This window comes from Lithobates pipiens, unplaced genomic scaffold (assembly GCF_037356315.1).
Source record: "Lithobates pipiens isolate NorthernLeopardFrog02 unplaced genomic scaffold, aLitPip1_a1.2 Scaffold_16, whole genome shotgun sequence".
NCBI classification, from domain to species: Eukaryota; Metazoa; Chordata; class Amphibia; order Anura; family Ranidae; genus Lithobates; species Lithobates pipiens.
The window spans coordinates 318,083,828-318,228,006 of NW_027507748.1; the positions used below are offsets into that span (position 1 = coordinate 318,083,828).

The 144,179-nt window shown below is 43.3% G+C and overlaps 1 protein-coding gene across 1 annotated transcript; it reads right to left on the minus strand.

Moving 5' to 3' along the window:
* Positions 1-20,622: 20,622 nt before the first annotated feature.
* On the minus strand, positions 20,623-83,018 carry DPT (dermatopontin). Its single transcript, XM_077481672.1, has 4 exons — positions 82,693-83,018; positions 56,491-56,616; positions 46,371-46,478; positions 20,623-24,880 (listed from the first exon to the last, which is right to left on the minus strand). The coding sequence occupies exons 1-4, from the start codon at positions 82,983-82,985 to the stop codon at positions 24,814-24,816; spliced, it is 594 nt and encodes a 197-aa protein (XP_077337798.1). The 5' UTR covers positions 82,986-83,018; the 3' UTR covers positions 20,623-24,813.
* Positions 83,019-144,179: the final 61,161 nt, after the last annotated feature.

Here is a 144,179-nt window from a genome sequence, read left to right on the forward strand (position 1 = left end):
ATATAATAATGTTGAAAAACTCCTCTAGAGGGAGTAAGAATGTATATAATACCCTGTTGATTTTGTGTTCAACAAGCGTATGCCTTAGCAGCCGGAGGGTGGCTCTCTTCTGCCCCCAATGGGGAAACTGAGTGCAGTACATTGGTAACAGTGTTCTACACTGTGATAAATGCAAAAAGCTGTTAAACTGCTAAGTAAACCCCTCCACCCCTCGTCGTCCACCCGCCTGCGCCCCCCCCCCCCCCCCGAGTGTGGGGTGATGTTTTTTAGTATCGAATCATTTACTTGCAATAGATTTGTACAGAGCTTCCTTCAGAGGGGGGGACACGCCGTATGGTGGCTGCAGCCTCCTTTCCTCCTGGCTTTATCACAAAGCCATTTCACGCGCGCACGAGGCTGAAAGAATTCATTGAGGAGGGAGGGTCGGGCAAGGAGCATGGCTCAACGATGGTGCCGTGTGTGGATTCCCCATCCTTAGAAAGCGCACTACAACCAGGTTCACACCTGAGGGGCTTAAAAGCCAATGCTCTGAGAACACAAAGTTGTCTACCAGAAAAGCTGAGGCAAGGCTGCCAGAGGACACAGGAGCATGTGAGGGGGTTTACACAGGCATTTTCAGTACAGGAAAAGACATCTTTGTTTAGCATTAGTTTAATTGTGGTTAGTGTTTTTCTTGCTATTGTCAGCAAATGGATCAGTCCATAGAGTACCTCTGCTTTGTGCTTTAGCAATATGGCTTCTGAGGCTACTACTAAGACACCCAAAGTTCCACCCCCAGGTGCTCGGAACTCCAGCCATGCCTCCACACTGTCATCCTCTCCGGAGATACCAGATATGGCAAGCCAGGGTGAGTCTTTGGAACCGATAGGTGGTGCAACTGCTTCTCACACTTCAGCCCCTGTATACGTGACTGAAGATGCATTTTCCTCTGTCCTGCAGGGCTTAGAAGGAAGATTAGCTGCTCTAATCGCATCCTCCATCCGAGGTGATGGGAAGTGTGCTAGAGCCCTCTCTCCCACTCAAAACCCTTTATCAAGGGAACAATGGTTACAAGATGAGGTGTTACCCTCAGATGATCGAGAGGAAAATCAAGCCAATCATTCCTCTGCTGAGGAAACAACAGCTGATGAATCAGCTTCACAATCTGAGGTATAAACCCTTACAGAAATGGTTCGTTCCACCTTCATGCTACCCCTAACAGCTGATGGTCCGGTTTCCTCTTTGGGTTCTGTGCAACCTTTACAACCTTTACATGCGTTTCCAGTTCATGCATTACTAGAAAAGCTTATTTACGTTGAATGGGATCATCTGGATAAGCATTTTCTCCCTCCAAAGAGATTCTCAGTTCTTTATCCCATGGAGGACAAATTCACAAAGAGGTGAAAAGTTCCAGCAATTGACTCTGTGATTTCCAGTGTGAATAAAAGTCTAACTTGTCTGGTAGACAATGCACAAATGCTTAAAGATCCAGCAGAATGTCCCATGACTATCGTCAGTTTTCATCCTGGGAGTTGGCAGGTGGACTACTTAAGTCACCAGCAGTTATTCTCAGGGGAATGGTCTCTTCACCCTGATGTCTTTCGGGCCGTTTTCCAAAGATGGGGGACTCCGGACGTAGATCTTCTAGCATCCAGATTCAACACAAAGTTAGTCAACTTTGTGTCCAGGACAAGGGATCCATGCGCATGTGGAACAGATGCGTTGGTGACCCCGTGGGATCAGTTCCCACTGATCTATGAATTCCCACCTATTCAGTTGCTACCACAACTTCTTAGCAGGATCAAGCTGGAAAGAAAGCGGGTAACTAGTAGCACCAGCATGGCCCAGAAGGTCATCATACGCAGAGATCGTAAATATGGCAGTGGAGGGTCCATGGCCCCTCCCACTAAGACCAGACCTGCTTTCACAGGGGCCGATATTCCATCCTACTTTACGAACACTAAATTTAACGGCCAGGGAGGGAATTAGAAGCTTGTTGGTGTCATTTGTTAGGAAGGGGTGTATCTTGTAGATTTTGTGGAGGTTAAGACGGGAAGCTTTGGACATTGATTGGATGTGGGGCTGAAAGGTTAGTTCAGAGTCCATGATTGCACAGGTAACACAAATCAGACACAATTTGGAAGGCCCCTCCCTCTCCTCAGACCCTCAGTTGTTTTGTGTTTCCAGTCCCTCCAAGAATACACACTGTAATGTTTTTTTATTTTTTGTAGGTCTGGTAACTGTGGTTGGTGGACCCCCCTTTCTTTTCTTACATCAGGGGACACAGAGCCATAGTACTTATTACGTGGGTTATATATCGGACCGACAGGTGATGGACACTGGCACGCCCATAAAGCAAGACGTGTACTCCCCTATATAACCTCTCCCATTACTGGGAGTCCTTAGTTTTTTCGCCAATGTCTAAGGTGTTGGTCACAAGTAAAGATGTGCTGTGCTGAGCTCCACTGGAAACAATCCTTGCTGGGGCTAGCCATGCTGGCCGGATCCGTTCTGATGTCTTTTCATGGGCTAAGTGAATGGTACCCGGGCCTCGTGTCCGCAAGCAAAAACTTGTTTCTTTGAACGCTTCTCTTTAGAGAGCTGGGCCCTGGGAACCAGTACTTTTTGGTAGTAAGGCCATAAAGTTTTTACTGGCAGGCTGCTGTCGCAGGTCCAGGATTGTGGGTAACCCTAGGTTCGCCGGTTCCTAAAGGTTCCAGGCCAATCATATTACAAGGCAACCTAGCAGCAGCCAGCAGGCTCCGCCTCAGCAGGGAATTGAGAGGCATGAGTGCGTGCCGCATTCACCTGCTGCGGGGGATGCTCGGGCGACGGAGGGGGGTGTTTGTGATCCTCAAACTTTCTCCTTCCAGCCAGCAGGGCGGGGGAGGGGAGGGGGGTGCTAGTGAAACTTTCTCCTCTCCTCTATAGTTGCCGGGCACCACGCAGGCTATCACAGGTGAAGAGTTCATTTCAGGTGCTGCTGTAGAGGGAGCACCTCCTGGTCTGTCGGGCCCCTGGGGACGCTCGGGCCCCTTACATCGGTACTGCCTGTACCCCCCTGATGGCTGCCCTGGCCAGATGGTCCAAAGAGAGGACAGGCAGCGTCAAAATCCACTATTTCCAAGTGGATTCGTCAAGTCATTATTCAGGCTTATGGTTTAAAGAAGAAAATTCCTCCTTTTCATGTTAAGGCACACTCAAACAGGGTGGTTAGTGCCTCTTGGGCGGTGCATCGGGCCTCTATGACTCAGATCTGTAAGGCTGCAACTTGGTCTTCAGTTCATACGTTTACCAGATTTAATCAAATCAATGTTAAAGATCATGAGGATATTGCCTTCGGGCGCAGTGTGCTGCAGGCTGCAGTATGAGTCCTCTGGCCTCCTTTTTTTTTTGTTGTGTCTCCCCCCTTCAGTTGCCATTGCTATGGGACATCCCACACAGTAACTACTATGGTTCTGTGTCCCCTGATGTAAGAAAAGAAAATTACCACAGACATGGCCACAACCCCTTTTTTAAAATACCTTACCTGTAAAATCCTTTTCTTTGATGTACATCAGGGGACACAAAGCCATAGTAGATACTATGTGGGTTATATAAATCGGACCGACAGGTGATGGACACTGGCACGCTCCTAAGGCAAGACCTGTACTCCCCTATATAACCTCTCCCATTACTGGGAGTCCTCAGTTTTGTAGCCAAGCAATACAAGTGTATAATAAGAAGGGAGGGACCTCTGTGTCCCCTGATGTACATCAAAGAAAAGGATTTTACAGGTAAGCTGTTTTAAAAATCCTATTCTCTACTTAGTAGACTAAAAAGGGCACCCTGTGTTGATATGGAATGGATTGTTGCATTCTCTTAGCAGCGGCAACTTCCATTGCACATATCTGGCATTTGCCTGGATATGTGGAGATGTCCGAGTAAGCATCCTCGTGTTTTCCCCACACTTCCTGTGACGCATTCGCCCTGGAACCAAAATTGACACGTCGCATTTCCCGATGCTGATATCTTAAATCGAACTCAGCCTGGATGCAATGCGGGGGATTTGCTGCTTTAACTGCTTCAGCCCCGGAAGATTTGGCTGCTGAATGACCAGGCCATTTTCTGCGATTCGGCACTGCGTCGCTTTAACTGACAAGTAGTGCGAGGTGGTGCGGCGCTGCACCTAAACAAAATTTATGTCCTTTTTTCCCCACAAATAGAGCTTTCTTTTGGTGGTATTTGATCGTCTCTGCAGTTTTTTATTTTTTGCCCTATAAACAAAAAAAGAGCGACAATTTTGAAAAAAAAAACGCTATTTTGTTCTTTTTGCTATAATACATACCCCCATTTTATAATTTTTTTTAAAAAAGCTAATTTTTTTTATCAGTTTAGGCCGATATGTATTCTTCTACATATTTTTGGTAATAAAAAATCTCAATAAGTGTATATTGATTGGTTTGTGCAAAAGTTATAGCGTCTACAAAATAGGGGATAGAGTTATAGCATTTTTATTATTTTTTTACTAGTAATGGCGGCAATCTGCAACATTTTTATTGGGACTGCGGCGGTCACATCGGACACTTTTGACACATTTTTGAGACCATTGGTTAATTGTGGGGTTAATTGTGTTCTAACTGAAGGGATGATGGGACTGTCTAGGGGAGATGACAGATCGCTGTTCATACTTTGTATGAACAGACAATCAGTCTCTTCTCCCCTCAGAGAACCAGATCCAGCCTCGGGAGCCCAGCAGTTAATCGACCTCCAGCGGCATGTGCGTGCCTCGTGCGCACGCCCCTAGTGGCCACAGGGCAAAGCGAAGTTACATAAAATCATTTCGCCCAGTCTTGCCATTCTGCTGCAGTAAAACTGCGGTGGATGGCCGGCAAGTGGTTAAGAAACCCAGGGCAGACTAGTTTAGCAGCACAGCGGCGGTCAGCAGACTTCCCATCTGGGTTAGTGTCCTCTCTATAGAATCGGAGAACATACTTGTGGATGGAGCAACTGCTCAAGCTGAACCGGCGACTGCATTCAGGTACAATGCTGCCCCCAATGTAAGTGCCTCTCCATAACCTGTTGTTAGGACTACAAGTCGTTGTAACGACTACAGTTGGGGGTCTATATATATTTGTTTCCCTTTTTAAAGGAGTTACTTATATACTGTTTTATGCAGTATATTTCAAGGTTGATAAACCTGTAAAAAGAAAAAATATGGGAACTGTAGAGCTAGCCTTCCTGATGGTTGTAAAAAACATTTTTGTGAGGATTGTATTGCTTCAGGGGTAGGTTCTGGTTCTGTGTCCTTGGTTAAGGAATTGATGGCTTCTATGATGGAGGTAGTTGCCTCTTTTCAGTCCTTTAATGACAGATTAGCAGGGCTAGGTCCTTCCACTTCAAAGTCTGTTACTGTTCTCAAGAACTGTCAGTCTCTGCTAGATCTCTTCCTCTCTTAGTATCAGAGACCGTTAGTTCACAAGATATTTCGGACCTGAGAATGCAGTATCTACATCCGACAAGGCGTCTGCGTCAGTGGTTGAAGATACTGGTAGCTCAACTAGGTATCTTTTTTCCAGTTGAAGATATTGACAAACTATTAAAATCAATATATAATTCTGAACAGATTGAGAGGCCTCAGCAAGCAGTCTGTTCAGGATAAGATGTGCAGAGGCCTACAGGGACGTAAACCTAGGTCTTTTCCAGTACATCACTCACTCAAGGACATGATCCTTTCTGAATGCAAAGAACCTGAAAGAAGGTTGTTCCAGTCTAGAGGAAATGGAGAATGTTTCCCTTTCAGTCCGATTTTGAGGAGGTGTTTTTCAAATGTCCTAGGTTAGACACTCCTATGTCTCATGTATTTAAAAAGTCAGATCTCTCATTTGAGGATTGTGGAGTCCTTAAGGATCAGATGGATAGGAAGGCAGATTCTTTATTACATAATGCCTGGGATGCCTCATCCTTTTCTTTAGGTCCAGCTAAAGTGTCCACTTTATAGATAGAAATTTGGATGTGTGAGTTCAATGTCTGAATGACCGTCTCTCCTCCAACACCCCCATGGAGGAGGCCAGGCAATCTCTCCCCGTTATTGCCAAATCAGTCGTAATTTTGGCTGATGCGGCAGCAGATTCAGTGAGATCTGTGTCCAGGACATCAGTTCTCATTAATTCAACTAGATGGGTAATCTGTCTGAAATTGTGGGAGGGGGATCTTACCTCCAAGACAAAACTTTGTGGCATACCCTTTGAGGGCAAGCTTTTATTCAATTCTTCCTTAGATAAAGTCCTAGCTTGTTTCTCTGAGAAGAGTAAAAGATTTCCATCTTCTCTGAAGAATAAGCCACAGAATAAAAGGCCTTTTTGTGGCTTTCAGAACAAAGTTAATTTTAAGGCCAACAGGCAAAGAAAAAGGGGTCATCGGTTTAAGCGTCCTGAACAGATTCATAGTCTACAGACGATTCCGGATGGAAAAGATTAATTCTGTCAGGAATCTGTTGCTTGTTTAACCCTGGATCTTCAGGACGCTTACCTTCATGTACCGATTCGCCAGAAGCATCAGAGATTCCTCAGATTTGCAGTTCTCATGGAGAGGTCCAAAACCTTGGCAGTTCCGAGCCCTTCCTTTTAGTCTCTCGGCAGCTCCGAGGATTTTCACAAAAATCATGGCCGAAGTCATAGCCTATTTTCGAATGCAAAAGATCTCAATCGTTCCATACCTAATGATTTTTTTTGGTCTTTGCCCAAGGGAAAGAGAGCCACGTCCAGGATCTGCAGTTGATCTTACAGACCTTTCAGAAATTGGGGTGGAAGGTCAATCAGAACAATGCCCTCCCTGAGCATTCCCCTTTTGTGTTACCTAATGGACACAGTTGCCCAAAAGATTTTTCTTCCGGAAGAAAAGATTTTGAAGATTCTTCTCTCTGTGCAGAACTTCAGGTTGCTCCCGCAGGCCTCCCTGTTGACCCTAAGCTGTGTCCCCCCAAAAATTTGTGAAAGTTATCAAGTACCTCAAGAGACAGCAGGTAGATATAGCTGTCTCTTGAGGAAACCCACTTTTCAACTACCTCCTGCCCGAAATATTTACGCTCAATATCCCTGGGTTTTTTTTTGCCAATGGCCAAACAAAATAAAAAGGGATGCTCATTGCTTTATCATAAAATTGGTCCCTTTTAATTGCACCAAACGCATAGCCGATCCAGATGGTAGGTATCTATTGCTAAAAGGTACTATTCAGAACACGGAGGTTACTATCATGACTTATTGTGCTCCTAATTCTACCCCGGGCCCTTTTCTGACCCACCTCTGTTGCCTTCTGGCATCTCACAACAAGGGCATCCTCCTCCTCACGGGCGGCTCAAATCTGACTTTAAACCCTTCTTTGGACAAATATCCCTCAGAACGTGCTGCTCCCTCCCCTGACGCCAGGAACCCAACACCTTTGGAGGGAGTTCCATCCCCTAGGTAAATATTAAACGCACTATTCTCACCCCCACCATTCTCTCTAGAATAGATCATGTGTTTATGTTGATGAAACTTCTCCCCCTAGTGGTATTCACTTCTATTTTAGCTGCTCCATGGTCAGATCATGATCCCGTTCTGGTAGTATGTTGCCCTAATCTCCGTAAACCACCCTGTTCCCCCTGGGTAATGAATGACTCGCTTCTATCTTTGAAGGAGATTCGGGGTGATATTCTGAAAGCTTCTGAGGATTGCATAACATGGGTTCGGTTTCATCTCCTGTAACGTTATAGGGTTCTTAGGGGCCGCATAATACAGTTGGCTTCAAAACGTAAATGGGAACGAGGTCTTCTGCAACGAGATTTAGAGACCTGTCTGGAATTACTCTCTACTGCATTTAAACAATCCCCTACTTCTGCTAATTGTAAACTCTTGGATCAGGCCCGCTCAGAGCTAGACCTCTGCCTCATGCATGGAGCTGAGCGTGTTCTGTGTTGATTCGGCCAGAAGTAGTATGCTAAAGTGAACAGACCAAATCAGATGCTGGCTTAACAGGCTTCGTACCTTTGCTTGTAAATTTACCCCTATCACTTTGCGTACCAGGCATAATGTACTCACCCAGTTAAGGTTCTGGAGGCATTCCGTTACCGTTTAACAAAATTGTATTTGGCCTAGACATGTGCATTTCGTTTCGTTCCGAATCGAAATTCGGACGAATTTTCATTATTCGGATGCATCCGAATTACCGAATTACAATGCTAACGAATTCAAACGAAATTCGAATCAAATTCGAAAAATGACATTTTGCGACCCGACTTTGGGGCCATGTATCTCGGGGCCACTTATAGCTAGGAATTTGGTATGCAAACACAGTAGAACTAGCACTACAACATATTCAAATTTGGGGTTTCTAGCACCAAGTAACCCCGAGTTACTGGGCCCCAAATTCGGGTCGCAAAATTTAATTCTCTGCTGCAGAAAAGTGCTTGATGTTTTGCCACCCTACTTTGGGGTTCCTAGCTATAAGTGGCCCCGAGATACGTGGCCCCAAAGTCGGGTCGCAAAATGTCATTCTCTTCTGCAGAAAAGTAATATAAATGAAATAAGAGGTGTGTGTTTTTTTGCACTGGTACACTGCAAGTATGAGAAGTTGATGTGACAGATGTATATAAGTAACTAACCATCTTCCAAAATTTCTAATTCAAATAAGAAAGATTAGAAAAAAATATATATATATAATTTCTTTCCAACATTCGAATTTCGTATAGAATGAATTTGAATTTGAATAGAAAAGATTAGAATGGAAATAGAGAATAGACTAGAAAAATAATAGAACAGAACAGAGTAGAATATAGATACTATCTATTTCATTTTTAATTTCTTTTGCAGATTACTATTTGTTTACATAAGATCTCCTGCAGACTATTAGCATCTATGTACATTTTTTGCAGATCTCCTGCAGACCATTAGCATCTATTTTTTTTAGCAGATCTCCTGTAGACTATTAACAGCCATTTCACTTTTTTTGCAGATCTCCTGCAGACTATTAGAATCAATTTCATTTTTTTTTTTGGAGATTACTATTTATTTCCATCAGATTTACTGCAGTATAATAACATATATTTCATTGTTTGCAGATCTCCTGCAGACTATTAGCATCTATATCTAAAGGAAATGGCTGTTCTAATGCAAAAAAATAAAAATGAAATAGATGCTTATAGTCTGCAGGAGATCTGATGGAAATAAATAGTAATCTGCAAAAAAAAAGAAAAATGAAATTGATTCTAACAGTCTGCAGGAGATCTGCAAAAAAAGAAGTGAAATGGCTGTTAATAGTCTACATGAGATCTGCTTAAAAAAAGAAATAGATGCTAATAGTCTGCAGGAGATCTGCAAAAAAAATGAAATAGATGCTAATAGCCTGCAGGAGATCTGGTGAAAATGAAATGGATGCTAAAAGTCTGCAGGAGAGCTTATTAAACCAAATGGTAATCTGCAAAAAAATTAAAAACAAAATAGATAGTATTTATATTCTATTCTGTTCTATTGTTCTAGTCTATTCTCTATTTCTATTCTATTCAAATTAATTCTATACGAAAATTCAAATGTCGGAAATATATATAACCATCTTCCGAAATTCGAATTTAGTATATAATGATTTAGATTTTAATAGAAAAGATTTTAATAGAATATAAAAGAATAGACTAGAAAAACAATAGAATAGAACAGAATAGAATAAAATATAATATATTCTATTCTGTTCTATTCTATAGTTTTTCTAGTCTATTTTCTATTTTATCATAATCTTTTCTATCCAAATTGAAAATTAATTCATTTAAAAATTTGAATTCATACTATTCGAAATTCTAATTTATTCTATTCAAATTTGAATTTCAGAAGATGGTTGTATATTCTTTCTATTTTATTCTATTAAATTATTTTTTTTCTATTCTGTTCTAATCTTTTCGATTTGAATTAGAAATTTTGGAAGATGGTTAGTTACTTATACTTACTTATATATATATATATTGTGAGGGGGTTCGCTCGGTAGCGGGTGTGTGTGACCCCCTGGATGGGTTCACAACATAAAGTCAGGCACAGCAGACAGCGGTGTAGGTGCAAAAAACAAAAGATCCGGTTTATTTAGGCTACATGCAGTGATACATATAACAGCCAAACAAAATAAAACAAGAAAATAAATCCTGGTCAGCTTGACCTCTAACTACACACGTAGACTCCCTGTCTAACAACTGGGTGCAGCCTTGTGCTGCCCCAGTCCCTGTCTTTATTGTAGGGGGTTTGCCACACAGGCGTTAACTCACCGCACAGAACAGATCTCAGACTCCCCAGTCTATACACACAAAACTGGTTCCAGGATGGAGCATCTCCCTATGCATGCTGGGGTTTTTTGTAGAGGTCTTAATGAGCCCACTTACTACAGCTGGGCTCATTAACTCTTCCCCTCTAGTTGTACAAGTCTGCATAAAGCCTGAATCTAGGACACACATATTTCCCATCCTGAATACAACCAGGTGATTTTGCCTGCGTGCTGCCACATACCCCCCCCCCCTCTTGTTTCAACCTTGGGGTTGTAACACAAGCAGCCAGACACACATGTATCCGAGACAAGGCATCCACATTCCCCATTTTAACACCAGGGCGATGCTTAACTGTAAAGTTAAATTCCTGTAGGGCCAGGAACCACCTATTTACCCTTCTATTGGTCTCCTTGTTTTGAGCCATCCACTTTAAAGGAGCGTGATCAGTCACCAGGTCAAAGTGCCTACCTAGCAGATAGTACCGAAGGGAATCTAGAGCCCACTTCACTGCTAAACATTCCTTCTCAATCGTGGAGTAATTTACCTCATGGGACTTTAACTTCCTGCTGAGGTAAATGACTGGGTGCTCTTCCCCGTTCCAGACCTGGGATAACACTGCTCCTAACCCAACGTCTGATGCATCAGTTTGTACAACAAAGTCCTTAGAGAAGTCTGGTGAGTACAACACTGGCTGGCTACATAAGGCTGTTTTTAAGGACTGAAATGCTTCCTCAGCCTCTGGGGACCATTTAACCATAACCGACTCTTTCCCTTTTGCCAGGTTGGTGAGGGGCACAGCCTGAGAAGCAAAATGGGGAATGAATCGTCGATAATAGCCAGCGATTCCCAGAAAGGCTCGTACCTGTTTCTTGCTGTTGTGACGTGGCCAACTCTGTATGGCCTCGACTTTATTGACTTGGGGTTTTATCACCCCCCTCCCAATAGTGTACCCAAGATATTTGGCCTCCTCCTGTCCAATGGTACACTTCTTTGGATTGGCCATAAACCCAGCTTCCCGGATAGAGTCTAGGACTGCTTGTACTTTTGGCAAATGTGAGACCCAGTCTGTGCTATGGATAATCACATCATCCAGGTAAGCTGCAGCATATTTATGATGGGGCCTCAGAATCTTATCCATTTTCCGCTGGAATGTTGCCGGTGCATTCTGTAACCCAAACGGCATTCTCTTATATTGGAATGCCCCATCTGGGGTTACAAACGCAGTTTTCTCCTTGGCCGACTCGGCCAGGGGAATTTGCCAATACCCTTTGGTGAGATCAAGAGTTGTCATATATCGGGCTGTTCCCAGCCGGTCAACCAACTCATCTATACGTGGCATGGGGTAGGTGTCAAGTTTTGTAACTTTATTTAATTGTCTAAAATCATTACAAAACCGCCAGCTCCCATCAGGTTTGGGCACTAGTACAATAGGACTGGACCAGTCACTCTGGGACTCCTCTATCACACCCAATTCCAGCATCCTTTGAACCTCCCCACGTATTGCCTCCCGTCGGGCCTCTGGTATTCTATAAGGTTTTAGTTTTACCCTTTCTCCTGGCGGGGTGATAATGTCATGCTCTACGCCAGATGTTTGTCCCGGAAGCTCAGAGAAAATCTCTTTGTTACGAAGTACAAACTCTTTAACCTCCTGTTGTTGGGGTTTCGATAAGGTGCCTGCTATTCCAACCTCAGGAACTAAGCAATCAGGCTGTACTTGTGACAAAGTCTCTGCGACTAGGGATTCCCTATCCCTCCAGGCTTTCAGCAGATTGACATGATAGATCTGCTCCGGCTTTCGCCTTCCTGGCTGTCTAACCCTGTAATTCACCTCATTAATTTTTTCAATTACTTCATATGGACCTTGCCATTTGGCCAGAAATTTGCTTTCAACCGTAGGGACTAGCACCAAGACCCTATCCCCCGGGGAAAAAGTACGTGTCTTGGCCCCACGGTTGTACACTCTCTGCTGTGCTAACTGCGCTTGGGTTAAATGTTCCTTTACAATTGGCATTACCTGTGCAATTCTATCTTGCATCAGGGTGACATGCTCAATCACACTCCTGTGAGGAGAACTCTCATTTTCCCAAGTTTCCTTGGCGATATCCAGCAGCCCTCTTGGGTGTCTCCCATAGAGCAACTCGAAGGGTGAGAAACCCGTAGAGGATTGGGGTACCTCCCTAATGGCAAACATCAGATAGGGTATTAGACAATCCCAATTCTTTCCATCTCTATCCACCACCTTCTTTAACATTTGTTTTAGGGTTTTGTTGAATCTTTCAACCAACCCATCTGTTTGGGGGTGATACACAGATGTACGCAATTGCTTCACTTTGTACAACTTGCATAATTCTTTCATAACCCGGGACATAAAGGGTGTACCTTGGTCCGTAAGCAGTTCCTTACAAATACCCACGCGGCTAAAAACAAGGGATAGCTCTTTGGCTATGGTTTTGGCCGAGGTATTTCGGAGAGGAATTGCTTCCGGATAACGGGTGGCATAGTCCAATATAACCAAAATGTACTGATGCCCCCTAGCAGACTTCATTATCGGACCTACCAAATCCATTGCGATCCTCTCAAAGGGGACCTCAATGATAGGAAGAGGTACCAGTGGGTTACGGAAATGTGGCATAGGTGCCGACTTCTGACACACAGGGCAGGAGGAACAATACTTTTCTATTTCCTTCATGACCCCAGGCCAATAGAATCTCTGCAATACCCTCTCTCTGGTTTTCTCTGTCCCCAGATGACCTCCCAGAATGTGTCCATGAGCCAATTCTAACACCAACTTCCTGTAAGGTTTGGGCACTACAAGTTGCTCAATGGTTTCTTCTGCCCTTTGAGCCACTCGATATAGCAGGTCCCTTTCCATAGTGAAGTAAGGATAAGGGCAAGTCTTATCTGGGTTCACTAACTCGCCATCTATTTTCACCACATTTTCCCGTGCCTTTATTAGGGTGGGGTCTTTTAACTGTTCTGTGGCAAAATTTTCCCTGTGAACCTCAAGATCCGAAAACTCCACAGACGGCATGTTTTCATCTGAGGATGTTGGCTCCTCCCCAGTTTCTCGAGTTTCCCCCGCCAATACCGACAAGGGAAATTCAGGAGAGTCCTCACCACTCCCAGAGGAATTCTGGTCATCTTCCTGGTTTATAGGGGCACCAATGGGGGCCTCAGGACAATCCCAGAGTTCCCAGAATTTTGGAAAATCCCTTCCCACAATAGCATCATGTGGTAACTGAGACACTAACCCCACCTGATGAGAGAGGTTACCTTTGGGGGTCTCAAAAAACACTGAAGTTACAGGATACTCTCGGGTGTCCCCATGCACACAAATAACAGCCACCCTGTTCTTCCCAGAGACCTCTGTAGTAACTAATTCAGCTTTTATCAATGTTACCAGGCTACCTGAATCTAGCAACACATCAACATGTCTACCATTAATACACATTTTACATAAATGTTTCTCAGGTCCCCGAATGGCAGTGCATGCAACTGTCGCAAACAGCGACTGACGTCTCTCCCTTATAAAGTCACATTGCATAGGCTCATCCACAACTGGGCAATTGGCTGCAATATGTCCCTCTTGCCGGCAGCGGTAGCAAATAATTTTTTTCGCTGCCTCTTGCAGCATGGGCTTCCTGGGCGGCTCCCGCCAGACCTTAGGTAGAACTCCCACCCTCTCACTCTCTCCACCCTCACCCCTTGGAGTCATCTTACCCGCCACTGGGGATGATCTGGTCTTAGGGGGGAAAGTCCCTGAGTCCCTGGAAGAGGTGGTCAAGTTCTCTGTAGCCAAGTACCTCTCAACCAGATCCACAAGTTTATCTGCATTTTCTGGGTCTCCATGGCTTACCCATTTTTGGATGGCAGTAGGAAGAGCTCTCAGGAAACGATCCATAACCACACGTTCCACAATGTTTGGTGCGGTCAAAATCTCTGGCTGCAGCCACTTCCTGCTCAGGTGAATGAGATCATACATTTGAGACCTGGGAGGTTTTCCAACCTGAAAAGTCCAGTTATGCACACGCTGAGCCCGGACTGCCAGGGTGACACCCAGCCGTGCCAATATTTCTGCTTTTAGCACCACATAGTCTTTTGCTTGGTCAGGCTCTAGGTCATAATAAGCTTTCTGCGATTCCCCAGTTAACAGAGGGGCCACCAGTCCAGCCCATTGCTCCTTAGGCCACTTTTCCCTTTCAGCAGTCCTTTCAAATGTGGTCAAAAACACCTCCGGATCATCCTCTCCAGTCATTTTTGTCAGTAAACGGCTCACACCAAAGGTTGCGGTATTATTGTACCCACTTGCTTCATTGGTCTGCGGACGTTGCTGTATCAATGTCTCTATTTGCTGTTGAAAATTCTGCTCTTGCTTCTGCAACAGGTCTATGAAGCGGGCTTCAGATCGCTGCTGGGCTTGTTGCTGAGCTTCCAAACTCTGCTGCAAAGTTGCATTTGTCTGCTGCTGATTTGCATTTGCCTGCTGCTGGGCTTGTTGTTGAGCTGCAAGGCTCTTTTGTAAAGCTGCATTTGTTTGCTGCTGGTTTGCATTTGCTAGAGCCAGCTGTCTCAGTATCTCCTCCATGCTGGCCTTAACAACAAAAAAAAAAAAAACTGCCCGCATTCTCCACCAACTGTGAGGGGGTTCGCTCGGTAGCGGGTGTGTGTGACCCCCTGGATGGGTTCACAACACAAAGTCAGGCACAGCAGACAGCGGTGTAGGTGCAAAAAACAAAAGATCCGGTTTATTTAGGCTACATGCAGTGATACATATAACAGCCAAACAAAATAAAACAAGAAAATAAATCCTGGTCAGCTTGACCTCTAACTACACACGTAGACTCCCTGTCTAACAACTGGGTGCAGCCTTGTGCTGCCCCAGTCCCTGTCTCTATTGTAGGGGGTTTGCCACACAGGCGTTAACTCACCGCACAGAACAGATCTCAGACTCCCCAGTCTATACACACAAAACTGGTTCCAGGATGGAGCATCTCCCTATGCATGCTGGGGTTTTTTGTAGTGGTCTTAATGAGCCCACTTACTACAGCTGGGCTCATTAACTCTTCCCCTCTAGTTGTAAAAGTCTGCATAAAGCCTGAATCTAGGACACACATATTTCCCATCCTGAATACAACCAGGTGATTTTACCTGCGTGCTGCCACAATATATATATATCTGTCACATCAACTTTTCATACTTGCAGTGTACCAGTGCAAAAAAAAAAACACACACATCTTATTTCATTTATATTTATGGTATCAATGAAGTTGTCAGCATGCCTGATTGAAGAAGTCACAGATGTCGATCGCAAGGCAAGTGCATATGCTATATGTCATTGTCCACTTGACAAAAGTTGTGTATTGTATTTGTCCACTTGCCACGTCATCTGCCACAAGTTGTGTATTGTCCACTTGCCACGTCATCTGCCACAAGTTGTGTATTGTCCACTTGCCACGACACCTGCCACGAGTGCCACGTGACCTGCCACGAGTGCCATGGGACCTGCCACGAGTGCCACGTGGCCTGACACGAGTGCCATGTGACCTGAAAAGAGTGCCATGTGTCTGGCCACGAGTGCCATGTGACCTGACACGAGTGCCACGTGACCTGACACGAGTACCACGTGACCGGCCACGAGTGCCACGTGACCGGCCATGAGTGCCACGTGACTTGACATGAGTGCCATGTGACCAAGTTGTGGATTGTCCACTTGCCACGTCACCTGCCACCAAGCGACCCCAGATATGGGCAATATGAAAGTACTTTTCTGCAGCAGAGAATGACATTTTGCGACATTTGGGGTTTCTAGCACCAATTGACCCCCAAGATACGTGGCCCCAAAGTCGGGTCACAAAATGTCAAGCACTTTTGTGCAGCAGAGAATTACATTTTGTGACCCGAATTTGGGGCCACATATCTCGGGGTCACTTATAGCTAAAAGCACCAAATTTGGTATGCAAACACAATAGAACTAGCACTAGACATATCCAAATTTGGGGTTTCTAGCACCAAGTGACCCCGAGATACATGGCCCTAAATTCGGGTCGCAAAATATTTTCGAATCCGGTTGAAATAGTTTCAAATACGGTTGAAATAATTTCGAATCATGTTGAAATCATTTCAAATTTGGTAGAAATATTTTCGAATTTGGTTGAAATATTTTCGAATGTGACTGATTTTTTGAATTCGGCAGAAAACTAAATGAAATACGAAAACGAATTTAACGAATATAACTAAACTAAATTAATTAACGAATTAAAACGAAACAAAACTAAACAAATTTTTTCCTTTTACACATGTCTAATTTGGCCATGATCAATCGGGTAATCGGGACAAAGACCGTTTCTTCAATCGTCTTTCACTTCCCACGTTGACAGAGGCTCATGTGGCCCTCATGGACCGGGACATTCAAGTTTTGGAGGTCCTTCAATGTATCAAAGATTTGAAAGTGGGTAATTGACCAGGACCGGACTGCTACACATTGGTTTATTATAGGAAGCTGGCTAACGTTATAGCGCTATATCTGACAGCTATGTATAACTGTTAAAAATGGCCAGAATTTCACCTCAGACCTATTAACCGCTAATATTGTCATGCTTTCCAAACCTGACCGTGATCATTCCTCTTGGGCTATCTTCAGACCCATTACTTTAATCAATATATATATGAAGGTTCTGACCTAGATTCTAGCTAACCGTTTGAACTTTAAATATTATGAATTTGTGTCACCCCCTGGTCAACATCGGGAAGGGTACGCATCAAGGGTGCCAACTCTTACCACTGCTAGTCATTTTGGCTTTGGAGTCATTGGCAGTTCGCTCCCACCTAGGTATAAGTGATGTTGATGTTGCAGGCGCTTCCCATAAAATATCTTTATTTGCCGACGATATCTTGCTAACTTTAACCTCTCCCAGAATCTCCCTACCAATTCTACCAATTCTCTCTTCTAGACTCTTTTGCTTCTCTCTAAGAACTTTGTGTTAACCATTCCTAATTTAAAGACCTGTTGGTTAACCTTTCTCACCCAGTACTGATGAGTTTGAAATCATCCTATCCCTTTCAGTGGCACTCCTCTCCACCCTATCTCGAAATCTGCCTTACTCCTACGTACGCAAATGTTTCAGGCAACTACCCATCCCTGTTCAAACGTTTGGCTGATATGCTGTCCTCCTGGTCCCACCTATCATTGTTTTGGTTTGGTAGGATAACTGCAACTCGAATGTCTTACCTCCCTAAACTACTTCTTTCGTGCCTTGCCTGTCTCTGGCCCTTCATAGATTTTACTCATCCACCACTGCAAGCTTTTGCAATTTATATGGCTATCTACCCATCCTCAAATCAGTAAACATGTCTTATACACCCGATAGCTTAATGGCAGCCTTTCGGGCCCTAAATTGCAATGGCAGCAAGCATAGCCCCACTTTCCCATCTGCCTGTCTCCTATCTACCATGGCTCCCTCCTATTTACCATCCAAAAATGATAGGGCCATGTTTAGCCCACTCCTTACAATTATGGAACCCAGTCAAATATTCCACGGGTTTGTTTTCCCCTCATCTCCCACTATTGAAACTCCATCATTGTCCATTATTTCCTCCAGGTTGTGAAAACCCATCTCAATTCTTATGGTGGACTATACATGAGTTTACAGACGTTTGCTCCCAGTTTACCCCTAATAGGATTTTGACATTTGAAGCCTTATGCTCTTCCCATGATATCCCTTTGAGAGAACACTATAGCTACCTACAATTGAGACACTTTCTCCAACAACTTATCAAATCCTGTGATACCCCATATACTCTGACTCCTTTTGAGAGCCTATGTAAAGCCAGACCCCAGTCCCCTGGCATGATAGATATCGTTGATAATCGTCAATAATTTTTGCAAAAAAGCCTCTTTTGAGGCTCTACCATCTTCAGTGGGAAAAGGAAATAGGAAAAAAGTTAGACCCAGCGGACTGGCAGACTATGACCATAGCCCTTTCCAAGTGCTCAAGAAATATCCTTATATTGGAGAATGCCTATAAAGTGTAGTACAGGTGGTACTACACACCAGCTAGATTGGCCCATTTTATTAACTTACTTTTAACTTACTCTCCTCTCTGTTTTTGAGGATGCTTACAAGAAGGCTCTATGGCACATATATGGTGGTATGGTATGCCCGAGGGCGTACAAGTTATGGGTCAGGGTTTATACCCTTCTTTGTAATTTATTTCATATAAACCTTAAAAGGTGACCTCTACAAAGCCCTTCTTGGTAAACCAATTGGGGAATTGCTACGCCTCGAACAGCTAGCTTAACATCTCTTTACTGCAACTAAATTAACCATTGCAAAAGCCTGGAAAACCCCTGCACTCAGTTTTGAAACAGTTAAAAATCATATGAATGATGTTTTGGTAAACGAGGAGCTGACTGCCATCCTTTTAGACACGCATGACAAATTTCTCATAGTTTGACAGCAATTGATCACATACAGCCAACCCTCTCAATTTGACATCACACTTCTCCTGATCTGATGCTCCCCTAACGCACATCCCATGGACTCTTCTCTTCTCTTCCTCTCTTTCCCCTTTTACTCACTCTTCTCTTTTCTACTGGACTTTCCCTCTTCTTACCTTTTGATGTTTCCTTCTCTTCTGTTCACCATGTTTTATGCATTAAATCCATACCTTTATTAGGCCACCAGGTACCGTCCAGACTGGGATGGTTATTCTTAAAACGTTATGTTTTCCATGTTGCTTTGCTCTTGTGTTAACTTTTTACATAGTATCCTACTTAATAGGGAGTCAATTTCATTGGCATATGTTCAGGCTATATATGTGGACATTTTGTTTATGGATACCCTGTTCTCCCAGGAACACCGCGGCAAGATAGTTTTGGTCTTCCGTCTTTCTGCTTTATTTTATGGGACATTAAGTCTGTTACCTGCATGTTTATTTTGCTCATGCCTTCTTTATACCATTATGTATTTTCTTCTTTGTCTCTTTGTTTGCCTATCACATGTAACCATCTAAAAACTGTTCTGATATGTTTGATTACATGCTAATAAACCTTTGTAAAATAAATGCTACAATTTTCTTTGCTGAGCATGGCCCTTTGTACTCGCTGGAGACAAGAAGGTGTATTAAATCACCTATATGCCTCCCTACTTAATTTCTGATTGCATGAGTATGCAACGCAACAAAAAATATAACGAGACGTATTCGTATTACTAAGCATATTCTGATATGGTCTAATGAGTATCTTCCAGAAGTAGCTAAACTCTTTCCTTTCCCCTCAGTGACAGAAAATTAGTATCACAATGATAACACAGCTATTTTGTCAAGTTACATTTAAATTTTGTATGCTGCGGGGTTTCAGGAGAACCAGTGCTGTATTATATGTGGTAGGGACCAAGGAGACCTGCTGCATCTTCTTTGGAGGTGCTCCAAAATAGTTTGTCATTCCATGTATTAATCAGATTTTTCATGTAAAATTAGAACGTAACCCCATTATTTGTATTTTGGGGTATTTTGATACAGATACTTTTGATCACCATATTGTTAAGCTTGTAACATGAGCACTTTTGCGGCCAGAAAGCTTACTGCTTGAACAAAACTTGCAGTCAGCTGCATATACAATGCTTTTGGCAGTACACAAAGGACTTCTTACTCTGGCATGCAAGTGTCATGTGAAATAATGTTTCGAAGTAAAAAAATTCAAAAATACAGATTGAAATGATGCTAAACCTTTGTTTTTTTAATTAAAATAAAAAATATTGCACTCTGAAATTGGCGTGGAGGTACATTGGACACCTTCAGCTGGCATTGTGCTCCTGCTGGGCTTCTAATATGTCCCTGCATTTTTAAAGGGTAGCTCCACTTTGGTGGGGAAAAAAATTGCAAATAAAAACAAAAATGATATACACTAGATTATACAAAGTCATATTGTAATTGATTGTTATTAAAAATGACCTCTCCTTTTCATTCTGCAGCACTGCAATTTTCAACATATAATTTTTGGTGGGATATTGCCAAAGGGAAAGCACATCTAAAGGGATGCAGACCCTATGTAAAATCATTTTCTTTGATGTACATCAGGGGACACAGCGGTCCCTCCCTTCTTGGTATACACTTGTATTGCTTGGCTACAAAACGGAGGACTCCCATAGTGGGAGGGGTTATATAGGGAGTACACTTCTTGCCTTAGTGCCAGTGTCCATCACCTATCAGTGGCACTATAACCCACATAGTAACTACTATGGCTTTGGGTCTCCTGATGTACATCAAAGAAAAGGATTTTACAGGTAAGCTGTTTTAAAAATCCTGTTTTTGCCACGTTGTCACATCACTCTTACTTTTAAAATTTCAGTCCACACTTATAAGATAGGATCACTCATATAACACAAATATTATTGAAATTTGATTTAATGATTTGACAAATATACACAAAGGCATATGAACAAAGATTTTTTGCATGCATAAAGTTACTGATATCTTACATACATATAGTCAGTAAACAGTGTTTATAACCTTTTACACATTTTTATCTTTGTTATAGAAGTTGTTAAGGCAGTAAACAGCAATAAACATAAGTGGGGTCAAATGGATGTTAGTATTTGACCACAGTGAGAAGAAAATTCAAAGGAGTTGGATGGAAAAGTTTTCTCAAATGAAACAAGTTTCTAACAGTGTTTTCACTTAGTAAAGTCACAAATGTTAAAAGCAAGCAAACTCTTTTGTACAACATTTGAAAGTTCTGAGAATGTTCTGAAAATTTTCAAATGACTTTTCCTAAGAATTTTTGTTAAAAATCTTATCCGTGTATGGCCAGCTTAAAACAGATTACAAAAGAAGCCAACGTTTTAGGAAGTCACCACACAATCACCTGCACCTTAAAATATATACCGGTACTTTTTTTATGTCCACAAAAGTTAATTATCTCTATATAATATTTGTAGTTTGACTTGACTGTTTTGCTAAAAGCTGAGCTATTTGCAAAGAAACCTAGCATGAGAAAAACAGGATGGCTGCTATTGCTGACTTCCGTTCCTAAAATGCTAGTTACCGGTCTCTGAACTATCATTTTCAAGAGTTCATAAATGGCATAATTATTGGCATATTTCTTTCATTGAAGCTTTGAAGTTTATACCTGTAGAATAGGTTATTACAACGTGTCTGGCCTAAAATGGAACAAATAGAGCTGACGTGCAGGAAAGTTTCTATGTTAGCTTTCAATTCCATCCCTGTACACGCATGGAGCCCTTTACATTGCAGATCCTGGCAGTACATGGAGCTTGGACTCATACCCAAGTTGACCTAAGTCCCATTATTCATCTGTCAAACTTAGCATTTTACCGGGCAGTAGAAGCTAAATGATAGGGGCATAGGTTAGAGCCATGAAGTGTGAGCTGAAGGCCAAACTTCAGTTTTTATTATTTTAGATCAGAATTTTAATTGGCTTAAATGTTACTTTCTTTGGTTACACAACCCACCCTCCCATGCTAATAAAATGTTTAAATAAAACCTTTTATTTTTTGATAGCATAGCTCATTTTAGACTCAGTGACATCATCTCTGAGCCTCCGTGCTGATAGAAGGCGTCAGTAGGGTGCTGTACATACCTTTTAAAAACATTACCCCCCCAGTACACCTCAAGAGTACAGAATTTATATATGTAAATACTTTATCCTTAAAGGAACAAAACTGTGGCTACAATTGCTTTAAAGGTGTTAGCTGTAGCTTTGGCTTCAATTTGTTAGTGTATCTAAACCAGGTAAAAAAGAGGGAAAAAAGTAAAAAAAAAAAAAAAAGGAAACCTGATGCAGCCACCACATCTAATAATTGGTAAACTGCCATATATTACATTTGGAGGTTAACACCTTTTTAAAGTGTTTGTAAATGTTAAAAGTTTTTTTACTTGCATTCTATGCATAAAGGTAAAAAAACATCTGTATGCTGCCCCCCCCACAGTCCTCCCCAAATACCTGAGCCCCCTCTCGATCCAGTGCTGTGCATGAGAGCCTTGGCTGTCCCTAGCATCCCTGTCCTCATTGGCTGAAACAACAGCCAGTGTACCAACTAAGGAGAGAGTGGGGACGGGGCTGAGCCACAGCTCTATGTGTCTTATGGACGCATAAACCAGGGCACGGGGGTGAGCACATACCAGTTCCCCAATAGCAAGCAGCTTGATATTGTGGGCACTGGTCATAGGGGAGGAGCCAGGAGCACTGGCGGGGGACCCCAGAAGAAGAGTACTGGGGCTGCTCTGTGCAAAACCATTGCACAGAGCAGATAAGAATGACATATATTTTTTTTAAAAGCCAAACCTTTAATGTTACTTTAAGGACCAGACTTTGCAGAGATGCCTTGACACAGCAGTGTAGCTTAACAATTGCCTGCAACTGTAAGCAGTAGAAACCTCTGTTCTTAACCCAAAAAAAATGAAAAAGTCATAAGACGTTTTTGCTAACTGGATAGAGAGTATGCTGGGGAATATTTATATTGTCCCCGGGTTAGTTAATGACAACCCCTTGACTCAGTAAAATCACTCAGCCAGAGCACACAGCATAATGCTGCACAGAAAGGAGGTCAAACATCACAACCTGAGCAACTTTCCTTGCAGCATTGAAGACCGCTCACCGCCCGCATTGCTGTCACATGACCATCTGGAACACTTCTGGAATAAAGGTATGTATGCTGTACATTTCGGCCTCATTCACATGGGTATACTTATGCATACACTATTGAAAAGGACTGTTTTGACCTGCACAAGTTGCTGGGGTGTTCTGTGTGTCCACATGCAGGCAGTCCCATTCATGTCTAGTGGGACACAGGGACTGCATGGACATAGGCGCTGGTTACAATTTGACATCTGTGCAGGTTTGTGTCCCAGAATGCATACTTTATCTGCTTTTTCCCAGTAGACATGAATATGACTGTGTGCATCTGGACACATACAACACCTATGCATCTCGTGTGGATAAAGTGGACCCTTCACATGGGTATACACATAGGTCCACCCGTGTAAATGAGGCCGTTTAGTTAGAAGTGGGAAAAAGGGCAGGGAGACAAAAAAACTAAGACAGAGGGGTTTAAAGGAGCTGGAATTGGACTTTGTTGCCTTGGGAACTTAGCCTGAGGGTTGCATAGGCATTGGCTAACACACACATGCTTAATTTTTGTAGTGCACGTTACGTTTACAAATGGGTTTATTAAGAAAGTAAAGAAGCCTCTCTTTAGGGTAGTTATGCTCAGCGTTGGAGATTATTCAAATAGATCTCACCTATTTGCAATCTGACAGCACACTTGAGGTGCCCAGAGCTTTTGGATCCATTTAGCTCTTTTGCAGTGAAGCACAACTGCAGGCATAGAATTCCCCCACTCATTAAAGCGGAGTTCCTCCCAAAAATGTAACTTCCGCTGTCTGAATCCCTCCCCCCCCTACGGTGTCCCATGTGGCGCCTTTCAGGGGGGGAGCAGATACCTGTCTAATACAGGTATTTGCTCCCATTTCCAGCCGCAGTATCCACGCCAATCTACGCCACATCCGGCCCCTCCTCCGCTGTCTTCTGGGAGACACACAGGTCCCAGAAGACAGCAGGGGTCACTCAGAACGCGCAGGGTGTCTCGCACACGCGCAGTAGGGAACCAGGCTGTGAAGCCGCAAGGCTTCACTTCCTGACTCCCTTACTGAAGATGCTGGCGCCTCCACCCAGGAGCCAAGGAACAGGTCAGCTTCGGGTGAGGACACCGCGGGCGCCCTGGACAGGTAAGTGTCCTTATTTTAAAAGTCAGCAGCTGCAGTATTTGTAGCTGCTGACTTTTAATTTTTTTTGTCGGTGGAACTCCGATTTAAACAGAACCATTCCCTAGACCGCAATAATCCTCATTTCCAGTCTGCAGGTCCCCGTCCTTATTGGTAAGCTCCTTTCACATGACACAAAACATTGCATAGTAATTTTACAGGGCAAAAAGTGCTTTATTAACCAGCACATGCACAAGTGCTCCACTAAGAAAACTTTCACCAATGTATTTAACCCCCTACTGGGGCTTAATCATAGTACATTAAGATTAGTCCCCAGCAGGGTGAAACACATTAATGAGAGGTCTCTGAATGGAGGTCATGTGCGTGTGCTGTACAATAAAGCTGTTTTTATCCTTCAGAAATGGTGTGCAGCTCTAGAACTGTTTCATGAAATCCCCTTTGTTGGGTATTTTCAACACATATTTTATGCCATAAACGTTTTCCTTCAAAAACTGGTTCTAGACTGCACATGCCTATGACTGTCAAGGGGATATTGCATGACAAACTTTGGTAAGAGGAAAGAACTTGCATGAATTAATCATCATTCTCTGTGAAAGTTTATAGTGCATGTCAAGGCAATGTATAAATTAAAGTGAACCATTGTGTGGGTACCATTTTAGCCAGCATTGTTCTTGTCATGACAGTTTCGATTAAACGTGCACAATGACACTTACATGCATAACTGCCCTGGTACATTTATCAAAAACTAAGATTTACATGTGTAGAGAATCATCCACTTAAGTAGGTGCTGAAATTCGAAGGCTTCAGTGCTAATGTTCTGATTTTGCCATTCTTCTAGAAGTTTTCAAATTCACAGTCAAAGTCCGTCAGTCTGCAAACAATATACTTCCACTGACGATCCCTGAAAATAGAAAAGAGTAACATATACGTGCGTATTCAATAAACATCAATTAATGTATGTATTCAGTGACAATCCATTTCATCATGTGTTCAGAATAAAACATATAAAGTTTATATGTGAATATACAGTTTATATATGAAACATCTTTCTTACATTCAGATAAAAAAACTTTTCTTTAAAGTGTACTCCTTGTGCCAAACTTCCTTGTGATTTCTTCTATACCAATAATATACTGTGGCTCCCACTACCTTTTACCACTGTGCTCACCTCCAATAAAGACCTATCACCAAGTCCAAAAACGCCTTCCACTGCTGGGGTATATGCAACCAGGCTTCACTGTTAGATAGACTCCTTCCTTCCTCCGCTTACCTTAATGGGAATGCCATTAACAGGAATGCCTTTTATCTGGATTATCTGGATAAATCTTGTATGGCCCTTTTAAAACTGCAATCCCCCTTCGTCCACCATTAACCTTATTTAAAACACAAATGTACTCTCATGGTGTAATATTTAAAAACTTCTTAGCTGCTCTGTTCCTCATGGACTCTCTCTCAGGCTCGGGCCTTGCTCTGTCCCTACCTGGATACCATGGTGCACACCAGCACATCTCATGGCTCTTTTCATGCACTGACCTCCTCGGGTGGGTGGAGCTCTGAGCTCTATCTCTGGATCTCATATGAAGCCAACACCTGTGCCATTAGCGTGCTCTCTTCCTTCAAAATCTGGCATAAACCACCATTGTACCCAGTGGCACGGTGTTAGAGAAATTAGATTCTTATTTTATAATCATTTAATGCATGCTTGAAAAAAGATTGTTTAGAAGTAGAATAGTTTCAAGTTAGACAGAGTTGTCCTTGAAATGCATATAAATCACAAAGATAAGATAGAACATCTTATACAAGTGGTTTAGAAATAATTATGTGTAAAATGGGAAATTTATCCACAGTACATTAATTAAGTTTGACAGGATCAAATAAAGGTCTGCTTGTGCCCTCATTAAAACTGTTAAAATACATTGTATAAAAAAAAACACTGATATGCATGTATATATTAATAATTAGATAATATCGAATAAAGTAGTTGGCCTTGTGTGTGTGTATATATATATATATATATGTGTATGTGCATATATATATATATATATATATATATATATATATTGTAAGTGATACAGTACCTTCTTGTAGAACCAATATATGAATACATACATAAAGGATTGTATAGTGAGACATATAACACATAAGGTGGGGTTATTGAAAGTTCATTCTCCCAAAGTTGTAAATCTGTTATCCTTGAAGTTGGTTAAGTCTTATCAGGATGAGGAGAGTTTGATTTAACGCAGCTGGGTGCGTTACTGTCTCTACTTTAATTGGACAAAACCAGTTATAAATCACTTTAATGAACATATAGGAATTCTGGGAATGAATGTTTGTCTGGTTGTAGAACAGGTGTCAGATTTAGGTTACTTACATTGACGTAGATCTTAGCAACCAATCATATCTAGGAGAGATGGCTAAGATAAGGCTTGTAAAAGATATATAAATGCAAGTTTTACAATTGTTAGACAGACATTCAGATAGGAGCCCATAAGGCTGAACTCTATGTTTACTGCCCTATTGCACGGGTCATAGAGATCAGAACCAATGGGCAAATATCTGACCTTTTGTTGTAACTTGTCTCCTCGTACGAGTCAAATAAGGAAAACTTCTTAATTTGATCCAGAGTGTGGTCTAAAGTGAATTTCCCTCACACACTGGGTCACCCTGCTACAACACACAAACACACGTGCACATAAATTGCTGCACTCAAATGTAAAGTTTTCTATTTTTGTTTTATGGCTTTGTACTCATTACTGTATTACTAATATTTACACAGCTGTATGCATTGTTCTATAGACAACATTGAATCTATATTTTCCATTCAGTAAAATATGTGGCTTTTTACTACTGTTTGCAATAATCCTTACAGGTATTCTCAGAGGCAATTGAGTACTGTCCATGATACTTTTCTTATTTGCACTAACATACAATTTTTCAGGACACACTTTCAGGGTATGTCCCCTTCCAGTATTGCTTGGACCTTGAAGAAGTGGACATACCCCAAAAGCTTGTGCTGAAAAATTGTATGTTAGTGCAAATAAAAAAGTATCACGGACAGTACTCAATTGTCACAAGTGCACTAATACGGCTATAATCACTTCAAGCAGGTATTCTCAATGGATACATGTTTTAACCACTTAACTGGTTCCCGACCAGCGTACGCTGATGCACATCGGCAGAATGGCACGGCTGGGCAAATGGCGTACCTGTACGTCTCTTTAAATTTGCCGCCATGCCATCACGCGCGTGTCGCCCGGCCAGGACCTCCATGAGTCCAGTCGCGGGTCCTGCAGAATTGATCTCCATGGGGATACCTGCAATCTCCTCACGGAGAGAAAGAACGGGGAGATGCTAATGTAAACAAGCATCTCCCCGTTATGCCTAGTGACAGTGTCACTGATCTCTGCTCTCTGTGATCGGGAGCAGAGATCAGTGACGCGTCCCGCATAGCTATGCCCCCCATAGTTAGAAACACTCCCCAGGAAACACTTAACCCTTACACTGCCCCCTAGTGGTTAACCCCTTCACCGTCAGTGTCATTTACACAGGAATCAGTGCATTTGTATAGCACTGATTGCTGTATAAATGACAACGGTCCACAAATGTGTCAAAAATGTCTGATGTGTCCGTCATAATGTCGCAGTCATGATAAAAATCACCGATCGCCACCATTACTAGTAAAAAAAAATTATTAATAAAAATACCATAAAACGATCCCCTATTTTGTAAACACTATAACTTTTGCGCAAGCCAATCAATAAACACTTATTGCAAATTTTTTACCAAAAATATGTAGAAGAATACGTATCGGCCTAAACTGAGAAAAAACAAAAACAGGATTTTTAAAACCACTTACCTGTAAAATCCTTTTCTTTGATGTACATCAGGGGACACAAAGCCAAAGTAGTTACTATGTGGATTATAGGGCCACTGATAGGTGATGGACACTGGACAATGTACTCCCTATATAACCCCTCCCACTACTGGGAGTCCTCAGTTTTGTATCCAAGCAAAACAAGTGTATACCAAGAAGGGAGGGACCTGTGTGTCCCCTGATGTACATCAAAGAAAAGGATTTTACAGGTAAGCTGTTTTAAAAATCTTGTTTTCTTTTCATACATCAGGGGACACAGAGCCATAGTAGTTACTATGAACCAAAACGAAAAGACAGAGACAAGTGGGACTTTATATGAGGCATGCACCCTGGAGATAACACGGTGATAGTGAATATGACAGGTACCTAAAATAATATAAAAAAACAAAAACGCTGCATATAAACATCACATGACATCAATTGGCACTAGAAGGTTTAATTGTAAAAAAATTTATAACAAGAATATTATCATAGTTCATATTATAAATATTATAAAAACCCAAATTCATCAGACAGAGGTCTCTAATATTGTAAAAGATGTAATCAACAACATGATCAATTCATACTGTAAATGCTGTAAACAACAAATTCATTCAGAGCAGATCTCTATGACAACTAATTATATTCCAAATTCAGTTACACAATATAAACCAATTGATATATAGAGTAATGTACTGTTATAATTGTAAACATAGGGAGGCAACTATTTGGCTCACAATCCCATAGTAAAACAGCAAATTGGTTCATATTGTAAACCTTTGTAAGTAATCACATTCACCACGATGTGTCTCCATAGTAATCAGTTCCAATCATGGTTGGTACAGTCCAGCTGATATATAGAATAAATAGAAGATGACAATATAATGTGGAAGGGAGAGCACCTATTGGCTCATAATGTAAAAAGGAGAGCATCTATTGGTTCGGCGCGTTTCGTGGCGACTGCCACTCTTCAGGAGCTGGTATGAAGTGGGTGTCTATAAATATTAAGAAACAATGCATTGGATAATTATATATATATATATATATATATATATATATATATATATATATATATATATATATATATATATATATATATATATATATGCCATAGATCTATTAGGGGAGAGAGGAGGGAAAAGGAAAAGAAGAGGAAAGAGGGATAAAACACACTTTTCCAAAACTACTTACAGGTGATCCTATACGTTGGGTCATAGACATGGCAGACTGGAAACCGGACGAAAGCACATCAGCCCCCCGGGAGCTGAGGTGGACTGCCCAGACACACAGCGATGGCTCTACCCACATTGCGCTTCATATAAAGTCCCACCTAGCTGTTTGATTTTTCCAAACTTTCTTTCATTGTAGTTACTATGTGGGATGTCCCATAGAAATTGCAACTGAAGGGAGGGAGACACAACCAAAAAAATAGGAGGCCAGAGGACTCATACTGCATCCTGCAGTACACTGCGCCCAAAGGCAATATCCTCATGACCTTTAATATCGATTTGATAAAATCTGATAAACATATGAACCGAAGACCAAATCACGGCCTTACAGATCTGAGCCATGGAGGCCTGATGATGCACCACCCAAGTGGCACTAATCGCCCTGGATGAGTGTGCTCTAGCATAAGAAGGAAACTTGAACACTCACTTGACAAATCCATTTGGAAAATAGTAGATTTTGACACTGCCTGTCCACATTTTGGACTTTCTGGCAGTACAAACAAAGCATGTGTTTTGCGAACCTGAGCGGTCGCCTTTAAATAGACTCTGTCACCTCTGTACGGAATGTAGTGCTTTCTGTTCCCTAGTTGAGGCTCTGGGGAGAAAGAAGCATGAATAATATCTTGGTTTAAATGAAAAAACCTATTACCACTTTTGGTAGGAATTCAGGATGAGGACAAAAAAACACCTCATCCTTATTCATGATCAAAATATGGCTCTTTACAAGACAGTGTCGCTAGTTCCGATATTCTTCTAGCAGAATAAATGGCAACCAGAAAGATTATCTTTCTTGTCAAAAGAACCAAGGAAATTTCTCCTAAAGGTTCAAACAGCTGATTCAGCAAAGCCAATAAGACCAAATTTAAATCCCAAGGATTTGGAGGTGCCTTGATAGGGGGAATAATCCGTGTTACCCCCTGAATAAGCTACGCACCAAGATTGGGAAGCAAGAGGCCATTGAAAAAAATGCTGACAAGACCGGGATCTGGTCCTTGATAGAAGTATAGCCAGAGTCCAATAATGGGATAGAGTAGTCAGCCTGGCCAGAGTTCAATAACCAGATTGGGTAGTCAGCCAGGCCAGAAGTCAGGGATCCAAGTAGAGCAACAGCAAGCAGGATAAGGAGCCAGAAGGGATGTCAGCAAGCCTGTCTTTAAACAGAACCGCAGGAGATGGTTTCTTGTGATGTGACCAAGGCGAAGGCAGATGTGAAGTGAGCTGGACAGCTTTAAGTAGGCAGGTCAGACGAGCATGATCAGGAACAGCTGGTAACTGTGGAGAGAGATGAGGATATCATAGAGATAAACCACCACACATAACTGCAACAAATCTCGTTAATAAATTCCTGGAAAACTGCCGGGGCGTTACAAAGGTCAAAAGGCATTACCAGGTATTCATAATGGCCTGTTCTGGTATTAAGCGCAGTTTTCCACTCGTCGTTCTCCTTAAAGTGGAAGTAAACCCATGGATTTAAACAGTTAAACAAAAAAGGCATGCCGGGAATGCTAACTGCACATTGGCTGTGCTCTCAGCCAAACTATCAAACCATCCAATGGCTGGTGTCATAACGAATCACATGTGCAGCACCATAGCAGTTGAAGATTAAACAGAGGCAGCTTCCTTGGCTGAAAACGATAGGGGAGTTTACTTCCACTTTAATGCGCACGAGATTGTATGCCCCTCTCAAGTCAAGCTTAGTGAAAACCGTTGCTCCCTTGAGATGGTCAAATAACTCTGTAATCAATGGAATCGGGTAGGTATTCTTAATCGTGACACGATTGAGACCCCTATAATCTATACAATGTCTCAGTTCACCGCTCTTCTTCTTCACAAAGAAGAAACTAGCACCAGCAGGAGACGAGGTTTTGCGGATGAAACCTCGACAAAGTGCATCAGCAACATACTCCTCCATGGCCTTATCCTCCAAGACCGACAAAGGGTAAACCCGGTCACGAGGAGGTATGGCACCAGGTTGAAGGACAATTGCGCAATCATAAGACCGGTGTGGAGGCAAAGACATCGCTAAAATTGTGGTACTCCTCTGGCAGGGAGGGGAGTGAAGTGGAGCACAGGACCTTGGATACTTTCAGGAAGCATGTCTCACTGCATTGTGGTGACCAGTAGAGAACCTCAGCACGGAGCCAATCAAAAGAGGGGTTGTGCCTCTGTAACCAAGGATAACCAATAACCAGCGGAAATCTGGGTGAGGAAATAACCTGGAATTGGATTATCTCATGGTGAAGAGCCCCTACGGCCATGGACAGCGGAACCATCTCATGAGTCACATGTGCAGGCTGTAAAGGTCTACCGTCAAGAGCCTCAATGCCAAGTGGAGTGTCACGCAGCTGCAGCAGAATCGAGTGCTGCGAAACAAATGCAGCATCAATGAACAGGCCTGCAGCCCCAGAGTCGATTAGAGCCTGTATCTCGGTCGATGGCTCAAGCAAAGAAATGGAGACAGAAACCAGGGTCTTATTCTACTGGATAACTGGGGACAAAACAACGCCACCTAAGGTCTGTCCATGACAAGACATCAAGGTTCAGGCGTTCCCTGGACGGGTAGGACAAGACTTCAAAAAGTGACCTGCCTGGCCACAATAAAGGCACAATCTCTCCCTCCTCCTAAAGGCTCTCTCATCCGCAGAGAGACACGTGAAGCCCAGGTGCATGGGTTCATCTTCACTGGCTGACTCTGTACCAGAAGGCATGGGAGGTGAGGGAGGCATGGGTGGGACTACAAAGCTTGGAGGCAAAGGTACAGGAGGCTTCCGCAAGCGCTTCCTAAGAGAAAGTCTTTCTCTGAGTCTGGAGTCAATGAGGCTGGCAAACGAGATCAAGCTCTCCAGCTCAGTGGGTATATCTCGAGCTGCTATCTCATCCTTGATTGAATCCAAGAGACCATGAGAAAAAGCAGCCACGAGGGCCTCATTGTTCCAAGCAACCTCTGCTGCCAGAATACGGAATTCAATGTCGTAGTCTCCCATAGAGGGTTAGCCCAGGCCAAGGCTCTCTCAGAAAGCAAAGATATCATGAAACCTACTTTGCTTCTGTCCGTGAGAAACGCCTGGGGCAGCATCTCGAAGTATACCTCAACCTGATTGAGAAAACCTCTGCATTGAACTGGATCACCCCCAAATCACTGGGGAAGCGGAGCGGAACCAGACTTACCTCTTATAGAGGTAATACTTGAGGTGGATGCCTGCACAGAGACTGGCGTAGCAGCAGGGGTGGCCTGCGACTCAGGTTGTACCAGAGCAGCCACCGTGGGGGATTCCAGGTGAGCCGTGCGACTCAGGAGCGTTTGTAACGCCATGGCAAACTGATCCATGCGGTGACCTTGCTCATCCAATCTGGAAAAAATATTACCAACAAGTGGATTGACTGTATCTTCTGAATTCATGGCCTTCGCCTACTATCAGAAACCATGAATCAGACCGAGACAGAAGTACAATTAAATCACACTTGTTTATTAAAAAAAAAGTAAAGATAAATAGAAAAAGCATAGTCAAAGCATAGCCAGAGTCCAATAACCGGATAGAGTAGTCAGCCAGGCCAGAGTTCAATAACCAGATCGGGTAGTCAGCCAGGCCAGAAGTCAGGGATCCAAGTAGAGCAACAGCAAGCAGGATAAGGAGCCAGAAGGGATGTCAGCAAGCCAGTCTTTAAACAGAACCGCAGGAGAGGGTTTCTTGTGATGCGACCAAGGCGAAGGCAGATGTGAAGTGAGCTGGACAGCTTTAAGTAGGCAGGTCAGACGAGCATGATCAGGAACAGCTGGTAACTGTGGAGAGAGATGAGAGCTGGCATTTAGCTGACAGGTGAGCAGCCAGCCCAGAGAAGGAAGGGCTAAGCCAGCCCTGACACATACTTCCTGGGGTGCCAACCCCTGGATCCACACCAAGAAACAAATGCCTTCCAGACACTATAGTAAATGATTCTGGAAGCTGGCTTCCTGGCATCAATCAAAGTAGACACTATCGAAGGAGATCACCCATGATCCTTTATAAAGTGGTATTCAACAGTTAAGCCAGTTACATTTTTCGTCCATAAGGTAGGATGAAATACCCGACCTTGTGCGAGAAGGTCTGGCTATAACGGCAGAGTCTGAAGGACTCCTACTGCCATCTTTATGATTTTGGTAAATCAAGATTTTCTGTGACCCACTGGGGCAGCCAGAATCACCGCCTTTCGTTCCTGCTTAATCCCTTGTTCTCGACACAAAGTTGTTGACTTTGTTGTTGAATCTGGACGCGAATAGGTCCTTGTCCAGAATAAGCCGTCTCTGACATATCACTAGGAAGATGTTGGAGTAAAGAGATCATTCTCCCAGAAATAATTGTTGGCGACTCAAGTAGTCCGCCTGCCAATTCTCTATTCTTGAAATGAAAATTGCTGATAGGCAAGGAGTGTTGTGTTCTGCCCAAGCTAGAACATTATTCACCTCTTTTTGGACTACATGACCTCTCGTGCCCCCCTGGAGATTGATGTAAGCCACCGCCGTGGCCTTGTCAGACTGAATCCTGACAGGACAGTCCTGTAATCTGACCGTCCCAGAGTCTAGCGCCGAATCTTCCAAAAAGTTGATAGGCAAGGTCCTCTAACCTGGACCATATCCCCTGGACAGAATGTTCTTCCAGGGCTGCCACCCAGTCTAGAAGGCTGGCATCTGTTGTTAATACCTTCCAAGATAAAGATTTTCCCTTTTACTGGATAACAACCACCAATTTAGGCTCTGACTTACATTGGGAGCCAAGCGTATTGGAAACAAACAAGGCCTGCATCTTTTTATTCCAGACCAACAGGATGGTGTTTTGAAGCAGTTTTTGAATAAAAACTGTGCGTAAGGGACAGCCTCGAAGGAGGCCACCATTTCCCCTAACAATCTCCTGTACAGCCGAATGGAAGGAGTTTTCCTTTGTTTTGATAAGTTGAATTAGTCCTACAATGGAACGGATTCTTGTCTGGGGTTGGAATACCTTCTTCTGAATGGTATCTATAACCAGCCCCCAAGTACTGTAATCTCCTTGATGGTTTTAAGGAAAATCTTCCTAGGTTGAGTAGCCAACCCAGAGATTTCAGGTAGTTATGGCTGTGATCAGACTCTGGTTTTAGACTCGAGACTGAATGAGCTATTAAAAGTAGATCTTCTGAATAGGCTAGGACCGTTATGCCTTGAGCCCTTAATCTGGCTAAAGGAGGTGCCAGAATCTTTCAGAACACCTGTGGTGCTGTGGCTAAACTGAATGGCAGGCCATAACTGAAAAGATAATGGAGATATGCATTTTTGATATCGATTAAAACCATAAAAAAAGCTCCTCTCCTTGCAGGATGGACACAACCAATCGGATTATGAAAGGATCGGCTGTTTAAGTGCTGATTCAGATCTTCGAGATCTAGAATGGGTCTTATCTCTCTGTTTGGTTCTGGAACCGTAAAAGGTTTGAGACCAAACCCTGTGCCCTGTTTCACTAAGGGAACCTCTGATATCACCGACTGGGATAACAGATGATCCAGAGGCCAGTAAGAGAGACTTCTTTTTCTCTGGATCCTTGGGAACATTTTCCCTTAGAAAAAACAAGGAGATGGAAACTCTCTGAACTCTAGTCGTAACCTAGAGAAAAAAAAATGCAGAAATCCATCTGTCTTAACATTGTTCCTGCCAGATCTTGAGAATCACAGGACCTTTCCCCTCACCCGAACGAGTGGGGGTGCCTCTTCATGAGAAGGCTTTAGCATTCTGCTTTGTGGGCTTTCTGCCCCAAGATCTCTTCTGACTTTGGTGCTGCCCTTGGAGACTTTCCTTTGACCTGATGGTTGAGGCCATCGAGACTGCCCAGAGGCAGATGCCCCTGGCATAGGAGAGGTAGCACGATTAAAGGAGACATGTTTGAACCTCTTCTTTACTGGTAAAAGAGAGCTTTTCCCATTAGAGGTCCTTTAGATGTACTTATCCAGATCGTCTCTAAATAGTTCCCCATGAGGGGAAAAAACTGGCTAAGAGCTTTTTACACAGTGCTTTGGCTGATCAATTTTTCAGCCACAGAACTCTGCGAGAATGCACTAGTCCAAGCATAAGCCATAAGGCTTAAATGATAGAGTTTTTCATAGCATCTACTGTGAGACATAGTGCATCAGATACACCAGCCCATTGCCAGGCCTGCTGATCAGGCAGAATTTCAGGTATCTTCACAAACTGTTCCTTAATGGACTGAGATACACAAGAACTGACTGTGCTACCGAACTTGCAAAAGACATATTGTCTTTAAAAAGAAGTTCCAACTTTTTATCTGTTGGATCCTTTAACATCAGTGCATTATCCACCGGACATGTGAGACTGCTCACTGAGGCGATTGCAGCATCAATTGCAGGAATCCCCCATTTTCTTCATAGAAATCCTCTTTCATAGATAAAGTGTGGAGAATTTCTTGGGAGGATAATATTGTTTATCCGGATGTTCCCATTAAGAATACATAAGCTTTTTTAGGCATGCATGAATAGGAAAAAACATCCCCAGATGGGGGAGGTTCTAATGAACCCAATTAGAGGTTGGTTCCTCAAAAAACCTGTGCTGCAGGCAGCAGAAAAAGTTGAGTAAGGGAGTACACAAGCAACCTGTCTTGTGATGCTACTCCTTCCATATTAGGATCCTCAGAAGACGATAAATAAGTATTTTACAACTATTTGGGAAGATCTACCTGATCCCCAGCCTCCTGCACCTCAATAAGAGGGTCCTGGGGACTAGATGGGAATCTGCTATGTTTAGCCCCACTATGGAAAGACATCATAGCATTAATCTTCTTTCCAATTTACAAATGGTAGAAGAAAAAAACAACAACTTTTGTATGATATATACAGGGACTGAAGTGTTTTATGCAACAACAGTTTCCCCTGACGGATCAATCTGACTAGCCGTGTCCCTCTAAGAGGAGGATAAGATTCTTTTGGAAATGGATTCAGTTTATAGAGAACAAACCATTGACCCCTTTAGAGCAGTGGTCATCAACCCTGTCCTCAGGGCCTACTAACAGGCCAGGATTTATGTATTACCTTGGGGAGATGCAGACTAGAATACTGCAATCACTGAGCAGCAAATGATATCACCTGTGATGTATTTCAGTTATCTTGCAAACCTGGCCTGTTAGTGAGTTGAAGACCACTGCTTTAGAGAAGTTCCTGGTCCCATTACCATTCATAGCCTGAAGCATAAAGCAGAGGCACAATGAAAAACAATGTACATTGCTAGGCTATAGTTCAGCGCCATTAGCTGCTATCAGGGCCGTCTTTAATATTGATTGGACCCTGGGCAAAAATTTTCTTAGGGCCCCCATGCAATTTCGCTCTCCACCTTCTCTGAGACATACAATAAATAGCAGCTAGACTTAAAATCAGTTTACTGTATCAGATCAGGCAGCGATTGCGATTGGTTGCCAGAGATTACAGCATATTATTACTGCTTACTGACTGATTGCTAGAGGTTACAGCACTCCTTAAGGCTCACTGATTAGTTACTAGAGGTTACAATACATTTCTGCTTGTTGATTGGCTGCTAGAGATTGCTGTACAGTAATACTGCTCAGTGGTTGTTATAGGTTACAGCACATCTTCTCCTCACTGCAGGGGGGCTTGATATACCTATGAATGCTGCCTTTATTTACATATCAATGCAGTTGGCATCAGCTATTTACATATGCATGTCACTGCTATTTACATATGAATGCCAGTATTTACATGTAAACACAGCTCTGCAGGTGAGTCATCTGTACACAACAATAGGGCAGAGTGGGGCAGCATTAGTAGCAGCACAGGACTAAAATGAAAAGGGAATGTAAAATGGGATAAGTATGAGGCAGCTGCTTTGGGCCCCACAACAATGACAGGGCCCAGGGCAGCTGCCCCTTTTGCCCTGCCTTAAAGACGGCCCTGGCTGCTATTAATCCTAGCCTGGTAAAGTATAATGTGTCAAAGGGAAAAAGCCTGTGTCACTAACCTGAACAAGTCATCCTCCTGCTCTGTCCCTCCACAGCCAGCAGCAGCTTTCATCACATACAGAGCTAAAATCAACTTCCTACATGTGTGGCCGGCTTCTGATGCCGGTAGCCACGCCCCACAAATTATGGCCCCCCTTTCCTTTCAAAGGAAAGTGCTTTCCCGCGCGAGTAGCATCCTGTGGACATGCAGGCGTGGTGGTGTGGGGGGGGGGGGGGGGGGGGTAAATCCTCTGCTAGTCTGGCATCTTATCCCCAGAAGGGGAAAAAACTATTTTGGGGGCACAGGAAGAGAAGCAGACCCCCCTTCTTACCGAAGGATTTGTTGCGGCTGGAGGAGAGGAGAATGAAGGCTTCTGTGCTGTTTCCAGTGTCAGGAGGGTGAGTGCTCAATACAGCCCCCAGTGGTGACACATAGGCATGACAACATTTTAAATAGAAGGAGAAATTCCTGAGAAAATATCCCTTACCTTTTCCTTGCAGCAGTGTTTTATCAGAGATAAAGACCCAATCTTCACCCTTCACGGTGGGCTCCGAGACCTTTCAGGAACCGGGGAACCTCAGGTTACCCACAATCCTGGACCTGCGACAGCACCCTGCCAGTAAAAACTTTATGGCATACTACCAAAAAGTACTGGATCCCAGGGCCCAGCTCTCTAAAGAGAAGCATTCTTTGGACACAAGGCTCAGGTACCATTCATTTAGCCCATGAAAAGACATCCGAACAGACCATGCTGACCGGATGGCTAGCCCCAGCAAGGATTGCTTCCAGGGGAGCTCAGTACAGCACATCTTTACTCGTGACCAACACCTTAGACACTGGCGAAAAAATTGAGGACTCCCAGGAGTGGGAGAGGTTATATAGGGAGTACACTTCTTGCCTTAGGGGCATGCCAGTGTCCATCACCTATTAGTGGCCCTATAACCCACATAGTAATTACTATGGCTCTGTGTCCCCTGATGTAATAAAATATTTTTTTAATATATTTTTGGGGGATATTTATTATAGCAAAATGTAAAAAAAGAATGCGTTTTTTATAAAATTGTCGCTCTTTTTTTGTTATTATCGCAATAAATAAAAACCACAGGGGTGATCAAATACCACCAAAAGAAAGCTCTATTTGTGGGGAAAAAGGAATTTCGAATTTTGTTTAGGAGCCACATTGGACACCGCACAATTGTCAGTTAAAGCGACACAGTGCCGAATCTCAAAAAGTACTCTGGTCAGGAAGAAGGTAAAATCTTTCCGGGGCTGAAGTGGTTAAGGACCAGAAGAATTTCCCCCTTAATGACCAGGCTATTTTTTGCGATACGGCACTGTCGCTTTGACAATTGCGTGGTCATAAGATGCTGTACCCAAATAATTGACGTCCTATTTTCCCACAAATAGATGTTTCTTTTGATGGTATTTGATCACCTCTGCAGTTTTTATTTTTTGCGCTATAAACAAAAAAAGAGCGACTATTTTGAAAAAAAGGGCAGGAGGGGGGTAGGTCGCGCTATGGAACAATTAGCACAATAAAATGTAGTCCTGGTAAGAGCGGCCTCTATTATTTTCCACCCAATTTGGGTGGAACAGTAAAATGAAATAAGGAGAAAAATAGATTTGGCGCTATACCTTTTTTGACTCAAACTGAATAAATAAATATAATTTACAAAGATTTTCCAGCGTGCTGGTAAGTAAAAATAATAATATAAAATAAAATAAAATAAAGAGATTAAAGTGCAGAACTCTCTGTGTGATACCTGACGGAAATCTGTGGTAATTATTCCTGTATATATGCTTATCAATAAAAATCAATACAGTATGAAAACTATAGACCATAAGTAGCTATTCAAACATGCTTTTCCTTAAATCAAATATTAAAGTGCAAGTGCCAGTGAAAAAAACATGTGCCAATACTTGGATGCACAGAAAACAAAATAAATGTCCAATCATATTATATCTCCATTTGTGCATATAATAAATATCATTTGATAAAAAGTCCGTGTGTAAAGAATCTCAATAAAAAAATGAAAAATAAAAATAAAGATATGTATATCAATACCACAAGTGAAATAAAAATTATGCCTGGACCAATGTGATAAAAGACTTGATATTAAATATGATGGAAAAAATTAATATAAAGTAGTAAGTATTTGTACGCCTGCCTTTACACGCACACACTTAAATGGCATCCCAGTCTTCGTCTGTAGGGTTCAATATTAAGTTGGCCCACCTTTTGCAGTCATAACAGCTTCAACTTTTCTGGGAAGACTGTCCACAAGGTTTAGGAGTGTGTGTCGATGGGAATGTTTAACCATTCTTCCAGAAGCACATTTGTGAGGTCAGGCAATGATGTGGACAAGAAGGCCTCACAGTCTCCACTCTAATTCAGCCCAAAGGTGTTCTATCGGGTTGAGGTCAGGACCAGTGAAGTTCTTTCCCCTCAAAACTTGCTCATCCATGTCTTCACGGACCTTGCTTTGTGAACTGGTCCAAATCATTTGGTGGCGTGGGGTTGTTTTTCAGACATTTTGGATCATTTCATGCTCCCAACTTTGTGGGAACAGTTTAGGGATGGCCCCTTCCTGTTCCAATATGAGTGCACACCACTGCACAAACAAGGTCCATAAAGACCTATTTGATTGATTCTTTACTTTCTTCTGCAGTTTTCTTCTTATTGCAACTCTGGTGTTGATCATATATCCATGGACAAAGATTTGTGGACATTGGGAATGAGCAAGTCCAAAGGGGTTTGATTCACAACCAGTTTCGCAAAATGCCCTCAAATTTGGGAAAATCCAAAATTTTCTCCAAACCTCACTGAAGTCTCTGAGGTTAAATAAACAAACTATTCCCTTTCTCGGCTAATAAAAAAAACAACAATTATCAAAAATGAGGCATAAAAAGGAATGTATCAATGCCAATTAAAACAAAAACATAGCATACAGCTTAGAGAGGGCCTTTTTATGTGGCTTTGAGGTCTGTATTGAAGATATGCAGATCCTTTAAATGACAGTTTTGTGGGATGTGTTAAAACTGTACATGGTTTTATTGAATCACACAATGTTCATTGACAGCCTGAGAGAAAGCATAGTTTGGCACTGCATGTTTGGTTGTAGAATCTTTTTTTTTTTTTTCACATTAGGAGATTTAGAGACGTATGTAAATGTGTTACATATAGAAGCACTCCGGTCTGACTCATTCTACTTTTTTTAAGACTTTTTCATGTAGTTTTACGAGCAAAATGTTCTTCCAACTGATCACCCCGGTTATGTCCATTATTTGGGAGTGTGAAAAGCTCCCCAGATGCCTGTATACCTTTCTTATCAGCTACACTCCCCTAACTTACCTTTTTCTCTAGCTAATAATGGCAATATCTGACAGCATTAACACAAACACGGAAGCAAATGTTCTCTCCAAACTGAGTGCACACTGTTCAGCAGTTTTGGCCTTTTTCAATCTTTCTGCTGCCGACAATACTCTTTTGAGGACCTTAGCAGCAACAACTGCTTGGTTGCAGTTGTTGCTGCTAAGGGTGGCCCAACCAGTTATTAGGTTTAGGGGGCAATCACTTTTTCACACAGGGCCATGATGGTTTGGATTTTTTTTCACCTTTAATAATAAACACCTTCATTTACAAATTGCATTTTGTGTTTACTTGTGTTGTCCTTGACTATTGTTTAAATTGGTTTGATGTTCCGAAACACTTAAGTGTGACAAACATGCAAAGGAACAGGAAATGAGGAAGGGGGCAAACACTTTTTCACACCACTGTAAGTCCTGCGCAGAATGGACATCACAGTTGCAGCAGGCCAGGTATCTCCAGAGCATATTGGGAAAACTCCAGCCAGTGTTCCATCCCTGGCACCTAGTATTTCAAGGGATCTTCAATGCTTTTTAACATTTTGATATTAGCCCTGGAACCAGTATAGTCAACAATCCTAAGATTCAGACACAGTCTATGATTGGCACTAGTAGCTAGCTCTGGCCCCTGCGTCTTGAAATAATATATGCAAAGCCATGGTGAGGCTGCTGCTCTTGCCAATCCTTGATAATAAGTGTCAAGAAGGTCATGCTCACGACACGTCTGAAGATCTGCACATGAGCATATTGTAGCCAGTGGTCTATGTTTCTGTTTTCGATTGACCCGGCTTGCTCCGTTGTATCCATATCTTCTGCAGCTAATCTTAGCTTGCGTCCTGATTTCCCCTTCTGCTTGTTGTCTTGGTACCTCTGCCGTCTGTCTGATCCTGACCTTGGGCCAGACTCTCACTTTGCATCTGCTTTGTGAATTAGTATCTCTGCTGCTTGGTTTTTGCTCACTCCTGCTTGGCTTGATGACAGTTCCTGTATGTTCTCGTTCCCAATCTGCATTCCAGCGTTCTGCAAAGATCTGATCCGAACCTCTCCAACCCCTCAGCAGTATCTAAAACAAAAAGCTGTGCCCAGATCTATTGCAGCACCCATGACACTCATCATCCTGAGAGGAGGTATAAGGGAAACCCTCTCATTAGCTTGGCCCTCAGCCTCTACCAGGTACATGGCAATAGGTTCAATGAGGACAAAGGGGTAGAGTTCACAGTGATCTCACCAGCTCCCATCAAAGTTGGCATCACAAAGTTTAGTGTTATGGTATCTATCCCATTCTCAGGCACCATAAATTTAATCCAGTGTGCAATAAATGATTTATAACATTGCTACCCTTACTTACCGGACCAGGTGTCTGTGCCCATGTGCACCCCATTCTCAAAAGTGCTGTCCAGTGACCACTTTTTCCACCATTAGAACATGGAAGGGCCAGCCCTCTGGGAAAAGTAATGGCAACTGGTTATCTGCATCCTGGGAAAGTGCAGACCATGACCATTAACTGGTGGAAAAGGGCTGTTTGCACCAGTTTGTATAAGAGCAATGCCCAGAAGGCATGCTTGTGCAACATTTTTTTTTGTTTGCCCACAGGATTGGAAAATTGAGGAGCCTGTCTTGTCAGGTGCTACTTCCACTGATCTCTATGTTTCTGAGACATGTGCTTGTGAATCACAATAGTATCCAAGCAACTGAAGTTGCAGTTCCCAAAACTATTACATATAGTTACATAGTAGGTGAGGTTGAAAAAAGACACAAGTCCATTAAGTCCAACCTATGTACCTATTGATGGCAGTACACACAGGAAAAAAACACACTGCAAAGGAGGCTGGACTGACCTCCTGACTGGGGAAACAGTGACCTGTGCCTTGGGGCAGTGCCACCAGAAACATTTGGAAGGATGTTGTCTGCTCTTCTCAGCAGGGTGCGCCTGCTGTTCAACAACTTTTTCCCTCAGTGATCTATTTGCCTTTTTTTGAGTTTCCTCTTCTCCCCTCTATGGTACCTTCATCTGGTCTGCTGCCTTATCCCCACCACCTCTTCCTCACTGGAGAAACGCTGCATCCTGGCCTAGGCCAACAAGGCCCAGGCCTAGGGCAACACTTTGCAGGCGGCAGCACGGAAAGAGTCCCCGTCGGCTTGCACTACACTGTTAATGTAGCGCCATTGTTATAGGATGGACTGGGCTGAGAGACAAATTAGTCTAGCGCTCCCATAAAGTGGCCTCATTGCTTCCGATATGCGGGCGGCTTGCATTCCACAACTGTGGGGGGGGGGGGGGGCACTGCTTCTAATTTTGACTGTCCTATCATCCTGGACCACAAACCTTCCTCACTGTGCTATATGTTTTCTGCTGCACCATTGGCATGATTATATCTTTTTAGTCCTCTCCATAAAATTATCAAAAATTGGTGCTTAAAGAAGAAATATAGGCAACACTTTTTTTTACATTTTGGATGGAGTAAGGGAAGGTTTCAACCCCTGTCAGTTTACTTTTTACCATCCCTGTCCCATTGCAGAGAGTTCCCTTCACTTCCTGCCCCATAGCCAAACAAGAAGTGAGAGGAAATCTATGCAAATTAAGGGAAACCATTGTCCACTCCAGGCCCTCAGAACTAGTGTCCAAAGCGTGAAAATTTCAGGGCGGGTCTTAAACAGCAAGGGGTGTGGCCTTGGCAGGAAGGGGTGTGTCATATTTAAATTAGGGGGTGCATGAGTTTAGTCTGGCCTAGGGCAGAACAAAACCTAAATACACTACGGCACAGGAGACTACTTCGCATTAAGCTCCAGCTGCTGCATATTTTCCATTTGTAGCTGCTCCCTGCCTGTTCTCTCCTGCCTCTGGCTTGACTGAGCCACCTAAACCCCAAGGTGGCTCTGAACCTGAATCTCATCCCTATTAGACACCTGACCATCACACCTACACTCTATGGTCAAAAATATGTGGACACTGCTTCAAATTATCAAGATCAGATTTAGGTACTGTTTATACTGCAGCATACAAAGTCATTTAAACAATTGTGCACTTACAACCTTGTGCAACAGTTTATGGAAGGCTCCTTTCTTTGCCCTCTACACAAAACCAAGCCCATAAAGATATGGTTTAGTGGGAAAGAACCTGAGTACTCATGCTGAACACCTTTTGCATGAATTGGCTGGTCAATTGCGGGTCAAGCCTTCTTGTCCAGCATCAGTACCTGACCTCACATAACATATGCTTATTTGGCTAAATTGGCACACATGCCCACAGACATACTTTAGAATGATGTTGAGAGACTTTCCAATAAAACTTAAGACTGGCTTAGTTGCATAGAAGGGAGAGCCTCCTTATTTATGTCTGTGGTTTGGGAATTAGTTGTCCAACAAGCTCAAAAAAGTGTGTTGAGTAAGTGTGCACAATTTTTGACCATATATTGGGTAATTCATCATATACCGGGTAATTCAGTGTCTATGACAGGCCAAGAATGTTTGTCTGTATGTTTTGTTTGATACAATAAACCAGGGCTTGACAAATCCCAGGCACCAGGTCGCCATGGCCCCTAGGAATTGCGTCCTGGCGCCTGGGCATTTGTTAGCAGCCTGCATCAGTGTCAGCCATCCACTTCATTACCGCGCTATAGCCAAAAAACTGTGAGAATCTGTTGTTCCGAGGGGGCATGCATGGAAGTCTTCCCAGAAATCATGTCCCCTGCACGCCCCCAGGGGCACACATCTGGCGGTAAAGGGCCAATCACAGCGGCCCTTTACAATGTGATCAGTTGTGTCCAATCACAGCTGATCACAATGTAAACAAACTTGCCAGTTATCAGCAGTACAAGGGACATGTACACAGATAGTTAGAGCACTGATCATCAGTGCAGCCCCATCAGTTCCCATCAGTGCCGCCTATCAGTGCAGCCTACCAGTGCCCATCAGTGCCGCCTCATCAGGGCCCATCAGTGCAGCCTACCAGTGCCCATCAGTGCCACCTCATCAGGGCCCATCAGTGCAGCCCCATCAGCACCCATCTGTGACAGAGAAAAATTACTTATTTGCAAAATGTTATAGCAGAACCTAAAAATTAAAAAAATTTAACTTTTTTTTTAAAATTTTCTGTATTTTTTTGTTTGTTTAGCAAAAAATAAAAACCCATTGGTAATTAAATACCACCAAAAGAAACCTCTATTTGCGTGAATAAAGGGGCTGCTCAGTCTAAAATGCCCAGGCTTATTTTTTGTCCTAGTTTGGGCCTGGCACCCAGAGTATGCATTTTCTTTTGCCCGGCCCTGGAAGTACAGTTCCCAGTGCCAGGCAGCTGATTTAAAAAACTGTCTCCTAACTTTTTTAGCTTGCTCCTAAATTCAAAGTAAATTTGTCAAGTCATGCAATGAACCTTCGGTAATGCACTAAGCGTATGCGTCCTTCTGTGTGCTCTTTTGCAGCTGTCTACTATATTTCCCAGATCTGAGAAGGGCACATTTGGCGAAGTATATATGAAAGAATGATGTTATTCCATTGCTTTTGATGATCCACTGCCCAAGTAGACTCTGAGGAAGAACTATTTGTGCTGGAAGTGTTTATGTGTTTTATACCAGGAAAGTAGTAGATCTATCAATCAGTAATGCCTCGTACACACGATCAAACTATCTGGCGGACAAAAGTCCCCAAAAGTTCAGACGGACTTAGAAAGTAGTTTTGACTCAAAAATTGTCCGCCGGACTGCTAGTCCGGTGGACATTCTGGCAGTGTGTGTGCTAGTCCGCCGGACTTTTGAAATGAACAGACTTTCCCGCACATGGAGGTTGACACGTCGCTGGCCCCGTCACTTGGTATGGACTTAAAGGGGAAGCCCTATGCCAAAAAAACGGCGTGGGGGTCCCCCCAAGGTCCATATCAGACCCTTATCCGAGCGTGCCCTCAACATGGGGGGGTGCTGCGGCCCCCCAACCCAAAGCACCTTGTCCCCATGTTGATGAGGACAAGGGCCTCTTCCCGACAACCCTGGCCATTGGTTGTCGGGGTCTGCGGGCGGGGGGCTTATTGGAATCCGGGAGCCCCCTTTAATAAGGGGACCCCCAGATACCGGCCCTCCACCCTATGTGAATGAGTATGGGGTACAATGTACCCCTACCCATTCACCTGTGAACAAAATGTAAATAAAACACAACACACAAGGGTTAAAAATAATTTAATGCAAAGCTCCGGGGGTCTTCTCGCCTGACTCCTCCGCTATCTTCTGCTAGCTCTTTTACTAGCGGAGGAGCCTGGCTTTCTTCTTCGTCGCCGCCCCGGGGGTCTTCTTCCGACTTCGGGGGTCTTATCCCCCTCTTCAGTTCTTCTTGCTGGGCCTCCGCTTTCTTCCTTTAGCTCTTTTACTAGCGGTGGCCCGGTCCTCTGTCGCCGGCTCTGCCTCTTCTTCCGACTTCGGAGGTCTTGTCCCCCTCTTCGGTTCTTCTTGCTGGGCCTGCGCTCCTTCTTCCAGCTCTTTTACTGGTGGTGGCCCGGTCTTCTGTCGCCACCTTCTGTTCTTCTCTCCTTCTTCCTTGAGATGTTGACTCGTCGCTGTCTCTGGCCGTAATGACAGGGACGTGTTGCGCGGCGACTTATATAGGGACAATGGGCGGGGTCACTGGGTGATGTCCCCGCCCATTATGGTGTCACAGTCCCAGAGGATGCTAGTCTGCTGGAAAAGTCCGGTCGTGTGTGGGCAGGTCCACTTGTTCGGAAAGTCCGGCGGACTTTACCGGCGGTTTGTCCACCAGACTAAGTCCACCGGATAGTCTGATCATGTGTACGTGGCATAACTGTATTCCATGACAATGTCTGACTTAAGGTGATGAATATTATCAGATCATTTGTAGTACCCATTGTATCACAGCTCCTTGCACTTGTCTTAGTAAATACCTGGACAGTAAACAAGATAGTTTTTTGTTTTACTGTGATTTATAAATTACAAAAAGGTATTATTGGAATAGTGTGTAAGAGACTGATCTAACCTCTCCACTCCAGAAAAGGTTGTGGTTGCCCCTCTGATGTAGTAGCCATGAGAATACAGAACCATGTCCACCTCTTCTCCATAATGTGCAGGATATTCTTGTGTCAGCCTGAAAAATAAAATATTATTCAAAAATTTTAATAAAAAAATATGAGAATGTATGTGTTTTTTTTTAGTATATACGGTCTCTAGTATTTATGTTGTTTAGACCTATACATTTTTTATCTTTAAACCAGGTCATTTTAAAACGTGCACATATATAGTATGTATATAATATGAATATAATATAATTTATGAATTGAAGCCAGCAAGTGGTGAGATTTAAGCAACAGCTCTAGTTTTCTGGGGGGGGGGGGGGGGGGGGCGCTTGGAGAGAGAGACGGATGTGAGGGAAACAAAACTATAGGTAAAGGGGTTTATTTATATATTTTGTACCTCCATCCACCGAGCCGGCGTCTGACGTCACCGGCTCAGTGGACGGAGGTATAAAAGTCTGGCTTTACTTTGCTGATTTTAGACACGGAGAGACCGTGTGCACATTTGATGGCAGAACTGAACTTGGTAAGCTCCCTAGACCTTTCATTGCTTACTAAATTACTGTTTCTACAGGACATATTGTTATTTATTTATTTTTTATTATACTTATATTGGGTTATATTCCCATATCTCTCCCAGGTATATGTTGAATGTGTCTCTGACACATAGGTGGAGACACAGATTTTTTGAGCAGTGCACCTATAGCACAGTTGATAAAACTCTGTGTTCCCTCTCAACACCAGTTGCTACAGTTCATTTTGATACAAAGTCATCTATTAGTAAGTACTGCCGGAACGCTGTTGATATTTTGTAAATAACTTATATGTATGTTCAGCTGATACTTACAGCATGCTGTTAACTGCCCACTAGCTATGTTTTTACTATTTATATCCCACCTTTGTAGAGGCTTTTTTTTGCCCTTTCCTCATTAGTGAGGATATTATAGTCTATCCATCTGATTTATACATGGCCCTCATTATAATTATATTTTAGAAAAATACTGTTATATATGCCTTTTCTCTTTTTCCCTTTTATTATCTTATACTAAATAAAATATAATTTATATTATTGTCCAGACTTACCTCCGTCTGTGCCCCCCTATGTTGAGAGGCCGACATTGGGTGCAAGGTCATACACGCTTTTTAACACACTGAGGCGGATGCTCCGTGCATTTGAGGGTTGATCTGGCAAGGGGTAAGCGTTCCTTGGAATTTTTAGAGGGAAAGCTTAATTATACGTTATTTATTTTTATATATCATGCAATGAATTGTGTGACATTAGCCAATATTAACTATTTATTGTCATTAATTTTTCTTTTTTGATATTATTTATCATTATTCGCTTGTACATCCCCTAAAGAAGCTATTGCGAAACATGTCGGGATGAATTGTTGCAAGTACCCCAATTCTCTGTTTCCAGGACCCCCTAAACATGTGTAAATTGTTCGATAATGCACTATGTGTGCTATTTTAATTGTACTCAATAAACTTAAATGTTTTTATTAAATAAAATTTTCATACACTTTTTTCTGTATAAATTGTATATAAGCACCGTAAAAGTCCCATCTTACGTTCTCTTTACCTATAAACTATAGGTAAAGGGGATTATGAGAAAAAAAATCCAGTGGTTGGGGGTAGCTTGGATCCTGGAAAGTTCAGTTCAGGCTTGAATGGGCTAGGAACACGTTTGATGGGTTAAAGATGTATATAGCGCTCTAGAGGTGCAGCCAGCTGTGGAAGAGGAAGCAGCTCTGTAGATATATAATGTGGAGAAAAGCAGCACTGATCTGAGTGCAGTATATTAAAATGATTACTGATGAATTTATTAAGATAAAAAATTAAAATAACAATTAACTCACAGGGTAAGGGTTAAAATGGCTAATCGCAAGGGGACTCCTTATCACAGCCTAAAGAAGGAACACGCAAGCTCTGATCGCGCCTGCTGGCCTTGTACCCCACATCCAGTGATGTCACAGCCGACAGGGAGACAACTGCCAGCTTGACTCAGAGCCTTGGAAACCCCTGCAGCTAGCGAGACAGCAGCAGCAGACCACACTGCCGGCTATCTGGATCAGGACTACACAGCGAGCCTCCCCTTGTGACTAGCCATTTTAACCCTTACCCTGTGAGTTATTTCTTATTTAACTGTTTTATCCTAATAAATTTGTCATTAATCATTTTAATATACTGCACTCAGATGAGCGCCGCTGTTCTCCATTAGTTTCCTGGGGCTCTTTCAAAGTGTTTCCATGGTCATAATTATAAGTCATATATCCTTTTCCACATTGAATTTCAATTATTTCTAGCCTACACCTCTTAATCTGAATGATCCTAAAGTTATAAAAACCTTTGAAGAATCATGTACATTTACTTCCTTGAATGCTGTGCCACATACAGTATTCATTACGCTTTGCATATATATATTGCTGTGTCAAATTTCACAAAGTCTACCTTCTGGACTTTAGGAGGTGAAGAAAAAAATGGAAAAAAAAATTTCAGGAGATGGGGGGTTATTTACGAAAGGTTAAATCCACTTTGCACTGTAAGTGCACTTGAAAGTGCACTGAAAGTGCAGTGACTCTAAATCTAAGGGGTAGATCTGAAATGAGTGGAAGCTCTGCTGATTTTATCATCCAATCATGTGCAAGCTAAAATGCTGTTTTTTATTTTCCTTGCATATCCCCCTCAGATCTACCATGACTTTACTTCCAAGTGCACTTTCAGTGCAAAGTGTATTTGCCTTTAGTAAATAAACCCCATGGAGTCAGGACAGGAAGCACTGATTGCAGGCAGCAATATACCATGGATAAGTAGTCCTTACAAATTAAAAGTAAACCAAAGCAATGATCAGAAAAGAAGCTTTCACTTAAGCTTATATTTGATTGTCAAAAATAACTATTGTTTGTATTGCTATTACAATGCTTATGTTATAAAATGAAAGTGTATGCTGTGACTAAAGATCTCCCTTAACATTTTTCATGAAAAACACCTGATTCAGAGGTGGGCTAGATAACACACACAGCTAAATGTGTTATAATCTTAATTAATCATGTATAGAACATATCTTACATACGTGTTTCAGTACATGTTTCCTTTTGCTAGGTGTTGTATGTGTTTGTTAAAAAATAAATATTAATTTATTATTATGACAAAGAGGGATGTAGCCATGGCTAGCAAGCTTTTTAAGCCAACCAGTTGAGCATTACAACCACACGATACATCGCCCCACTCGTACAGAAAGATGAAAGGGACTGGAGAACTTTGCATTGCCTCAGTAGCCAGGGTGGAATTTGATTGGCTGGTGGAATTTAAGCCCACCCACCAGAGTCAAGGCGCATCTGCCAGTCAGAGAGTGAGGCTGGGAGATGCATTGTGCAGGTTGTGCAGTGGTGAGAAGGCTAGAATAGGAGCTGGAGAGCGCAGTGTGCCATGGGGGAAAAGTGTGAGGAATCCCAGGACACAAGCCACAGGAAGGTGCTGGATTGAGAAGGAGGCTCAGAGCATCACTGGCTTGCATTGCCAAGGCTATTAGGGACAGAGTTGTCTACTCTTCATCTGCCTCCATCCTGTCTGAAGGACCAGCCACCCGAGGTCAGACTGCACCCAGAAAGACAGATGTCAGAGTGATGAGCATTCTCCCCACTGATCAGTAGCTAGTTGGGGTCCAAAGATAGCAGTTAAGCCCCAGTAGCTAGCCATTTTTTTGCAATATGTTTTAAAAGGTATGTGCTATGTTGATTGCTTATATTGATTTTTGCAGTGTCCTTCTCCATTTGCCCAATGTACTTTGGCAAGGCCCTTTACATTCTATAAAGGAGATTGAACACTAACTCAATTTACCTCTCCATGCTACTGTGTTGTATTGCCACCGTTGGACCACTGTATTTGAGTATTGTTTTTTGTGTTAACCACCTCTTTCCTTAAAGGCTTTTTGCCAGTTTCAATAAAGCCCATTTATCACCGTTGGTATGTCGGTGTGTTGGTGTGTTGTTGAGTACATCCAAAGAATAGGTCATAATTAGAAACAATAGAAGAAACCATCATTTACAAGGAATGCCTGTCGATGACGGCAATGCCGCGAGTCTCGGCTTCCGTGCGCATGCGCGGGAGTGACGTCATCGCTGCTCCGGCGAATCACAGCGCCGGAGCAGCGAGACCCACAGAGACCCACCAAGAAGATGGACGCTCGGAACTACAGGGGACAGCGGTGACTTCGCTGGCTCCTGTGTCAGGTAAGTGACACATAATGGACTACTATGCGATGCATAGTAGTCCATTATGCTTTGCCTTTACAGGGAATGAAAGAGGAAGTAAACTCATCAGGGTTTACTTCCTCTTTAATATTATGTGAATGAAGCCCCAGTGCAATATAGGACTAGGCTCTGTTCCCCCTGGCCATTCCTCACTAAATCAATTAAAAGTGTAAAATAATGTAACTGCTTTTCAGCAAAGCCAATATAGCACCCTCTAATAGTGTAGCATCAGGGTACTACACTATTTTCCAAAGGGGACTAAGAGCTCCTTGTCCACAAGGGACTTTTGCCACTGATCCTTAAAGAATTATTGTGTCCAGGAAAGAGAACTGTCCAGGATCTTTTCTTTGTACATAGGATGGAAGTTGTCTGCCTCAGTTGCTTCAGTCAAGTTGGGCATCCCATAACCCCTCTTCCCCATCCAAGTTGTTATCCCTAATAAAAACAACAAAAACAAGCCCAGGGACGGATTTCTTGTGTAGGAGTGTAAGTGGAAAATGTGTGTTGCCTGGCTGTGCAGTAATACGGGAGCCAGTTACCAGCAGCCCTTGCAGGGGTAAAGCTACACCAACAATGGTTTGACCTGTAGTGAACAGGTCAGACATTCAAAGCAACATCATTTTCTTCTTCTTAGGAGGGTCTTTGGGTAGACCTTAGGCACAATATCTTTTTCTCCAAATGGCCGTTACATACGTATGTGGTGGAGATGAGCCACTTCAAAATAAGATGTCTCATTATATACTGACATTCTAAAGCGAAACAAGGGGTAAATAAATAATCATTTTAAAAGGGCATTGAGTATTTGTATTCAGAGCTTGTGTAATTGTAACAGGGTCAGCTGACAAAAATAGGTGTGGACTCACTAGCAAAGCTTGATGTATATTTTCTGTCCTTTTAAGCCAACTTCCTTGGCTTTTAAATGTAGCGCTGGCTCCTGAGGAGCAGACGCTATGTTTTTTTGAAAAGTTAATTTGGTTTCAGGACGATTCCTGGTTTCAGTACCAGTCCAGCTGGGTTGCACTGGGCTCTCCTTGACCGCAGGTGTCGCTGTCACCGCCGGCAAGAGTAGAAACGCAGTCTAGCTGGGTGCATTGAATGCCACTAGTTCTCTCGAAACCAGCCCAGTAGGAGTGTTTTCCTGCTGTGCATTCTGGGGGTGCTATTTAAGGTTCCCGACGCCACGTGATTCTGGGTTTCCATATTTTATTTTCTGTCTTTTTGGTTCTGGTGGTCCTCCTGACTCTTGGGGGTGCGGAACCATGCATCCTGATTCTCGGGGTTGGCTGGCCCGAGGAGACGCAACTACAGGGACAGGCCTGACTGGATTTCGGGGCCTACTGATCCAAGGGTGGTCCGGTGCCGTCTCATCTGAAGGGAGAGGCCCAGCAACTGAAGAACCCCAGGGGAGGACTCTTCAGGAGAAGGCCGTGCGCAAGGCTAGCTTCTCTAAAGGAGCCTGGAGGCTTAGTTGAAGGATGCAACCTGGGTGAACACTCATATGGTATCGCCGGATTGGCTGAGAGAACCTGGTACCGTATGTTAGCTCTTTAAATTTATCTACATCCCTCAGTAACGCTCAACATCACAAGTCTGTGGCAGAGACTTTGTCAAGCACCCTACTGGCTGCTGGGCCTAGTGAGAGGAGGTATATCCCAGGGTTTTTAAATCCAGCTTTGAAACATCTTTATTCTCCGGATTTTCTCTAAGGACTTCCATTACGTTTGCAATCTATGTACCTGAACTCATTCCTAACCCTCTACCCTTTATTGAAAGACTCTGTTTCTGTTACAAATAAATAACCCAAAAGAAGATTCAGTGTCAGTTTCCACATTCTTTGGGCCATCTACTATGGGAACCCCTAGACGGAGAAGTAAATAAGAAGGTAATGGTAAGCTCAATAAAACCAGCAGCTCCTACGGGAGTCAGTGCTACATAAACATCCTCAAAACCCCCCTCCAACTTTGAAACCCTCTCCTCTCTCCATAGTTAACACGATAATCTTAGCATCACATAAACTAGGCTGGTGGTCATAGCCTCTCAAGATTTGGCTGGGGACAAATAGACTGAACCCTGCTCTGCCTTGGTACACTTAAGCTGGCCACACACAGAATACCTTTCACCTTGTTGCTGATGAACCAGTCGAAATTTGCTCATTGGTTGGCCTTTCCACTGTCAGATGCAGGCACTGTTTGGTGACCTTGACAACCAGCAGCAATGGCTGTCAGAATACAATAGCCGCAGCAGGAAATGCACCAATCCACACTATTTAGTATGGTTGGAGAAAACTGTTATTTTCTTTCAGTCTATGAAATCTATGTGTGTATGGTCAGCTTTAGAATCAAGAAGTAGACTAGTAGGCAAACTCTACTTTGCTGGCAGTCTGCTTAGGCCTCATACACACAGACATTTTTACAGCGGCTTTTTTTGCTGCTTAAGAACACCCCTCCATGTTATTCAACGGGCTCATACACACCATGGCGTTTTTGAGCTGCAAATGGCATAGGAATTTTTAGGCTGTAAAAAAAACCCAGGACCAGTGCATTCTGAGGCTCCAGCGTTAGAGCTGTAAAAACATCAGACGTCGGCAAAAGGTGTTAAACGCGAATTAACGAGGCTTAACGCTGTGTTAAGCCTTGTCTGGCGTTTCTGTCTCTATTCAAAACCAGTGGCTCCCTATGGGAGCCCATTGATTTGAATAGAAGTTGTACCAGAAGTCAGATCAAGATGATCCGACTTGCGGTGCGACTTGTGTGCTGAGAACCTTGAAGGGGAACCCCTGTGGAAATGTAAAAAAAATTGCGTGAGGTTCCCCCCTAAGACAATACCAGGCCCTTCGGTCTGGTATGGATCTTAAGGGGAACCCCCATGAACCATACCAGACCCTTATCCGAGCATGCAGCCCAGCCGGTCAGGATAGTGGGTAGGGACGAGCGAGCGCCCCCCGAGCCGTACCAGGCTGCATGCCCTCAACACGGGGGGGTGGGTGCTTTAGGGCAGGGGGGCGCCCTGCGGCCCTCCCGCCCCAAAGCACCTTGTCCCCATGTTGATGAGGACAAGGGCCTCTTCCCGACAACCCTGGCCGTTGGTTGTCGGGGTCTGCGGGTGGGGGGCTTATCGGAATCCGGGAGCCCCCTTTAATAAGGGGGACCCCAGATCCTGGCCCCCCGCCGTATGTGAATGGTTAAGGGGTACATCGTACCCCTACTCATTCACCTGGGGAAAAGTGTAATTAAAAAAAAAAGAAAAACACAGGTTTTAAAAGTAATTTATTAGGCAGCTCCGGAGGTCTTCTTCCGACTTCTGGGGTCTCTTCCGGTGTCTTCTCCCACTCTCCGGTTCTTATGCCGGGCTCCTCCACTATCTTCTTCCAGCTCTTTTGCTAGCGTTGGCCCGGTCTTCTCCGCCGCCATTGTCTTCTCTCTTCTGTCTTCTCTCTTCTAATGTTGACATGATGCTCTCTCCTGATGTAATGCAGTGTACGCGGGGCGCAACGATTTATATAGGCATGGGGCGTGGTCACCGGGTGATGTCACCCGGTGACCCCGCCCCATGCCTATATAAATCGTTGCGCCAGCGTACACTGCATTACATCGGGAGAGAGCGTCGTGTCAACATGAGAAGAGAGAAGGCGGTGGAGAAGACCGGGCTAGTAAAAGATCTGGAAGAAGATAGCAGAAGAGCCTGGTAGAAGAACCGGAGAGCGGGAGAAGATCCCAGAAGAGACCCCCAAAGTCGGAAGAAGACCCCCGGAGCTGCCTAATAAATTACTTTAATAACCTGTGTTGTTTTTTTTTATTGACACTTTTCCCCCAGGTTACTCATTCACATAGGGTGGGGGGCCGGGATCTGGGGGCCCCCTAAATAAAGGGGATTCCTGCCCACAGACCCCAACAACCAATGGCCAGGGTTGTCAGGAAGAGGCCCTTGTCCTCATCAACATGGGGACAAGGTGCTTTGGGGTGGGACCCCCCATGTTGAGGGCATGCGGCTTGGTATGGCTCAGGAGGGGGGGCACTCGCTCATCCCCACCCTCTTTCCTGACCGGCTGGGATGCGTGCTCGGATAAGGGTCTGGTATGGATCGTGGGGGAGACCCCCACGCCATCTTTTTTCGGTGCGGGGGTTCCCCTTAGGATCCATACCAGACTGTAGGGCCTCGTATTGTCCTGGGGGGAACCTCACGCAATTTTTTAAAAAATTTCCTCAGGGTTCCCCTTCAAGATTCTCAGCACACAAGTCGCACCGCAAGTCGGATCATCTTGATCCGACTTCTGGTACGACTTCTATTCAAATCAATGGGCTCCCATAGGGATCCATTGTTTTTGAATAGAGACAGAAAAACGCGGCTGAAAGCTAGCGATGCTTAATGTGCATTGAATTCAATGCAAAATGTGGAAAAATCGAGTTTTTAGCGCTGCATTTTTCCTGCCATCTGTACTAGCTTTACAGCCCATTTTTTAAAACGTCCGTGTGTATGAGGCCTTAAAGTAAATGTAAACTCTAACTTTGACATTTTGTTTGCTAAATTATTGTGTATCATAAACAATTGTCATGTTTTCTTTTAATAAAATACCGTTTTACCTTTTTCATCATTTGTTGCATATCAGCACTGTTAATCTTCTGCAGTTAGTTTCTGGACATTATCCCTGCATTTGGGACTAATTCTACCACTGATTTGGGACAATACTTTCTTTGTGGCACAGAAAACATTCTGTGAAGGTATGCACAATGTTTGGCTGCTATGAGGATATTTGCTTAGTACAAGAGTTGCCTCCATGTGATAGTGAGTGTGACTAAATGCAGACAGAGTGGGAGCAATTGTTTAAGGGAGGCCAGTGCAACAGTAAAGCCCCACAACGACCTACATACTCTCAGGCCTGGTCTATCCCTGGTCTATCTCTGGGGAATTGTGTAAGTAACCAATTAGGTATATACCCTGAGGATGTGCAGAGTGGGAGCAAATTTTTAAGGGCAGTTCAGTGCAACAGTAAAGCCCCACACCGACCCACTTACTCTCAGGCCTGGTCTATCCCTAGTCTATCTCGGGGAATTGTGTAAGTAACCAATTAGGTGTATACCCTGAGAATGTGCATGCAAACAAAACGGATTGGGTGGGGCCTTACATGCTGACATCACGCCACCAATTCTGGGTCTCAGATCGATGGCCTTCTTAGACCCCATTCTGGCGATCTGAAGTGGGAGTTCAAAGGTGGATTCCATGTGCTCGCAGAAAAGGCTGTGATTACATGCTAATGTTTTTAATACCTTTCTAGTGAGTGCATATAGGTGGAGGAACACTGCACTTCTGGTGACAGAATGGAGGCATTTTTCACACTGGGGGACATTATTTTTCCAGGATTCTCTTATGTGGATTTGGGGACTTTATGAATCGATTGACAATTATAGAGCACTATCACTTTAAAGATCACTTTGTGATAGATGGTCTATGTATATTGTAGCACACCATATTGGTTGATGTAATTTAATGTTTCAGTGATTCATGTGCTTTATTATTTATAGTTAATTTTTTATTGTATTCATATGTTAATCTGTTGCACTTTATATTGGAATGCTGCACATTGTTTTTGCGTTATTTTGATATAAGGTTGCTGTGTCGCCATTTTTGTGCAAGCTGCTTCTTCCTCTAAGTGCTCGCTTATATCTTTACTTTTAGTGCCTCCAAAAACTCACAAATATATAGAGGCATTTTGTTCGTCTTTGTCCTCTATAAACAGATCTCACTGACCTAAAAATCTGAACCTTTCACTGCTCTCAGCAAGTCTGCAGTGTATTAAATGTTTGTGAAAAAGATTTCTAAATTTATTTGTACTTACCAGCAGGCATACGAACATCTTTTACTGTAACGGCAGCAGTAAAATTGCCATTCCCTGTCCAGTACTGAATCAAAGTACTGACTCTGAATTCCTGCCACCAAGCCATTGTTAGAACAGGTCTGATACCTGAAAATGAAAAATAACAGGATAATAAATACAGTCATTTTTTTCCTTTTTTTTTTCTGCCACATAGAGATAACGTTATAACATTCATACTAACACTTCACAATTCTAAACCAGCTATTCAGTATTTTAGTTTTATGGAAGACAGATAGTGGGTGCTTTCAGTAATGATCCCAGCCCAGAAATACCCAATATTTAAGTTAGAGGTAAGGATTCAGGTAAGGGGTAGGATTAAAGGGGTGCCTTATGAGTAAGCACATCCATTAAAATATTTGTTTCGGAAGTATTAAAGAGCAAAATTGTAAGGCTGCATATTAGGGTAAAATATTAGGGGTTGCTCTTTTGGAGATACTAGTATAGTATACCTAAAGTGGAACTCTGGGCAAACAGTTCTTTCTTAACCACTTCAGCCTCGGAAGATTTGGATGCTGAATGAACGGGCCATTTTTTGCGATTCAGCCATGCGTCGATTTAACTGAAACAAAATTGGCGTACTTTTTTCCCCACAAATAGAGCTTTCTTTTGGTGGTATTTGATCACCTCTGTTGTCTCTATTTTTTGCGCGAAAAAAAAAAAAGAAGAGCTATTTTGAAAAAAATTATATTTTGTACTTTTTTCTATACTAAATATCCCCAATTTATTTTTAAAAAAGCGAATTTTTCCTCAGTTTAGGTCGATATGTAGTCTTCTACATATGTTTGGTAAAAAAAAAAAAAAAAATTGCAATAAGCGTATATTGATTGGTTTGCACAAAAGTTATAGCGTCTACAAAATAGGGGATAGATTTATAACATTTTTATTATTCATTTTTTTTTTTTACTGGTAATGGCGGTGATCTGTGATTTTTATCATGACTGCGACATTATGGCAGACACATCGGACAATTTTGACACATTTTTGGGACCATTGGCATTTCTACAGCGATCAGTGCTATAAAAATGCATTGATTACTGTAAAAATGTTACTGACAGTGAAGGGGTTAACACTAGGGGGCGATCAAGGGGTTAATTGTGTTCCCTGGGAGGTGATTCTAACTGAAGGGGGATGGGACTTACTAGAGGAAGTGACGGATCTTGGTTCCTAGCTGATAGGAACACACGATCTGTCACTCCTCTCAGAACAGGGAAGTGTGTGTTTACACACACTCATCCCTGCTCTGTGTCTCCTGCTCACGATCACTCGTGGCGGGCGGTCATCGCAACCATCGTCCACCAGCATTGTCACCCCCGATGTGCATTGGGGGCGTGCACGCGCCTGCTATCCCTTTTCTGCGTATAATGATGCCAGCTGGTCGGCAAGGGGTTAAAGTGTTTGTTAAGCCTTTCTTTAACCACTTTAAGACCGGGCCTATTTTCCAAACTTGTTTACAAGTTAAATTCAATTATTTTGCTAGAAAATTACTTAGAACCCCCCAAACATTATATATATTTTTTCCTAACACCCTAGGGAATAAACTGGCGGTCGTTGTAATACTTTTTGTCACACTGTATTTGCGCAGTGGCCTTATAAGCTCCCTTTTGTTGGAAAAATTTCACTTTTTTAATTAAAAAAATAGACAACGGTAAAGTTAGCCCAGTTTTTTTTATATTGTGAAAGATGAGGTTATGCCGAGTAAATTGATACCCAACATGTTACATTTCAAAGTTGCGCCTGCTCATGGAATGGCGACAAACTTTTACCCTTAAAAATCTCCATATGCAACGTTTAAAAAATTCTACGGGTTGCATGTTTCGAGTTGCAGAGGAGGTCTAGGGCTAGAATTATTGCTCTTGCTCTAACAATCGTGGCAATACCTCACATGTGTGGTTTGAACACCATTTTTCACTTCTGCACGCAAGCTCGGCGAGACGTGTTTAAAAAAAAAAAATTCTTATTTATTTCACCTTTTATTTTTATTTTTTACAGTGGCTATAGTTTGATAATTAGTTATTATAATGGACTAAATTAAAAGAAGCATCAGAGCGGGAGAGTTTACTTCCTCTTTAACTGCAGTAATGGGTAGTGTTGCAATAATTTTCCTGCAACCAGTGTACTTTGCTGTAACAGGCCGTACACACGATAGGATTTTCCGACAACAAATGTTCGATGTGAGCTCGTTGTCGGAAAGTCCAACTGTGTGTATGCTTCATAGAACATTTGTTGTCGGAATTTTTGTTTGAGAGCAGGTTCTCAAATTTTCTGACAAGACTCCAAGCGTGTCTGTGTACACAAGTCCGACGCACAAAAGTCCACATATGCTTGGAATCAAGCAGAAGAGTCGCACTGGCTATTGAACTTCATTTTTCTTAGCTTGTCATACATGTTGTACGTCACCGCATTCTTGATCGGAATTTCCGACAACATTTGTGTGACTGTGTGTATGCAATGCAAGTTTGAGCCAACATGCTTCAAAAAAAAATCCACGGCTTTGTTGTCGGAAAATCCTATCGTGTGTACATAGCATTAGAGTGTACTCTAGGAATGACTGTGCTATAACCCAGGTCTTCAGTGCCTGCCTACCTCCTCCATTCATATAAACTGTACTATAGCTTCTATAAATGAAAAAGTATCCATGAATAAAGGTGACTGACCTTTCATCCATTGGCCCACCATTTATAGAAGTTATAGTATAGCTTCTGTGAAAGAAGAAGGTAGATGCAAAGGATGAGCATAGTCAGAACTCTTGATGAGATATGACAGGTTCATCAGCTCTAATAACCCCTACAGAACTGGAAGATTATGGCGGTGATGGCGGTGAGGATAGGGGGGATCGGAGAATATTTTCTTTCATTGGTCATACATATATTTGCTGGCTCTTTATTTGATTGATATAACAATTTAAAACCAACAGAAAACACTTAAATAGATTGCATAGTGGTTTTGTTCATTTTTTTTTTCTTTATTTGTTACAGTCAGGACTAAATAATTCCATTTTAAAAACTATTTATTTTACTGTGGTAAATAATAAATATTGCACATTCATATTATGCAAACCTCTGACCAGTCACTTACGCTTTAGGTGTTAGGGGAGAAATTTGACCCTCCAATAAGCTTTTAAAACAGAAAACGATTACAAACAGACTGGAAATTGGTAATGCTTAAGAAATTTCTCTGTCTTCCACTAGATGGCAGTAATGGATTAAATGTCACTTTAATCAGATTACATTTCACAAAGGGTCAAAGCTCCATTCTAAAGAAGCAAGTTAAAACAATTTAATTGCTTAATTAGTAACTGCTCTGGTGCATGGAAAGATCATAATTCCCAGGAAGTTGTCCATTCATTTATTATGAAATTACTGTTCTGAATTAACCTGACACTCATGCAGAAGGAAAACCATACTTTACCAATGTTTTATTTTATGCCAGTAAAATATTGATGTACCTGTAAAATATGTACTTCAACCTTATGCCTGTGTTTATATGGGAGTAAAGTTGCTAAAGTGGAATATCCGGTTCTTTTCTCCTATGGAAGGTCACCTTGATACCAAGTGTCTCTACTTATTGCATGTAAGTACAGCCCGATAATGCGGGTTGGACATTTACTTTGCTTTTTTTTTTTATCTACCTTTTAATACAACCCATTATTCCACTTTACTAAATCACAAAAGAGGCTTTCATTAAATTAGCAAACAAAAAAAAAAAAAAAGAAGAAAAAACGGTGCTGCTGGAAGGATCCATATTCTTTGTACCGGTAATTATCTTTTCTCTTTATCACACTCTATCTTCAAGCGTCTCGCCTGTTTTCACAAATTGCACTGCTATATTGTTATTAAAAATTGAGGGTTACTTACACTGAACTTCAGGACGATATAAAAGACTCAAATTAATGTAGCTCAGTATTTATTATTAATTATTATTTATTAGTATTAATATATCAGTAAAGTACTATTAACCCTTTCACTGCCAGAACTGTTTTTGCATTTGTTTAAAAAATTATTTTAGGCCTGAAGAATCCATAAAACCCCCAAAAACATTATATATTTTCTGAAAGCAGACAACCTAGAGAATAAAATAGTGGTAGTTCAAATTCGATGTTACATGATATTACAGCAAAGGTTTAGGAAACACAACATTTCAGTAAAAAATACACCAAAGTTAGTTTTAGGGCACAAAAATGCAATATATTACCCAATTTGTTGGTAAAATATAAAAAAAAAATGAGTAAACAGATGCCCAACATGTAAAAATTTGCATACGCCTGTGAAATAACAACAAACTTCATATCCTATATTTTCCATAGACAGTGCTTTGAAAGCTCCCATAGGTCATCAGTTTAGTGGTATAGAGGAGATCAGGTGTTAGAAATATTGCTCTCACTCCAACATTCGTGAAGATATGTGTATCGTAATCGACATTTTCATGTGTAGATACCCAGACTCCTGCGTTTATGTTCCTACCTGCATATATGTGGGGCTGGGAGTGCCTCAAATGTTTTTTTATGGGGAGATCTCATATGCTTTAATCACTTCAGCTCTGGAAGGTTTACCTCCCTTCATGACCAGGACATTTTTTGCGATACGGCACTGCGTTACTTTAATTGACAATTGTGCACACGTACAATGCTATTACCTAATAAAATGTTTGTCCTTTTTTTTTTCACAAATAAAGCTTTCTTTTGGTGGTATTTGATTGCCTCTGTGGTTTTTATTTTTTGCGTTATAAACAAAAAAAGTGCGACAATTTTGAAAATATATATTTTTTTTACTCTCTGCTATAAAACATACCCAATAAAAAAATGTAAAAAATTCAATTTTCTTCATCAATTTAAGCCAATAATGAACTTAACTGGCCTGCACAGAGTCCTGACCTCAACCGGATAGAACACCTTTGGGATGAATTAGAGCAGAGACTGCGAGCCAGGTCTTCTTGCCCACATCAGTGCCTGACCTCACAAATGAGCTTCTGGAAGAATGGTCAAACAATCCCATAGACACACTCCTGAACTTTGTGGACAGCCTTACCGGAAGAGCTGAAGCTGGTATAGCTGCAAAGGGTGGAACAAGTCAATATTGAACCCTACAGACTAAGACTGGGATACCATTAATTACCACCGTTTATATGTGTGTAATTGGCAGGTGTCCCAATACTTTTCGTAATATAGTGTGTGTGTGTATATATATATATATATATATATATATACAGTATCTCACAAAAGTGAGTATAGCCCTCACATTTTTGTAAATATTTTATGATATCTTTTCATGTGACAACACTGAAGAAATGACACTTTGCTACAATATAAAGTAGTGATTGTACAGCTTGTATAACAGTGTAAATTTGCTGTCCCCTCAAAATAACTCAACACACAGCCATTAATGTCTAAACCACTGGCAACAAAAGTGAGTACACCACTAAGTAAACATGTTCAAATTGGGCCCAATTAGCCATTTCCCAGCAAATTTGTCTGCATGGTTGTCATCCCAGAAGGAAGCCTCTTCTAAAGATGCTGCACAAGAAAGAGCGCAAACAGTTTGCTGAAGACAAACAGACCAAGGACATGGATTACTGTAACCATGTCCTGTGGTCTGATGAGACCAAGATAAACTTATTTGGTTCAGATGGTGTCAAGCGTGTGTGGCGGCAACCAGGTGAGGAGTACAAAGACAAGTGTGTCTTTCCTACAGTCAAGCATGGTGGTGGGAGTGTCATGTCTGGGGCTGCATGAGTGCTGCCGGCACTGGGCAGCTACAGTTCATTGAGGGAACCATGAATGCCAACATGTTCTGTGACATCCTAAGCAAAGCATGATCCCCTCCCTTTAGAGACTGGGTTGCAGGGCAGTATTCCAACATAATAACAAACCCCAAACACACCTCCATGACAACTACCGCTTTGCTAAAGAAGCTGAGGGTAAAGGTGATGGACTGGTCAAGCATGTCTCCAGACCTAAACCCTCAATCCACATCCTCAACCTGAACGATAACTGATGATAACATCCACCAGCTCCGTGATGTCATCATGGAGGAGTGGAAAAGGACTCCAGTGGCAACCTGTGAAGCTCTGGTGAACTCTATGCCCAAGAGGGTTAAGGCAGTGCTGGAAAAGAATAGTGGCCACACAATATACAGTATTGACACTTTGGGGCCCAATTTGGACATTTTCACTTAGGGGTGTACTCGCTTTTGTTGCCAGCGGTTTAGACCGGGTTGCGTTATTTTGAGGGCTCAGCAAAGTTACACTGTTATACAAGCTGTACACTCACTACTTTACATTGTAGCAAAGTGTCATTTCTTCAGTGTTATCACATGAAAAGATATAATAAAATATTTACAAAAATGTGAGGCGTGTATTCACTTTTGTGAGATACTGTATATGTAATTTTTTTTTACATACTGCAACCAGAGTATTGCAGTTTCACCATAGTGACACTGTACTACTCTGGGAAGGTTATGAGTATTTTTTTTTTTTTACACTGTGATTGCATGTTACAGTGATGATCACTGTAACGGTAATAATTTTAACTGTCATGAATGGCTTTTATTCATGAATCATGTTTTACTCTTGTTTACTATTGTGATGCTGTGATTGGTCACAGCTGTCACAAGGTACAGGGGCTTCTGTGATTGGCCTTGTACACCACGTGATTACTGTGACCAGTCACAGCATCACAGTAGTAAATAATGAATAATAAATGGCTGCCATTCATGACAATTATTTACATTGTGAGCATGTGATCGCTGTAATTGGTCACAGTGATCACATGGTACCTTGGACAATCACAGAACCTCAGTACTGATCCCTTAGTTCCACTGTGTCCAGTGGATACCTGGGATAGGAAAGCTCACACCTGGCCGTAATTTTACTATAGTGATTAGTAATAATTATGATTGCGTGTAGGGGGCAAATGTATGTACAGCAAAGTGTATAGAGTATGGTATGTACAACATAACCTTCACAGTGCAGGAGTTAAGACTGTGTACAACATGAGATATACTGTAGAGTACAGGTGTCAAATTATGTACAACTTAGCGTATAGAGAGCAGGGGTCAGTATTTTGTACAACTTAGCATACAGAGTGCAGAGGCCAGCAGTATGTACAACATGGTGTATAGAGTGCAGGGGTCAGGAGTATTTACCAAATGGCTTATAGAGTGCAGGGACCAGGAGTATGTAGAACATGTATTGAGTACAAGGGTGGGAAGTATTTTCAACATGGTGTATAGAGTACAGGGGTCAGGCATATTTACAAAGTGGGGTATAAATCGTTGGTGTAGCATATTTAACATATAACACTGTATAGTGTGCAGGTACAGTTTCAGGACTATGTAAGGTACAGTACAGCGTGAAGCAGTCAGGGTATTTGACGTTGGGTCCTATATATTGCTGGTCAGTTGGGGGAAAGAAATAGACTAGCGGCAGTGGTCTGTGGAAAAAAAAAGTCTCAAAGTTCTCAAAGACACTCTGGACACTTCTCCTAAATCTTTTATAGGTAACAGGAGGAGCCTACCCAGATGAAGTAACACAATGAGGTAGTGTCCTAAGAATTAAATTAAAGGGGAGCACAAGTTCCACCTGCTAGATTTCAAACTTGTTGGACTTTGTTCATCTCCACTACGTATTCGTTGATGGGATTAGTAGTTTATGCACATAAGATAACATCTCTTTATGCTTCCAGGTCAACTCAGAGGAAGTGACACAATATAAGGGTGGTCTACGAATTTAAAGTGTAAGTGCAGCCTGGGTGTTGGTAGGTGGAACTTGTGATCCCCTTAAAGAGTAAGTTCACCTTTACAGAAAACCTGTAAGGTGAACTTACACTGGACCCCCTCCCCATCCTCCCTGGGGGATGTACCTGAGGTTGCCACTTCACCAGTCCGAGGGTTTGAAATCCCGTGGCTTTCTCTCTTCTTCTCTCCCGCTGACAGGATGGGCTAAGCAGGTTCTTATTAGAATGCCTCCTATACGTACCTTTAAGAGGTATGTTTAGGAGATTAAGGTGCAGGGTTTTCAAATCCCCGTACCGGTAAAGGCGCGATCCGATGTCTCCTAGTGGGTGATTGCCTTCAGCAGGAGCGAAGGGATGGGGAGGGGGTCCAGTGTAAGTTCACCTTACAGATTTTCTGTAAAGGTGAACTTACCCTTCAAGGGGATCACAAGTTCCACCTGCCAACACCAAAGCTGAACTTCAAGCGTGTTGGACTTTTTTCATCTCCACACTACATGGTAGGTAATGGGATCAGTAGTTTACATGCATAGGATAACATTGTTTTATGCTTCCAGGTCAACTCAGAGGAAGTAACACAATAAGGGAGTGGCCTAAGAATTAAAGGGGATCACAAGTTCCACCTGCCAACACCCAGGCTGGACTTGGACATGTTGGACTGTGTTTATCTCCACTACATTAGGTGACAGGATTAGTAGATTACACAAATAAGATAACATTGTTTTATGCTTCCAGGTAAACTCAAAAAAAGAGCAAGATCAACAGGTATTTTCTGTACCTTTTGAAAATGTTTTTACCTTGCAAAAAGAAAACTAAGGCAACCATCACATTCTAAGGCCTGGTAAACTGTAATATATCATTTTTTTTTCTCCTGGGTTTAATTATGCTTCAGGATCAATGCACTTGTGTGGCAACGACAAAAAGGCCACTTTAACAAAAATGGTTTACTGTATGTATACGGCATAAGAGGTAATGTCTGTGTTGGCTATAACAACAAATAAGGTCCTAGCTGCCATTTTTGAGAAGAGGAAAAGAAAACAAAGAATGGATTAGCTGCTATCAGTTACACAGACACTTCTGCTTAGGTGATATACAGCTGTGCTGTCATCCATTATCCTGCAAATACCACCATATTCCTTTCTTCTGTAGCAGAACTATATTTCTTTCCTTTCAGAAAGTATCCCTCCATGCACAGCCATGTCTCCTCACTGTTTATTCCACTCTTGTACACAAAGAACGTTTCCAGTTGGTTCCTGACATCTCTTGGCAATATAATCACACTAAATGAATTAGTCTAGCTTTCACTCCTGGAAATTGTTTCAGACTCTCCTTGCAAGCTCTGTGATCAAAGACGGTTGGCAAGATTACATAAGTGACAGAGAGACATTGTTTCTGTGTATGAGAACCAGTTCTGTGGCGAAATTCCAGTCCACTGAAGCAAACACTCAACATACCTTTTCCATTTGAAATTGTAATATGTTGATAGTACATTAAAAATGGAATATGTAAACACTTATATTACACATAAATACAATCCTAATGGGCGATATAACGTAACTGTTTAAGCCTTTCTATGGAGAACGAACATAATATTTATCAAAGAAGACGCTGTGCAAGAAGTATGTGCACAATTACAATACTTCCATATTATTTAAATAAATAGTAAAAGTATATTTAATGGAAACAACACTCAAGGTCATTGTGCAGAATACATGTCTGGGCCCCCTTTTAATGCCCTTTATTTATGCTTTATGTTGATTATACATAAAATGTATAGCTAAAGGTGCGTATCCTACGTAACATGTTATTAAACCCAAAAACAAAAAATAGACATATTGCAGCTTGCCATTCCTAAATGTGCTGGCTGCATTATTTTATTTTTTTACCGTACTTTTTTGTGGCGATCTGGCCAGTTACACAGTTTCTTTCTTAAGCCCCCTATACTATAAGATTTTCTGCTGATTTTTTCCTTCAGATTTACCAAAACCATGTGGTGCAAGGGCCTGCCTGATTGCATACACATTAAAACTCCTAAGGTTTGACCTCATATTATATGGTTTTGGTAAATCTAAAGGAAAAAATCAGCAGGAAATCTGATAGTGTGTATCGGGCTTTAGTGTGTCTTCATTCTGGATGGAAGAGCAACAGAGACACTTTTGGACAACAGCATTGTGTTTGATGCACTAGCAGATGAGACCAACACATTAAAACTGAACTCCTGCTAACACCGACTACTTCCACAAGGATACCCCAGGTATGGCACATGCATACTTACATCAGTCCAAGCTGGATGTAACTTTGCAAAAAAAAAAAGAAAAGAAAAACCACACCTAGACTTCAGCTTTAAAACTGAACTGCAGCTTTACCGCCCATTTTGCTCAGTTGTACAGGTTCCTCTCCTGTATGCGAATGCTTAGTGTGATTTTATTATACACTGTGAACTTCTTATGCCGCGTACACACGACTGGACTTTTCGACGGACTTGGTCCAGCGGACAATCCGACGGACTTTGCAGCTGAGCTCCGCCGGACTTTCAAATGAACGGACTTGGCCACACACGATCCCTCCAAAAGTCCATCGGATTCTAACGTGATGACGTAGAATAAGGATATAAGAATATAATATAAGAATATAATATATATATATATATATATATATATATATATATATATAAGAATATAAGAATAAGGCCAGTAGCCAATAGCTGCCCTAGCTTCAGCTTTAGTCTGTCGGACTAGCACATAGACAAACAGATTGTCCGCTAAAAGCCGAATCCGGCGGACGAAAATTTGAAGCCAGTCTTATTTCTAGGTCCGCCGGACTTTTGGGAAGAAAAAGTCCACTCGAGCCCACATACAATCGAATTGTCTGACAGACTCTGGTCCGCTGGAAAGTCCGATCGTGTGTAAGCAAGCATTACAGTGTGCATCAGAAGATGCAGAAAGTAAGAGCCTGTCTCGTTTACTGGCTGGAGGACTTTCAGTATCATCATATACCTCTGTCCTGCCCAGCTTGACTATCTCAGTCCCTGATGAGTGGCAAGTTAGCCACGAAACGCGTAGAGCTTCAGATGCCATAAATTCTATAATCATGCAGTTTTGTAACATATTCTGTATATACTGTTTTACCTAATTTACTTGAATATCATCGTCAATGTGCAATATGCTAATGTAATGTAATGTATCAATTAATCATGATGGACAATGCAATATGTACCATTGTTTTTGATGTATTTTACTGTGTAATATTTAATAAATTCAACATTATCAGACCTATACAGCTCATTTTTTGCTTCCAAAATCCGCATGCTTCATGTGAAGTCCCAACTTCTTCTCTTGCTTCGACTATCTCTGTCCCATCCCTTGATTCATTGGATTTCAGTTTTCAATCATGGAGGCACAACATTATATGTGGACATTACCTTGAGTGGTCTGCATGCAAATGCAGTCTACCAAAAAATGGCCAATCCTCCAAACTGACACCCACCTATTCATATACGTTAACATTGGCATAAATCCTCCCTGCACTGCTTAAAGCACATGTGCACCCACCCCTCGCCCCATTTTGTACCACCCCTACTTGCCTTACGGTGGTATCTGCACATTTCAGATACTCACCCATCCAGCGGATTCAGCAATGTCATGCTGAGATCCTCTCATGCCAACCACAGCTCTTTCCCATGCTGCCATGCTCTTTCTGATGTCATTGAGAGACCCGTCAGCTCTCCCTGATTCAGCGGGTGGGCCTCCCGATGACGTGCCAGTAGGCCCGCCCCCTCCTGATTTACTGAATGGAGGGCTATGCCTCCTGAGATAAGTGATGTGCATATCCCAGGAGGCACAGCGGGCAATGTGCATGTTATTTGATTAAGTTGACAAATGTGCATAGGGAGGCGGGGCTGGACATTTTTTCTTAAAAAAGGTACAAACCCCCCCCCCCCCAAAAAAAAAAACAGCACAATACCTAGAGAGGATGGATGGGTGGAGTGAAAGAGGGTGAATACTTTAAATCAGAGTTGTGGGTTCTTAAGGGGAGAACTGAAGCAGAATGCTGGGATGTTTTCAGGAAGCTATGTTCAACACCCTGCCTACCCCTCCAAGCAGCCATGATCTGCCTATATTATGTAGGGAAGCAGAGAGACTCAGTGATGATGTCACTGGGTTTAAAATAAAGTATGTAATAAAAGTGAGAACATTTTTTTTTTATTAACTTATTGAACAGGGACTAAAAAGCAGAGAAGGGAAAATAAAAGTAAATTAAAAGTAAATTAAAAAAGCAAAAGCAAGAAAATTTAGAATGTTCATTGCTATGGTTTATATACACTTTAACACCGATAGTGAAGCTTACAGTGTTGAAGATTATATATTTGATATGCCTGACAATGTTCTTTCTCCTCTGAGTCATTGAGGCTCTCATCACAACTTTTTAGGCTGGGTTCACACCTATGCAAATTGGATGCAGTGTATCGCATAACATTTTAAAATCTATTAGTTTGAATGCATCTGGTTCACATATGTGCGATGCATTCGCAGTCCGCATTGTCAAAAAAAGTGTGCGTTTTCTAGGCATTGCGGTGCGAATTCCAACCACTGATCTTCTATGGGAAGGCATCTGATTTGCAGATGCATTCCTTTCTGAACACAAATTCTCTCCCCCTCTTCACTACACCTCCCCCCTCTCCCAGGTCAGCTGATCTGCAGCTCCAATGGAGAGGAAGCGCTGAACAGCTGCTTTTTCACTTTCGCACAGAGAATGGAGCTGTAATTCGCACCAGACTAATGTGAACCCAGCCTTAATCTTTATTTATTTATTTATTTTTATTCCCTACTAGTTTAGAATACAAAGCAGCTAATCAGAAGCACTATGTAACAGTATCAACCTATTATAGACACAAATAATCATTTTCTATAAATATGGAGTGCAAGCAGCTAAGAATGGTGGAAAATGAAACCGTTTAATAATGTACACAGCCTAATGCAAACGCTCAGTAAAACATATACCTAGTAAATTAGTGTACCTAAAAAAAAAGGTTTAGAAATGGAAACTAAAATAGCAAAGCTTTACACGGATATCTATAATTCACATGAAAGGATGCTGCGTAAACACGATCGGAATTCTCGTCGGACGGAATTCCGCTCAAGCTGTCTGCCTACACATGGTCACACCAAATTCCGATAGTTTAGAACATGGTGACATACAATACGTACGACAGGACTAGAAAAAGGAAGTTCAATAGCCAGTAGCCAATAGCTTCTCGTAGTTGAATCTGAGCATGTGTGAGTTTTAGCGTGTCGGAATTGCATACACACGATCGGAATTTCCAATAGAAAGTTTTTCCGTCTGGAAAATTGAGAACATGCTATCAATTTTTGGTTAGCGGAAATTCGGACAGCTAAATTCTGATGGAGCATACACACAGTCGCATTTTCCGATGAAAAGCTCTCATTGGCCTTTTTCTGGCCGGAATTCCAATCGTGTGTACGTGGCATGAAAGCTATGGAGATTACAGAAAGATGATACTTTTTTATTGCATTTCCTCGCTGTATTTATATTCCTGTAATCCTTCTGTAGCAATTATTTGGGAGCTGATGGATTTTCGAGCTCTCCACTCTTCCTACTGGTGGCCTGCCTTGTAATTGCACCTACAGAACTCATTAACCCACTGACAGTAACAAAGAGACTTCTGATCTTTCAGTCCTTTTCTTTACCATTTATTGGCTCAATGGCTCAGCGTTTGAGTTTGGAGTGGGGTACAGGATACCTAAAAACAGCAGCTCAATGCTCAGAAGGCTTTCCAGTGAACTTAGGCCCAACATGCTAATATCTTTCAGTACATTTATTCTGTTGGCACAGCCTAATGTAGAACTCTGTAGGCGGAGGCTGCCTTTAACCACTTTCAGACCGGACCAATTTGCTGGTCAAAGACCAGACCACTTTTTGCGATTTGGCACTGCGTCGATTTAACTGACAATTGCGCGGTCGTGCAACATGGCTCCCAAACAAAATTGACATCCTTTTTTTCCCACAAATAGAGCTTTCTTTTGGTGGTATTTGATCACCCCTGCGGTTTTTATTTTTTGCGCTAAAAACAAAAATAGAGCGACAATTTTGAAAAAAACGCATTATTTTTAACTTTTTGTTATAATAAATATCCCCCAAAAATACATAAAAAAACATTTTTTTCCTTCAGTTTAGGCCGATACGTATTCTTCTACATATTTTTGGCAAAAAAAATTGCAATAAGCGATTATTGATTGGTTTGCGCAAAAGTTATAGCGTTTACAAAATAGGGATAGTTTTATAGCATTTTTATAATAAATAATACTTTTTTATTATTTATATTTTTACTAGTAATGGCAGCGATCAGCGATTTTTATTGTGACTGCGACATTGTGGGGGACCCATCGGACATTTTTGACACATTTTTGGGACCATTGTCATTTATACAGTAATCACTGCTATACAAATGCAGTGATTCCTGTGTAAATGACACTGGCAGTGAAGGGGTTAACCAGTGGGTGGCAGTGTAGGGGTTAAGTGTAGGGGTTAAGTGTTCCTAGGGGTGTGTTACTAACTGTGGGGGGGTTGGGCTTTCATTTAGTGAACACTGATCTCTGCTCCAATCACATGGAGCAGAGATCAGCGTCACTAGTTGCTAGGCAGAATGAAGAAATGCTGTTTACAACGGCATTTCTTCATTTGGCCGCTCCGTGAGACGATCGCGGGGATGCCCGCGGCGATCGAGTCCGCGGGTCCCGCGACCGGACTCACGTGGGTCTCGACCAGCGCGATAGCAGGGCGGCAAATTTAAAGGGACGTACATGTACGCCCATTTGCCTGCCCATGCCATTCTGTCGACGTACATCGTCGTGCGCTGGTCGGCAAGTGGTTAAAGAATATCTAAACCCAAAAACAAACATTTGATAAATTGCAGCTTACCAATCCTTACATGTCATTGCTGCATTCATTTTCTGTTTTTAGTTTTGCTTTTTTCAATTTTTACCTGGTGACCCAGCCATATTCGTGTGGCTCCTCTGTCTATGGAAGAGCAACAGTGACACCCTTGGACAGGAGCACTGCCTGGAGAGGGTGTTGTTAGACTAGGGTATTTAGATGGACGTAACATACGTGACTAACTTATGAAGGCCTATCTCCAGCTAACAATTTTGAAGAAGTTACAGAAAAAGTTTTTTTTTCTTTTATGGTAAAGGTTTTCATTAAATGAATAAAGGTTGACCATAAGTTGAAGGCTGACCAGAAAGTTTAAAGGCCTGAAAGAAAGTTGAAAAATAACAGTAGGGTCAACAGGTACAAACTGAAGTTACAGGGGGATGTGGGGAAAAAAAAACTACTTTGTTAATACTAGTCAGACTGGATCATGCCTGCCATTTTTTTTTTTGCCTATAGTACTGCTTTAGGTATCCTTGGCTTCTGCCACAGACCAGGTTAGGACTCGTCAGACATCTGCCACAGGCCAGTTTATTACACTCTAGACCAGCCTTTCTCAACCTTTTCAACACAGAGGAACCCTTGAAATAGTTCTCCGGTCTCGGGGAACCCTTGCTAAACATTTGAGATCTGCAATTCATGATAAATTAGTGTGATGGTCAGTGGGAAGAATGGTCCTTATACTTGTGGTCATTGGGAATAATTACCTCCTTACAGATAGCTAAAATGATCAATGGAATCTCGAGAACTTATCTGAGAGGTAGAAATTGCCCAATGCTGAAGGAACCCCTAACAACCTCTGGAGGAACCCTAGTTGAGAATCACTGCTCTAGACCCAGACTGGCAGCTAGAAAACGACTCTTTTTTGGCACAGACTTCCTCCTCCAGGCAAATAGCCAGAAAGTTAAAGACTGGACCTCTCTGGAAATAAATCCCTCCAGGCAGCAGCCTTGTAGGGAAGGACTAGAGACACATCCTTACCAGACAAAGCCTGGGAGGCGAGGACTCTTTTAGTTTTAGTTTAGTTTAGTTTTTCTATTCTCTTCCCTTGGCCCACATTACTGGCATAAAGCCCACATTGATTGACCGAGGTGGGATAAATATTCATAATCCAATAAACTGCATTTTGCCACTGAAGAACACTTGTCAGTGACAGGCACAAGTATACAATGTTTTTGGGTTTAGGAGAACTCTAACAAACCAAGTTAACATAAACATACTCAGGCTGGCTAAAGCATAGGGACAGTCCAGCCCAACTTGTATTTCCACTTTTTCAGTCAATTTTTTTAAAAAAAACACTATATGTTTGTTATGTGTTCCCATTCATACAGCATGCCAAAAATGAAAAACAAAATATTACCTTTTTAGATATTTCTCAGGATAAGACCTTGTGGTTGACTCAAGGATTTTTGAACACATGTCAGAGTGAGGCTGTCCTAAGGGCAGGCTGCTTTTCCCCTCATTGAAATGCAATGTAAGAAGCCTAGCTTCTAAACCTTTAACCCTTTGATAGGACAAACATTGCTCAAAACTTTTCAACTGATAATTAGGATCCGTGTGCACAGGGCAGACTGGGTGATTTATAATAAACTCAGCTATCCAGCCTCCTGATAAACAAAGAGGATTTCAACCACTTGCCGACCAGCCACCATCATTATACTGGGGCAGGTAGGCATGATCCCGCAAACCATCATACATGTACGTCGGCTCCTTTAAGGGGGATAGCAGGCACGCGCACGCCTGCTGCATTGCAGGGGTGCCGATGCACGTGGCCGGCAGTCGCGATGACAGCCGACCATACGTGATCACGGGCACAAGAGCCAGAACAGGGACTTGTGTGTGTAAACACACAAATCCATGTTCTGTGAGGAGAGGCACATCATGAGTTCCTACTAGCTAGGAACAACAATCTGTCATCTCCCCTAGTCAGTCCCATCCCCCTCCAGTTAAAACACACGCTAGGGAATACAGTTAACTTCTTGATCACCCCATAGTAGTAATCCCTTCCCTGCCAGTGACATTTACACAGTAATCAGTGCATTTTTATAGAACTGACCGCTGTATAATTGTCAGTGGTCCCAAAAATGTGTCAAAAGTGTCCGATCTCTCTACTGTAATGTCGCAGTCCCAATATACATTTTAGATCACCGCCATTACTCATAATAAAAATAAATAATAATAAAAATGCCACAAATCTTTCCCCTATTTTGTAGACGCTATAATTTTTGTGCAAACCAATCAATATACGCTTATTGTGATTTTTATTACCAAAAATATGTAGAAGAATAATTATCAGCCTAAACTGAGGAAAAAAATAACTTTTTTTTAAAGAAAATGGGGATATTTGTTATTGCAAAAAGTACAAAATATTGTGTTTTTTTTTCAAAATTGACGCTCTTTTTTTGTTTATAGCGCAAAAAAATTAAAGCCACAGAGATGATCAAATACCACCAAGAGAAAGAAAGGATGTCAATTTTGTTTGGGTACAGCATTGCACGGCCACGCAATCGTCAGTTAAAGTGACGCAGTGCAGTAAGGCAAAAAATGGCCTGGTCATTGAACAGCCTTCTGGGGCTGAAGTTGTTAGAGTGCTGGAATTTCCAGAGCAGAACATTTAAAAATGTAAGCTGCAATTTTTAAATGTTATTTTAAGTTCTGCTATGTGAATGAGAACATGTTACAAATGTAAAATAGGCATTATCCCTATTTGGCTGCAAAAGTAGAAATACATTTTAAGGCAAGGTTCCTACAATTCTTACCGCATTAGTGAAAAGCATTTGAAATACTAATAAAGCATATTATACTGACGGACATCAATATAACATCTTAGAAGACAGATGAAGTGGAATCCTCATGTACTCATGGCAGGGTTCTGTACAAAGCTGCACAAAGCGAGGCAAGAAATATGCCTAAAGACATCCCCCCAAAGATGCCCTGTACTCGGCATGGGGTAAAACCTTCAATGCAGTGGTGGACATTGTTACCAAAGATTAACAACTGAGCATGAACAATCTTTGAGCTGCCCCCCATATGTAACTTGTGCCCAACAAAAAATGCTTATTCGGTGTGTATAAATCATAAATCATCATAAATCAGAATTCCCTCTATTTCTTACGTGCGTAACTGAGCAGTGTCCAGTTGCATATGAAGTTTACAACAAGGTTCAGGCTTAATGTACACGGGACGTTTTAAAACCTCCCCTGAACGTTTTAACTTAACAGATGTCAAAAAAGTCCTTTTTGCCTCGTTTGCGTTTAGGAGCGTTTTCTTTTTTTTTTTTTTTATATTTTTATAATTTTTTTTCGAAATAGTCAGAAATGAACCTCCATTAAAAACGCCTGTAAATGAAACAAGGCTTTACGTTACCGCACTTACAAGCTTTTACAGGCATTTGGTGTTTCATGAGTCATAAGAGGACCAATGAGAGCTTCAGAGCTGGAGGTGTGCCTCTGTGTGGTTGTGTAAATCCAGGAAGTTAGCAGGCAGCAGCTTCAGCTGCCCACAGGTAAAATGATTCCGGCCAGACTCAGTGGAGGGAGATTTCTGCAGCATAATTGGCAAGTACAGAATCACAGTATATAACATAATATGCAAAGTGGTTGGAGAGAAGCTTCAGAATAGCAAAGATGTTTTTAATACAAATTATGTGAGCAGACTTTGCATTCCTTGTATTAAGGTAAAAAATGTTTAGTGTCAGCATCCCCCCCCCCCACCCTTTTAGTTACCTGAGACCTCATTTGATCCAGCGCTGTGCACATCTGCAGATATTTTCTCCTTTTCCTTCCAGGTTTAGCTGGCTTTGCTGGGGCTCTGGGAGCTATTGGCTCTCAGTGCTGTCAATCAAAGCCAATAACGAAGGAGTGGGGGTGGGCCAGAGAGGAGGGGCCAGGACACCGGTGGTGGACCCGTAAAGAGGGGGTTCCTGGCCGCTCTATGCGATTCCATTGCACAGAGTAGGTAAGTGTAGACACGTTTGTTTTTTGTTTTTTTAATGTACCTTTACAATCCCTTTAAGTGGTGCTGGATTATCTATATAGTAGTTTTTTTTTTCTTGAGACCAAATTCCGTTTTTATAGTAGTTTTATAACCAATTAGATATTAACGGGTTCTTCATAAAACAGGACAGAGGCAGCCAGACACATAGCAACAGTATATTCACTCCGGCTCATTAAATTCATTTAGGGTAGGGATGGTGAACCTTGTCATCTCAGATGTTTTGGAACTACATTTCCCATGATGCTCATGGAGTCTGCAGTGTAGATGAGCATCATGGGAAATGTAGTTTGGTTGGGGTGGTGTGGAATACTCCAAAATGCTTGCGTGCAACTCCACAGAGGACAACTCTCTCTCTTTACACAGCAGAAACACAATCTTTCACTCATAGGGTCCTTTCACACGGGGCGGATCAGTTCTGATCCGCCCCGTGGATGTCCGTTTGCTCAGCGGGGATCACTCCGCCGATCCCCGCTGAGCAGGGAAATGACAGCTCCGTCTCTGCACACTGCGCAGGGACGGATCTGTCACAGCGCCGCTCTCCCCTATGGGAGATCGGATGACGACGGACCGCAGTGCCCGTCGTCACCCGATCCGATCCGCAGACGGATGGAAAAATAGCTTTTTCCTCCGTTACACTTTTTCGGATCGGAGCGGGTCGGATGTCAGCGGACATGTCACCGCTGACATCCGACGCTCCATAGAGCTCTATGGAGCACCCGTTCAGGTCCGCCTGAAAAACTGACAGGCGGGCCTGAACGGGACGTCAGTGTGAAAGAGGCCTTAGTCTTTCTCTGGGGGTGGCGGTTACTCGTAAGTATTGGTTACGGTATAGCCTAGGAAAATCCCCCCCCCCCCCCTTATACATGTTTAGGTTCACTTTAAGGTCCTGACCAGTGACAATTCCTGGAATAGTAATATGATCAACCTTTGGGAAACCCATGACTTGCATGTAATGGTTCCAATTGCTTATTTAAATGATTTTATAATTAATAATTTTTATATATTTTTTACATTTTATTATTACATATCATGCAGAGTATGATTCCTGTCATGGTGTCTATGCATTTATTGTTTGTAAATCCCCCTCCCCACTACCTATTTCTTTCTCCCCTTCCCCCTCCCCTTTGAGCATTGATATTCATATCCTGATCCGTTATGCCTAATTTGGTTCAACACATTTAATGCCTTAAAATAATATATTTATTAATATTGATTAGTCCCATTGTGGTATTGCTTGATAATAATGCGGTTTTAAATGTTTATATTTTCATATGCTTGTGTACATCATATTTCCTATCATGCTATTTATCTGGTTTAATAATCCCATTTAATTGTTGTTTTATTAATTCATGTTCTAGATATAGAGACATTCTTAAATTTTTAAAGTATTTTCTTGTGTTAACAATGAATGTTTGTACTGGCCCCTCCCCTGATTACACTTTATAATGCTGCCCCTGTAGTTCCACAAGTCAGCTTGACAAAGGAGCGCGACTGCCATGTTACCCGAGTGCATGCACAGGAAACGTGTCACAGGCCAGTGACGTCACCCATCCTCGCCTCCTGTACCATCAGCGCTCAAGGCCTCGCTCTGAGTTCCTCTCCACCGCGGCTGGCTTTCTACAACAGCAGTGAACTAGTGAGCACACCGCTCCCCCTCCAGGATTGGATAGTCCACCGATGCCCTCCCCCCTCTTGCTGGGATTTACTACATACTTATTTTAATTTCACAAATGTGAGTTGCCTATTTCAAGTGTTTAATAAACCTGTTCTATATCTACACCAAGAGGCACCTCTCCCCTTGTGTATTTCGGTGATACTGAAACATGGTTTCTGTTCCCATATGACGGCAGCCCTGAGTGGTGGATTTTACATCTTTCCTCATGGTCCTTGGACTTTTTATTAAAAAACCTTATGGATATATTTTAGCCTATTCTACCTGATATCCATGTAATCAACATCATATGCTTTATAACTTTGTGGTACAACTTGTTTTCAGTTTTTTGTGCCTATACTTGCCTTACAGTCTTTCACTCACAGCTGGGAACCAAAAGATCATTTTCAAAACAGGTATACCTAGATATGTTCACAGCTGGGGACCATGAACCAGCTTTAGTACAGGTACAGCTAGATATGTTCATGGTTGGGAACCAAGAAGTAGCTTTAGCACAGGTACAGCTAGACAAATACATGGTGAAGCACAGACAGGAGACTCTACTTACAAAATCCTGGAGCAAGATCAGTCCATAGGTGCAGCCCCTTGCAAAGAAACCCAACATCCATGCCAAAGAGCACCAGGGACAAGCAACCCCCTTCATCTCAGCTCCCTCATAAAGGAAAAAGACAATCTCCTCATGCCTCTAGATTATATAACAGCATCTCAGCTACCTACTGGACACACCCCTAGGGATTGGCTAAACCATGCTCAATATTCAGGCTGGTCATTTGCATCCCCCCTTCTAAACTCTAGAAAATGCTTCTAGAGACGTGAAGACAATCAAACTCTCAGCCTGTGAGACCCTGAATACAACAGTCCAAACAATTACTTCCCCTCTAGTTACAGCAGGAGTAAAAAAAAAAATTGCCTAGCTAAGAGGGCGCTACATATACGTTATATGTGTTTAATTTTGTCATAATATAAATTATCATTATAATTATTATTAATATTACTACTATAGCTAGAACTTTTATTCAAAGCAATGTTCCCTAATAGTCGGACTATGCTAACAGTGCTCCTGCTGCCTGTCCTTGATTTGGGCCTAGGCCTTGATTTTGATAATTGATAATCAATAAATGACACATATTGTCACAGTTGACTTGACAACTGCTACAAAGATGGTTAGCCAGAGGGCCCCACCAATATTTTGCTATTGGGCCTCATAATTTACATTATGTATTACAACAGTAATAAAACCCTCATAATATGATGGTTGCTTTAATTTTGGTTGATGTATCCTATCTGCCATGCATTTTGCTTAATTACATGGACCAAAGTACAAAGATGTAAAGTTACCTAGATCAGCCAATCAAATTTCAGTTTTTGTCAGTATAACAAAATTAAAATAATGAAAGATGGTATTCCAAAGATTTCTATTGCTACGTGTGATCATAAATGGACAGATGCCCATTTTCCCTACATTATAATAACCATTTTTTATTGGTTAATTACTATTTGTTAAATTATAGGCACTATATTGCCAAAAGTTTTGGGATGCCTGCCTTTATACGCACATGGACTTTAATGGCATCACAGTTTTAGTCCATAGGGTTTAATATTGCGTTGACCCACCCTTTGCCACAATACCAGCTTCAACTCTTCTGGAAAGGCTGTGTACAAGGTTTAGGAGTGTGTCTATGGGAATGTTCGACCATTCTTCCAGAAGCACATATGTGAGGTCAGGTACGGATGTTGATTGAGAAGGCCTGGCTCACAGTCTCCGCTCTAATTCATCCAAAATGTGTTCTATCAGGTTGAGGTCAGGACTCTGTGCATGCCAATCAAGTTCTTCCACCCCAAACTCACTTTATGTCTTCATGGACCTTGCTTTGTGCACTGGTCCTAATCATTTTGTGAAGGGGGATTATGGTGTGGGATTGTTATTCAGGGTTTGGGCTTGGCCCCTTAGTTCCAGTGAAAGGAACACTAAAGGCATCAGCATACCAAGATATTTTGGACAATTTCATGCTCCCAACTTTGTGTGAACAGTTTGGGGATGGCCCCTTCCTGTTCCAACATAGCACAAAGCAAGGTCCATAAAGACATGGATGAGTGAGTTTGGGGTGGAGGAACTTAACTAGCCTGCACAGAGTCCTGACCTCAACCTAATAGAACACCTTTGTGATGAATTGGAGCAGAGACTGTGAGCCAGACCTTCTTATCCAACATCAGTGCCTGACCTCACAATTGTGCTTCTGGAAGAATGGTCAAACATTTTCATAGCCACACTCCTAAACCTTGTAGACTGCCTTTCCAGAAAAGTTGAAGCTGTTATAGGTGCAAAGGGTGGGCAAATTCAATATTGAACTCTACGGACTAAGACTGGGATGCCATTAAAGTTCATGTGCGTGTAAAGGCAAGGGTCCCAATACTTTTGACAATATCGTGTATTTTACTATTTTATTGTAAAAACCCAATGATTATAAAATAACTAATCCAAGATCAAAAGATTAAAAAATACAACAAATATAATTATCTTACAATTCTCTTAAATTTTTTTAAATTCCTAAAGACGTTAGTCAGCACTTTAGCCTAAATTCCTAAAGACGTTAGTCAGCACTTTAGCCTATTGCTGTTCTAAGTAAAACTATAGTTTGCACATTTGTTAAATAACATCATGATGGCAAAGTGCTTATATTGCTGATAATTTGTAAGTATATGCTGCTGATAATGTATATCTTCTATAGAGAAAGTATGAGTTTACTTAAATACTGAATAAAAAATAATGTAAAAGGTATTTGAAGTGTGTTTAGGATATACAGTACCATGCCTTTCTTACATCTTTTTTGATCAATGGAGTTTTGAGGGGTTAATTAAAATTGGACAGAAGGATTATTCACAATCATTTTTAAAGCAAATTATTGTCCGACTTTTAAATATGTAGCACTTAGAAAAAATAAATGAAGTTCTTAATTCAAAGCACTGGTCTTCATGTTTTATTAAAGGTCTTCCTCATTTCTTTCTTTTTTTTTTTTTTTTTTTTGCACCATAAATTTTACTGTGTTGTCACCCTTTTATTATATCTGTGTTATATCCATAGACTGCTGGACAGAAGCTATGGTTATGTAATTTCATACAAGGAGGATTGTGGGAAATTAGTGTGAAATTACCCCTTCAGGGTATATCACTTTAGCATAATAAAATTTAATTTCCCTTGAGAAAGTCACGTGACCTGTGACGCAACGCGTTGGAGGGAGCCGGTGATGACACTTCCGGTGTCTCCTAGTTGAGGAAATGTAATGAGGAGGAGAGCTGTCCCATTGTAAACTGATAGCTTGAGGCGTTTTTATCACTAATGAAATGTGAGTGCATATGATTAAGGAGTTTTTATTAATAAAAAGCAAGGAATATATTCAATCTTGCGTGATGATGATTTATTTTGCTTTGAGAAATTGAACCTGGAGAAATTAATTTTATGAGAAATTCTACCAATCTTTGAACCAATATTTGAAATCCTTTTCTGATCGAACTGATCTTTTTGGAGTGTCACTGAAAGTGGCAATAGACGCAAGGGGGTCTTCCTTTGAGGTGAGCAGGCATTGCACACTGAGGTGGTGGTGATTATTTTCAGTACATATATCCTGCAGAGACTGTCACGGATAATGGAGTGATTTCTATTCACGTTTTGTCAGCATTCAAGAGATATATATAATTTTATGCATGTGGACTTTCTGTATATGTTTATATTTATTATTGGTCAGTATTATATTCACTTATTCACTGGAGTTCATTACTAATTATATATGTGAGTTTTAGCGCACTATTTTTTGTTATACTATCATTATGGTGTGGTGTCAGAACACAGTTTAAATAGTTGCAGCAGTTCCCCATTTATATATATATATATATATATATATATATATATATATATATATATATATATATATATATATATATATATATATATATATATATATATATATATATATAATCATTTTTCAATTTTTTTCACATTTTGAGTTTAATCTGCATCAGCGCTTCAGTATCTTTATATTTTTTAAAGTTCTTATATTGCTGGTAATATATACGTATATGTTGCTGACAATGTATATATTCTATATAGAAAGTTAGAAAGTATGAGTTTATTTAAATACTGAATAAAAAAGAATGTAAAAAGTATGTTAAGTGTGTTTAGGATATACAGTACCATGCCTTTCTTAGATCATTTTTGATCAATGGAGTTCTTGAGGGGTTCATTAAAATTGGACAGAAGGATTATTCACAATCATTTCTAAAGCAAATTATTTTCTGACTTTTAAATATGTAGCACTTAGCAAAAATAAATGAAGTTCTTAATCCAAAGCACTGGTCTTCATATTTTATTAAAGGTCTTCCTCGTTTCTTCTTCTTTCTTTTTTTTTTGCGCTATAAATTTTACTGTGTTGTCACCCTTTTATTATATCTGTGTTATATCCATAGGCTGCCGGACAGAAGTTATGGTAATGTAATCTCATGCAAGGAGGATTGTGGGCAATTAGTGTGCAATTACCCCCGTTAGGGTATATCACTTTAGCATAATAAAATGTGAGCCCATATTTCAGTAAAGAAGCCATATATACAGGCATATGGTACAGCAACAAGAGGTAAAGCCATTGCTGTGGCTTTATCACAGGGTTACTTATACTCAGGGATTTTTTTTTTTAATGCATTCCTTTTATAAAGCAGTTAGGATTTTACATATAGTACAAATTATAAAAATAAGTACAGTAAACATAGTAGACAAATATATGTGAAGGCCCACATAAGTAACCACTGAAGGCAGTGTTTCAGGCATTTGCCCAGAAGGAAGACAAGGCAACAGAGTTCATGTGCTAAGTCCTGGCAAATGAAACATGAAGGTGTTGAGCAGGCCAAAGCTTGAATGCTCTCTCAGTTTGCAAAATATTAACGTGGATAGATCATTAAGTCAGGGAACTCATTTTATTGAAACACAATTATTAAATAAGATAGACGTTTTATTTTTTAAGAAGTACTTAGAAAAAAATGGCCTAGCTATAGACATAGTGAGACATTCCCAAGACTCCCTGCAATACTCCTAATTTGCACATTTTGCATTCTGTGACTGTTTAGATGAGACGCTGATCCCCTTGAAAACGAATTAGGCTAAAAACATTCTCAACCTTGCCCATACCCATTTTTGTATTTATACGTCTGCACAAGCCACAGACAGAACAGTCACGATAAGACCCTTTTACATTTGCAGGTATTAAATAATTGGTAACTGATGTTTCACGTTAAGAGTCTGGCTGTCTGATAAGCTACGTGGATGGAGACTACAATGTAAAGATGGACATATCAAGCATTCATTTTAATCATTTTATTGCAACATATAAAAAAGCCCCTTGTTCTCAAATTTCTTATTGGCATCAAGCCATACTTTGGGTTCCATTGCACTGGATGCTTGGGGGGGGGAGGTAATCATTGGTTTGTTGTAATATACATCTAAGCAATCCTTACATATCTAGACCCTTGGAATTATTCAACCACTACTACACATAACTATATATAATGTACTTTTTTACATCTAAAATCTTCTCTCACTTTTCCCTAATAAAACCCTACCTGAAGATAAACCAGATGAAACACCATATATTCCTATGTTTCTGTTACAATATTAACTAATGTATCTATGTATACCCCAGATCATCTCTCAAGCATGACCATAGTGTGACTATCACTTTAAAATAGTAAAGCAGAACAATTAGAGTGCAATTGTTGAAATCCAGGACCCTCTTGTTTTGTCAAAATCATTTAGAGCTCTATTTCTGTGATTTCTTACCATTCCATTCCAGCTCTGTTGATTTCTTCCCACCAGCATTCTGTAGGTTCCCCAAACTCAAAAGGTGTTGGCATACATCCATAGTTCCATTGTCTATCAGATCCTTCTTTTTTGCTAAATGTGCTCCTTATTGCAACCATAACTTGTCCGTGTGGGCACTGGAAATTGAATCCTTGCCTGAAAAGATTAACCCAACCATCATCTGAGTAGTCATGATGTGAGTAATAATAATCATGTTGTGCCCAGGTTGCCACCACCAGCTGCAGCAGAACACCAAGCAGTAACAGCATCATGTTGTCTTTGCTGCTGGCGCGGTCTGTGGGACTTACTTTATGTTCTTGCTCTTTTTTATCCAATGGAACATTTGGTTTCCAGATGTTCAGTATCATGAGCCAAGTGCAGTGTGTCACAGCTTAGTAAACGAAAAAAAAAAATGGATGTTAAATCTTAACAGAATATAGGATTTTACAGCTGTGAAAGGCATTGAAATGCATTCTTATTAAAAAAAAAAAAAAAAAAAAAAAGAAGATCTCTTGTAGCCTAAAAGGTAACATAAGAAACTTTACAAATAAATAATATTCGTGTGCCCCCTATATTATATATTGTACTATGAGGGGAAAGTAGTTTTCAGGCCAGGGTACTCTATACATTTTCATGTTATCAGAGCTGAAACATACTGTGTACTGATACAAAATCTGGACATCCAAGTGGAAGCTTGGCTACAAACCACAGCAAAGGGATATCTAAGGACGTTCATAATACACCTAGGAACTGTACACAGACTACAAACACTGGACGGTGCTGAGAGTGCCATAATACATATCTGGCACAATGCCTAGGACAGTAGGCTAGGAGTGGAAGATATTTTTGCATTCACTTTCTTCTATTTTACAACTACTTGTGTAGATAAAAATCAATTATGATGCTGTCTCCAACACTGTATGTTGTTCTCCATAGTACAAACAGTTCCAGGACTGACTCATTTCCTCTGCATACAGTGAAATGTTGAAGGAGAGACTGCATACACAGCTCACTACCTTGTATGAAAATGAATAGTGAGATTTTCCCTCAGCAGACACAGTTCACTCTGTAGTATCTACACTAGGGATGAGCTTCGAGTTCGAGTCGAACTCATGTTCGACTCGAACATTGCCTGTTCGCCTGTTCAGCGAACAGTGAACAATTTGGGCTGTTCGCGGCAAATTCAAAAAGCCGGTTTCCGTTACATCAGAGGGGGAGGGGTCACCCATACGTCACTGGGGAACCCCTGGCTCCCCTCCCCATCGTCAGAGAGGGCGGGGTCAGGTGACGGGTGGCCCCGCCCTCCTAATATAAGAAACGTCAGCCGGAGTGGAGACAGAAGACGGATGTATGGACAGCGCTGGACTGAGAGATCCCCCGTCGCTGGATATGATCATCCATCGCTGGATAGCAAGAGTGGATTACCACCGCTGGAATCTTTTTTTAAATTTTTTTTTATTTTTAATAAAGGAATTTTTCAAAAGTGTGTTTGTGTTATTTAACCATTTTTACACTTTCTTTTTGAAATGGTAGGGGTACTTTTGTACCCCCTTACCATTTCAAACAGGGGGGGCGGAATCTGGAGGTCCCCTTGTTAAAGGGGTCTTCCAGATTCTGATAAGCCCCCCGCCCGCAGACCCCCACAACCACCGCTCAAGGTTGTGGGGATGAGGCCCTTGTCCCCATCAACATGGGGACATGGTGCTTTGAGGGGTCACAGACCCCCAAAGCTTCCTCCCAATGTTGAGGGCATGTGGCCTGGTATGGTTCAGGAGGGAGGGGAGGGCCGCTCTCTCATCCCCCCTCTTTTCCTGCGGCCGGCCAGGTTGTGTGCTCGGATAAAGGGTCTGGCATGGATTTTTAGGGGGACCCCCATGCCAATTTTTTTTTATTTGATGCGGGGTTCCCCTTAATATCCATACCAGACCTGAAGGGTCTGGTATGGATATTTAGGGGGACCCCCACGTCATTTTTTTTTTAAATTGACACGGGGTTCCCCTTAATATCCATATCAGACCTGAAGGGCCTGGTAATTGAATTTAGGGGAACCCCCACGCTTTTTTTTTATTATCAATGAATGAATGAATTGTCGGCTCATACAGAGAACACTCATTGAGTGTTCTCTGTATTACGGGAGCCGACAATTTAGCCGCAAGTGATTTTAAAAGACTTTTTTTCCTGCACAAATGACACTTTGTGCAGGGACAGTTCTAAGCACCAGAAACATGCGACCCTTCACAGGCATACTATAGACACCCCCCAGGTACCACATTTAAAGGAATATTACACTTTTATTGTTTCACTTTAATCATTATTAAAATCACTGCTCCTGAAAAAACGTCAGTTTTTAAAAATTTTTATTGCATTGATCCATGTCCCCTGGGGCAGGACCCAGGTCCCCAAACATTTTTTAGGACAGTAACTTGCATATTAGCCTTTAAAATTAGCACTTTAGATTGTGAAAGTTCGAGTCCCATAGACTTTAATAGGGTTCTAAAGTTCACACGAAGTTTAGGTCTGTTCGCAGGTTCAGGGGGGTGTTCGGCTCATCCCTAATCTACACTACCAATGTGATTATCCATGTCACAAGTGAAATCTGCCTCGCAGAAAACACAGCTTGTTCCTTAGTATCTATGTAATCATGAGATCAGACTCCCAGCGCATACACACTATCTTACCAAAAATATTGGGAAACCTGCCTACACACACATTAACTTTATGGGCATTCCAGTCTTAGACCGTAGGATTCATTATTGAGTTGGCCCACCATTTGGAGCTATAAACGCTTCAACTCTTCTGGTAAGGCTGTCAACAAGGAGTATGTCTATGGGAATGTTTGACCACATTTGTGAGGTTAGGCACTGATGTGGACGAGAAGCCCTGGCTCACAGTCTCTGCTCTAATTCACCCCATAGTTCCTCCACCCCATACGTGCTCATCCATGTCTTTATGGACCTTTCTTTGTGCACTGATTGTTGGAACAGGAAGGATCCATCCCCAAACTGTTCACACAAAGTTGGGAGCATAAAATTGTCCCAAATGTCTTAGAATGCTGACATCTTCACTGGAACTAAGGGGACGAGCCCAACCCCTAAAAAACAACCCCATACCATAATCTCTCCTCCACCAAATGATTTGGACCAGTGCATAAAGCCATGGATGCGCAAATTTGTGGTGGAGGAACTTGGCCGGCATACACAGAGTCCTGACCTCAACCCAATAGAACACCTAGAGTGGAGACTGTGAGCCAGGCCTTCTCGTCCAACAATGACCCAAAGCACACAGCAAATATGTCCACACAGTGGTTGAAGGAGAAAAAGATTAATGTCTTTGTATGGCCTAGTCAGAGCCCAGACTTAAACCCCATTACCAATCTGTGGAATGACTGCAGTCTACAAATGGTCACCATCAAATTTAACTGAACTTGAGCAGTTCTGCAAAGAAAAGTGGGACAATATTGCAAAGTCTAGATGTGCAAAGTTAGTAGAAACATATCCGAACAGACTAAAGGCTATAATTAAAGAAAAAGATGGTTCAACAAAAACTGACATAAGGGGAGATGATCCTTTTTCCAACTTAGTGATTCTGTTTTTCAATTTATTTTTTTATTTTTTTTCTCTGACATGTTGGTGTTATATCTTTCACTTGGATGTTATAAGTTGCACTGAGTAAATACAGCTAGATAAAACAAAAACGGTGTCTGTCTTCATTTCAGGAGGCAAAACAACAAAATGTGAATATTTTAAAAGGGGTGATTCTTTTCTATACCCACTGTACACAGTGTGATACCTCTGTATTAAACAACATGCTTAATACCTCGATCTTACATACACATGGTGCCTAATAACTCCTTATCACACAGAGTGTCACATGCCATCTCTACTGCATCTCTGCTTCACACAGTGCTTCATACTTTTGCTTTATATATAGTATCTCCTAACCCATACATCTTTATTACATGCATTTTTTGCTTTACTGCTTCATACATCTCTATTACATACAATGCATCACATCTCTCTGTCTGTCACATGGTACCTCTTTACTCTGTATTATATATACTGTGTATAGGGGGGAATTAACAAAGGAAAATGCATCTGTTCTATGTAGTGTTGCAACAGCCATACCCAATCATGTTAAAAGTGCCATGGGACAATTTCTACAAACGTGAAGCACCTGCACCAAATTTGTAACATATAAACAGTTCTAAAATATACTATTACCACAGTGGTGTAAATACTGTAGTGAGGAAGAAATGGACAATGACAACCAGCGCCACAGTGAGGAGAGGAGGACATGTATGAATGGTCAGCAAGGTGCAGCAGAAAGTAAAGGAAAAGAAGACATTTTAGGATGATACCATGTGCCAGTCCTTGTTAATTCACCCCACAGTGCTTTATAACTCTCTATTAGTCACAGTGCCCAAAAATATTCTATTACATATAGTTACATAGTAGGTAAGGTTGAATAAAGACAATCGTCCATCCTGTATGTTGTGTTCACTAAGATGCACTTCCAGGAGTCTTTTAAAAATATCAATACTCCCTGCTGCCACCACCAATTGTGGAAGAGAGTTCCACATCCTTATAGCCCTGACAGTGAAAAACCCTGTGCCCAGCTTTAGGTTAAATCTCTGCATTAAAAAAGAGAATTTACTCCAGGGATACAAAGATTATTTTGCCAATTTATAGAACTCTGGTTCGGCCGCATCTGGAGTATTCCATCCAGTTCTGGTAATCAATCCTCAGAAAGGATGTGTTGGAGCTGGAGATTCTAGAGAAGGTCAACTAAATTATTATTGGGACTGGAGGACCTCACGTATGAGCAACGACTACAAGCCCTAAATTTATTCTCCCTGGAGACATGGGCGTCTGCAGAACTTTTTCCAGGGGGGGCATCATTTTAAGGCCACTCATGCTCCGCCCCTTTTCGACAATCTCATGAAAATCTTTCCACTGGTAATACATATGTGTTATATAACAGATAATTCATCTTCACTTTGTATTGGAAGTTACTCTGGCGGCTGGGTTCAATGCCCATATAGCCTAGAGAATGTACATCTTTTTACATTGCAATACATCTGTTGTGGCCATATTTTGATCTCATACTGTCACTGTATAGGCTGTTTTCATCAAGATAAAAATATGCCAACAACAGATGTATTGCAATGTAAAAAGATGTACATTCTCTAGGCTATATGGGCATGGTACGCAGCCACCTGAGTAACCTTGCGGACGCCCATGCTTTCAAAAACCAGCCCTGGAAAATTTCATACCAGCCTCACAGCATTATTATACCAGCCCAACAGCATAACGTCATTATTTTCTTGTTCATGAAAAGGGAAAACCATACATTTTAAAGCACATTTGATGAAGAGAGTATTAGATATAGATATGAAATCACATAGGGCTTTATATATATATATATATATATATATATATATATATATATATATATATATATATATATATATATATATATATATATATATATATATATATATATATATATATATATATACACACACACATACATACATACATACATACATACATACATACATACATACATACATACATACATACATACATACATATATATATATATATATATTCAAATTCCAGTTAATAGTGGTAAGTGATCAATCATCAAGGGGGACCCCAGAAACTCAGAACGTGGGGGGGAGGGGGAACCACCTTCTGCAGAAAGAATACTCTAAAGTAAGGGGGGTGGGTTACTAATATAAGGAGGAAACCCTTTATATCAGTTTCCCTTACATTATCGTATTCATTCCCCCCTTACATCAGTGACCCCCCCCCCCCCCCCCCGACTGGCCTGGCAGTGCTTTCACTAACCTCCTCTCAGGTGCACTGTGCACGGCTCAGTCAGTCGGCTCCAGCTTGGTGGCTCTGGTTTTATCCTATACTCTCCTGTCCACAGTCCACACAAGTCTGACTTCTCCCATGACCCCCATCCTGGCGGCGCTCTCACTCCTCTCCAGACTCCCTCAGAGACTGCAGACATGCTACAGGAGATGGTCAGAGACTGCAGACTTGATGCAAGAGCTCAATGCAGCCTCACTGTGCCCACCAATGCAGCCTCACTGTGCCCATCAAATGCCGCCTCACTGTGTCCACCAAATGCAGCCTCACTGTGTCCACCAAATGCAGCCCCTCCTACGCCCCATGTCCCAGTCTGCAGTCCCTGTTTGTGGGAAGGTGTGTTGTTGATGCTCGGTACGGTACCTTGCATGCCAGCAGGGCATCCATGACGGCCAGCAGCAGGCAGGGTCTGTTCTCGTTTTGGATGGGGACGGTGCTCCTTCCAGAGGATCTGTTTGCTGTGAGATGGAGTGGTCCCTGGCCACCTGCACCTTCAGCCGTCCTCATTTTCCGGCCCCAGTCAGCCTGCCCTCTGGTCCTGGGGAAGTGGAGAGAAGGGGGAGAAAAGAGTACTGGCGGGGTTGTAGAACACATGGGTGGGGGCAAAGAGCGATGGGGAGTGGAGATCACAGGGGTGGGGAGCGGAGAGCGCTGGGGGGGAACTTGAGAGCACTGGGGGGGCAATAAGAACAGGGGTAGAGAGCAGGGTAGGCTGAGAGCACTGGGGGGGCTAAGAGTATGGGGTGGTGAAGAGCACTGGGGTTGGCAGAAAAACAGGGGTGGAGAGCACGGGGGCTGGAGAGTACTGGGGGGGTACAAAGAGCAGGGGGAGTAGAGAGCAATGGGGGGGAGCTTGAGAGCACCAGTGGGGGCCAGAAAGAACAGGGGTGGAAAGTACGGGGGACTGGAGAGCACTATGGGGGGTGGAGAGCACATGGGTGGGGGCAAAATGCAGGGGGAGTGGAGAGAACAGGGGTGGGGAGTGGAGAGTGCTGGGGGGAACCAAAAAGAACAGGGGTGGAGAGCACGGAGAGTAGAGAGCACCAGGGGGGGCAGAAAGAACTGGGGTGGGGAGAATGGGGGGCTGGAGAGCACTGGGGTGGGGGCTGGAGAGTGATGAGGAGAGCTGAAGAGCACTGGGGGGGGGAGAAAGAACAGGGAGAGAGCACTGGGGGGGGGGGGAAACAGGGGGAGAGCACAGGGGGAGAGAAGAGCACTAGGGGGGAGGGCACGGGGGGGGGGGGGAGAGCACTGGAGGGAGTGGAGAGCACGAGGGGAAAGAACAGGGGGGAGAGCACTGGGGAGCAGAACGGGGGGAGAGGACTGGGGGGAGTGGAGAGCACTGTGGGGGGGAGAACAGGGGGGAGCACTGGGCAGAGTGGAGAGCACTGGGGGGAACAGGGGGGAGAGCACTGGGATGGTGGCTAGAGAAGGATGGGGAGAGCAGGGGGGCAGCAAGAACAGGGGAGGAGAGACCTGTGGGGGGGGGCAGGAGAGTGTTGTGGTGGAGGAGAGCACTGGGGGGGGGGCAGGAGAGTGTGGTGGTGGAGGAGAGCACTGGGGGGGGGCAGGAGAGTGTGGTGGTAGAGGAGAGCACTGGGGGGGCAGCAGAGTGTGGTGGTGAAAAAGAGAGCACTGGGGGGGCAGGAGAGTGTGGTGGTGGAGGAGAGCACTGCGGGGGGGCAGGAGAGTATGGTGGTGGAAGAGAGCACTGGGGGGGGCAGGAGAGTGTGGTGGTGGAAGAGAGCACTGGGGAGGGCAGGAGAGTGGGGTGGTGGAGGAGAGCACTGGGGGGGCAGGAGATTGTGGTGGTGGAGAAGAGCACTGGGGAGGGCAGGTGAGTATGGTGGTGGAGGGGAGCACTGGGGGGGGCAGGAGAGTGTGGTGGTGGAGGAGAGCACTGAGGGGGGCAGGAGAGTGTGGTGGTGGAGGAGAGCACTGGGGGGCAGCAGAATGTGGTGGTGGAGGAGAGCACTGGGGGAAAGGAGAGTATGGTGGTGGAGGAGAGCATTGGGGGCAGGAGAGTGTGGTGGTGGAGGAGAGCACTGGGGGGGGGGGGGGCAGGAGAGTATGGTGGTGGAGGAGAGCACTGGGGGGGGGCAGGAGGGTGTGGTGGTAGAGGGGAGCATGGGGGGGCAGGAGAGTATGGTGGTGGAGGAGAGCACTGGGGGGAGACAGGAGAGTGTGGTGGTGGAGGAGAGCACTGGGGGGGGGCAGGAGAGTGTGCTGGTGGAGGAGAGCACGGGGGGGCAAGAGAGTGTGGTGGTGGTGGAGGAGACCACGGGGGGGGGGTAGGAGAGTGTGGTGGTGGAGGAGAGCACGGGGGGCAGGAGAGTGTGGTGGTGGAGGAGAGCACTGGGGGGGCAGGAGAGTGGTGGTGAAGGAGAGCACTGGGGGGGCAGGAGAGTGTGGTGGTGGAGGAGAGCACTGGGGGGGGCAGGAGAGTGTGGTGGCGGAGGAGAGCACTGGGGGGGCAGGAGAGTGTGGTGGTGGAGGAGAGCACTGGGGGGGGCAGGAGAGTGTGGTGGTGGAGGAGACCACTGGGGGGCAGGAGAGTGTGGTGTGGAGGAGAGCACTGGGGGGCAGGAGAGTGTGGTGGTGGAGGAGAGTACGGGGGGCGGCAGGAGAGTGTGGTGGTGGAGGAGAGCACGGGGGGGCAGGAGAGTGTGGTGGTGGAGGAGAGCACTGGGAGGGCAGGAGAGTGTGGTGGTGGAGGAGAGCACTGTTGGGGGGGCAGGAGAGTGTGGTGGTGGAGGAGAGCACAGAAGGGGCAGGAGAGTGTGGTGGTGGCGGAGAGCACTGGGGGGGCAGGAGAGTGTGGTGGTGGAGGAGAGCACTGGGGGAAAGGAGAGTATGGTGGTGGAGGAGAGCATTGAGGGGCAGGAGAGTGTGGTGGTGGAGGAGAGCACTGGTGGGGGGGCAGGAGAGTGTGTTGGTGGAGGAGAGCACTGGGGGGGCAGGAGAGTGTGGTGGTGGAGGAGAGCACTGGAGAGGCAGGAGAGTGTAGTGGTGGAGGAGAGCACTGTTGGGGGGCAGGAGAGTGTGGTGGTGGAGGAAAGCACAGAAGGGGCAGGAGAGTGTGATGGTAGAGGAGAGCACTGGGGGGGGGGGGGCAGGAGAGTGTGGTGGTGGAGGAGAGCACTGGGGGGGCAGGAGAGTGTGGTCGTGGAGGAGAGCACTGGGGGGGGGGGGGCAGGAGAGTATGGTGGTTGAGGAGAGCACTGGGGGATCGGGAGAGTGTGGTGGTGGAGGAGAGCACTGGGGGGGGGCAGGAGAGTGTGGTGGTGGAGGAGAGCACTGGGGAGGGGCAGGAGAGTGTGGTGGTAGAGGAGAGCACTGGGGAGGCGGCAGAGTGTGGTGGTGAAAAAGAGAGCACTGGGGGGGGCAGGAGAGTGTGGTGGTGGAGGAGAGCACTGCGGGGTGCAGGAGAGTATGGTGGTGGAAGAGAGCACTGGGGGGGGGCAGGAGTGTGTGGTGGTGGAAGAGAGCACTGGGGAGGGCAGGAGAGTGGGGTGGTGGAGGAGAGCACTGGGGGGGGGCAGGAGAGTGTGGTGGTGGAGAAGAGCACTGGGGAGGGCAGGTGAGTGTGGTGGTGGAGGGGAGCACTGGGGGGGGGGGCAGGAGAGTGTGGTGGTGGAGGAGAGCACTGGGGGGCAGCAGAGTGTGGTGGTGGAGGAGAGCACTGGGGGGGGGCAGGAGAGTATGGTGGTGGAGGAGAGCACTGGGGGGGGGGGGGCAGGAGGGTGTGGTGGTAGAGGAGAGCATGGGGGGGCAGGAGAGTATGGTGGTGGAGGAGAGCACTGGGGGGAGACAGGAGAGTGTGGTGGTGGAGGAGAGCACTGGGGGGGGGGCAGGAGAGTGTGCTGGTGGAGGAGAGCACGGGGGGGGGCAGGAGAGTGTGGTGGTGGTGGAGGAGACCACGGGGGGGTAGGAGAGTGTGGTGGTGGAGGAGAGCACGGGGGGCAGGAGAGTGTGGTGGTGGAGGAGAGCACTGGGGGGGCAGGAGAGTGGTGGTGAAGGAGAGCACTGGGGGGGCAGGAGAGTGTGGTGGTGGAGGAGAGCACTGGGGGGGGCAGGAGAGTGTGGTGGTGGAGGAGAGCACTGGGGGGGCAGGAGAGTGTGGTGGCGGAGGAGAGCACTGGGGGGGGGGCAGGAGAGTGTGGTGGTGGAGGAGACCACTGGGGGGCAGGAGAGTGTGGTGTGGAGGAGAGCACTGGGGGGCAGGAGAGTGTGGTGGTGGAGGAGAGTACAGGGGGCGGCAGGAGAGTGTGGTGGTGGAGGAGAGCACGGGGGGCAGGAGAGTGTGGTGGTGGAGGAGAGCACTGGGGGGGCAGGAGAGTGTGGTGGTGGAGGAGAGCACTGTTGGGGGGCAGGAGAGTGTGGTGGTGGAGGAGAGCACTGGGGGGCAGGAGAGTGTGGTGGTTGGGCAGAGTACAGGGGGTGGCAGGAGAGTGTGGTGGTGGAGGAGAGCACTGGGGGGGGGGGGCAGGAGAGTGTGGTGGTGGAGAGCACTGGTGGGGGGGCAGGAGAGGAGGAGAGCATGGTGGTGGAGGAGAGCACTGGTGGGGGGGGCAGGAGAGTGTGTTGGTGGAGGGGAGCACTGGTGGGGGGGCAGGAGAGTGTGGTGGTGGAGGAGAGCACTGGGGAGGCAGGAGAGTGGAGTGGTGGAGGAGAGCACTGTTGGGGGGCAGGAGAGTGTGGTGGTGGAGGAGAGCACAGAAGGGGCAGGAGAGTGTGATGGTGGAGGAGAGCACTGGGGGGGGGCAGGAGAGTGTGGTGGTGGAGGAGAGCACTGGGGGGGCAGGAGAGTGTGGTTGTGGAAGAGAGCACTGGGGGGGGCAGGAGAGTATGATGGTGGAGGAGAGCACTGGGGGAGCGGGAGAGTGTGGTGGTGGAGGAGAGCACGGGGGGCAGGAGAGTGTGGTGGTGGAGGAGAGCACTGGGGGGGCAGGAGAGTGTGGTGGTGGAGGAGAGCACAGAAGGGGCAGGAGAGTGTGATGGTGGAGGAGAGCACTGGGGGGGGGGGGCAGGAGAGTGTGGTGGTGGAGGAGAGCACTGGGGGAGTGGGAGAGTGTGGTGGTGGAGGAGAGCACGGGGGGCAGGAGAGTGTGGTGGTGGAGGAGAGCACTGGGGGGGGCAGGAGAGTGTGGTGGTGGAGGAGAGCACTGCAGCCCCCCCTTGATCCTCCTATCCAGGCACTGTGGCACACAGGGCAGGCTGTACGGAAGGGCATCTACTCCTCTGGATCACAGCGCTGGCTGGCTCTGTGTTCGGCGGCTACTCTGTAACACGGCCCCGCCCCCCCAGACCGGCTCATGTGATAGGCGGAACGTTGATTCTCTCTACTATCACACGAGCAGGTCTGGGGGGCGGGGCCGTGTTACAGAGCGGCCGCCGAACACAGAGCCAGTCAGCGCTGTGATCCAGAGGAGAGAGCGGAGGATGCAGCCGCCAGCGGACTCAGTAAAAAAAAATGCAGCATGGCGGCGGTGGCACATGCAACACCTTGGGGATTCCAGGGGGGGGGGGGCACTTGACCCATCTTGCCCACTGCTGCATGCCTGGAGAAGAGACGCTTGAGAGGGGATATGATTGCAATGTATAATTATCTCAATGGCAAGGTCATGAATCTGCAGTAATACTTTCATGCCCTGTCTGTTTGCTTACCTCTGGTCTGTGTTTCAGCCTTAGGGCCTGCACTCTCACACCTGCACGGTTAAGTAATCTTCCCTCAGAGTGGCTCTACCCTAGCCTCTACAGGATACACTATTTAACACCACGCTCTCCAAGCCTGCTTTACAAAGCAATATTGTGTGTTTGGCTTCCTGTGTGTTTCTTGCCGTGTGCTCTGCATCTGATTCTGTTTACCAACCTTAGCTTGTTCTTGACTATCCCTGTCTGCTTCCTACCCTGACCTTTGGTGTGTTCTGTGACTATCCCTGTCTGCTCATTGCTTCAACCTTTTGGCTCATATCCTGACCATCTCTTGTTGCTCCGGTCTGCTGCTTCCTCTCTATCCTCCAGTAGCGTACCGTGAGCATGAGCTGGGGGCCGTGACCTGGAGCCAGTTGTAGTGAAGGCCATCTCCACCATTAGGGGCCCTGGTGAACACCTGCTGGATCTTAGACTCTGCACCCTGGGGAACCTCTTTCTTTAGCGCCCAGTGTTATGCGTGTTGGTGATCCAGAGGACCTACTTTCCTGAACCACCCATAGCTATATCCGCAGCAGTCAGCCGTAGGGTCTACTACCTTAGCAGTGTAGATAACTAGAAAACTCTGGACAGCCACACTCCAAAAAAAATATCTTGTGCGTTTTATTGTAAAAACAGAATCACACTGTACAAGCCACAGCAAAGCTTGCGTTTCACACTACCAAAAGTGCTACTTTTGGTAGTGTGAAACACGTCAGCTTATATTGCTTTGCCGTGACTTGTACAGTGTGTACAGTGTGATTACAATTAAAGTGTTTTTATAATAAAAGGCACAAGATATTTTCTTTTGGAGTGCGGCTGTCCAGAGTTTTCTAGTTATCTTCATTGGCTGTATGCCTTTGCCTGCACCCGGGCTCTTTGTTCCTGGAGGAGAGGTCTTTTGTGTTCCTGTGGACCTGCCTGGAGTGGTGGTACCCCTTCTCTCTACCTTAGCGGTGTACTCCGGACCCCGATGGTGTGCATCTGTCACCTGGCCTCAGGTGACCTGACAGGTGATCCCAGCATAAATATGACATTTTTCATTCTCAGGGAGTGTAAGAGGACATGGGCCACATCATGAGAATGGAAGAGAAGCGGTTTAACCTTAAGCTGCGTAAGGGGGTTTTTCACTGTCAGGGCGGCAAGGATGTGGAACTCTCTTCCACAATTGGTGGTATCGGCAGGAAGTATGGATAGTTTTCAAAGACTCTTGGACGTGCATCTTAACGTAAACTATTTAAGGGGACATGAAAAATTATTTTTCTATACACACACACCTACACAGGTTGAACTGGATGGACTGTAGTCTTTATTCAACCTTACCAACTTTGTTACTATGTTACTATGTTACCATGTTACCATTGTAAATTATCTGGTTAAAGGATAGGTATGTTTGGTAACTGATTTTCAAGATGAGAATTATGAAAATGTGAAGATGAGTCATTTGTAGGACAGCATACTCTCCAAATATAGCCTGTCTCTCGCTTTTATCTACCCCATCTGCCTAGCCCTGGCTATATTTGTTTATAATCATTTTACTTTTGCTAAGTCCATTTGCTGAAGAGAACACTGCTAATTTTGTCCCTAAAAGGCACACTTGTCTACAGTATTTAAAATGAATTTTAAAGCCTTTTGGGTAGAGTAAAGAAGGGCTTAAATAGCTTGATACGGCAATAGCAATTATTTTAGGAGTTTAAAAAAGGAACTATTATTAGTAGAGAAAAACACTTGTAGAAGCCATTCTAAAGTCTGGGCTTATCTTTTTTAGGAACACTATTTAATGCACACAGAGCATGCACTTCAGTATTTGTTTGATAATCCTTTGAAACCATATACCAGACTTTCTCAAACTTTTTACACCAGAGGAATTCTTTATATAGTTTTCAGGTCTCAGGGAACTCCTGTAAGATTGGTCCATAAAGGGTCATTGGGAAAATGCCCTTTAAACTGGTGTTAGAAAGAAAGCCTCAGTTACAGAATTACTATATTGCAGTCATGCTGTAGGATTTTCTAAGTTGCATTGAATTTAGAACTATGCAGGTGGCATCAGCTGGGAGGTCAGTTAGCCAAAGCTAAAGGATCTCCAAGCTATCCCTGGGGGAACCCCAGGGTTCAACGGACCCTTGTAGAGGATGACTGCCATATATTGTATAAAAGGTGATTATTTGTTGAGGGCTTTTAAAAAAGCCACATCTTTTTAGGTAATTCTGCTTACAGTAAACAGAAAGAAAGCTATTACTTGATGCACTGCAAACACAAAGCATTGTAACCAGTTTACCTGTGTGCCATCTCTTTTATTTTCACTAACATATCTTGATGAAAAATCATGACTATCACCAAAATAACTGGAGAGAAATGAATGTCTTTTAATTGACTTTGCGACTTCCAACAATTAGCATTCCCTACCCTCCGTCAGTAATATTGATGTTCCAATGTATGCACTCTTCCTCTGGTCCTTAGATATGCTCCATCACATCCTACATCCTCTTTTACAGTGCTTTTCTAACAGTTTAGCTACAAATTTTTTGTTATATCTATAGACTGTAGGCTTTTTTCTAAAGTGTTGATTTTCCATGAATGTACATGTCTGACATAGCATATTGGCATGGCATGGCTGGCCAGTTACAAGCAAGCCCATATCCTACCTTTACTGACTGCAAGTGCTAATAATTCAGGTTTAAAGGAGTAACCAGCTTCACCAAGACTAATCGTCTGATGACCGCTCTCCAAGAGGGATTCCTGTCACCTGCTGTACCACATCTGCACACATGTTCTCTGTGTATTGACCTCTTTACAGGTGAGAGTGCATGGTGTGAGGTCCACTCTCTTGTGCTGTCCCATCAATCACAAAGGATAGCTAGGGTGAATCTATAAAGCAGTCTGATGAAACTTTTACCCCAGACATCTGTGCAGGAGTAGAGCCCTTTGGCTGAAGGTACTCTCTGGTATCCTCTCAAATGTGACATAAATTTTACGTCAACACTTATTGCTGTACACTTCTACATGCCAGGGATTCTTTAAATTGCTGACAGCCTGTTATACAAGTAAAATAATATATCTTTTGTCAATGCCATAGATTATAATAGAAAGATAACTATAAATCATCCTTGAAGATCCAATCCATGACTGACAAAGGGGGGCACCGCCTACCAGTTGAATGACAGGTGAATGTATACTTTACCCTAAAATTCCTCTTATGCTGCTGGCCTTATCTGCAGCTAAATTCCTATATACACACCGATATATCTTCATAATCTGAACAGCCCTGAGTTTGAACCTGCAAAAAAACTAAAGATTTACCAATTCCAACACCACACTCTCTCTGATAGCGCTAATGCCTTATTCACACGCGCTGTAGCACAAGAGGGAGGTTGCACAGCAAAGAATCAGACAACCAAGGCTGCTGTCCTGAGAAATCTCATGAGATGCCTTTGATTAAATTAAAAATCAGCATGTACTGTATAGCCCAAACATTTTTTTACATTTTGTATAGAATAGGGAATAGTTTTAAGTCCTATCAGATTTTTTTCTTTCTCACAGATTTTCTATTTTTTTTTAACCTAGAGTTGCTGTTTTAATGTTTGGTTTAAGTCTGAAGTATAGTTTAATGCAAGAGAGAATACAAGCCTTTGTTATAAGGCTAATGAAGTTAGGAATAACTCAGCAAAGCTAAATCTTAAAGCTATTATATAAGATTTCTGCTGCTAGGGTTACCAATAAAACAACATATCCTTTAACACGCAACCAAGTCCAGATTTCTTTAACTTTCACAATGTTCCTGTTATAGTTAGTGCGCAACCCAGTGGGACCCTAGATCAAAAGATATGAAATGCACAGACCATTTGCACATGTTTAGTTAACATACTGTATCTACATCATCTCCTGCCAACTCAACAAATTACATCAAACTTGTGTTACATTCTATAGCTGTTTTTTTTTTGTTGGCCGCGGGGGACTTTTTTCCATCCTATAATGTAATTCTGTGAAAATGCTACTCAAGATAAATTAGTAGTACGCATTTTCTCTTTTGTTCTGGATTGCCTGGTAAATGTCAAATTAAAATCTATAAGCTGGTATGTAGAAAATATATAGCGCCATCATGAACTTGTAATTATAAATAGCACTGTGGGAGGAAGAAACTTCACTGACTCTTTATCTCTTTTCATATTTATCTTTTTTTGTTGTATTTGTAGCACTTACCCCAAAAGGGGTCACTGGAAATGACTCTCTTACCTGATCAGAGGCTGCTAGGACCAGGTATCAGTTCCAAAGCACACTGACAAATACAGGCTCAGTGTTGGGGTGTCTATTTGTAGATTTATTTCAGGAGAGAACGGTGCAGGATACTCCAAAATGCAAATCGGGTACAGGAGAACAGATTCCCAAGCACAAATATTTTAGTAGCAGCTTTTGCTGGAGGTAAAGGGGTTATCTAGGTAATCTGAGCCTCTATATGAGCAGTTCCAGTCCTTACAGCAACAACTGTCATTCAACCCCAAAGTACATGCACCCCTGGAGTCCTAGGCAACCAGCTTCCATGCAACACTCTCCAGAGGAAAGGGGTCCTTCTCCAGCCCAGCTCCCCGAGTTAGTGCACTCCAGCTCCAGCCAAGCACATGCTGAAGCCTAGCTTAACTTTTTCACTACACAGGCTGCCTTCCAGGGAGAACAGCCAAAGGAGAAGACCCATTTGAAAAAGCCTCCCAAAATGTACCCTCCTCCCAGCCACCTTGTGGGTGCCCCCTCCCAGGGATTGGCTGAGGTCAGAAAAATATTCATAACCCAGTGGCTGACTCTTATTCTTTTTCTGGAAACTTCTTCCAGAGACTGTCAGGGGCAATTAACCACCAAGCTCAGGGAAACATGGCCAGACCTAGAAAATAGATTGTGGCTCCACTGAGTACAGCACTGGCAAAAACGAAATTTAACCTGTTTGGAGCAGGGTGCTACATCTTTAAGATCCCAGATGTAAATTGCTTATATATACATTAGGCTTTAATTTAGCAAAAAAGTTTAGGAACTAACCTTTCATTTAATAATTACCTTGCACAGTCACTACTTAGTGGCACACAACTCTTATAGAAGGCTCGACTACTTTTTAATCTCCCAATCATTATTAGATACTACCCTCAAATCCTCTATGGGTCACATTCTCTGGTCTGACCATGCCCCGGTTTACTTAGGCCTCGCTCGGCCACTGAAGACTCACAAAGGCGCATCCTGACGATGATCGCCTGTTGAACCACTCCATAAACGAGATTCAGATCCATCCACCGTCTTCGAGTTATCCAATGCCCATCGTGATTTGCTCATACTATTATTATTATTCACGATTTATATAGCGCCAGCAGTTTACACAGTACTTTATAATATAGAGGGGGGACAGCACAATTACAGTACAGTTCAATACGGAAGGGACAGGAGGGCCCTGCTCGTAGAGCTTACATTCTAAAGGGAGTGGGTGGTGGTACAAAAGGTAATAGATGCAGGGAATGATTTGATGGGGTTGTTAGGTGGGTGTAGGATAGGCTTCCCTGAATAAGTGTTTTCAGGGATCTCCTAAAGGGGGACAGGTTAGGGGCTGATCGAATATACTGGGGCAGGAAATACTATTAGACTTTCACTCACTGATCACCCGTGACAGGGCCGTAACTACCACAACTCTTTGGCCAACAAATGTGGCCAAAATTTGGTGAGGCTCCTACACCCCAGGCCTCCCCGTCATTCGATCCAATTCATCACCCAACCCAATCAAGACAAGACCTTTAATACGCAAGGCATCTCCAATTAATTTAGACATTATTATTCTTGGCTTTATAACTTTTCACTCGGTAAACCACGCGATTCTAACCCCACTCCCGTAGATGACATGCGGGCTTATATTGATAAAACAGCCTTTCCCAAAATTGATCCACAGGATTCCATGGACCTAGATAAACTTTAGATGGAACCTGAATTTCTGGGCGCCATCAAGGGTTTGAAAATGGTGTCCAGGTCCTGATGGATACTCACCCCAGTTTTATAAAACTTTTGCACCATTTCTGACACCACTTCTAACTCTGGCTTTTAATTTCATAGATAGCTCCACTCTCCCCTCCAAGGGACACCTTTAAGCCAATGTCTTGGTTCTCTTGAAACCTGGAAAAAATCCCTCCCAATGCAGCATCTATCACCCTATTTCCCTATTGAACACAGTTCTTAAACTTTTTGCGAAGGTCCTCGCCAACCGCCTATCACCTCTTCTACCTGGGATCATTCCAGAGGCCCGAGACAACACTACCAAAACAATTCATCTTATATCCTATATTCAACATCATCACTTGAAAACCTGCCTCCTATCATTTGATGCTGAAAAGGCATTTGATAGGGTCAACTGGCACTTCATACGTCTCTCACTAGAATAAATAGGTTTGGGAGTATCCTTCATCTCCCTTTACTCCCAGCCCTCCGCCTCTGTTTTGGTGAACGGCACCCCTTCGGAGCCATTGGACATCTCGACTGGTATGCGCCAGGGCTGCCTCTTCTCCCCCTTGTTAGTTGTCATAGTTATTGAGCAACTGGTATGTGCCATTCATCAAAACTCCTCTATTCAAGGTATACAAACCCTCTCCTCCAATCACAAGTTATCCCTCTACTCTGATGACCACTTGGTACAGTGGTGTGAAAAAGTGTTTGCCCCCTTCCTCATTTCCTGTTCCTTTGCATGTTTGTCACACTTAAGTGTTTCGGAACATCAAAGCAATTTAAACAATAGTCAAGGACAACACAAGTAAACACAAAATGCAATTTGTAAATGAAGGTGTTTATTATTAAAGGTGAAAAAAAATCCAAACCATCATGGCCCTGTGTGAAAAAGTGATTGCCCCCTAAACCTAATAACTGGTTGGGCCACCCTTAGCAGCAAAAACTGCAACCAAGCGTTTGCGATAACGTGCAATGAGGCTTTTACAGCGTCCTGGAGGAATTTTGGCCCACTCATCTTTGCAGAATTGTCCTAATTCAGTTACATTAGAGGGTTTTCAAACATGAACGGCCTTTTTAAGGTCATACCACAACATCTCAATAGGATTCAGGTCAGGACTTTGGCTAGGCCACTCCAAAGTCTTCATTTTGTTTTTCTTCAGCCATTCGGTGGTGGACTTGCTGGTGTGTTTAGGATCATTGTCCTGCTGCAGAACCCAAGTTCGTTTCAGCTTGAGTACACGAACAGATGGTCGGACATTCTCCTTCAGGATCTCTTGGTAGACAGCAGAATTCATAGTTCCTTTTATCACGGCAAGTCTTCCAGGTCCTGAAGCAGCAAAACAGCCCCAGACCATCACACTACCACCACCATATTTTACTGTTGGTATAATGTTCTTTTTATGAAATGCAGTGTTCCTTCTACGCTAGATATACTTGGACACACACCTTCCAAAGAGTTCCACTTTTGTCTCATTGGTCCACAGAATGTTGTCCCAAAAGTCTTGGGGATCATCAAGATGTGTTGTGGAGAAATTGAGACGAGCTTTGATGTTCTTTTTGCTCAGCAGTGGTTTTCTCCTTGGAACTCTGCCATGCAGGCCATTTTTGCCCAGTCTTTTCCTGATGGTGGAGGCATGAACGCTGACCTTAACTGAGGCAAGTGAGGCCTGCAGTTCCTTGGACGTTGTTGTGGGGTCTTTTGTGACCTCTTGGATGAGTCATCGCTGCGCTCTTGGGGTAATTTTGGGCGGCCGGCCACTCCTGGGAAGGTTCACCACTGTTCCATGTCTTCGCCATTTGTGGATAATGGCTCTCACTGTGGTTCGCTGGATTCCCAAAGCTTTGGAAATGTCTTTATAACCCTTTCCAGACTGATAGATCTCAATTACTTTCTTTCTCAATTGTTCCTGAATTTCTTTGGGTCTCGGCATGATGTGTAGCTTTTAAGGATCTTCTGGTGGACCTTACTGTGTCAAGCAGCTCCTATTTAAGTGATGCCTTGATTGTGAACAGGTGTGGCAATAATCAGGCCTGGGTGTGGCTAGAGAAATTGAACTCAGGTGTGGACAACCACAGTTATAGTATGTTTTAACAAGGGGGGCAATCACTTTTTCACACAGGGCCATGATGGTTTGGATTTTTTTTCACCTTTAATAATAAACACCTTCATTTACAAATTGCATTTTGTGTTTACTTGTGTTGTCCTTGACTATTGTTTAAATTGGTTTGATGTTCCGAAACACTTAAGTGTGACAAACATGCAAAGGAACAGGAAATGAGGAAGGGGGCAAACACTTTTTCACACCACTGTATATGTTCAGCAACCCCACATATGCCTACCCTCGTTGATCTCTGAGTTCAAATGTTTTGGCGTCTTTAATAATTTTAAACTTAACATCTCCAAAACAGAAGCACTTAATGTGTCTTTACCAGCTACCAGACTGTCCTCACTTCACTTTAACTATTCATTTCAATGGAAAACTAGGGGCATATCCTATTTGGGAGTTTTGATCCTTGCCAACTTGTCCAACTTGTTCTACTTGAACTATGTTCCCCTCCTCTCTCGCCTCCAGAAAGATCTGGAGTCCAGGGGGGGTTCCTCTCTACCCAGGTTTGGCCGCATTAATACTCTCAAATGGATACCCTACCCAAACTATTGTACATCTTTCAAACGATACCAATCCTGGTACCCAAATCCTTTTTTGTTTCTCTACGCTCTCTCTCCATTATATTCATATGGAATCATGGCCTCTCCAGAGTAAATATAATCTGATGACTCTCCCAAGGCTCCAGGGAGGCACGGGGGTCACCAGATTATGAGACCTACTACAAAGCTGCTCTAATGACTCGTACTCTTGAATGGTTCCCCCGTCTTTTCTAAAAGGCATCAGTAATGTTTGAACAAGACCTGGCCCCTGTAGACTTGTGAGCCCTCCTCTGGGGTTATCATGGAGACCTATCATGCTTACCCTCTGCCTCACCACTAACAGTAACGGCTCTTAAACTATGTTATAAAACTGATTTCTATTCTCTGACCCATCTCCTCTAACATCCCTGTTTGACAATCCCGCTTTCCCTCAGAGCGTAGGGGTTCCTACATTAGGCCCATTTCATTGCTCTGCTTGGCCTTAGGCCCACGCATTTATTAGACCCTGATTGGGAACCCCTGCACGCAAACACGACTGGCTCACCTTCCTCCTTTCATCCCAAATACACCGTCCACTTACTGAATTTGAAAGGCTGTGCTCTCTGCAGGACTTGCCCAGACATCTACTCTCCACCCTTTATGGTTTGATTCAAGCCCTTACACATAACGACCACATACATAGGATGTGGTCTGCAGATTTGGGAAGGGACATCTCAAGAGCAGATTAGCAGACTTCATTTCACTTTACGCACAAGTCTATCATTTCCTGCTACTTACAAAAAAATAATTTTAAGGTTTTATCCCGATGGTACAGGGACTCGTTACACAGAATCTTCCCATCCACCCCTGCCTCCTGCTGATGTTGTGGTTCAGCTTCTGGTACATACCTCTATGTCTGATGGGAATGTGAGAGGATCCATCCCTTCTGGAATCAGGTATTTCAAGTATATAGTAATGTATATTACAAACCCCTGACGCCATCTCCGGCGATAGCTCTTCTCTCTATCCTCCCTGGCTCTATGGATTCACAAAAAAGAAACCTTCTCTGTTTCTTTCTTTCCGCAGCACGGCAACTCATCCCACTATATTGGAAAACTACCTCTACCCCACCTCTGTCATTGTGGGTTTCTACAATGAACGATATTATGAGAATGGAGGAAATGCTAGCACTAGATAATGATACCTTTAATAAATATAAGGCTTTATGGTTTATTTGGCTCTGCTTCTCTTCCTCTTATACCCTTACTAATATGCTCTCAACCCTTAGAGGACCGTCCCCACCTCAGCCTTGGCCCAGGGCTTATAGAGATGATTTTTCACTTTGGGTCCATTGTTACTTCTTCCTCCATGTGACTTTCCAGCAGATCCCTCCCTCTTTCTTTTCGTTTTTCTCCTTTATTCTTACTGATCTTGTCTTCTACTTTTTCTTTGCTTCCTCCCCTCTCTTAATATAATGTTGTTTTGGTCAGCTATAGTCACTGGGCTGCCTAGCTGGGCTGCCTCGCTATCCCTTTCTTCACTATTTCATGTTGTGCTTACGCTATTGGAATGTTGTTCTTAAATAAAAAAATGTTCAACCCTAATAATTACTTTGCAGGGTTTGCCAGTATTTCTTGTGACCCTTGTATTCTGTTGTGTTGCGTTTGTTAAAATATGATTTTTTTTTATATCAGACATAACATTGCATAGGACAATATTAAAATAGTAGTTGGTCATAGAAATCAGATTACTGTGAGGTTTTGGCTTGAGTAGATATTTCTCAAACAAATGCTGTTGGATACAATGGGAATGTAGATACCATTGTTGTATTCAATTGACAGTTTGAATAGGCTATTGTCTCTATAGCTACAATAAACAGGTAATAGAGGGTCTCTCAAACTTAAAGAATGACTGATAGTCGGCTGTTATGGAAAACAAGTTTGTAACCATGGTAAACAAATCCCAAATAAAAGGAGCAGTAGAGACTGATAGTGAAGCGACTCAACATGGATTAACAGAGAAGGACACTCGAATCTGTAATCAGCGAACAAGAAGGTGCCTAATCTCCAGGAGCAACGGAGATCTTGATTACACAGTAACCGGAGTTAAGTAACTTTTAAGTGTATTTCTATGATTACAGACCATAGGCTGTTTATTTGCTAGCCATTTTGCTTGTTATAGATATCTGTCAGTCTTGTATTGTATTTCTAGTATTGTGATAGATTTGTATGTACAGCATCTTTGTATAGTAAAAGCACATTTACACACTGCAGAGGTCTCAGCTTCCTTGCTTATACCACAAAGTAACCTTGCTAGATAGACGCAAGCAAAACATCTGTATTATGTCCTTGATTTGTCAAGCTGCAATAGCATTGATGGCACCCTAAACTTTGCTCAGACAACATCCAGGACCAGCATCTTTTTTGGGGACTGTTACTGACCCAGGGGTGACACATTTATGTAAATCCTCATTTCTGAAGTGGCCATTGTGCTCTTGGCTGTGTACAGCGTACATATATTTTAAATATTGATTAGTCCAGCTAAACTGCTAGCTCTGAATCTGTGGTCTCTTACCTTACCTTGTGAGCTGTCAGAACACTACACTGAACAGAGTAATTATTGTTGGGAAGCAAGACTGAGGAAATCTCTCACTCCTCCGTACAGCAGACTAATGACATAATTCTCACAGAATGCTACTTACAGGCAGACCTTGAGAGAATGCCTAGGCAAGGACTTACTTCTTTTTTATGATACAATATTATTCTGTTTCTGAATATTGTGGCCTTATAGTGATATTTTTATACATACTTGTTCCTAATCCATGAGTCCACTTTGAAGTGTACTTAAAGCCAATTTCATTATGTTTTAGATGACACCGGGGCTTATCATCGCCCTTCTGTGCTTATTTTTGGTCTCCAGGTCTCTCCAACGGTCTCTATTGCTCAGGAAGGATGCAGGTTTCCTTGATTTAAGATATTGTTCTTATATGAATAATTTATACATATTTTTTATGTATTCATGAGCCCTTGTCTGCCTTGTTTTTCTGCCTCGGCTTGATTGATCCCAACATCTGTTTGAAGGAGCTGCATGAGACATTTCCCAGTATGGACTTTCTTAATTAATGGACTCATGGTCATTTCCTATGCAGATTCTTCATGTATGTATTCATGTGTGCTAAGTGTGCATACTGTATATCGACGACCTCTCGATGGTATGGAGACAGTTCTGATTTGCATCACTTTGTAAAGTATCTTAATGACAACCAGCTAAATCTGCATGTTTCTATCAAATATACCAACTTGAGCATTAACTTCCTTGATATTACCTTACTTGGTGATCCAGTGATGGGAAATATTTTCACTAGTACCTATAGGCAGACATGCACTGATAATATGACTCTTTTTGCAGCCAGTTTTCACTCATCCCACATCACCAATGCTATCCCATATGGGGAATTTATTTGCGCCAGACGGAACTGCTCTACCGAGTATGCCTTTCAACAGGAATGTCAGGTCATTTGTAACTGTTTGCGGGAAGGGGCTATGATAGCTGTTATTCAGCAAGGTCAAGCTGCAGTCATGATGAGAAATAGGGATGAATTATTAAATTACATTCCTAATGGCAGAAGTCGGATAAAAAAACTCTAGGATGACTTTTGTCACCACATATTCCAAGGATTATCATCAAATAACTAAGATGATAAAAAAGAATTTGACAATTTTATATACATTGAAAATGGGCTGCCGCTTCTCGAGCTGACGAGCGCCAACTCTAGGCAATTTGCTATCATCTAGTCTTCTCTCCTCATCCAAAAAATGGCAATCCACCTGGCTGTCATGTAGGGAAGCTATCCGTGTGCCATCTTAATATGTTAGGTAAGACTTTCTCCTCGATAGCTACAGGCAAAGAATTTTCCATGAAGCAATATGTAAATTGTGGCACATAATATGTAGTCAACCTAATTACTTGTATCATTCATGTGCAGCCTGCATTATGTAGGGTGTACCACACGCTCTCTAAGGACCCGAACAGGAGAACACTATTGTAATCCAAATAATCCTAATGTTAAGCACAACTCCAATGTGACGTGTCACTTCGGAGTTTGTCATCAAGGGGATCTCTCCTCATTTAGATTCAGGGGAATAGAGAGGCTTTCACACTTGCCTAGAGGAGGAGATAGAGAAAGGAATCTTTTGGGAAGAGAGGCCTGATGGATTTTTAGATTAAAAACTAACTCTCCTCAGGGGTTAAACATGATGGGATCTGGATCTGCATGTACATTAGGTTGCCTCTCTTCCCATTTTCCTCCTCTGCATATAATTACAGTATGTTTTTGTCTATTACCTCCTTACCTCTCCCTTTAATACACAACTATCATGCTGTTATTGCAAAAAAATGTTATTCATATATTTTTTGTATATTGTTTTTCTACGATTTCATTTTGTGAAGTATAGTGGCGTTCACATTGGATCCTCTGATATTGTATCAGCTGTTTCAGTTTTTTGAAATTATATCCATCAATTAACCCATTTAGTGGGTGTAGCTTTTGATACTTTAGCCACTATATATCTCAAAGTTTCATGCCTTATTGTAGTTATGATTAAAGCCATGTAAGCTAAAACACATCAAATGATTACATTTGCATACTGGGCACTGTGGTTTCCTGAATAAAAAGCAAGATTTTAGAGCAATAGTGGTTATGCGGATCATCTTTATGGACTATTACTCTCAGATGGGCGACTGTGAATCAGGCACCTGTGAGCTCTGCTGATGGTAACCCATATGGGTAGCAGCACTGAAATCTCTGTTTGCATTATGTATGCATACGTATAGTATATTTTTGTTCTACCAAAATGTAAATACCTCTAATGACTAAACCAAAAGCATATTCTAACCCACCCAGGAGATTAAAATAACTGAATTAACCAGTTAGGTGAAAGACTATAGTCAATCTATTCAGTTTTTTACTAGATGTGATTCTCCCCCCCCCCCCCCCCCCCCCCCAATAAAAAGCCTGCAATAGTACTGAACTAAACTTTAATAGGGAGGAAAGCAGAAAAGTAGCATAAAGGTGAGAGTTGCTACCTCTCATCAGCCATTGTCAAACTGACTGCTTATACAGTACACATTGAAAGTCCCTTCGAGCCATCCAATCAGATGGTGGCTCTTTGAAAGGCGCACGCAGATGCATCCATACAGGTGATTGGATACTGAGGCCACCAAAAACAAACAAGCTGGTCACTGCGAGGATTACATTGAATAAACCTCCTAAACCACATAAACAGTTTAAGGGGAATCCTGTCCCATCCTATGGGGTTTCTTCTCTACTGTATGTGATACAGCTCCCTTCATTCCTTTTAATAAGTTTAATCTTAGTGTAAAGAATGGCTTCCTCATCCAATTTTACATACTTAGTGATTCAATGAAAATTAGCAAATTGAAATCCAATTAGGCTGATTTGTGAACCTCACAGTTCAATACTGATTGCTAAGTGCCTATTTAAAGTGTATAGACTCTGAAATATTAACTTTGTGGTCTAGAGGCTAATGTTCATAGTGGCCTTGCAATGGTCCAGATGAGTCATCTCAATGTGTCATCATAATGGATTATAAAATCAATTATTCGGTGATGTGGGTTTTATTACAACATGCCATATCTACAGTTCCAGGTTTATTCAATAAGACTAGTGCAACAGACAATGTTTTTTTTCATAAATGGAATAAACTGGAACAACTAATGTAAGCATGTATTTCACTAAAATGACTACAGTAAAGTAACTTCCTTTTTTACTGAGCTTTTTTGAGCCACACATTATGTTCTATAATGTAAATTTGAGTGTCTTATAGTATAGTTACATATATGCATAAATTTTCATGGTGATTGAAAGCAGTGGGAGCCAATGGCTTCTGTTGCTGTCTCAGCTAATGAGGAGAGGGAGTCCTGGGAAAGCCAAGGCTCTCCTGCACATCGCAGGTTAGAGATGGGGCTTAGATGAGTATTAGAGGTGGCTGGTGTGGTGGGGTCTTCTCTACAATCTTTATTGTGAATTGATGTCTAAAACTGAATTGCACGATCAAAACGAGGCCTAACTAAAGCTTTGTGTAGAAGAAATTCTCTCTCTTATTCTTAAGGGGAAGTCTCTGTTAATACAGGAAAGTAGCTTGCTCACCCTAGAAGGTGAAAATTAGCATCACATGCTGGTATTAAGTCTATGGCCTATCATGATGCTTGTATGTTTAGCCCCTAAGTGCATAACTTTAAATTCAAGATTGAATATTTTCTAAGGAGTTGCCCAGTCCACCAGTGCATCTAGGCCAGCTTGTTAATGTGAAACACCATGAAAAGGGCTGTATTTCACCACATAGCTTTGTGTCATTAGCCAATAAAGAAATTGTATTTTTATTCCCAAACTGTATATCATTTATATAACCTCTAAGCCCTAAATATGGTGAAACGTGTCAGTAAAAGAGTAGAATCCAGTGAGAGATACAATGAACATGTTATAATAATGTGTATTAAATAGGGAAACGAGTGGTTGTGCAGCCTATTGTATTGTTGGATAATTTATAAACTGGTTAAAAAAATAAGAGTTGCAAAATCGAACCTTTTGGTATGAATCATCTATTTTTCGGCTTTCTGAATAAGTCCTTTAGTAACAGCTTCCTCTTTACTTACTTTACTCCCTGTATTTGCTCTGTATGTTTCCAGTATGTTTCATGATTACATAAAATAATCAGGCTACTATCTTGTTTCTTGTCATCTGACTTTTTGCTAAATATATTATTGCGTATTATTACATCCTCAGGCAATAAAAATGTGCATGTTCATGAAACCTGCATTTTAAGAAACCTTTTAATATTATCTGGTCTGGTCTGAATGCTTAACGCTACTGATATGATTCTATGCTTAAATGTTGCAACCAGAATATCAGTAACATTACATCCAGGGCTGGACTTACCATTGGGCTTGACTGGGCTCAAGCCCATGGGCCCCGCCCAATAGGGGGCCCGCAGGCCCCACCAAGATACATAGCCGAGTGTACTCGGCTCCGCTCCTCTCACAGTCACGCCCAGTCCCGCCCTATGATGGACATAACACGTGGACTGGGCGTGACTGTGAGCCGAGCCGAGTACACTCGGCTACTCTCAGCTCCGCTCAAGACTGCGAGAGGACCCTCAGCCGCCGAGAGGACTCTTAGCCGCCGAGAGCCGCCAAGAGCCACTGAGAGGACCCGAGAGCCACCGAGATAAAGACTATGTATCTCGACAGCTCAATTTTTAAACTTCAAGACTGCAATGACAAGGCTGCAAATGACACTGGACAAGGCTGCAGATGGATGGGCAAGGCTGAAGATGGACACTGATAAGGCTGCATTGATGGGCATTTAAATGTAAGTTTTTTCCTTAAACTTCCCTCCTAAAAGTTTTTTTCCTTAAAATTCCCTCCTAAACTTGGGGTGCGTGTTATACGCTGCCCCGTGTTATATGCCAATAAGTACAGTAATGTATAGAAGGTAGGGCCCGAAAGTGACCCAAGCCCAGGGGCCCCCACCACCCTAAATCCTGCCCTGATTACATCTGTACAGTATTTTTCTTAATTTGCCCACAGCCTACAGTATATACTGTTTACAGGTTATTAGAATACTAAATTAATTTGTCATATAAACTTTACTAATTACAGTAGGTGTGGTGGTGTTTGATGAATTACACATCAACAGTGAGGCCACACCTCTTCCAAGTATTAGTGGATATATTACAATAATATACAGTATTGTGCAAAGGTTTTGGGCAGGTGTGAAGAAATTCTGTAATGTAAGAATAAGAATGCTTTAAAAAAAGAAAGAAATATATATATATATATATATATATATATATATATATATATATATATATATATATATATATATATATATATATATATATATATATATATATATATAGTAATATTTGGGAGTTATTTTAGCTTAAAGGTAGAGCTTACCAGTGAGCTGAGTCCACGCCAGATATGCAGTTTTAAGGGCTTGTAGGCCCACTTTTATTAAAGAATGAAAAGTCCAATAACAAAATAGTTGCCCACACAGGGGTTTCACCCCTCCACAGCAATAATGTACGTAGAACCAAAAATACCAAGCCACCTGGCTCTCTTTAGCAGCACTGCTGCTCAGACTTCTGCTGCAGCCCTCTTGGCTCTTTAACAGAGTTCCTGTACACCCAGTACCTCAGCACTCTTTACTAGCTTCTTTTTCAGCCCACAAGCTTGGACCCTCTGTCTGCTCTGACAGACCGACCTGTGCAGACATGCACACTTCTCCCTTACACGCCTGGACTCCTCGGGAGGGTGGAGCCCAGACCCATGGTGTTGGATTTGTTTTAAGCCCAAGACCCACCTGTGCAATCATCCAGCCAGACTGCTGGCTGTTCCCAAAACCCGGTCCCAGGATTGGAGATTCCGTACTACCACATATCCCCCCCTTTGTTTCGACCCAGAGGGCGGAACACCCAAGTTACTTTTGGCACCTCTGTGCCAGATACCATTTACAGAAGTACCCTCCTGTCCAACCTCGCTTCTCCTAACGGGGAACTCCACCCAATGCCTCCTTTGGAGTCTCCCTCTAAGCCTTACTGTCACTCTGCTATGAGCTTTAATGCAACCTTCCCAACTTTTCTTCCGAGTGCATTTCCATAAGCACTTCCTCTCCTGAAATCTTAATGGGTTCCCGTTGGTCTTTCTACCAACCCTTCTGCCTCCACGCTTCAGGTTCCCAGGTTTACCCAAAACTTTCTCAGCAGTACTGTTCTGAGACTGTAGGGGGCCTATTTCTATAGTGTTTAGAACGGAAACCAACCTCTTATTTCTGGTACCTGACTCAGCAGTCACTAATTGATTACCAGGTTTACCTGTACCTTTGGGCACCACATTATCATGTACCATTAACACATTATTTGGTTCATCATTGACAGACATATTCAAACCAACATTAGACCTCTCAATGTTGCACATGTCACCAATGCCTTTTTTTCCAACATTTGCTAGGGCAGAGTCTACAGAGGGCACACATACTGGAGGGCCGCCATCACCCACAGGAACCTCAGAGGACGCCACCTCCCCTGGGTTCACCCACTCTGCAGGCAGCTGTCCTACCACTTGACCCGTTCTGATGCTATCTGTATTTTTATCCACCGGAACAGGCAAGCTCTCGTCTGATCCACATACAATTTTTACCATGCTCCTTGTCCATTCCCCTGTCCCGGGGACCTTATTAGGTTTGTCACCTAAACCAACCATTGGACTGGGGACCCCAGTCTCTTTAACCACCTTTGTTTGAGCCCTGGTCAGGATCTCTGTTGCTTTCAGGTCCACACATGGCCCTTCCACCTCATGTGGTTTTTCTACTGGTGCAGTATACACGCCCTTCACCAACTGACCAGCACCACACTGGACCATAGCAGCAGAAATGCTTCCCATCTGGCTGTTAGGAGGTGTAACCACAGGCAATTTAGGCTTATTTTCAACTTCTCCAACGTCTGTCTCAAATATTTCTTCTGGATCTAATCTAGCAGCATACGTAGCAGCAACTTTTAACAAAAGTAGCAAATTTAGGAATAAACCATTCCTGTCCTGTTTTGCTTTGCTCTGTACAGCCTGCCATACAGTGCTCCACCTAGTGGTACTGCGCAGTACCAGCCCATCAGACTGTGGAGGAGACACACTAGTATAGATTGGCTGTACATCCCAAAGTTCAAGCATCTCTTTTAATGCTTTGGTTAATAACCAGGCCCTTGACTCCAGACCTAAGTCCTTCCTGGGGACTTTCATGACACTGGGGATGCAGAGAGACTCCCTTGCTGAGACTTGAAAAGTTGCAACGGTTAACGGAACCTCCTCCCGGCTGGAGGTAAACACAGCCTGGTGCTCCACCAGAGCGCTGCCAATTGTTGGACTCATACCCAACTTCTCAGGCTCAGCATCAGTGAACTGCTCCAGAACATTACTAGTGGCAACATCACGTTGACACTCCATGCCAACCTCAGTTTTGTGGATCACGGACAATGTCTCTGCTGTGCCCTTATTTGGTTCATCCTGCTCACCAGGGTTAACCCCTGCAGCAGCCATCGCGCCCTCAGGTACAAGCTGTTCTGCAGCCTCCCCTGCTGGTACTGCAGAAACCGTGTCCACCTTATTTTTGTGCATAAAAGCCTTATCTATCAGGGAGATAAGATTTTTGCTCCAACTATCCCAATCTGTGGTATGTGCGCTCCCTTCTGCGGTACTCCTCAGCACCGATCCATCTGCCCAAGGAGACACATAAGAACAGACTGGCCTAGCTGCAGACTCATTACACCAGTCATTGTAAATTATGTCAGACTGTGGTAGCACAGGTTGCAATACACCATATTCACCAACTTTCTCTGCTTGCATTTCATAAGCCTCACACACCTTTGCATTTTTCACAGGTTGTGTTAATCCACCATTTACCTGCACATTTTTAGTACTAGCAGCTTGCACTAACACATTACCATTACACGGTACAGTTCCATTCTGTCCCACCAGAGTGACATTGCAGTTGTCCAAGGCAACCTCTGACTCCAACACATGAAGTTCCCTGGAGATTCCTGTGGACAACTGTGCTGTCTTACCACCAGTTGCTACAGGCAACGGCCCATTTTTGATAACCCCAGGTTCTTTCAGAGCAAAAGTTTTCCCAACAGCATTAAACTTTTCATTAACAGTAACACTTATAGCATTTTTCACATTTGTAGGCTGTCCTAGCCCATGGTCAACTTGAGCCTGATAGTCAATAGACACAACACTTTTAGTCATCAACACAGGTTCTATTTGGATTTTAACCCTTGCATTCCCACTATATAGGGAAAAGTCATTCTCAAGTGCACATTCAGTGGCCCCCACTAACTGGGGTCACTCTCACATCGTCATGGACAGTCTCGTAACCAGTCCTTTTATACATGAAATCAGCAGTTCCAGCCATCATTTCATTAAAGACAGTCTTACCCACCGCAGTAGTTGAGGTCACCATCTTCATTTGAGTACGTCGTCTTATGCACCAGTCCTCTGCTGCACTTTTACTGGCCAACTCCTCCTGGTGGCCATGGGATGAAACTACAGCAGGCATCTCCCACCGTTTAGCACCCCCTGCAGGCACCACAGGAAACTTCTTGTTGCTAGGGGTGACTGCAAACATATTTTCACCGGAATCTGGGCCTACAGACAAAACTTTTTTCTCAGTAACATTATCTCCAGCCGTATTCCACAACCTAGGGCAAGAAAACCTGCCATGCCTCAGCTGGCCACATTCCAGGCATGGTACTGGACGATTTTTTCCCAAAGCGATTCTCTCCTGGTGATTCCCAGCTGGCCGGAATGCACAGGCCTCTTTGTGGGGACGCTGAACCAAACCTCTACTGCAGCTCCTTTCAGGCATAAATTTCACTCCGGTTGCCATGGGAGACTGCACTCTCCCAGCAGAACTTTGCTGGCTCTCTCCAACATGAAAAATTGGCTCCTCCTTAAGCTGCTTTCCACGATCCTTATTAGACATAGCCCATGGTACAGCGACAGCCCGACTGGCTTCCTCTGCGTTGCTATGGGCAACCACTCTCATCCTTAGCCTTTGATCAGCCTCTCTCCTTACATATCGCATGGGCTTCTCTCTGCTGGATCCCGTCTCATGCTGTGACACATTCACATCTTTCACATTAGCTGTTTTAACTGCATCAGCTTTGCCAGGGGCAACAACAGCCCTCTTCCAGTTATGGACATCCAGCGGCTTTCCCCTTGCACTGAGGGTTGGCTTCCTTTCCACTGTAGCTTGGTTCAGTGCTGCTAAATGCCGCTTGCACCAATCCACTGCAGATTCAAATGCTGGTGGACTCTCCATAACAGCAGTCACCTGTGCACTCATTGCACCAGTGTTGCTAGGGACAACCCCAGCCCTTTTCTCCTTGATACACTCTGATCAGGTATGTATGGGGCTCGTTCGGGCGGTAACATCCCCTCCAACCACAGAGCTCTGTCTCTTTTAAAGCAAGTTGCTTTTCTCTTCATGCAAGCTTTCCTCACCTGCACATTGCACACACTGATTGTGCTGTCTCATGCACACAAACACAGTTCATAGCAAGAAAAAAAAAATTTGACTTTTCATTCACAGGTACACCACCTGCAACACGGAATGCCTTTTGCCTGGCTGCACTTTCACACACAGCCAATAGTTCCTGACTTGAACTTACTGTGGAGCAAGGACCCGGATTCCACCATCTAATGCCCGCATTCGAACACCACTTGTAATATTTGGGGGTTATTTTAGCTTAAAGGTAGAGCTTACCAGTGAGCTGAGTCCACGCCAGATATGCCGTTTTAAGGGCTTGTAGGCCCACTTTTATTAAAGAATGAAAAGTCCAATAACAAAATAGTTGCCCACACAGGGGTTTCAGCTTTCCACAGCAATAATGTACGTAGAACCAAAAATACCAAGCCACCTGGCTCTCTTTAGCAGCACTGCTGCTCAGACTAATGCTGCAGCCCTCTTGGCTCTTTAACAGAGTTCCTGTACACCCAGTACCTCAGCACTCTTTACTAGCTTCTTTTTCAGCCCACAAGCTTGGACCCTCTGTCTGCTCTGACAGACCGACCTGTGCAGACATGCACACTTCTCCCTTACACGCCTGGACTCCTCGGGAGGGTGGAGCCCAGACCCATGGTGTTGGCTTTGTTTTAAGCCCAAGACCCACCTGTGCAATCATCCAGCCAGACTGCTGGCTGTTCCCAAAACCCGGTCCCAGGATTGGAGATTCCGTACTACCACAATATATATATATATATATATATATATATATTGTTTTTATTAAAGTTTTTTTTTTCAATAATTTTATGAAAGTGGTTCTAAAGGCTAGAGGTTTTTTATCTTCCTGCACCCCCCTCCCCCCCAAAAAAGAGGACTACACAGGATTCCATTAACTGAGATTACGTTAACACTTTAGTAATAGATAGATAGATAGATAGATAGATAGATAGATAGATAGATAGATAGATAGATAGATAGATAGATAGTCTGTATGTAGTCATGGTAAATAGCTACCAAAAGCATAAACATGCGCAAACAGAGTATTTTATTAATTACAGAGACTATTAAAATTGCAAATCTGGGCTTCTTTTCATGATATGAACTGCTCCAGATGGCTTCTTTGTTACCTCTTGGCTGCAACTGCAAAACATTTTGTGTTTTTTTTCCCCTTTCTCTCACAGTTGCATGATTGAAGACAAAAACAGTGGCTTTGCTATGTTCCTGAGCTAGAAAATCAAGCTAAAAATGAATTTATTAATTGTAAACAACAATTTTCCATCTTCTAAAACAATCAGTAAAAGTATTTGAATAGGAATGGCCCAAATCTACCTCAAACCTTCCTTTCCACCTCTGAAACTGAATGGGGCTGAAAATGCACCACTCTGCACCAAAAGAACATTTGGAAACGCACATCAACCGGATTGCATGGTCGTTTTGTACAATGATCTAGTGTGATGTGGAGCTGGCAAACACACTATGTGTGTAGATAACTTTGCATTAACACCCTCTGCAGATAGCAAGGACTAGGGATGAGCTTCGAGTTCGAGTCGAACTCATGTTCTACTCGAACATTGCCTGTTCGCCTGTTCAGCGAACAGTGAACAATTTGGGCTGTTCGCAGCAAATTCGAAAAGCCGGAACACCCTATACAAGTCTATGGGAGAAATCTAAAGTGCTCATTTTAAAGGGTAATATGCAGGTTACTGTCCTAAAAAGTGTTTGGGGACCTGGGTCCTGCCCCAGGGGACATGGATCAATGCAAAAAAAAGTTTTAAAAACGGCCGTTTTTTCAGGAGCAGTGATTTTAATAATGATTAAAGTGAAACAATAAAAGTGTAATATTCCTTTAAATTTCGTAGCTGGGGGGTATCTATAGTATGCCTGTGAAGGGGCGCATGTTTCTGGTGCTTAGAACTGTCGCTGCACAAAGTGTCATTTGTGCAGGAAAAAAAGTCTTTTAAAATCACTTGCGGCTAAATTGTCGGGTCTCCGTAATACAGAGAACACTCAATGAGTGTTCTCTGCATTAGCCGACAATTCATTCATTCATTGATTAAAAAAAAAAAGCGTGGGGGTTCCCCTAAATTCAATCAAAAGGCCCTTCAGGTCTGACATGGATATTAAGGGGAACCCCGTGTCAAATTAAAAAAAAAAATTGACGTGGGGGTCCCCCCAAATATCCATACCAGACCCTTCAGGTCTGATATGGATATTAAGGGGAACCCCGCATCAAATTTAAAAAAAAAATTGACGTGGGGGTCCCCCTAAATATCCATACCAGACCCTTTATCCGAGCACGCAACCTGGCAGGCCGCAGGAAAAGAGGGGGGGACGAGAGAGCGGCCCCCTCTCCCTCCTGAACCGTACCAGGCCACATACCCTCAACATTGGGAGGATGCTTTGGGGGTCTGTGACCCCTCAAAGCACCTTGTCCCCATGTTGATAAGGACAAGGGCCTCATCCTCACAACCCTGGCCGTTGGTTGTGAGGGTCTGCGGGCGGGGGGCTTATCAGAATCTGGAAGCCCCCTTTAACAAGGGGACCCCCAGATCCCGCCCCCCCCCCTGTTTGAAATGGTAAGGGGGTACAAAAGTACCCCTACCATTTCACAAAGAAAGTGTCAAAATGGTTAAATAAGACAAACACACTTTTGAAAAATTCCTTTATTAAAAAAAAAAAAAAAAAAAAAAAAATTCCAGCGGTGCTAATCCACTCTTGCTATCCAGCGACGGGTCTCCGGGGTCCAGCGATGGATGATCATATCCAGCGACGGGGGATCTCTCAGTCCAGCGCTGTCCATACCTCCTTCTTCTGTCTCCACTGCGGAGACACTGCAGAGAGCCGAGCGCTGACATTTCTTATATTGGGAGGGCGGGGCCACCCGTCCCCTGACCCCACCCCTCTGACGCAGGAGAGGGAAGCCAGGGGTTCCCCAGTGACGTGTGGGTGACCCCGCCCCCTCTGATGTAACGGAAACCTGCGTTACATCAGAGGGGGCGGGGTCACCCACACGTCACTGGGGAACCCCTGGCTTCCCTCTCCTGCGTCAGAGGGGCGGGGTCAGGTGACGAGTGGCCCCGCCCTCCCAATATAAGAAATGTCAGCGCTCGGCTCTCTGCAGTGTCTCCGCAGTGGAGACAGAAGACGGATGTATGGACAGCGCTGGACTGAGAGATCCCCCGTCGCTGGATATGATCATCCATCGCTGGACCCCGGAGACCCGTCGCTGGATAGCAAGAGTGGATTAGCACCGCTGGAATTTATTTTTTATTTTTAATAAAGGAATTTTTCAAAAGTGTGTTTGTCTTATTTAACCATTTTGACACTTTCTTTGTGAAATGGTAGGGGTACTTTTGTACCCCCTTACCATTTCAAACAGGGGGGGGGCGGGATCTGGGGGTCCCCTTGTTAAAGGGGGCTTCCAGATTCTGATAAGCCCCCCGCCCGCAGACCCTCACAACCAACGGCCAGGGTTGTGAGGATGAGGCCCTTGTCCTTATCAACATGGGGACAAGGTGCTTTGAGGGGTCACAGACCCCCAAAGCATCCTCCCAATGTTGAGGGTATGTGGCCTGGTACGGTTCAGGAGGGAGGGGGGGCCGCTCTCTCGTCCCCCCCTCTTTTCCTGCGGCCTGCCAGGTTGCGTGCTCGGATAAAGGGTCTGGTATGGATATTTAGGGGGACCCCCACGTCAATTTTTTTTAAAAATTTGATGCGGGGTTCCCCTTAATATCCATATCAGACCTGAAGGGTCTGGTATGGATATTTGGGGGGTCCCCCACGTCAATTTTTTTTTTAAATTTGACACGGGGTTCCCCTTAATATCCATGTCAGACCTGAAGGGCCTTTTGATTGAATTTAGGGGAACCCCCACGCTTTTTTTTTTTTTTTTTTTTTTTTTTAATCAATGAATGAATGAATTGCTAATACAGAGAACACTCATTGAGTGTTCTCTGTATTACGGAGACCCGACAATTTAGCCGCAAGTGATTTTAAAAGACTTTTTTTCCTGCACAAATGACACTTTGTGCAGCGACAGTTCTAAGCACCAGAAACATGCGCCCCTTCACAGGCATACTATAGATACCCCCCAGCTACGAAATTTAAAGGAATATTACACTTTTATTGTTTCACTTTAATCATTATTAAAATCACTGCTCCTGAAAAAACGGCCGTTTTTAAAACTTTTTTTTGCATTGATCCATGTCCCCTGGGGCAGGACCCAGGTCCCCAAACACTTTTTAGGACAGTAACCTGCATATTACCCTTTAAAATGAGCACTTTAGATTGTGAACGTTCGAGTCCCATAGACTTTAATAGGGTTCTAAAGTTCACACGAAGTTTAGGTCTGTTCGCAGGTTCTGGTGCGAACCGAACAGGGGGGTGTTCGGCTCATCCCTAGCAAGGACAGTGCAATTGGAATGCGGAGCTGGAAACCAGCATGGAATGCCGTTTTCCCACGTGGCACTCTAATGTAAACAAGCCCTGAATATGTACCATGGCAGCTACTGGAAGGAGGGATCAGCAGGGTGCCCTAGGTTAGGTACAATTCATGTAGGCAGTGTTCTCAACTCACCTAAGAAAGTTAAAGTTAGAAGCTTGCGGGATTTCTGGCAGGAGCCCCACATGTTTTTTCTTTACTTACTCAATTTTTAAAGGCCTAAAACATGGGGAAAGGTAGGTACTGAATATGTTTTCTTTTGCAACACATACACATTATAGAATATTGCATCTTTTCATAGCATTTAAATGTCCACTCCTGTTGTCAGAGGTGACAAATTCACTAAAGGCCATTGGCAGTATAACCGAGTCTGCTCATTCTTGGGGGTTATTTTTAGGAGTACCTCCCTGTTTTATGAACATCGATGAATCCTCACATTATCAATAAAATTACTACACTACCTGCCACAATGAAAATTGACAGTGGGGTTACACGCAGATGTTAAAAGATAGTAATGATACAACATCTTTACTACCAAAATACCCCACCTCCTAGAATAGCTCATCTCACCCAGGGTTTGGTGGATACCCTAAGGTTCCCTCAGAGGTTGCTGAGTTTCCTTGAGCAATCAGCAGTTTATGCCTCTCAGATAATTAACCACTGGCAACAATGATCTTTTTACCTATCTGCAAGAGGGACTCTTTCTAATGACCACAAATGTTAGGAAAGTTCTTCCCAATGACCATCACACTAATGTATCGTGATCTGTAGATATAGTAATTATTAGCAGCGGCCCCCTAAGATTGGAAAGTTATTTTAGGGATTCTTCTATGTTACAAAATTTGAGAAAGGTTGTCCAAGAATTTTTCTTTTGTTATATACCGTACTTTAGTTCCTCTTTAATGCTATAGGATTTACCACTATTAATTTATACATGCAAATCTAAACTGAAACACTACCATGTTGCCCCTATGCCCATCTACATATAGGTTCTAAAACCTACACCATTCTGTGATGTTCCTTTTGATAGGTCCTCCTAAATAGCGAAAAGAGAACAACTAGCTTACAGCATTTCAAGGTAAGGAACAGACAGTGTATGTCAATGACTTGTGCAGCTGGCCTTGAAATTCAAAAGTCTTAAAAGCATAATTCAACAATCCTTTTTACATGAACCATAAACATCAAAGCACCAATATTAAAGCTATAAAGTGCATTCCATGTGGCTTAAACTGAATGATTCAGGTCTGATGTTTTCAGCAGAGAGACTTTTAGGCATGCAAGCTTAGACATTTTTTATCAATTACAGTACATGGAACATTTTTTCCATGTTTTAATACAGCACATTTTCCTTATGGCCATTATCCAGTTATGTATTACAGCAAGTAGTTCAGCACAGCTTTTTGTATATTTACATATATTATATATTACATATATTATTCTCTGGCTGCAATTTGTATAAGATAAAAGAATATAACATACAGTTTGCAAACTGCTTTTGTGTTTTTTACGTAAGCCTAGTAATCATAAAGAAAACCTTCATGTAAACCTGTGCCCATGCAGGACTCTCCCCAGCTGTCCTTTCTGCTGCTTTCAGAAATCAGGTATTAAAAAATATGCTTTTCATAATTAGGAACACCTTTTTCTTCCAAAGTCGCAGCACTGGAATGGTGCTTGGTTAATGGCTGCCCAGGCACCCAGCGCTGGCAGATGGGGGCAAGGAAAGAATTCTTAGCCTTTTGTAAGGTCTACGTTACTAGGGCTTCTTACATTGGCAATTGACTGATTCGCTCTACATATATCTGTATTTACACAACACATTTACATAGCACTTACATAGCATGGCCTTATTACATAGCATTACAAATAACATAGATCATGTTAAAGGAAATCTGAATCAGGAAATATATAGCAGCTGCCATTGTGGGCCCTCCTTCTGCAAATTCCAGTTGGCTGTCTCTGGCTTCAATACCTTCTAAGAGCATGACCTAGAACTAGCATGCAGATCAAGAAATTCAAAATTCATACTCAATTTTTTTTCTAGGTCAGTGACTGAAAAAGCAGTGTAGCCATTGAAAAAGCAGGACAGCCAGGGAATTAGTATTTTCAGAATGAGAAGTTAGTAGTAGTTTCCATTCTTCTTGGTGCAGGTTTCTTTTTACTAGTCAACGTATCAAAGCTTGGGTTGTGGGACAGGACTTGCGTATTTTGTACTTTTAGGACATTGTAAAATGGATGTAACACACTGCATTGTTGCGGCCTATCTACACTAGCCATCCATTGAAGTACTGCACGCAGGATATCATTCATAATGCCTTCTGTTGCCTGATTAGGCAGGGACTGTGAATGTATATTACCTTAGGCCTATTCCATCCAAGCAAGCCACAAGTCTCACAAGTCAAGTTTTACACTTAAAAGGATATGTCACTTCTAAAATCTGCCCTTACCTTTCTTCAGTTTGAAATTACCTTTTGCAACTTCTTGACATCTTTTAAAATGATTTCCCAGTTTAGCATCTTTAACATTTCTCAACTTATCACCTTTAAAAAAAAAGGGAAACTCTGCCTGCTGTGTTATTATCTCTGAGGAAGTGTCATGCCCCGTACACACGAGCGGACTTTTCGACATCCAAACTCCGACGGACTGAGTCCGTCAGACTATCCGATCGTGTGTGGGCTGCAACGGACTTTAGCTTTGCTAAAGTCTGACGGACTTTAGAAATGAAGCATGCTTCAAATTTTCCCGACGGAACTCCGCCGGACCCGGTCCCCTTCGAAAAATTCGCTCGTGTGTGTGCTACTCCGACGGACTAAAACCGACGCTAGGGCAGCTATTGGCTACTGTCTATGAACTTCCTACGTCGAATCCAGTCGTACGTCATCACGTTCGACTCCGTCGGAGTTTGGTGTGATGGTGTGTGGTCAAGTCCGTTCGGTCGAAAAGTCCGCCAGAACTCCGTCGGAACTCCGGCGGAACTCCGGCGGAACTCCTTTGGAGGTCTGTCAGACTTAATCCCTCTCGTGTGTACGGGGCATCATCCTATCAAACAAAGGGACTACACCTCCAATGTGCGCCAATGTAAAGAGTTCCACCAAGCCGCCAGAAGAGTTCTTAGCCTAACATTCTTTGTTCCCTCCTTTTATGATTGTTTGGGGAAAATTCTCTCAGTAGGAGGGCTATGTTTAAACTCTGAGCAGGACAATTGGGTCTATTTAAGGGGGCACTGTTATATACTTTATTGCTTAGCTTGTTACTTGTGACTTTCTTTGTGTACAATCATATGTTGATTTTTTTTTTGTTTACAAACTTTTTTATTAGGTACAAAAGATGGTACAAAAGATGATGCAAAATCCGTAGTACATTAGTATAAATCAATTCACAGAGAGTCCAACATACATTTGACCATATAACATACATATGTGGCATAAATAACTTTCATTAAATAAAAAAAATTTGAATTTTTGGAGGTAACATTTTTGTTATAATGGTAAGCAGCTAATCTTGAATACTAATTGTATATGGGAACATTATTCCGGGTTGAAAAACTCAATACTATGTTCAAACCAGGGATCCCATTTTTTATTGTATATATGGATAGTGTTTTGAACGGAATTAAAAAATTTTTCCATTAAGTTAATATTTAGAATCCTCGTTTTGAGATGTATTAGTGGCACTGTAGTTGATTTCCAGTGATATGCAATTAATCAGTGGATTGCAACACATATAGTATGGATTCATCTTATATTATGGGTGGGGAGATCTATGATGGGAGAGAAGAGAAGGCAGTTGTGTAGAGATAAAACTATATTTCTATTTGAAATTTTGGAGGCTCATATGTTGAATTTTTGTATTGATATTAATGCCTACCTAAATCATACATAGACCAAATATTTTCTTCATCAAAAGTGGTGTGTTAATCCTTCCTGTGATACCCCAGGTGACATTTGATTACAGTTTTACAGTACTGTCAGCAGGGGTCATGCCTCATCTGGGGCTGAGAAATGAACAGGGGACCAATTATTCTCAGTGCCCCCTGAGGGGGTAGCGCTACATGGACATAGCTAAAATTTCCATGTTCATTCCTCCTCCATGCACGGTGTGTCAATTGTCCTTCTCACATGCCCTTCTTACTCCTCAGCAAGCCATGGGTCCAGTGAAACATACCCTTTTCCAATCTCATTGTTATGTTATCCACATGATGGTGGCTTGCATGTGGATTTTGTGAACACAAGTGGATTTTTGAACTAAAGTGGAGAGTTAATAACCAGGAGTTGAAAACAGGAGTTAAGACAGGAGTCTCTAACCTCTATCCTACCTCCGTCCTCCCCTCCATTTTAAAGATCCCACTGCAAGGGGCAACCAGACAGCTCTCCAGAAATGTCAGGCTGACAGCAAGCCAGATTCACCGGAACCAGAGTGTTTAACGGGGACCACCGCAGCCAGGTAAGCTCGCACCCCCACTCCCCCCCCAGTGATTGTTCCAGGGACTCCGTCCGACCACCTACGGGGGTCAGGAAGGAATTTTTACCATACTGGAGTGTTTGGCTGCTCCTGCCAGGGTTTTTTTTTCGCCTTCCTCTGGAACAATCAGGAACAACCGTAGGTTAGCATACCCCTACCTCCGGCCTCCATTCCATTTTTCCCGCTATCCTAGGACGACTACTCCAGATCACAGCCAGACTTCTTTTCTGAGCGGAGACCTTCACCTCAAGTAAAGGTAGCCGGAACAGCCAGCAACCAAATACAACAACTCCTTCCGCATCTATATAGGCATCCCCTGATCAACTTGCGCGCCAATAGCTTCAAGCACGACGGCAAGTCTGATAGCTAGCCCCTCCTCAGGATCAATACCCTGATCAGGATCATCATCTTAGGCCCATAGTACCATCAACAGCATCCACAAACCATGTGCCACTTCAAAGACTCAGCTGAAGTTCTGCACAGACTAAGGAACATCAACACCACATTGCCATCTTCCATACAAAAAATACTTCAAAGAGAACAACTATTAAAAACCGGATGACAAGCAACTCCCAACCACAGGAAGACATCTACTCGACCACTACAATTAGATTGCGCCTTGATTAATGCCAGGTCTGCAGTCAAACATAGACTGGAAGTACACAACTTCATCATTGAGAACAATGTAGACTGCCGAAAGCTGGTTAACCTCTGACTGCAACACCATCCTCACCGAATTGGCGCCAGAAAACTACAGGATCCTAACCGAACACCGGATAGGGAAAAAAGGAGGAGGCCTAGCAGTGATCTTTAAAGGTCACGTGGATCTCGCTAAACCATCATCTCAGAACCCAGTGCCTTTTATGGAATCCCTGACGCTACATCTTCAACAAACACCCCACGACACCACTCATATTCTACTGTGCTACAGACCACCGGGACCAAAGTCCAATCTTCTTTCACCCCTCATGGAATCCTTCGCAATGCACACCCTAAAATTCAAAAACTTCCGGAGATTTCAACCTTTGGGCAAACGAGCCCAAAGACCCCATTGCGACTGCCTGCATCAATCAACTAGAAGAACTGGGTCTCCAGCAACTGATAAAGACTCCCACACATTGGTCACGACACACCCTGGACCTCATTTTCAAACAGAACATTGACGTCAACATACTCGACAACATAACATTGCCATGGATGGATCACCACGCCATCAAATTCAAAATCACTACCAACATCACCAATGAAAAACTGAATCCTGAAACAACAACGCACTGGACCAGATCACATAAAATACTCCGAATCCTTCAAATCCACTCTGTCCAACAAGATAACTACAATAACCTTAAACCACTCTACGGAGGAAACACTCAACTCCCTGAACAGGGCATTGCTGCAATCCCGCTATCCTAGGACGACTACTCCAGATCACAGCCAGACTTCTTTTCTGAGCGGAGACCTTCACCTCAAGTAAAGGTAGCCGGAACAGCCAGCAACCAAATACAACAACTCCTTCCGCATCTATATAGGCATCCCCTGATCAACTTGCGCGCCAATAGCTTCAAGCACGGCGGCAAGTCTGATACCTAGCCCCTCCTCAGGATCAATACCCTGATCAGGATCATCATCTTAGGCCCATAGTACCATCAACAGCATCCACAAACCATGTGCCACTTCAAAGACTCAGCTGAAGTTCTGCACAGACTAAGGAACATCAACACCACATTGCCATCTTCCATACAAAAAATACTTCAAAGAGAACAACTATTAAAAACCGGATGACAAGCAACTCCCAACCACAGGAAGACATCTACTCGACCACTACAATTAGATTGCGCCTTGATTAATGCCAGGTCTGCAGTCAAACATAGACTGGAAGTACACAACTTCATCATTGAGAACAATGTAGACTGCCGAAAGCTGGTTAACCTCTGACTGCAACACCATCCTCACCGAATTGGCGCCGGAAAACTACAGGATCCTAACCGAACACCGGATAGGGAAAAAAGGAGGAGGCCTAGCAGTGATCTTTAAAGGTCACCTGGATCTCGCTAAACCATCATCTCAGAACCCAGTGTCTTTTATGGAATCCCTGACGCTACATCGTCAACAAACACCCCACGACACCACTCATATTCTACTTCTTTCACCCCTCATGGAATCCTTCGCAATGCACACCCTAAAATTCAAAAATTTCCGGAGATTTCAACCTTTGGGCAAATGAGCCCAAAGACCCCATCGCGACTGCCTGCATCAATCAACTAGAAGAACTGGGTCTCCAGCAACTGATAAAGACTCCCACACATTGGTCAGGACACACCCTGGACCTCATTTTCAAACAGAACATTGACGTCAACATACTCGACAACATAACATTGCCATGGATGGATCACCACGCCATCAAATTCAAAATCACTACCAACATCACCAATGAAAAACTGAATCCTGAAACAACAACGCACTGGACCAGATCACATAAAATACTCCGAATCCTTCAAATCCACTCTGTCCAACAAGATAACTACAATAACCTTAAACCACTCTACGGAGGAAACACTCAACTCCCTGAACAGGGCATTGCTGCAATCAGCAGACTCGGTAGCACCAAAACGCAGGGCTCTCGTCAAGCAGAAAAACTCTGCATGGTTTAATAGCTCCCTCGCCGTACTAAAGCAAGAACGCAGAAGAGCGGAAAGAACATGGAGAAGAAATACCACCAAGGAAAACCACTTTAACTACAAAGGTCTCACAGAGAATTATCGGAAAGCAATCTTCAAACCAAAAAGGACCACTTCTCATATACAATGTCAACGGCCGCAAACCAACCACGGGAACTGTTTAAACTGGCTAATCAATCAATGAATCCGGTGTGCCTAGAACCCCCATAAAGTGAATCCCAGGATTACTGTGACAAACTGTCGGATTTTTTCATCGATAAAGTCAAAACCATCAGGGAAACAATCTGTCAGAAGAAAACACCCGACCTCAGCCAGCAAATACATAAAGAGGATGTCTGCACGAACATACCGCAACCGCCAAAATTTTCACTATCCCCAATTACCGTAGACACCGCAAAAAATATCATTAATAAACTGGGTGACAATACCTCACCTATTGACATCATCTCCACAAAACTACTGAAAGAATGCTCCGACATCGTGGCTCCAACCATAACCCACCTCATAAACTGATCATTCCACGGAGGGACTGTTCCCAGCATCCTCAAACAAGGCATCGTCAAACCTCTACTCAAGAAACCAAACCTGGACCCTCAGGATCCAAACAACCGTAGGCCAATTACAAGCCTCAACACCATTTCTAAGATCATGGAGAAAGCTGTAGTACATCAGCTACAACTCCACCTGGATACTCACAAATTCCTGGACCCGCTGCAATGAGGCTTCCGCCCGGGTCATGCTACAGAAACAGCTCTCCTCAAGATTTGGAAGCAGCAGATGACGGAGAGCCGTGTCTCCTCGTACTGCTAGACCTAAGTGCTGCGTTTGATACAGTAGATCACAATACTCTACTCGTCCGCCTCACAGAAGTAGCCGGAGTCCAAGACATAGATCTCCAATGGTTCGCATCCTTCCTAGGAAATCGGTCACAGACAGTGAAACTAGGAAAATTCCTCTCCGAAAATCTTGGGCAGTCACCTGCGGAGTCCCTCGAGGCTCTCCTTTGTCACCCATTCGTCTTCAACATTTACATTCGCCCACTCCTTCAAATCATCAGATGCTCAGATCTCTGCTCCCACTCTTACGCTGACGACACGCAACTTTATTTCCGGATCAATGGAAAAAAAGATCACCAACAACAACTTGAAAACTGCCTCAAATCAATAGAGGACTGGATGACCACTAACTCCCTCCAGCTGAACGAATCAGACAGAGCTTCTTATCTTACACCCAAATCATAAGCCCGCAACCAAAACCTCCTGGTCTCCACCAACCGTCTTTGGGCAGACTATCTCCCCAAAGACCAAAGCGAAGAGTCTCTGGGTTATTTTAGACGCACAAATGTCAATGGATGCGCAAATAGGAGCAGTAGTCAGTGAATCTCACCATCTGCTGTGCATGCTTCGCAGACTCATCCTTTTTATCCCAAAGAATGACAAAGCAGTGGTAGTTGGAACAATCATTAATTCACGACTGGACTACGCAAATTCGCTTTACATAGGATTACCACAATATCAACTTGCGCGATTACAACTGATCCAAAACACGGCGGCAAGGCTGATAACAGGAAAAAAACCCTGGGAATCCATCTCTCCTTCACTGAGGAGCTTACATTGGCTAACCGTAAAAAATCGGATCACGTTCAAGACCCTTTGCCTCACCCACAAATGCGTGCATAGAGAAGCTCCACAATAACTAATAGAGAAAATAAATCATTACACACCAAGCCGCAGTCTTCGATCAGCCAACAAAAACCTCCTCCTCGTGCCCAAAGCCCGGTATAAATCCAAGGGGGATCGGAGATTCGCTGTCCAAGAGCCTCGGCTATGGAATGCTCTACCAATCAACATCTGCCTGGAAAAAAATCACCTGGCTTTTAGTAAAAAACTCAAGATCTTCCTGTTTTAGCAGATGATCAAAGCTTGCCACAGCACCTAGAGGAGATTCAGTTCGCATTGTGCGCTATACAAGTATTTCATTCATTCATTCATTGTCACAGGATATGTTATTTCTAATTCCTTCATTCTCTGTGTCCTTCTCCTGTGAACTTTTTCCTCCTGCTTCTCTGACCTTCTTCTACTGCCCTCTGCTCAGCTGTTCTTGTCCTCCTTGTTTCTATTGCCTCCTGCTCAGCTTTACTTGCCTTCCCTGTTTCTACTGCCTACTGCTCAATTGTATTTTCCGATTCTCAGCTTGTACTAAGGATATGTCAGCACAATCTTGATAACTGGATTACCTCCCAGCACAGCTAGAGAACTGACAACAGCGTGCTCCCATTCCTAGTGTGGTCAGCTTTTCTGTTTCAACGCATTTATTGGTTTTTACGATTCAGTTCAAAAGACATTTTTGGCTGAGATAAAAAGCTACTGTAAGTGGCCAGCTTCTGCTGGGGTGCATATAAGCAGTATTTCAGGCAATGCAAAAGGGCCAACTTAGCTTCCCTGTGGACTGTTGGATGGAACAGGGTCTGAAGCAGGTCAACGACCTGGGACCAAAACTCCACCAGTCTGGGACAGGAATACCAGGTATTCAGGACATCCCTCTTTTGAGTGTGGTCAGTTTTTAATAGGAAAACAGAAGGACTGGCAGGATCAACAGGTATTTCACATAAAGGAAGCAAAACAGGATACTTTTTCATACAAGAACATGTTACAGCAGGCACCTATCAGGAATAAGAAATGTTGGGCTAACATATTCTTCAATTAACATAATCCCAATCTGTATGAGAGAACAGAAGAGTAGTGCTGAAAACTGTACATCCCTAATTTTTATCAAATTTTACAAGTTACAGTCTATTAAAAATGTAATGTCTATGCTAGTCTGTCGTGTTAGATGACACATTTCACAAACCATAGTTCAGCATAGAAGAAATGCAGAGCATCATAAACGTTACTTAGCCTGGGTCTTCAAAGAACATCTGATGAGGTCCTGTTAAAAATGGCCAATACTATAATAGTTTGGTAAAGCTGGCCATAGATGGGTCAGTTTTTTCATTCAACCAGTAAATTGAGGTGGATGGGGGAATCCTCCCTACTGTGTCATTGCACTCTGACAGTAGGGAGACTTCCCTGTCATTAGAATACACAGATCAGCACTACAGGCTATAGCTTGCAGCACTGATCGAGAGAATATTTCCCAGCAGTGGCCAGTTTTTTAAGAAGATACTAAAACCCACAAATTATTACATGGTCGAAGGGGCTAAGAAAACAAATTATACCTCCTAAGAGAACTATACATCAGATATTTATTATATATATATTTGTTATATAACAAATCATAATTTAATTCTGTAAGTAACAAGCTGCTTTTTGGGTTGTGAAACCTTATCATATGGTAATATACTGTAGATACATCCAGGATAGTTGTTTGTTCCCTGGAGTTTGCATCAAAAGCTATTTTTTGTAATCCAGAGCTTGGTAATTACTGTTTTTGTTATCAACTTGAAAATCTTTGGGGAAAATGAAGGTACTGTGTATATCACTACTTTGCCATCCTCTCCACACAGTTATAAGTTCATCCTAATCCACTATCATATCACCTCACTTCTTTAGGAGAGGAAGGCAATACAATATCAGATTCAGAAATTAAATTTTTTGCATCAGACATAGCCCTTGTACACACGGTCGGAGAATCCGTCGGAATGTGTCCTATCGGACCGTGTTGTCGGATAATCCGACTGTGTGTGGTATGCATCGGACTGTGCACCTCCATCCCACCCACTTCCCTTGGTCCAGGCTCTGGCTTTTGCTCCTACACAAACTGATTTTCAGAAACCATGAAATCAGGCCGAGATAGAAGTACAGTTAAATCACACTTGTTTAATAATAAAAGTAAAAAGAACATCTTGGGGCTTGTAGGCGTATGGTTGCGGACATTGATAGGCACATTGGCTGCCTTTTGTCCGCTCCCGATTGGCTAAATAATATGCCAATCAGGTGGGGGGCTTTAAAGGTAGACGCTGTCTAAGCCCCTGTACACACGGTCGGAGATTTCCACAACCAAATCCGTCGGATTTTGTCCGTCAGATTTAGTCTGACGGATTGTGTCTGAAACTGTTGTATACACACGGTCGGACTAAGTTGTCGAAAAATCCAATCTTTCAGAACGTGATGATGTAATTTCGTTACGATGGGACTAGATTCAGGCTAGTAGCCAATAGCTTTGATGTAGGAATTTGTTCTGAGCATGCGTGGCATTTGGTCTGATCAAAATTCTTTACACATGATCGGATTACGTTCGATCGGCCCAGTTGGTCGGGAAATATTTCCAACATGTTGGAAAATTGGGTCCGACGGAGATTCGGACGGAATCAGTCAGATGCATACCACACACAGTCGGATTATCTGATGACACGGTCCGATAAGATGCATTCCGACGGATTCTCCGACCGTGTGTATGCGGCATAAGTCTTTACTTGCTGCCTGTCGGGGCACTGTTACTCTTTATTAGAGGTAATCTTTCTCTTTGACTCCACCCCCCCCCCCCCCCCCCCCAGTGCTGGATGGCTGGTTTAAGGCATGAGCATTTACTCTAATATGTTCTTTTTTGACCAGATTTGACCAGGTTTGTCTGGCCTTTTTGGCCATTCATTAATGTCTTCCTGCTGGTGCTTACTATCTTTTCAAATTTGTTGAATACCTGCCATTGTATCACACTGACTCCAGATTTTAGGGTAAGCCTTCAATCAGTATCATTGAGTCCTCTATTTAGATTTATTTAGATTTGTATGCATTCCTTTCTCTTATAATTAAATTAATTATTTTATTTTGTTTAATTTAGCTCTTTTTGTCAGTCATTCAGCTTAATTTGCTCCTTCTGGGTTATTACACACCTTGGTCCCAACAGCGCCCCTTCTGTTCGATATTGTTTTTCTATTTCTGGTATGTATAGAGGTTATATAGTCCCTTTCTGAAAAATGTGCTGAGCTTTTGTAGCCATATGACATATATTTCCCTTTCCCTCTCTTTGTATTTTATTTATCGCTCCTTTGCAGGTTTTATGCGGTTTCCCTGCTAGCCCTCTGCAGCCACATATATGGCAGTGTGGGATCGTTGTCCATGACTTTGGACTGCATCTGTCTCGCTCCGCTGGACATACATGGTATGGTTGGTTGATATAATGGAAATGATTGGTATACACTTTTTCCATCATGTGCTACTGGGGTATTCTTGTTTCTTGGGGGAGGGGTTTGGACATGTTTTTTACCGGCAGCTTAATCATTCATTGATGTGATCTATGTAACTCTTTTTTTTTTTCCAATAAAATTTTTTTTTTATTCAAGTTAAATCACATAACAGGCTTAAAACATCACAGTATGCAATGTAAGAAACAAATAGTGCATAGCAATTATACTCAGACTTATAGATACATATAAAATTATAAATGTCTTCTGGTAGCTATAATGTAACTGGGACTCAAGGTCCGGAGCGGCAATTACAGCTTCCGTGAAAAGAATGAGTACTCAACAAAAAAAGAACAATGTCACAGCACCTAATTTAAACAGTATAGTATCCTGTGAGCAGATAGTACAACTGATCTGTAAGGTACATGTTTTAACAAGGGGGAAGGGGTGGGTGAGCTAGAGGGGAACAAAGGAGGGTAATGAGAGAAAAAGAGAGAAAAGGTAGAAAAGAAATAGAAATAAGTAGTCAAGGAGCAAGACTGCGATGGAGGCAGTTTTCACACAGAGATCCACATCCGCGCCTGCTGAAATAGGTCAGCAAACACCTAAATAGTCGGTCCAAAAAGATCGGGGAACTCATCAACCTGTGGATAAGCTAGCAAATGAGTCTGAATATTTAAACTGGACCCATGGGGACCAGGTGCTATGAAATTTTTCAGAGGATTCGTTAGCTGTGGCCAGCGTCTCTTCCATTGCGAACATTCGGTTAACCTCCCGTAACCATTCCCCTACTGACGGGACTGAGGTCGATTTCCAGTGTCTAGGGATCAGGGACTTAGCGGCAATAAGGAGATGCTTTGACAAAGATCTTTTATATCTGCCCAGAGGCCAATCAGAAATATTAAGCAGGCAGCAGGCCGGTGTCAGGGGTAGTGTCGTATCCGTAATGCGTAAAATCAGGTCACATATCTTGCCCCAGAATTCAGAAATCCGGGGGCAATTCCACCATATGTGCAACATGTCTCCTTTGGCCTCACCGCACCTCCAACAGAGGTCCGTGGAAGCAGGGTACCATCTCTTTACTTTTTCTGGAGTGGCATACCATTGTGACAATAATTTATAAGAATTTTCTTGTAGCCTAGTACTAATAGAGCACTTATGGGCCAAAATGCATGCGTTTTGCCACTGCAGATCTGTAAAGCGAGTCTGGAGTGACGATTCCCATTGGTCTCTAAAACGTACCGGATCCGCACTCCCCTGCTGCTGAAGGCAAGTGCACATAAGTGAGGTCGCCCTCTCCACCGGCCTGCCTTCCAAGCAAAGAGTTTCAAAAGGGGTAGGGTCTCTCAGCATCTCCTTCCGTCTCACGGGTGCCATGACATAGTGACGTGCCTGTCGGTAATTCCAGAAGGAGAGCACCTGGGGTTCGGGGCCACTCAGCAAATCGTCCTGAGAAATAAACTGTCCAGACTGAGTCAAATGTAGAGCCAGAAGGGGTAACGACCCCTTCCAGGCGAATGTACCTGTATCCTCCCCCGGAGGGAAATCCGGATTATTCAGCAAGGGGGTCAAAGGTCCCGGTGAAGTAGCAATTGAATACTCTGTAGAAGATTTATGAAAGGCTTGTAGGGTTGCCCTAATAAGAGGGTGTTGTAGGAACTCTGGGGGACAGCTAGCCCAGGGTATCCACGGGGAGAATTTTAAAGGAGTGTGGGAGCCTGCTTCTTCTAAAGCTACCCAGTCTTTGTTTTCAGAATGGCAATGCCAATCTATAACTCTGGCCAAGTGCGCGGCATAATAATATAGCTTAAAATTCGGGAAGCCCAAGCCTCCCGCAGCCTTCGGCCTCATCAACAGGCGAAGGCCAACACGCGGCCTCCTGCCCGCCCAAACAAATTTCCAGAGTACAGACTGTAATTGCTTAAAAAAGCTGACCGGTACCGCGATTGGTAGGGTGCGAAAAAGATAAAGCAATCTAGGGAGTACCACCATCTTTATTATTGCTGCTCTCCCAAACCATGAAAAGAATTTAAAGGACCACTTCGCTAAGTCAGATTGGATCTGCCTCAGCATAGGTGTAAAATTGCTAGAGAAAGCTTTGTCAAGTTGAGAGGGCAGCAAAATTCCCAAGTACTTAAGCGTATTCACTTCCCAACGAAAGGAATTGTTGGTCTGAGCCTGATCTAAAACCTCGGGTGGGAGAGAAATATTCATGGCTTCCGACTTAGCATAATTAATTTTTAAATTAGAAACATAGCCATAGATAGAGAATGCCTATGTAACTCTTTTTATCACTATTACAATTTTGGTGTTTTTCTTTATAAAGCAATTTTTGTTGTGATTTCTGCTATATTCTATTCCCCTGATGAAACCAATGCTTTGGCAAAACTAGTACGGAACAGTTGACCCACTGTTACAATTCACCATGTCTCTTCTGGTCAACAGAATACTGTCATTTGATCCCTTGCTACATGTGATCCAATACACAGAATTGTTGGCTTTTTTTAACTATTTGTAATAAAATTTGTTTATTAGATTTTTTGAAAATGATGTATTCAGATGTTTATTGGCACTGCAATAATCCCATTTTCCTTGCTCCCCATTGTATTCACTCCTTGGGATAAGGTGCCTTATCTATTAAGGACATACCAGCCACTACCATTTTTTTTTAGGTATAATGTCTTGTAAGCCTTCTGGACCCACATTGATCACTAGCAGCAGTGGTGGCTGGTGGCTATCTTTTTGGGGGGCAGCAAGCAATTCATCTGCAGCCACAAACCCCCCCGGTCAGTCGGATCACAAGGGTCACGGGCAGCACCCCCTCCCCCCGGTTGGTCAGTCAGATTCGCTGTCCCTCACCATCTCGTGGGCAGCACCTCAGGCGCCGACGGCTTCTCTCCGGGTTGCAGGCAGCTACTGTCTCAGTTCCCCCCTGTTTCCTCCCTCCTCCTCCTGGTGGCCAATTGGATCTCCTTTCGGACAATCGGGTGACGGGTCTCATGACCCGCTTCCTGAGTGGCCAGGGGGAGAATCAGTGTTACAATAGCAAATATTCATTCGCTATTGTCACACAACTGGGTGGGCTCTGGGCGCAGTGCTCTGCACCATGAGCCCACCCTTTTTTGAAGCCTATTGGATTCCCTATTGGAATTCATGTAGATCAGGCATTGCCTGTGCACTCCTAATGGATGGGCCGTCACTGACTGGCAAATTTAATGATGAGGTGCATCTCACAATCCAATCTGTCACTGTCTCACAACAATCATAGGAGACATACACATAAGGCCAATTTAGTTAAAAGGCAGTCATGTTCTTCTTGCCATGGGTGTTAACTGTAAATAGTGGAGGGAACTTACTACCTTCTGTGACCGTGTCCAGGGGGGAAAGATATTGTTTATACTTGTGTGTAAAACATTATATACAGAAGGCAACACCATGCCTATATGCCTGAAAAAACAAGACAAATTACAGTAAAGGCAAAATCTCAATCAAAATGCCCACGTGGCAAAGTCAGTAAATGAAAAAGAAAATCAAAGTTTAATTAAAGTGGATTTGTCACATATGAAGTCCCAGTGTTTTAGACCAAAATAAATTGTAGATGTAAATTTTTCATTCTACATTCATGCTCCAGTTGCTAAGTAAAAGAACGCTCAACAGTTCATAGGCTTCTGAACAAGGAGAGTATAGTAATTTTCCATTGAGAGCATACTTTGAGTTATTGTCTAAGAATAAGAGTCATTTGATGCCCCCTTCCCAGCAGCTCATACTTATCTTTACTTTGCTACACTATGTTCAACTGTGAGGATCAGGGAGAAAACCCAGTACATCTAGCTCACTTCATGTACATAGTTCTGGTTATTGGCCTAGTACTGTTACATGTTGCAATAATCCTTATCCCTGTGTAAATGAAGCTTACACAGGCCAGTTCTTCTTTGCTTTCAGGAGATGCATGGAGCTGCAAGAGAGCAAATGAAATGTGAGTGTGTTTGAGTTGGAAATGAAAAACGTGAAAAACACATTTCACTTTAAAATTATTTTAATATACTTTTCACATTTTACAAGCATAATTGATTGAACTAAACAGCACTTGCCCCACCACACTTCTATCTAATGAAATCTATATGCTTATTCAATAAATACACTTGTGAATATCAAAATAAAAATCGTGACTGAGGCCACGTACACACGCGGGGACTGTTCGCTCAACTTTGTTCGTCAAACTGTCCGCTGAAACTGTCCGCTGAAGCCCACACACGAGCGGACTGTCCGCTGAAACACTGTTCAGCGGACAAAGTTGAGCGAACAGTCCCCGCGTGTGTACGCGGCCTGAGTATCAAATTATAAGTTAATAACTGATTTTACATAAATATCTAATAATAGTGACTTGATTTAAATGGTAAGTATCAGAGAGTATCATCATGACAGAAAGACAAATATTAGTCTGCAAATTTTACAAAAACAATCTGTGCTCCACTCCCAAATATAGAGCATGATATATATATATATATATATATATATATATATATATATATATATATATATATATATATATATATATATATATATAGAAAGAGAGAGAGAGATCTATATCTATATCTATATATATATATATATATATATATATAGATATATATATAGCTATATAGATATCTATATAAATATCCAGGGCTTTTTTTTCTCAGAGAATTGGTGCAGGAACACCCCCCCCCCCCCTCTGAGTCACCGCTAGTCTCTGCCCCCTACCCATTTTTGACCACTGTCCCTTGATTCCACCCCCTACCCACCTATACCAGTACTGCCCCTTTTAGAGAATACAGAACCAAGTATCATTTTGTGGTGCTAAATCATTTGTATGGAACATGTTGATGATAAAAAGAAAAGCCGTAAAATAGATCCCCTGCAGCCAGCAACAATAGAATCTCAGCAATAGATCCCCACACAATAATAGACTCCTCCAGCAACAATGGACTCTACCCCAACAACAATAGATTCCCTGCAGCAACAGTGAACTACCCACAACAAAAATAGCACACCCAGTAACAAAATATCCACCCAAACAACATTAGACCCTCCCCCCAGCAGCAACAACAGATCTCCCAGCAGCCAGCCTCAATAGATAGTCCATCAGCCAGTAAAATAGACCTCTCCCTCAACAGTAGATCCCTTCTAGCAACATAAGACCTCCCCCAGCAACAATAGATTCCCCATCAGCAACAATAGACCCTCACACAAAATCAGATTCCCACCAGTGACAATAGATCCCCCAGTAGCCAACATCAATAGACCCTCCAACACACCCCACACCCCATGCTATTACATACATTCAGTGCTGGAGGTGCCGGAACTACTTCCCCCCACGTTCCTGCTAAAAAAAGCCCTGTATTTATCTATATATATACGGCAATATTTATGTCAGTCTCTCCAACTGACTCTTAAAAAATGATCCTCGCTTTCTTCCCTATAACTCACACACAGCAGGGAATTGATCAACTCCACCATAAATAAAACAGACAGCTTACCAGGATCATGGTCCACAAATTAAAAGAGGTCAGTATATGCTTGTGGTCACTTAACCAGTGCTAGCTTTGGTGTTCAGCTATAGCAAGGGAGCAACTCCTCTGCTATGTTTTATATGTTGCCCCATTATCTCTTCAACGCAGATCAGTTATCCAATCAATTCTTCATGTCTGTGATGAAAATCCAGTAAAACGGTGATATGGTAACAGTACTAATGCAAGACATTTCATCTTTCTATGCCACACTGGGTACGTAGATCAACTTGGTACATTCTGCCTGTCCACACATTGTTTGAATAAAGTTTACTATGCAAGTATTAAAATTGTATATAGAACTATATCCAGTGTTTGCAAAGTGAAGTTCACAGATCTTTTTTTAAATCAACAGCCACATGTTAGCTCAACGCGATTCAAATGCTTCAAACATCTTCATCGGGAGCACATGTGAACAGTATCCGTATGAGAAAACCCAGTAATGCAAAATCAAAAATTTCAATGCCGTTTGCTGGAGTGAAAATTCTCAAATCCAAAAGGGGACAGCCGAGGGACACGACGAATGTGGTTCAAAAGGTATAGTTAATGTCCTATATAGTCCTCCACTTTTTTTACATCAAAAACAAAGACCATCAATGATAAAGTGCAAAATGCTCATGCAAGAATCCAAATCAGTGGAGTTTAATCCTGCCATCCATAGAGGGGATGCACGGCACGCCCAGAGCTTAAAGTGCTACTAAAGCCACAATAGTAAAATCAGTCTGTATATGCAGTAAAGTGCTTGTTACATACCTACCAATATTCTGAGATGGAAATGAGAGCCACGCTTCCCTTAGTAGAGAATTGTATAAAATCAATGATTGGTTAAGCCCACAAGTGCTTTTTTTTACCACTACTATTCCTGTATATTGGCTTTTGGAATTTACAAATGCAGCAATTTAGACATTGGATGAAAGGCAGAGGGACTTTTTTTTCAAATCAAGGACAATTTGGAGCTCTGCTTGTTATACTCACTGTGGAACCTAAGAGGTTAATCCTCTGTATTGTGTAAAAAGGCTGTTTAATCCTGTCTTGTCTGATCCTCCCCTTCATTTACTGACCCCATTCCATCTGCTGATTAGGGATGAGCTTCGTGTTCGAGTCGAACGCATGTTCGACTCGAACATTGGTCGTTCGTGCGTTCGCCGAATTCCGAACGTTTGGGCCGTTCGCGGCAAAATTCGTGTGGCCCACAATGCACTGCGATGGCGCAATGCATTGCTGTCTCACGATTGGCCAAGCATGCACTGTGACCCCGCATGCTTGGCCAATCGCAGCGCCAGTAGCGGGAAGAGCAATGGTTGGCCACAGGCATCCTGCCTGTGGCCAATCATAGCTCAGACTGTGTAGTGCACGCCCCACACTATATAAAGCTGCCTTTCAGGCGGCCTCGTGTAGTGTTTGTTAGCATCTGAAGCAGTGGGTGTTCTGTGTACCTTCAACACAGTTACACACCAATCGTTTTTGGCTGATTTACTATTTTGCTCTTGTGTAGTGGTTACTGTCTGTGCCCTGACCGCAGTATACACCACTATATTCACCTCACCTATATAGCTAGTGATCTAGCTTTAATAATAGAGCTTGCAGTCAGTAGTGTTAGTGCGTGCTGTCTGCGTGCTCTGTACCCAGTACATACCACTATATACACCTACATAGCTGTTCTCTATTTGAGCCCGATTGTCATTTGCTGGAGTTATTGGAAGTTGTGTGTGCCTCCAGCACAGCACAGTATACATCTGTATATACCCCTTTAACTCTGCTGTTTTCTTGTTATTGTCTGCGTGCCCTGACCGCAGTATACACCGTGATATTCACCTCACCTATATAGCTAGTGGTCCATCTTTAACAATAGAGCTTGCAGTCAGCAGTGTCACTCAGGAGATAGTGCGTGCTGTGTGCCTGCTCTGTACCCAGTACATACCGCTATTATCCACCTACATAGCTGTTCTGTATTTGGGCCCGATTGGCATCTGCTGGAGTTATTGGAAGTTGTGTGTGCTTCCAGCACAGCACAGTATACATCTGTATATACCCCTTTAACTCTGCTGTTTTCTTGTTATTGTCTGCGTGCCCTGACCGCAGTATACACCGTGATATTCACCTCACCTATATAGCTAGTGGTCCATCTTTAACAATAGAGCTTGCAGTCAGCAGTGTCACTCAGGAGATAGTGCGTGCTGTGTGCCTGCTCTGTACCCAGTACATACCGCTATTATCCACCTACATAGCTGTTCTGTATTTGGGCCCGATTGACATCTGCTGGAGTTATTGGAAGTTGTGTGTGCTTCCAGCACAGCACAGTATACATCTGTATATACCCCTTTAACTCTGCTGTTCTATAAAAAAGGCATCTGCAGGAGTTAGTGGGTGTTGTGTGCCTCCAGCACAATATAAACTACCCAACTACTGTTTTACCCAACTCCCTTCAGGCCATTACCATGTCTGGAAGGCCAGCAAGGAGAGGCAGACAGGCGCGAGCCGATAAAAGAGGGCAAGCAGGCTCTGTGTCTAGAGACAACAGTGCTGGTCGGGGACGCGGTGCATTGTCATCAGCACGTGGCCATGGGACATGCTTGTCCTTCTTTTCTGCAGCTGGACATGTTGAACCGCAACATGCCAACGACTTGGTAGAGTGGATGACCAAGCCCTCTTCATCCTCCTCATCCTCTCTCACCCAGTCTCAGGGTAGTAGAAAAGCAGCTGCCAACACATCGTCGTCCCTCCTCTCAATGTCATCATCAGTGACTCCTTCCCTAGACCCACCACGTCCTCCTGAGGAGTCTCCTGAACTCTTTGAGCACAGTGTTGGGTACATGCTCCAGGAGGATGCCCAGTGTTTGGTGGGCTCTGATGATGACACTCAGCTAGAGGAAGGCAGTAGCGTGAGCACAGAGAGAGGGGATGCTCAAGAAGGACAGCAATCTGGCAGTAATGTTCCACAAGCTGCAGCATACTGCCAGGTTTGCTACAGCGATGAAGAGGGAGGGGATGATGAGGGCACTGACTCCACGTGGGTGCCTGGAAGGAGGGAGGAGGAGGAGGCACATGTCCAACGAGGCAGGATGCCCTCCGGGGGCCAGCTTAGGGGCAGCACACCGACTGAATCACACCGCAGAGCTCCGCCTGCGCAGAGCGCTTCCTCTGCGCAGAGCGCTTCCTCTGCGCGTTATTCTAAAAGTTCTTTGGTGTGGGCCTTTTTTGAGACGAGTGCATCAGATCGCACCGCTGCTATTTGCAACATATGTCTCAAGCGTATCTCACGTGGCCAAAACATCAGCCGCTTGGGCACCACATGCTTGACCAGACATATGTTGACCTGCCATGCAGCTCGTTGGCAAGCATACCTCAAAGACCCACACCAAAGAACAAAGCGGACCTCTCCTTGCTCCTCATCAGCTGGCATCTCCAACCCCACTAGACCTTCAGTCCTCTCTGAAACCTGCTCTGAGAGGAATGAAGGTGTAGAATTAGGTGTGTCACAGCCAAGTGCTTCCGGGAACTCTGCTAGTGGTACATCCACGTCCGATTATAGCAGACAAATGTCCCTGCCCCAGCTGCTGGACCGGCGGAAGAAATTTACTCCCAGCCATCCACATGCCCAGCGGTTGAATGCTAGCTTGGCTAAATTGCTAGCACTTCAACTGCTGCCTTTTCAGTTGGTAGATTCGGCCCCCTTCCGTGAGTTTGTACAATGTGCGGTTCCTCAGTGGCAGGTCCCCAAACGCCACTTTTTCTCACGGAAGGCAATTCCGGCTCTCTACCGGCATGTGGAAGGCAATGTCCTTGCCTCGCTGGACAGGGCGGTCAGCGGTAAGGTGCATATTACCGCTGACTCATGGTCCAGCAGGCATGGACAGGGACGTTACCTGTCTTTCACGGCCCATTGGGTCACTCTTCTGGCTGCTGGGAAGGATGCAGGACAAGGTGCAGTAGTATTGGAGGTTGTTCCGCCACCACGCCTCCAAAATGCTACTATTGGTTGTGACACACCTCTCTCCTCCACCCCCTCCTCTTCTTCTTCCTCCACGGCCTCTTCCAGTGCTCTGTCCTCAGAACCAGCGGTGCTCCGTAGGCGTTGCAGGGGCTACGCAAGTACGCAGGCAAAACGATGCCATGCCGTGCTTGCGCTGGTTTATTTGGGGGACAGGAGCCACACTGGGGCGGATGTTTTGTCAGCTCTGCAGGGGCAGGCCGAGAGGTGGTTGACGCCACGCCAGCTTAAGCCAGGAATGGTGGTTTGCGACAATGGCACCAACCTCCTCTCCGCCCTCCGACAGGGACAACTGACCCATGTGCCCTGTGTAGCTCACGTCCTTAACCTGGTGGTGCAGCAGTTCTTGGGCAGGTACCCCGGCTTACAGGATGTCCTGAAACAGGCCAGGAGAGTCTGTGTGCATTTCCGCCGATCATTTAATGCCTGTGCTCGGCTGGCTGAGCTCCAAAAGGAGTTGAACCTGCCCAAGAACCGCCTTATATGTGACATGCCCACCAGATGGAACTCAACATTGGCCATGCTGCAGCGGCTGCACACGCAGCAGAGGGCCATCAATGAGTACCTGTGCGACTACGGCACCAGGACAGGGTCAGGAGAGCTTGGTTTTTTCTCACCACGCCAGTGGGGCATGATCAGGGATGCATGCACTGTCCTGTCACCGTTTGAGGAGGCCACAAGGATGGTGAGCAGTGACAGTGCATGCATCAGTGACACTATACCTCTTGTCCACCTCTTGGAGCATACGCTGCGTGGAATAATGGACAGGGCACTTGAGGCAGAACAGAGGCAGGAAGAGGAGGACTTCCTTGCCTCTCAAGGCCCCCTTTATCCAGACAGTGTTCCTGCTGTGCCACCCATCACACAGGAAGAGGGTGAGGAGGAGGAAGAGGAGGAGGAGGATGATTGTGTCAGCATGGAGGTGGAGGCTGGCACTCAGCATCAGCAGCAGCAGTCTTATAGGGATGATTTACAGTCCCAAGAAACACGTGGACTTGTACGTGGCTGGGAGAAGGTAGCTGCGGATCATGTTGTCCTTAGTGACCCAGAGGACTCCGGACCGAATGCCTCAGCTAACCTACGCTGCATGGCCTCCCTGATCCTGCAAAGCCTGCGGAAGGATCCTCGTATTCTTCGGATCAAGGAGAGGGACCATTACTGGCTGGCCACTCTCCTTGATCCACGGTACAAGGGTAAGGTTGCCGACCTTATCTTGCCATCGCAGAGGGAGCAGAGGATGAGACATCTCCGGGAGGCCTTGCAGAAAGCTCTGTGCAACGCGTTCCCAGAGACTGGGAGGTCACAAACTCCTGGTCCTGGACAACGTGTTGCTGTGGCATCAGTCAGAAGGAGCGGTGGAGAAGGTGGCCGTCTGACTGATGCGTTCAGACAATTTTTTAGTCCGCAGCCCCAAGGTATGATTGGTTCCAGCACCCATCGCCAGCGTCTAATTTACATGGTGCAGGAATACCTAGGGGCAAGGTCAGACTTGGACACCTTTCCCACTGAAAATCCTCTGGCTTACTGGGTCTTGAGGATGGATCACTGGCCAGAGCTTGCACAGTATGCAATTGAGCTACTGGCCTGTCCTGCATCCAGCGTTCTTTCGGAACGCACCTTCAGTGCTGCTGGTGGCTTCGTTACCGATCACAGGGTGCGCCTGTTCACCGAATCAGTTGATCGACTGACCTTCATCAAGATGAATCAGTCTTGGATCACCCACAGCTACCAAGCACCTGAAGCTGATGTAACCGAATAATTTTTTTGAAATACCACATCCCTTCAAGACTGCCTATGCTGATGCTGAGTGACTGTCCTGTTATGTTGATTGTCTATCCTCTTCCTCCTCCGCTGATATGTTGGAAGAACATTTTTGGTTCTGGGTGATGCCAGCAGCCCAATTTTTCTGCCCCTGTTTAACAGGGGCGTTTAAGTACAATTTTTGATGCAATGCTTTGCAGCAGGGCTAATTCCTGCAAAAAAACTAGAGTGTATGGCAGAGGTTGCAGTGTGATGGCACCAGTGCCTAAGGCCCAATTTTTCTGCCCCTGTTTAACAGGGGTGTTTAAGTACAATTTTTGATGCAATGCTTTGCAGCAGGGCTAATTCCTGCAATAAAACTAGAGTGTATGGCAGAGGTTGCAGTGTGATGGCACCAGTGCCTAAGGCCCAATTTTTCTGCCCCTGTTTAACAGGGGCGTTTAAGTACAATTTTTGATGCAATGCTTTGCAGCAGGGCTAATTCCTGCAATAAAACTAGAGTGTATGGCAGAGGTTGCAGTGTGATGGCACCAGTGCCTAAGGCCCAATTTTTCTGCCCCTGTTTAACAGGGGCGTTTAAGTACAATTTTTGATGCAATGCTTTGCAGCAGGGCTAATTCCTGCAATAAAACTAGAGTGTATGGCAGAGGTTGCAGTGTGATGGCACCAGTGCCTAAGGCCCAATTTTTCTGCCCCTGTTTAACAGGGGCGTTTAAGTACAATTTTTGATGCAATGCTTTGCAGCAGGGCTAATTCCTGCAATAAAACTAGAGTGTATGGCAGAGGTTGCAGTGTGATGGCACCAGTGCCTAAGGCCCAATTTTTCTGCCCCTGTTTAACAGGGGTGTTTAAGTACAATTTTTGATGCAATGCTTTGCAGCAGGGCTAATTCCTGCAATAAAACTAGAGTGTATGGCAGAGGTTGCAGTGTGATGGCACCAGTGCCTAAGGCCCAATTTTTCTGCCCCTGTTTAACAGGGACATGTAATTACAATTCTTGATATAATATTTCACAGGAGGGCCCCTTCCTGTGCCCACCCAGAGTAACGGTGAGGACTTATAGTGTTGTGGCACCAGCACCACAACCACCAAAGGTCAATTTTTCTACCACTGTTCAACAATGGCATGTAATTACAATTCTTGATATAATCGTTCACAGCAGGGCGCTCCAGCGGCCACCAAGAGTCACTTTGAAGGCTTACAATGTTGTTGCAAAACCAACACCTT

Bases quoted from the DNA above. Each gene is read 5' to 3' on its own strand.
- DPT (XM_077481672.1), bottom strand. From the start codon at position 82,985: ATGATGCTGTTACTGCTTGGTGTTCTGCTGCAGCTGGTGGTGGCAACC. The intron at 56,617-82,692 runs GTAAGAAATCAC...TTTCATTTTCAG, and splicing joins AACAGAGCTGGAATGGAATG to GTATCAGACCTGTTCTAACA. The intron at 46,479-56,490 runs GTAAGTACAAAT...TTTATTTTTCAG, and splicing joins AGATGTTCGTATGCCTGCTG to GCTGACACAAGAATATCCTG.